A 144179-nucleotide genomic window follows, 5' to 3' on the forward strand; every position below is an offset into this window, starting at 1 on the left:
GATTCTGAATACAGAAGTTGGTCTGAAAAGTCCTGCCCCATCGAGGATTGGTGGAGTTACATTCAACCCAAATTAATGGCTCTATTTAGTGATATTAACATGGCATTACGCAAAATATATTCTTTGGGCTACTGATCTACTAGATTGTTAGATGGAATCTCGGTCGTGAACCGAAAGGCCAAACTTATTTGGGTCAAAAAGGCGATACATAGTAATGGTATATTGTAACTCATTCTTTATTTTCATTTTATTTTGTTATGTTTTAATGCAAAATTCAAAGACAATTGGGATTTTCACTCTTTGATGGCTGAAGTTATAGTTAAGCCTTATAGAGAGGGTAATGATTTCCAACGGGGACGTCTGCAAAGTTATTTCAGAGACCAGGGACTCTCGAACGAGTTTTCCCTTTTTATGAAGGACTTGGGAGACAAAAAATATCAGTAAGTTAAATATGTTATTTATTTTTAATATTTTTGTCATTGTGTAGTTTTGACTAATTAATCATTTGTTCATTTGTGTTTTAGTGAAAAAGTGGATATCTGTTGGCTGTTGGACGATTCTTCATTTTGGAACGGTACTCAGAAAAAAAAAATTATAATGAAGTTGTGGGATGTTGTGCATGGTCGTAAACTGTTTGATGGACTCATTTTGGATGCTTATGTAATGAAATATATTCCTAATTGGAGTTCTAACATTCCTCCTCCAGGCAATGCTGAGCAAAGGGTGTTTGCTAAAATTGAAAAAGATAAATATTTGTTTGGCTAAAGGCATGGGCATGTTCCATGCGAAAGTGCTCTGTTGAAGTTACTCGATTCTATAGGGAAATGATAGTGCAGTATAATGAAAATCTAAACTTCCGTCAGGTATACTTACTTATATTTACCTCATATAGTTTGGATATTTTATTTTATTTTGATTTATTCTTTTAATTACAGTCAATGATTGAGAAGAGTGATATCAGTCAAATGTTGATGTTGTTTTTCATGGTGCTTGTGCTATTCTACGACGTGCATGTGCTGATGTTTGATATCCTTCACTTGAAAAAGGTTCGATTGTAGCTTGGTATTTTTTTTCCTCTCTCTCTCCACTGTTGCTCGTGTTGGATTTTAACCCATATCCACCCACCTTGAAGGTGGCTCTTTCACTCCACCTACCCTACTAGCTAGTGGAATAGGTAGGTGGTGACCAATGAGGGATTGCCTCTATATGTATAAATTGAGGTACTCGGTTGAGAGAAAATAAGAGCAATCTAAGAGAGCTATCAGAGAGAGAGCAATACCTGTGAGTGAGAGACAATAAGCTATATACAGAGACAGAGAGTGTGAGGTGAGTGTGTAATCCTCCTCTTATTGATATATAGCGTTATCGCTCCCGTGGACGTAGGCCGGTTTGCCGAACCACATTAAAACTCTTGTGGTATTGTTTGTTTGTGTTTCCTAGTGTGCCCCCGATCCCCAACAAGTGGTACCAGACCCCGAGTTGTGAAAAATCGAGTTTTTTTCGAAAGTGCCCAGATTTCGAAGTGACTGAAATCCACTTTCGAGCATACCAGGAGGAAGTTTTGGAGGAGAGGAGTCCGGAACTGCAAAGAAGAGTCCCAGAAGCCCAGCCAGGAGCCCACACGAGCCACCCAAAGGAAGCTCGTGAACACCAGTCTCATCACGCACCTCCACGCGCCGTTCAAATAGCCGGCACACAATCCCACGCGCTGTACGCGCGTCTCAATGAGTAAGACAACCACGCCAGCACACAGTCAGCGGCACGTGTCTGCCATGTCAACGCCACCTGTTTGCCACGTCAATGACACGTGTCCGTCACGGTCTGAGGAAGAATTTCCAGACCCATCTAGTACAGGAGTTGGAATTTTATATCTACTGCAAGGTCGTCAAGGTGAATTTCAATATGGGCAAAACTTCTTTTTCTAGCCCTCTAATTGAAGATTTTGCAATGTCGTCCAGTAGCTTTAACTTCGAAAATAATCGCAAAGAAATGGATTACCTGGCAGCATTGAGGATTTGCAAAGGGAGTTCCATTGTAGCGGGTTGTTTTGTTGACGACAAAAGAGTTTTACTTGAAAGAATCAAACAAAATATTTTCTCCTATGTCGATTCTGAGTACAGAAGTTGGTCTGAAAAGTCCTGTCCCATCGAGGATTGGTGGAGTTACATTCAACCCAAAGTAATGCCTCTTAGTGATATTAACATGGCATTACGCAAAATATATTCTTTGGGCTACTGATCTACTAGATTGTTAGATGGAATCTCGGTCGTGAACCGAAAGGCCAAACTTATTTGGGTCAAAAAGGCCATACATAGTTATGGTATATTGTAACTCATTCTTTATTTTCATTTTATTTGGTTATGTTTTTGAAATGCATCTCTAAAATTTCAAGTTTTTTTGCAGAGCTTTATAATGCAAAATTCAAAGACATTGGGGATTTTCACTCTTTGATGGCTGAAGTTATAGTTAAGCCTTATAGAGAGGGTAATGATTTCCAATGGGGACGGCTACAAAGTTATTTCAGAGACCAGGGGTTCTCGAACGAGTTTTCCCTTTTTATGAAGGACTTGCGAGACAAAAAATATTAGTAAGTTAAATATGTTATTTCTTTTTAATATTTTTGTCATTGTGTAGTTTTGACTAATTAATCATTTGTTCATTTGTGTTTTAGTGAAAAAGTGGATATCTGCTGGCTGTTGGACGATTCTTCATTTTGGAACGTTACTCAGAAAAAAAAAATTTATAATGAAGTTGTGGAATATTGTGCATGTTCCCTCACGTCCAACTTCAGCACCAGTGTCGCCTAGCCTTGCAAAACCAAAATCATCCCATCCTCCACTGAAATGCCCAATGGCAGGAACATTTTATTGTTGTCCTGCACCAAGAGGTCCTCCTTTTGTGAAAGGTAAATGTATATTGCTTTCAGTTGTGATTGCATGCAAGTGCATGCATGCTTGTACTTAGGTGGGTGTATATGTGTGTATTTGTGAGATGAAGAAGTTATTGTCAAAATGACTCAAAATCTTGAAGAAAGCTTTCATTTTTTATTTGTAACAAATTATCTAGTAAAATTTTTATACTGTTATCTTGAATACTGGTGATGGGTTTCCCTTTGAATGACCCTGAAATTCAAATTAATTTGAATAATCCTATATAATTAGTTTGTATATGAATTTTCATGGATAATGCATAATTCTTAAATCATTTTGAATAATTTTGAAATTCTCCCTTTCCCGTATTGTCCCCCAGTCCATTGCTTTTTTTTCTATTATGTGCTAGATTTTGTCTATTTATTTTTTTTCCTTTTCAAAATAAAGTACAACTTACGAGTCATCTTTTACCTTATCTCTGATTTCTAATTGTGGTTCTCCAGGTAGGAGACAAGGTCCAGAAAGGCCAGGTAGTTTGGATCATTGTGGCCATGAAACTGATGAATGAGATTGAAATAAGTCTCTTGCTTTAATTATATATATTTTTTGGTTCTGATTAATATGCTTACTGAGATGGAAAAAAATAGAAGCTTGGGAGTTCTAGTTGTCTGGTTTAAGATTCTTCGCACCCTAATGGTTAACTACGTAGATTTCAAAAGGAAAGGAAAACTAGAAAGTTCCAATAGGGCCCTGAAGGTCAGACCGTCAAAACATTTTAACTGTAATCATTCAGATAGAATATCGATTTTGAATTTTGAAACGCTACAGAACTTAGATAGAAAGAAAGGTAAAATTATCACTTTTGAGAGATATTTTACTCGACCGTTCAAATTCTGCTGCTATGATGCGCTATGTGAATTCAAAGGATAACTTGAGGATTTTAATGAATCTTTTGAGGGTATGTTAGTCTTATATATATATATATATATATCGTATATTACTGTTCTATGATTCTTGGTCCAAGATTTTGTTTAGTGGCTGATAATATGTAGCTTAAAATGATATTTAGATACCAACTTGCGTAACCAAAACAAACGACCATTTTGCTTTGTCTCTCAATCAAGTGAGGCGGCTATATGATAGTGGAATCCTTTTTGGCCATTTTGCTATGCCAAAAGCTGCATGTTCAGTTAAGTTAAAACAAGTTTATATATTTTTCTATTAGAGCATTCTATGGGCATGGCCATTCTATTAGAGCATTCTATTAGAGCTTTGTAGATCTACGGATATAGAATGGCGTTATGGGCATCCATTTTTGCTTCAAATGCCTTAGTTAAGTTCTTCAAGGTTGATATCCATTTTTGGATTTCATTTACATCTCTTTTACATTTTTGAACTTTGTTTACACTTCTGATAATGATCATGTGTGCAGGATTTTCATCCTTTCTCTATGACTATAGATGGTGATAAGCTTTTGTGGTCGTTGAACAACTAATTGTTTAGGGCATGTTGCTTTTGTGACTGAACTTGTGAAGAGGTGGTATGAGAGAAAGACAAGTTGATAATTTAATACGGTAAAAAAAAATTCAAAAAATAAAACATAACCAGAGAGAACAAAACAATCAATTACATGCAGGACTTACATTGAAAGGCAGTCAACCAACATGTCGGGCTTGAGACAGTAATGCAAGTGCGATAAAGGATGAGCCACCAGCTCATCAATCTCTCCTGCGGAATTTTCTGCTTTAAAATTTTGAATTTGGAGCAGAACGCATGAAGTACCGCGGTCTCAATAAGCCATAAATCTAAGTCGGTCCAAAGGACAACTAAAACTTAGAGAAATCTAGACAAATTTAGAAGGTTTTGGAATATCTTATTATAGAAAAATATAGAAAACTCTACTATATTCTAGAATAATTTTATGAATTCTATAATATAGTGGAATGATAAAAGAATCCTAAAATATTCTTGAAGGCTAATAATGGCCCTTTGATCAAGTTGATCCTAACCATCCATTAAGGAGGTGTAAGACTACATATATGGACGACCCCTCATTTTCGATAATATAGAAATGAAATAAGACTATTGTCGCAGAGAATGAGAGTAAACTATTGTTAGTATTTTTGTATTCATGTATGTCTGTCTGCAAGGTTCATTTCTGTATTCATATTCGTATGGAATTGATGCTCTAGATCTGAGCTCTAAGAAGGTGGCCGAGACCTCAAAACCAGCAGGAACAAAAAGAAAGAAGGAGAAAAAAAAAGAAAAAAGAAAGGCATTCAAAAACATTTTAAGTTAATTTCTTTCTAGATAATAGGTACCAAGGTTCCTCTTTACACCTGATCAAAAAAATATATATATATTCATTATACAAATGAGGAGCTAGCAACACGATTAAAATTCAACCAGTATAGGCACAGACATAGGTGACGAAAGTAATCACAGAACAATCTTTCCGCAAAATCTTATCTCTTTCTTCCACTAAATCTTCAGCTTCTTCGATTTGCTGGTTGTAGTTGTGTTATCGTCCTCACTAGATGGACAACTTTCAATAGAAATTGATAAGAAAATATGAGTTTAGGTTAAAAAAAACCTAAAAGAGTGAGTGCAGATAATTATGGAGTACATGAACAACATTATATTAAACCCAATGTGAATTTTGAAACATTAAAAAACATATAAAATAAAAGAGAGAAGAAGAAAAAGAAGAAGAAAGAAAGAAAAAGGTATTAACATTTTTAGATACTTCGAGGGCATATCCCCAAGCAAGTCACAATGGTAGTAAACCAGCATCATATCACAAATTCTTGTAAGTGAAAACTAACAATCAAAGAGTATAAAAAAACCCCTCTCCCAACTTCAAAATATTAAGTTTTCCAACTTATTTAAACCATTTTTTGCCTCATAACTATAAACATACCAAACTACACATTCTCAAAATATATATGCACAAGAAAAATCCATATGCAACACCAAATACGAACATATATAGAATCGAACAGATATAGAATCTCACTTTGACCCAAGGATAAGGTTATCTTTCTCATCATCTTTCACATCCAAAGCATAAAGGACAACTTGTCTAACCAATCATAAATATCATATAGGAGGACCATATAACCATTTCCACATGTTCATAATCTAACATGACCCCTTGACATTTATATATTTGTAACCTAAAAATTCAATAGAACAGATTGCGAAAAAGCAAGCAGTACGGGTTTCTTTACACTCGAAGTGAAAATCATTCATAGAAAAATTAAACAGAAAAGCTGTGAAAGGAAGTGAGAACAATTATACTCTCCTTGATGAGATGTCTGAGGTGGAAGAAAAAGGCTCCGATTCATCTGCCCGTTTTTAGGATTAGAGATTTGAGTGTCTCTAATCTAGTTTTCTTAATGAAGAGAAAGCCTGCAAGGAACTTTCATCAAAGCCCAAAAATAGAGCATAAGATGTTCATTATCCAAGTGGATGAAGAATCGAGGGGAGAGTTGGTGGTGATCACAGAATGAAACAGACAGTGAATGAAACAACCAAACAGTTGATGGCAAGTTACTTACATGAAGGTTGATTTGGGGGAATCTACTAGATAATGTAATCTCTTAAAGAGATAGATACATGCACACCGAAAGGTCATTCTTTAAAAGATACATAAATAGCTCATCGGTTCTTCGTTTTTCAGATTTCTAAATGGATGGCAGGGTTTAATAACAGACAAGGATGGTTGGAAATGCATAATATATAGAGGAAGATTTTATTTGGGGGCAAAAACAGCGAGGACAGGGAAGAGAATACAGAGAGAGATGGGCAGATGCAGCAGCAAGCACAGATAAAAAGGTATATCAAAGGGGTTACTTGCGCTGAAGGTCTCTAGTCTTCGACATCAAATGTTGAATTTGGGGAGCATGGAATAGATTGGGAAAAGAGTAGTGGCATGTGTGAGGACTGATTTGTTCATCAGCTAGAATCACACTGTAAAGAAACTGAACAAGTAATATGAAGGGTCGTAAGTTCTCCGGTCATTCCAAGTCAATAAAGCTCTTTTTTATGTAAGAGTAAAGAGTCAGATTACTTAGGGAGGAATTGCAGTGAGATTGGAAAAGTGGTCGGAGAGGAAGGCACCAAAGCTCAGATGTAATTGCTTCGTATGGAGGGTGGGTTGGATTGGAGTAAGCAATGTGCCTTTTATATGTTGGAATAAGTTTGCGGCAATCGGTTGGAAATGCAAAACGCTTATAGAATGTTGAAGGAGGGAGTCATCTTCAAGGTAGATTTTGAGAAGGCTTACATCCATGTGGATAGAAATTTTTTTTGGGATTCTGTTATGAAAATAAAGGGATCCCCAACACAGACATCAACACAGACGTCAGACGAGCCCAGGTTAGGGTTTTTATATTCTATATATTCTTTGGCTATTTTGAAAAATAGTTAAAACTCATTTTTTAATTTTTAATTCATTTGAAATTATATTGTTTCTCATATTTTTTTTAAAACAATTTTAACTATTTTTTTAAAACAATCCTTGGTTTTCAGATGGCCAGAGAATCTATGGTTTGGGACTGCAGCAGATAAATTTAGGGTTTTTAGAGTGATCAGGGTTGCCCCCTAGGTTTTGTTTGGATAGTAGGAAATTTTTATCTACAACTTCTTTACAATTAAGATTCATACTTTAACCTAAAAATATAAAACAAAATTAAAAAAAGTAAAATTTGATTATTTAGATTGTTTAGTAGTAACAAAAATAATTATTCAATCAACAAGCACGGTAACAAAAATAACAAATATACAACTAATTTTTGAAAAATAAAATTTATACCAAAATATAATGGGAATGTTCATAGTTTACAATTAACATACAATTATCTTTAAAAAAAAAACTAAATTTTAAACTCATATTAATGTGAACATTTACATTGCAATGTGAAAACACAAAACAAAATTAAAAAAAATAAAAATCGACTATTTCAGTTGTTCAATGTTAATAAAAATAATTGTCTAACCAACAAGCATAGTAATAAACAATTTACAACAAATCATCAAATAATATATAAAAAAAATTATCAAATACTTCATATATAATGACACATATTTTTAGAAAAATCTGTATGTAATCAACTCCGGTATAATCGATGAATAAACTACACAATATTGATAACTATGAAAATCGACGAAAAGACTACGGTTTATATATAATAATAGCAAAAAAAATATTGTTCATCGCCGGTTTACCTTTATCCCTATTGTGAGTCCATCATCATCTATATCATCAGTCTACATTTACAAATAACTTTCACTTCCAAATGTTCTTACATGACAAGACCTTATTATAAAATAATAATGAAGGCAAAAAACACTAAGAATAATAATCTTCTATATTTATATACAATAATTTTAATGTATCATAAATGAAATATATCTAATAAATAATTTCCTATCTCCTATATATTATAATAAAAGTGTATAAGGGTAAAATTGTCACGACCCACTCCCTGTATCCAAGGGTTAAGCATCGTGATGGCCAGTAACTGAGGTTACCTCCGGTCAATTCTTAAACAAATTAATAAACGCGAGCGGAAGTAATATTTAAATGTGGGTACCAAAACAATCATCGAAGCTTCTGTTTTTATTACAAAATTTACTGACCAAAAAGGCCGATATTTACATAGAAAAATATAATGAAAGTGTTGTGTGTGTCTATTCCACAACCCGACTTTCCAAAAACTATTTCTGAATTGCACTGTTTCCTAAAAATTGGTAAACAACTATAAACACATAACAGAGTGAGAAATATTGTACCAAGAGTATAAGGGACATGAAATAACCATGAATAGTTAGTTAGGCCAAAACATTTACATAACTCAGTTTGGTAAATAAATCATTTAAGTGACAGAAACTGAAATACATAAATTATGTAAATATATAGCCATAACCACGATACTGAACAGAATAGAACGGAGGTCACAGAAGTGACAGTCAGAACAAAGGTACGGATTCAAGTGGTGGCTCGTACGGATTCTAGAGGTGGCTCCCACAATAGTGTAGCACTTAGCTCCGCACAGCACTTTGCTCCGCACATAACAGAGGTCAATGGATCAGAGGACCACAAAATGGTCAAACAGAGGCCAATGGTTATTTAAGTCCCCAAGGCGTGGGACGCCCGTGGTGGTACTTACAAAACATAATTATATATAAGGTTATAGTCAAATATTCTTTAAAAGTAAAACAAACATATCCATGGGCTTCCTTTTAGGCAAATAGGGTTCAGAAAATAATCCACATAATTGAAATAATAATATAACTTATAATAGTTTATAAAACATAACTTGTATAAAATAAATATGGTAAGTCAAAACATAAGTAAAATACATTTTGGTGACTCAAGGTATAATATAACTCACTTCAACTTTAATACTTCACTCTTTCTTTCCACTATCACAGACCCTCTCTGCTTTCATTATTTTTTTCTTCCTTTCTTTTCTTTCTTTCTCTCTTCCTTTCTTTCTTTCTCTCTTTTGCTTCCTTCTTTTTTCCTTTTCTTTCCAGTGTACGCCTCCTCCCTTTTATAGGGGGTGAGAGCATACGTGGCAAATTCGATAATAATTATAAAGATTCATTCTTATCTTTAATAGATATTTAAGATAATTATACTTTGACCTAGTATTTTAATATAATTATATAAATTAATTAATTCTTAATTAAATTACACTTTATCATATACTAACAGAAAATTAACTATTTATTTTACTACCACACCTAGTATTATTATTATTATTATTATTATTATTATTATTATTATTATTATTATTATTATTATTATTATTTTAAATATTATTATTATTTATATTTTGACCCCTAAACTCTTAATAATTATATTGTTTTACAAAATTACACATAATAATATATAATAAATTATATATTTTCCTAACTGTGATTAAACAATATTAGTATAAATTCTACAGAATAATTAAAAATCTGGGTTATTACAAAAATAGTCCATATAATACTTCCAATATAAAAAAAAAAATGATCTATTAAAATATAAATTCAAGTGCATGGGATTTGGTGGAACACAAGAATACTTTGTGGATTTACTAGGCTATAAATCCTCTAAATAATATTTAAAATAAATTTCTCTAAGTTTTTTAAAAGAGGTTTCAAAATCGAAAAAAAATTTAGTTATGAATTTTCAAAACTAGTTTTTGATCTGTATATTTTGAAAGAGAAAGACTATGCTAGGGCTATAAACGGCAAGCCAAACTTGTAATTTTTTTTTTTTTGGGTACTTCGACAAGGAGAACTTTAGTATGTTTGGATTTGTTTATTAAAATTTTGACAAGTTCGAGTTTAAACTCAATAAAAATTTAATAAACCAAGCTCGAGCCGAGTTGATTTAAGCTTGACCTGAACTCGAGCCTTAACAAGTTAAAAAAATTATAAATTCATATTTACGTATAAGACTAAAGTTACAATTGAAATTTTAATTATAAAATTATATATAAAATATATAAACATTGTAAAGAAATGTCAATATTTTATTTGTTCCAAAAAAAGTCAAAAAACCTCTTGTCAAACAGGGCCAACATCTACTACCACTATTATATAAATATATAATCTGTAGTTAATTATTATGTACATTTACATTTTTTAAATGTATAAATAACATATTCATTTTATTTGTTATACATATTTTTACATTATTTAATATATAAATAATAAATGTTAAACGTGCCTAGCTAATGAAGCGAGCTAACAAGCTGAACTTTAATTTGTTTGAACTTATTTATTAAGATTTTAATGAGCTCGAATGCAAAAAAAAATAAATAAAAAATAACGAATCGAGTTTGAACGAGTCCTTACTGTCACACCCCAAATCCATGACCGGCCGTGGCCCATAGAGACTTAGCCCAAGGCATACGTGAGCCTAAACACGAACCCAATATCACATAGAATAAATGTAACGATAGTTTAGAAATAAATAAATCAAAACCCAATCTAGTGACATGTCACGAGTATAAATAATAAAACCAGCCATAACCAATTTCAAAAAATATATACTAAAGAGAACATAAATCGCCCACAAAATAAAATAATTCTAAATAAAACCCAACAACAATGTATGCACAAAACCGACATAACAAGCTAAAACAGAATAAATGAATGTCCTAAAGGTCCATGCAATTGAGTCCCCGCTATACCATGAGTCCACTCTAAGTCCTTCTATTACCCGGAAATGATAAATAACTAAGTCAGCTGATAACTCAGTGAGTAGAAACATGGATAGTAAATACTATTTTGAAAAACAGGGTTCAATTCCAAAATAAGATATATATAACAGAAACTAGATTGGTATACATTGTTGATAAGACAATCTATTTCAAAAATAAGATTCCACAGTTCAACAGTTAAAATACTAATGTCTCTCAAGAACATAATAAATGACATTCTCCACTTAAAACAGATTACAACATAATCATCAATAATTTTCTAGGTACCGAGAATAACAACTAACATGCTACAAAGTTCTCAAGATAATAAGCCCGTTAGATCTAATATCGAATCAAGAATCATCCTTTAAGACGATTAGATTGAAGGTCATCTAGCCTAACCCAGGTCTTTTCCTTACAAACGTTGAGCACTAGTGTCATCACAGCCCAACCTGGATCTGTTCCCTAGTGGCCAGAGTCACCACACATAGTGGAATAATTTCCCTAGACTTTTATATACTGATGGTCCCAATAATTAATACAATTCAGTTTCGCAAAACATGGTAGTTCACCATTATAAACATAAGACCATAACAGATAGTTTACATCATGCCAAGTTTACACATGTTTCAGAAAATAATTTAATTCCATTGATAATATAATAATTTATTAAAATAGTTCAACAATTTAATTTTTCAACAGTTCAGGGTAGGAGAATATTTATAAAAATATGTAGCATGCAATTATTCACTTGAAAACGAAATAGTGTAATCCTCGAATAGAGTATAAAAGTCCAACTAGTGTCCTGAACCAAGTATGAAAACTAGACGCCACTACTAATTCAAAAATACTAAAAAAATAATAAATCAAGTACCTCACACTAAAGCACACTAACACAGCTCAACCCCACTTACCGTTACTCTTAAATAATACCTAAGTTCATGTTCTTCAATGTCTAAAATTACCCAAGACATGGGTTCAGATCAAAATTTAATTAAAAGTAACTTTAAGATAAAACACAATTTTAAACAAGTTTTTCCAATCTATTTGCTAACTTTGAAAATTAAAAATGTACTCCACGCTATTCGAAAAATTCCAAAACCCTCCAAATATCAACTAATATATCCTAAGTTCCAAACCCAATTGGTTTTACTTGATTTGCTTATCAAAGTAATTATTTACAATTAATTATATCCAAACAGATTGTTTTATGCAGCACTTTAAAGAAATTAATGGTTCTTTTAGTATATACACGAGAAATGGCAAATAAACACCATAATTACATATCTGCCATCATGCAAGAGGGTCCGAATAAGTGTCCGTGTGTTTAATCCCTAATGGAAGAGAAATGACAAGTAAACACCATAATTACATATCTGTCATCATGTAAGAGAGTCCGAAGAAGTGTCCGTATTTCGAACCCTAATGCATGAGAAATGGTAAGTAAACACCATAATTACATATATGCCAAATGCAAGAGGGTCCGAATAAGTGTCCGAGTGGATATTTGGCACGTGGATATTTGGCACATGGAGCGGAAAGTGGCAAAGGCAAGACAAACACGCTGTAACTCCGAATCACATTTTCGATCCACAATGACATTGTCAGCACCAATGGGCCAATACGGTTCTTCAGCCCAAAGGATAATGGCGGCACGATTGTCATCAAGTTCTATTCGGGATGGGCCCGAATCATTCAGTCGACACGACATGATTATGCCGACCCGCGGCCCATCAATAATCAACACTGGGCCAATTAATCAGCCTAGCGGTCCAATTGACATAGGCCCATCAGTAAGTGAGGCCGGATCCAATAACTCCGAATCATCACGACTGAATACGGATGAGGTGTCTAAATTAATTTCAGAGGCTGTAAAGGCCGCAGTGGAAGGATCCGCATCAGCCCAGAAACATAATGTACAACGGAGGCCAATGTAAAATAAATTGTAATCAATTATTTTATTAATAACAATATTTCAATCTACAATTCAAATGCGCCTTTACAAACGATTTTGTGCGACATTCCCACACAAAATAACAAATAATTGCGTTTTTTACAATATTATTATACGCGCCAGTCAGAAGTCCACCACTATCCCGGAATTCGGATACAATATTGTTTCCCATGTTGATAAATGTTTTAACGCCTTGACGGCTAATGGTTGCATATTCATTAGTTTGCGGCGGCATTGAAACGGGCACACGCCGCAATACAACAAAACGATTTGTTTTCGTGCCCCTGACCATACAACCAGTTCGTGGGTCACCACTGGACCACTGGAAAACATCTTCAAATTTAGGCGTATAGGCAGGATTAGGAAAGCGATCCAACACAACGACAAATTCACATTGTCCGTTGTCAAATATACCAGATGTATCGAAATCCACAATTTGAGTTGGAGCATCACGCATGTCGCTTTCCAAGCCAGGCGTATCGACGTCAACCTCAGAGAGCCCGCCAGTTTGACGTAAAACTACACCCTGTATATACAATCCTACAAGCTTTAATTTTCCCCCGAGGCGTTCATCTTGCTCAGTACCAACTTCGGGCAAGTCAAAATGGAAAAAGTGCGGCTCATCAAACGGTTGAAAATCCTCAATCCTCCAGATGGAATCACAAAACGATTTAGACGCGAATCGTTTTTTTTTTAAATAACTCCATTTTCGCTTAAAATAGCGTCGTCCAGAAACACCGGATCTACTGGATGTGGTCCAGCGGCGACTAAAATTTAATTTTGTTTTGGGAGTATATGGACGACATTGCGAAAATCGGAATGTATTAGCCATAATCGATGGTGAAATCCAGCAATTAAATGGAGCACATCGATTTTATTTTATAGGCATAAAATGTTGACCGTGAATGGGTCAACCTTAACAGTATTTCATTTGGAAAAACAATTAAAACAAACGGCTACAAACAAATGGTACAGGATGCATCAACACGGCCCCAAATGGGCCCACTATTTAAATTCAAAACTAGACTCGTAACCCGTTGAAATGACGTTGATTTGATAATTTTCAGATTTATACCCAAAGAGAACGAAACTTTCGAAGTTACTGTTTTGTACTAGTTTTCTGGATAGATTTAAACGCATCAGTTTATATGGATTTTGACTCCCAAAAATTATAAGAAAATTGTGGTATACAATTCAATATGTAATTAATTTACTATAAAAATTTCAATTCAAAATTCAATCGTTTAATATAGTTTCTTGATTTTTAAGGTTTGTGATTTTGTGAAGAATTTTTAGATTAAGAATTACACCCATTACCTAAGCACCAATTTAACTAATTAAATTTCTAAAATAACAATACTATGGTATGTATTCTTATGCATGAATATTTAAATCTTAAACATTATATCTAGATGTTTATAACAATAGCAAACAAGAGCACTAGTGCACTGCCAACACAACACACAAAAGCCAATGCGACATTTTTTTTCCCATAATGATGTCTCGTTTGGGAACATACTTTTTAAGTAAATTTTTGGATTTTTTGGCTAAAATATGATGGAAAAAAAAACTATCATGTTTGGGATGACATTTTGATTTTTTTACGAAAAGATGTGCAAAAAGTAGAAAAAAAAAAAAAGAGAAATTTTTGACTTTTTGACATAAATTGTTAACTTTTTAATTTTTTTAGTGATTTTTTAACTTTTAAGCTAAAAAGTGATGTTGCCAAATGAGGCCTGAGACTTTTGCCCCACGTAAACAGCTGCTCATCCCTCTCTACTTCCCAAGACCCACATTTGACATCCTAGACTTACTTTGACACAAGACCACAAAAAAATAAACAATTGAATGAATAACCCATGCGGATTCTTGAACTCAACTACAGGAAGATAAAAGAAGAAGAACAAGTAATTGAATTACCCATAGTAGTGATTATGTAGAACCCAATGCCATAGACCTCTACCTCTCATTGCCGATTGCTACCAATTTTTATCGCCTCTCTTTACCAATCTCACGGCTGCTGCTGGTAGGGGGCTATATGTGATTTTAGGGTTATTAAATCAATTATATAACAAGTCTGTTTTAATTTATTATTATTATTATTATTATCAATAATCTTTAAAATTGTGGACTTCCATAACAAATTTATTTATAGTTTAAAATTAATTAAAATGCCCTCTAATAATATTTAATTTACACTTAAAGATTCACAGTTTAATATTTGAGTTTTGTAAATTATTTTTATTTTTTATTTATTTATTTATCAGGTTCTCACACTTACCGAGATAAGTTTGAGCCTGTTTACGAATGGCTCTGTTCATTTGTAGCTCTAATCATAACCAAAGATTTTAAAATAATGTCATAATTAAAATAAAATAAAAAAATGCTCATCACTAAAGGTGTATATAGTAAGGGGCACATGATAAAATCCTCCATTTTGAAAATAGATTTTAGAAATTTGAAAATTCAAAATTTGTTTAGTTATGAATTTTCAAAACTAATTTTGCAAAAGAGTTTTATTTGAGTCTTGTGTTTATTTTGTCTTGTAGTTGATCAAAAAGTACCCATTTTTAGTGTAATGTCACACTAATGAATCCTCGGACCAATGTGGATAGATCGGAATTGTTTGAATTAATTCTATTTCAGAAGGTGGGAAACACTCTGCTAATCGAATAACATCCCATATCCCTACATCTCTATCAATAAGCACACACCCGCTCATGCTCCTCCAACCCTTTCGACGATGAACAATTCATGAATGAAAATGGCCCAGGCACCCATTTATCTTTCCAAATTTGGACAATTCTCTTATCACCAATGCGTCACCATAGCCCTTCCGAAAGCAAATTGTGAACGTTCCAAATACTCCAAGTAAGAAAGGGTTCGCTCCTAATGGAGCATCCAAAATCGAGGACTTAGTGTAGTATTTTGCCTTCAATAGTTGTGCCACCAGACTATTAGGAAACTTTGAGGAGCCTCCAGCATTGTCTAGCAAACAAAGCTCTATTAAAAGCAGACAAAGACGTGAACCCCATCCCACCCTCTTGTTTAGCTTTGCATAACCAATTCCAATTTCGCCAATGGATTTTCCATTTCTCCTCTATTTGTCCCCACCCAAACCATGCAATAAGAGCATTCATATCAGATGTGCATCTGATTTTTATCAAGAGCTAATTAGGATTCGGTGTAGAGTAAGTGTGCCATCGGTCGTGCAGTCTCAGGTTTGGTAGTGGCCTCCACTGGAAGGAATTTTCAAGATAAATTTTAATGGAATGCATGCTTTATGTCGGAAGGATTAATTGGGATTGAAGTGATAGTGCGAAACCATTCTGAGGAGGTTATTGTTGCAATGTCAACGAAATTTGTTAGAAATGATTTTGGGAAAAAACAGAATTTTTCCTCAACTTTGGTCTAATTTTTAGGTGGGACCCATGCGTCAAAGTTGGCGGGTCTAAGTGGTAACACGTTCTATGCCGCGTTGTGATTCACGTAATATATTTGGTTGTTCAAAACCATTATCGGGTAAATGGGAAATTGAAGTCAAAGAGAGCTCCGTGGAAATGATGTTTTTGGTGAAATTTCCTAAATGTTTGGTTTAAAGGCTTGTCCCACATTGATTTAGTGGGCAAACTTTGAGTGGGTTTATAAGGCTTGAGTTTGGAACTTAGGATAGGCCCCAAGGGGCACCCAAGTTTTGTAGAGGGGGAGGTTATGGGCAAAGTGGGCTAGACCCATTGGACCCAAAATAAACACACGCACGAAGCCGTCGCCCATCTGGGCTGGGCGTGGGTACGTAGTGTAGGGTTGGGCTTGTCCGGCCCAATACCTATCTTTTTGGGCCAAAAAAATTTGAATTTTATTTTTCTAAAATTAAATTCTAATTGGCTCCGATTTTTTCCCCACCCGAACATATGAATATTTGTTTGAATTTAAACCAAACAGATTCATATCTGTTTGAATTTAAACCCAACAACCACATTACCTGTTCATTCAAACTGAACAGATTTAATACCTATTCAAGTAGGTTTTGCACCTGTTTAATTCAAACTGTACAACCACCTTTACATCTATAAATAGGTTGTCACGACCCCAAACCGCCCCTAGTAGTTTGGTGCCACGATGGCCAGTAATCCGAGATTACCGAAGGTCAACTTTCAAAAGTTTAACACAACCAGTGTATAGTATATGGGGCTCACAATTGCGGAAACGATAAGTCAAAATACAAGTGGTCCATAAGAGCTGTGCATAGATCAAATGTAATAGCGCACATGACATAGTTTCACACTTGGTTGATAATAACGAAATACATATCAGAATCTTGATCAAAAGGCTTCTAGAGCCGACATGTGCAAATACAATGATTACAAGCCAAAGAAGCAAAATCTTCAAGATTCGCCGACGTAAACACAAATTTTTCCGACATAGAACAAGTCAAGCCGACATGACAAGAATCCAAAACAAGCTTTGCAAAACACGTCAAGGTGTCGCCGCCGTCCTGCTCATCACCTACATATATATACAGAGGGTGAGCTTGGATACTCAGTGAATGGTACTAGTAATAAAGGTTTTGCATGAATATAGCCGAAGTCTTTCAAAACAAAACATGCCAAAACCATACGAACATTAGCCGAGATCCTTTCAGAGCAAAACACATCAAAACTTTACCAAAACAAGAGATGAACCGTATTCATCTATCAAGTCTTACAAGTCTCAAGGGATGCTTACTGGCATCGGCAAAACACAAATCAAGATTTCCAAACAAACAAATCCACGCGGTAAAACATCAGTAGCAAAACAAAGACTGCACGATCCGTAATCGGTTAGTCAAAGGTACTGCGAAAGTTTATAGTCCTCCAGCACAAGGGACTTGTGTTACTTAAGCCCGTAGCTCTTTTTAACACGATGGTCTTGTGTTACTTAGGCTCGTAGCCCGCTTTAACACAATAGTCTTTCCAAGGAAGGACCGTATCCTTTTATACTTAGTGCTGCGAAAGTTTAGAGTCCTCCAACATAAGGGACTTTTATACTTGGTACTGCGAAAGTTTAGAGTCATCTAGTACAAGGGACTTTTCAAGAATGACATCAAAACAAAACCTATACTTGATACATCAAACAGAGCTATTCATTCATGCTTAACACATACTTTCGTCAAAACAAAGCAAAGCAAGTTTTATCAAAACAGTATAACATAGCTTTATTAAAAATACCACTCACCTAGATCTCCTCGGGTGTAGGCTCAAAGCAAAGATCAAGGACCTACAATCACGTGGCAATCACATTCTTAAAACAAGCTTTACATGCATGCAAATGATCCGACATTCTCACCAGATCCAAGTCAATTACAAAGCAAAACATGCTGGGAGTTTAAACACTGCTACCGTCTCATGAAAATACACTAGGTACCAACCAGGTCTTTGCCGAGGTCCTACACCTCCTTGCCGAGGTGTGGTCCCAATGGCCTCATTCAAAAGCAAAGTCGGGAAAACCTGGGTCTTCCCTTTGAAGAACGTGAAGAACATGATGAACATGATCATGAAGAAGATGAATGCAAGATCATAACTTGTTACAAAAATCTGAGATTTCATGCCCTGAGTTCAAAACATGGACCTGGGTACCCATACAAGAAGATCATGCAAGAACAACCACAAAACATGGTTCTTGTTCTAAACTTTTGGATCAAAACGAGACTTTTCTTCAAGAACGCATGAATACTATTTTTCTCTTCCGAAACCAACTTCAAATCGATGCATGACATGCAAAACAAATTCGATCATGCAATGCAGCTAGATGATCAATAACAACAACCAGAGTAGATTAAGATTCTTACCCCAAAGCTCGAATCTAACGGCTCAAACTCCAAAGGTCAGCTCGAAAACCTACTCTCTCACCCTAAAACTCCTTCTCCCTCTTCTAGAGCTCCTCTCTCTTCAAGAACAAACTTGCAACAAAATAATGCAAAAGAATGATATGTTCACAGGCCTGCCGACTGACTTGACCTTCAGCTCGGACACGTGGCGCTTCCGGGTTGGTTCGACTCAAAAGGTGACTGATTGATAAGACAAGTCTATAACAAAGCGTATGCAGCAAGCTAAGGCAAGACACATCGGCAAGTAATGATGTCGGCTAAGATCAAAGCTTCGGCAACAGGGTAACAAAGACATCGGCTAGAGAGGACGACACTTGACTAAGTCGTGCCACACCTTGGCCTGGGTGTGCCACACCTCAGTCTAGGCCATACCTGCCCGAAGACAAGGATCACTAAGTGCAAAACATCTCGGCAAACATGCCCGAGGTGAAGATGGGGGTCGACCAAGTGGTTCCAAAGCAGTTCTAAGTACAAAGGTTCAGAGGTGAACTCAGCTCAAGATGACCTCGGGTACACACCAAGCAAGGAACCAAAATCATGCAAGCAACACTTCAAACAAAGCAAGACAAAACAAGATAAACAAGATTTGAAATATCACGAGACAAGATCTTACAGGAATGTATGCAAACATGGCTAAGTCAAAATGAGGGTTGTTACATCCTATCCCCCTTTAAAAGTTTGGTCCCCAAACTTAGGTTACCTTGTTCCAAGAACAATTCTGGATGTCGAATTCTCATCTCCTCTTCCATTTACCACGTGGCATCCTTGCCGTAATGCTCTTTCCATTCCACCTTTACCATTGGTATCGACTTGTTTTTCAACTGCCTAACTTGTCTGTCGATAATACACATCGGCTTCTCTTCATAGCCTAAATTCTCATTAACTTCAGTCCTGGAATAGTCAATCACATGCAGTGGATCCCGAATATACTTTCTTAACATGAAACACATTATGGACTTGGCTTAATTCGGGTGGCAAAGCAAGTCTGTAGGCAACGGAGTTAACCTTGTCAAGAATTTCAAATGGCCCAATATAACGAGGCGCTAACTTACCTTTCTTCCCAAATCTGAAAACTCCTTTCATTGGTGAAACTTTTAGAAATACGTGATCCCCAACTTCAAATTCTAACTCATACCTTCTCTAGTCGGCGTAGCTCTTTTGTCGGCTCTGGGCAGTTTTAATCCTCTGTTGGATAAGTTTAATCTTCTCTGTTGTTACTTGAATCAATTCGGGACCAAGCAGAGCTCTGTCTCCAATTTCGGTCCAACACATCGGCGACCTACACTTTCTTCCGTACAAAGCTTCATACGGCGCCATGCCAATGCTAGCTTGATAACTGTTGTTGTAAGCGAATTCCACTAAGGGCAAGTACGCTCCCCAACTTCCTAGAAAGTCCAATACACAAAGTCTAAGCATATCTTCAAGTGTCTGATTTGTCCTCTCTGTCTGCCCATCTGTCTGGGGATGAAAAGCTGTACTAAACCTCAGCTCGGCTCCGAAAGCCCTTTGTAGACTCTGCCAAAATCTAGAAACAAATTTAGGATCTCGATCTTACACGATTGACTTCGGCACTCCATGAAGTCTGACAATCTCGTTCACATATAACAAGGCAAGTTGATTGGCGTTGAAGGTAGTCTTAACAGGTAAAAAGTGTGCTGACTTAGTTAATCTATCAACAACAACCCAAATCGAATCCATACCTTTCGGTGTCTTCGGCAAACCAATCACAAAATCCATAGAGATGTGTTCCCATTTCCATTCAGGAATCGGCAAGGGTTGAAGAAGACCTGCCGGTTTTTGATGTTCTGCTTTCACTTGTTGACAATACAAACACTGGGACACGAATTCGGCTATCTCTCTTCTCATATTTGGCCACCAAAACGTCTGTTTCACATCCTGATACATCTTAGTGTTCCCTGGATGAACAGCAAACTTGGAAGCATGAGCTTCCTGCAAAATTCTCTTTTTCAACTCTGGGATGTCGGCCACACATAACCTTCCTTTAAACTTGAGCACTTGATTTTCGATGGTATACCCTGATCTCGGCTTTGTGACAATCTCATCGACTACTTTCTTAAAGAACTTATCCTCCATCTGTCTTGTCTTTACCTCGTCAACAATAGTCGGCTCCACTGCTATCAGGGTCAAACACGCCAAATTTCCATCTGACTTCCTGCTCAAAGCGTCGGCCACGCTGTTAGCCTTACCTGGGTGATATTGAATTTGCATATCATAGTCTTTCAACAACTCAAGCCACCTTCTCTGTCTCAAATTCAATTCTTTCTGAGTGAACAGGTACTTTAAACTCTTATGATCTGTAAAAACCTGACAAGAAGCTCCATACAAGTAGTGACGCCAAATCTTTAAAGAAAATATGACGGCTGCTAGCTCCAAATCATGGGTAGGATAGTTCCTTTCATGTGGCTTCAACTGACGAGATGCATGTGCTATGACTTTACCCTTTTGCATCAATACATAGCCCAAACCCTTACGCGATGCATCACTATAGATATGAAACTCTTCAATACCTGATGGAAGTGCGAGTACTGGTGTTGTAACTAACCTCGTCTTCAGTTCTTGGAAAGCTGCCTCCCGATCTTTAGTCCATTCATACAGCGTTCCCTTCCTAGTCAATTGCGTCAATGGAATTGCAATCCTTGAGAAATCCTTAACAAACTTCCTGTAATAACCTGCCAAACTCAGAAAACTGTGAATCTCGGACACATTAGTCGGCCTCGGCCAATTTACTACGGCTTCAATTTTGCTAGGATCAACCGAGATACCCTCTTCATTAATCACATGACCCAAGAATGAGATAGTAGGAAGCCAAAACTCACACTTGTTAAACTTAGCATACAATTTCCGGTCTCTCAAAATTTGTAAGGCAAGTCTCAAATGATTTTCATGTTCAGCTTTACTCCTGGAATAGATCAATATATCGTCAATGAAGACAACTAAAAACTCATCTAAATATGGCTTGAAGACTCTGTTCATTAAATCCATAAATGTAGCAGGGGCATTGGTCACCCCAAAAGGCATTACTAAAAACTCGTAGTGTCCATATCTTGTCCAAAAAACTGTCTTCTCAACATCCTCGGCTTTGACTTTAAGCTGGTGGTAACCCGACCTAAGGTCAATCTTAGAAAAGACTCGTGCTCCTTGTAATTGGTCAAGCAAATCATCAATCCTAGGTAATGGGTACTTGTTCTTAATGGTGACCTTATTAATTTCTCTGTAATCGATACAAAGACGGAGTGTGCCATCCTTTTTCTTAACAAATAAAACAGGTGCTCCCCATGGTGAAGTGCTCGGCCTAATAAATCCCTTATCCAACAATTCTTGTAATTGCAGTTTCAATTCCCTAAGTTCAGCTGGGGCCATCCTGTAGGGTGTTTTGGAGATCGGCTGGGTTCCCGACATGATATCAACAGTAAACTCTATCTCTCTATCGGCTAAGTGGCCAGGCAATTCATTTGGGAACACGTCGGGGAATTCATTAACAACTGGGATGTCGGCTAAATTAGCATTTCCATTCTGATCACCCAGTATACTACACAAGCAGCCTCGACACCCTTTCTGAATTAACTTGTAGGCCTTAATGGACGAAATCAAGTAAGGTGGGGACACTATCCCTTTACCCTGGAAAATAAGGTTTGGGGGTCTCAGTGTGACACTTTTCGAAACACAATTAATAGATGCATGGTTTGCGACTAACCAATCCATTCCCAGTATAACATCAAAATGAGTTATGTCCAGAGGCATTAAATCTACTAACAATTCAACATTCTCAATCACAATAACACACGCTCTATAGATGGATACAACAATCATAGATCTCCCAGATGGGGTAGACACAGATAACACATAATCGAGGGGCTCTAGTTCTCTATTAATCTTCTCGGCAAACTTAGCAGATACAAACAAATGCGTAGAACCCGAATCAATCAACACATAAGCATCTTGGGAGCAAATTAGGAGCATACCTAACACCACTGTCTCAGCATTCTGAGTGTCTCCTGGTACTAGCGCAAATACTCTGCCTTGTCTCATCTGTCCTTTTCCAACATTACCCTTCCGAGATATTCTCACATTTCTTGTTGCTACCAGCCTTTGTCTTAGGGCAATCTTTCACATAATGACCCATTTCGCCACATTCATAACAAGCTCCAGACGCCCGACGACAGACCCTGAAATGTTGCTTCCCACAATCCGAACACGTCGGTTTAGCATTACCTTCCTGCCTTAAGTTACCAGCACTGCCCATGTTCGTCTTCTTCTTGGTGCCCAGCTGTGCTTGACGATTGTCATAATTCTGTCTTTTTCGCTGGTTCTCCCCCGAGCTCTGGTATCGATTCAAGTTAGCTTCAGCCAGAATGGCTTTGTCCAACACCTCGGCGTAAGTCCGCATATTGTGCAAGTTAACCCGGTCTTGAATCGGTCCGCGAAGCCCACTCTCGAACTTCCTGGCCTTCATGTATTCATCGTTGGCTATGTGAGGTGTAAACCTCGCCAATTCCGTAAAAACGCGGTCGTATTCCGCCACTGTTCGATTGCCTTACGTCAAAGTCTGAAATTCGGTAGCCTTGCGGTTTCGAACACATAGGGGAAAGTGTTTGTTGTAGAACAACTCCAAGAATCGGGTCCAGGTCAAGGTCAAATCTGGATTGCTTTCTCGAACCATCACCCACCATCTGCGAGCGTCATCATCTAATGTGAATGCTGCCAGTGTCACCTTCTGAGCGTCGGTGCTAGGAAAGATCTCGAACAACTTTTCCATTTCCAAAACCCACGCTTCAGCCTTCATTGGCTCTATACCCCCAGAGAATCTCGGTGGTTTCATTTTCTTGAACTCCCTAATCAAAGCTATCGTGCCATCCCCATATAAGGCTGGCTGCGGAGGAACTTGCGGCATTGGGGGAGGTGGAGGCGGAACTACATTTCGGCCGTTGGTCTGCTCGGCCTGAGTCGACGTAGCACTAGCGTACTGCTGTCTTGTTTGCCTCAACTCGCGGGCCAAACTTTCAACTAATCTTTCCAATATGTCCAATCTATCTTCGGGCTGATCCCGGCCAACTGGAGGTCTACCTCTCCTCATGATGCTATGAGCATGCAAAGTGTGACTTTAAAATAATTAAGCAAATAACCACGTAGGCAAGTAACAAATAGGTATGTCAAGACAATGCACACCTCGTTCAAATAGCAAGCACCATGATGCAATCCTAACATCTTTCTAAGGGAAATCCTATGCTCTTTAGGACTCAAAGTGTGTGAATAACGTATACTGAGGAACTTGTGCTCTGATACCATTCTGTCACGACCCCAAACCGCCCCTAGTAGTTTGGTGCCATGATGGCCAGTAATCCGAGATTACTGAAGGCCAACTTTCAAAAGTTTAACACAATCAGAGTATAGTATATGGGGCTCACAATTGCAGAAGCGATAAATCAAAATACAAGTGGTCCATAAGAGCTGTGCATAGATCAAATGTAATAGCGCACATGACATAGTTTCACACTTGGTTGATAATAACGAAATACATATCAGAATCTTGATCAAAAGGCTTCTAGAGCCGACATGTGCAAATACAATGATTACAAGCCAAAGAAGCATAATCTTCAAGATTCGCCGACGTAAACACAAATTTTTCCGACATAGAACAAGTCAAGCCGACATGACAAGAATCCAAAACAAGCTTTGCAAAACACATCTAGGCGTCGCCGCCGTCCTGCTCATCACCTAAATATATATAGAGAGGGTGAGCTTGGATAATCAGTGAATGGTACTAGTAATAAAGGTTTTGCATGAATATAGCCGAAGTCTTTCAAAACAAAACATGCCAAAACCATATGAACATTAGTCGAGATCCTTTCAGAACAAAACACATCAAAACTTTACCAAAACAAGAGATGAACCGTATTCATCTATCAAGTCTTACAAGTCTCAAGGGATGCTTACTGGCATCGGCAAAACACAAATCAAGATTTCCGAACAAACAAATCCACGCGGTAAAACATCAGTAGCAAAACAAAGACTGCACGATCCGTAATCGGTTAGTCAAAGGTACTGCGAAAGTTTATAGTCCTCCAGCACAAGGGACTTGTGTTACTTAAGCCCGTAGCTCTTTTTAACACGATGGTCTTGTGTTACTTAGGCTCGTAGCCCGCTTTAACACAATAGTCTTTCCAAGGAAGGACCGTATCCTTTTATACTTAGTGCTGCGAAAGTTTATAGTCCTCCAGCACAAGGGACTTTTATACTTGGTACTGCGAAAGTTTAGAGTCCTCTAGTACAAGGGACTTTTCAAGAATGACATCAAAACAAAACCTATACTTGATACATCAAACAGAGCTATTCATTCATGCTTAACACATACTTTCGTCAAAACAAAGCAAAACAAGTTTTATCAAAACAGTATAACATAGCTTTATTAAAAATACCACTCACCTAGATCTCCTCGGGTGTAGGCTCAAAGCAAAGATCAAGGACCTACAATCACGTGGCAATCACATTCTTAAAACAAGCTTTACATGCATGCAAATGATCCGACATTCTCACCAGATCCAAGTCAATTACAAAGCAAAACATGCTGGGAGTTTAAACACTGCTACCGTCTCATGAAAATACACTGGGTACCAACCAGGTCTTTGCCGAGGTCCTACACCTCCTTGCCGAGGTGTGGTCCCGATGGCCTCATTCAAAAGCAAAGTCGGGAAAACCTGGGTCTTCCCTTTGAAGAACGTGAAGAACGTGAAGAACATGATCATGAAGAAGATGAATGCAAGATCATAACTTGTTACAAAAATCTGAGATTTCATGCCCTGAGTTCAAAACATGGACCTGGGTACCCATACAAGAAGATCATGCAAGAACAACCACAAAACATGGTTCTTGTTCTAAACTTTTGGATCAAAACGAGACTTTTCTTCAAGAACGCATGAATACTATTTTTCTCTTTCGAAACCAACTTCAAATCGATGCATGACATGCAAAACAAATTCGATCATGCAATGCAGCTAGATGATCAATAACAACAACCAGAGTAGATTAAGATTCTTACCCCAAAGCTCGAATCTAACGGCTCAAACTCCAAAGGTCAGCTCAGAAACCTACTCTCTCACCCTAAAACTCCTTCTCCCTCTTCTAGAGCTCCTCTCTCTTCAAGAACAAACTTGCAACAAAATGATGCAAAAGAATGATATGTTCACAGGCCTGCCGGCTGACTTGACCTTCAGCTCGGACACGTGGCGCTTTCGGGTTGGTTCGACTCAAAAGGTGACTGATTGATAAGACAAGTCTATGACAAAGCGTATGCAGCAAGCTAAGGCAAGACACATCGGCAAGTAATGATGTCGGCTAAGATCAAAGCTTCGGCAACAGGGTAACAAAGACATCGGCTAGGGAGGACGACACTTGACTAAGCCGTGCCACACCTTGGCCTGGGTGTGCCACACCTCAGTCTAGGCCATACCTGCCCGAAGACAAGGATCTCTAAGTGCAAAACATCTCGGCAAACATGCCCGAGGTGAAGATAGGGGTCGACCAAGTGGTTCCAAAGCAGTTCTAAGTACAAAGGTTCAGAGGTGAACTAAGCTCAAGATGACCTCGGCTACACACCAAGCAAGGAACCAAAATCATGCAAGCAACACTTCAAACAAAGCAAGACAAAACAAGATAAACAAGATTTGAAATATCACGAGATAAGATCTTACAGGAATGTATGCAAGCATGGCTAAGTCAAAATGAAGGTTTTTACATAGGTAGTCCCTCATTTGGTTTTTTCACTCCAATTTTCGTCCCAAATTCTGTCTTCTCTCTCTACATTTTGCTGCATCATTTTCCTTGTGAGAAAGAGTGTAAACACATAGTGTGTTCGTTGTGTGAATAGTGTATAGTGTTGTTGCAATTCACTATTGATAATTTTATCTTGGAAGATAGACATCCACAATCTGAAAGCACCATGGAGAAAACGAATCTGTCTTAAGGACACAGTGTTAAACACTGGACTTGATCAAAACTTTATTCAAGAAATTAATAAAGTAATTTGTTAATTTATTTTTCTGTTTTATTATTTATTTATATCAGATTTTGATTTTGTTTTTGTAACAAAATAAAAAAAAATTAATTAATTTATTTTTATTTACTGGTTTGATTTTTGTAATCAAACAATCTCTCTCATTTCTTTTATTTCTTCTGTATTTCGTTTGTTGTTAAGTATACAAACAGAATTTATTTTTTAAATACAGTGAAGATTGTCCAACAAAATTAACATCTACACTAGGAGTGGACTGTTTTGAAGCACTTGTTGTGTTGCACTCGATCCAGTTAGCATGCCATTTGGGTCTGCATTAAGTCATTGTTGAAAGTGATTCTATATCGTGGTTCAAGGTTTACAGTCTCCAATAGAGCAGCTTTCTTCCTTCAACCACTTGGTGGCATCTACTCAGTTAGGGGTGCAGAGGTTTTGATCATGGGAAGTGATATGTGTTAAAAGGGAGGTAATTCAATTGCGCATTGTCTCGCTTTGATGGTATTTGAGTTGAGTAGTTTGTACTGTTTGGATGGAGGAGGTTCCTTCATCGCTATAGTCTTGATTTGGCTGATCATGAAGCTTGTTGGTTTAATTTGTTTTGGATGGGTGGATTTTGTCAAAGCCCCTCCTAATAAAATTTTAATATATTAAGAATAAACATAAACAGAAATTATTAAAAAATTTAGTATATACCACTATTATCAAAATATTAAACTTTAAAACAATATAAGTTTTGAGCTAAATATTGATTTTTAATAAAATTCGTATTTTTAGAATTCTCTAATCAAGATCTATCAAACATGATCTATATAGACTATGAAATTCTTTTAAGAAAAAAATTTATTACAGTTGCAATTGATGTAAACAGTAACATATTACTCTGGTAATATTGTCTAAAAAAAAATATATTTTTTATTTTGCCTAACTCAATTATGCTCCTCCTCCTTAGAGGGTTTATGAAGCCAAATAAATAGGGCCGTCATTTTCACCAAATAAGGGTTCAATGGAGGGGTGTTGGCTAAATTTTTCTTTTTGAATTCTATGTCTTACTATTTAAAAAAAACACTTTTTCTAATTTATATCCACTCAATCTACATGTATTTAAAATATTTCATATTTATGAATATACATATAATTATTGAATAATGAGAAATATAAAAATAAAAAAATTGTTTGACCCAGTTTAAAAATTAATACAATGTTAATGTTATATGTATTTATTAAATTTATTTTTAATTTCTTCATATTTTGCTTAATGTTTAAGTATAAGTAGCTAATATATATATCTAAACATAAGAAGAGCGGAAAGAGAGCTGGTAGGACTATTCAAGAAAACCTTTGATAGCGTTTGGTAGAACTTTTTAAATATGATTTGAGAATAAGAGTTGTGCTTTGAGTTTGTGAGTTTTGGAATTAAGATTTGAGTGTGAAAAATTTGTTTGGTGAATAAGTTTTGAAAATAGTTTTGAATTGAATGGGAAATTTTTGATGTGACATATGATATTTGATACAAAAACTTACAACTCATAACCAAACACACAACTCAAAATTCTATTAAAGCTATAAAAAATATAAAAAAAATTCGAAAAATATTTTTTGGTGAATATATAAAAATTAACACGTGTCAATTGCAAAATAAAAAATAAAAAAAATTGCACTGTTCTGGTCAACTGACTGGACGATTGGTGGGACGTCCAGTGGGACGAATAGTTAGCCCAAATTTTCCCGCCTTCGACCGAGTTTTCAAAAGTGAGCTTGGAATTAATTTTTGAAAGCTGCAAATAAACACCACGTGAGAACCAATGATTGGAACTAAAGTTTCAAAGCTCTACCAAACAAAGCCTTTGGTTTGAGTTTTTGAAATTACTTTTTAGAAAATTAAAATTTTTTGTTTTTTATTTATTTTTTGTTTTCAATGATTTTTTTTTATAATTTAAGTATGTTTTAAAATTTTTAGATATACTTAACATAAATACACTTAAAAAGTATAATATTTGTGAAAAAAATATTTTAAGAAGTCACTAAATACTAAAAATATAAATAAAAAAACGAAAAACAAAAATTTAGGCATCATATGACATGCGAGTGTTTTAGTTTAAAAGTCAAAAGTTACTAAAAAAATCAAAAAGCTTATAACCTATACCAAAGAGTCATCTGTTTGTAAAAAATCAAAAAGTCATTATAAATATACTAGTTTTTTTTATCTCATATTTTAGTCAAAAAGTCAAAAAATTACTAAAATAGCATGTTCTCAAACAAGGCCTTAGTATATTTTTGTATTCTTGTATATTTATGAATTTTTTAAAATATTTTTACTTTTTAGATATATGTAAGTAAGATGAATATAAAAAAGTAAAAAAATTACTTAAAATTTTAAAAATATTAACTAAAAAAAAACACACACAAAAAAAAAAAAAAAAAAAAAAAAAACTCAATTTCTTGAAAATTGAATTCAAAAAATTGAAATCAAATACAGTAAATAGGTTTTCGGATTTTAAGTTTTAGGTTCAAATGGATTTTGAAATGTATTTTTGAAAACTCAAAGGCTTCGTTTGGGAAGCCAAGTTTGAGGCTTTTTCTAGCTATTTTTACGACAAAAAACAAAATAAGTTTTTTAGTCCGATAAGACAAAACATCACATCAAATCCATAATCATTATATTATTCCTCTCACAAAAAAAAAGTCAAAAAAGTCAAAAGTTCTTCCTAAACGAAATTTTTTAACTCCAGACTAAAATAATCAAAAAAATCAAAAAGCTTCCCAATCGAATCCAAAACCAAATGGAAAATTGAATTCAAAAAGTAAAACAAACGAAGTACTAGCCTCACATTTATTTCAAAGTAGGCGCCAAAACATAATTCCCATTAACTTTAGGAAATGGAGAGAATTAAGGGGCAGAAGAGGAACTCCGAATCCATCTCTAGCAAATTACTTCGCGCCTTTCTCACGATCTCCTCCATGTGTGCATGTCTCTCTCTCTAATAAATAAATTCACGATCTCCTCCATGTGTGCATGTCTCTCTCTCTAATAAATAAATAAATAAATAAATAAAATAGTCTTGTAGATTCATCGTCGTACCACCACCAAACATAGAAAATGTTTGGGTAAATTACATCGACGCTTTTTGAGGATTATGTTTATTACAGTTCCTCTCTCACCTTTTAGAAATTATATCTCTCCCTGAAGTTTAAAGTTTCATTACAAATTGTTCCCTTAGTTAGTTGATTGCTAAGTCCAACTAACAGATTTTGCTGATATCAGCAATTTAATTTTTTTAAATACTAATTTTGCCCTCACTAGGTAAATTACATTGACACCCTTCACATTTTAAAAATTACAATCCCCTCTCAAGGTTTAAAGTAGCATTATCAATTGCCTCCTCGGTTAGTATTAGTTGAAAAAAAAATTCATTGAAAAAAAATAATTAATTCAAAAAAAATAATTAATTGAAATTTTTTTTTGTTAGTCAAATTTTTAAATTTCTGTTTGAAAACCAACGTAAACTCATTTTTTGAATTTACGTTTTTTCCTCAAATTTACAAACTGAGACAACTAATTATAAACTAAAAAAATTATCAAGTTTTTATGACAGCTTTTTAAATTTTTGTAAATATAAATTGAAAATTGAAAACGAAATGGTTACCAAACAGGTCTCGGATGGTAAAAATGTTATAAAATTAACAAATAATTAAATAAGTTACCAGCGTAAGAAATGACTTATCAAAAGATTCTTAGGCTATGTATGGTTTGATTTTTGGAATTTTTTTAAAAAAAATTAAAAATTAATTTGGTTAAGAAATAAAAAATAAAAAATAATTATAATTTTTATCTTTCGAATGGCTAGAAATAATTTTTTACAAATTAATTATATTTCTTCATATTTATTTTTATTAAATTAGGTTTTTTTTTTCTTAAATGTGAGGGGGGGATCCATATTAAATTGAAACCTGAGGGGGTATCAATGTAATTTACCCTTTAAAGTATGTAAAGGTTAAGGGTAAATATGTCATTCTAGCTTAAAAGTTAATACCGTCAAATAATTACATTGACAAGGGGGTCAGTGTAATTTCCCAAATGTGAGGAGGGAACTGTAATAAGCATAAACTTCAGGGGGTGTCAATATAATTTACCCAAAATGTTTTTGAAACATTTTATGGAAAGAGTTTTTTTGTAGAAAATGTTTTCCGTTAGAAAAAGTTTTATGCCCAAACAAACAAAGCATAAATAAGTTGTCTATTACTAGAAGAAAGGTAGGTGCTAAGAAGCATGGACACGGACATGCGACACGACACGAATACGACATGGATATACCGACACGTTAATTTAAAAAAAAATATAGGACATGACACGTGGGGGACACGTATGAAATATATAATTTTATGTATTTATTCTATGTTATATATATGAATATATTATTCAAATATAATAAAAAAATGCAATATGACACTAATTCTTATAAATTTATATAGTTTTTGTTTTATTATTGTATTCTAAGTTGTTTTGTTCAAACTTATAATTGGTTTCACATATGTTTAATCGATAGATACGTGTGTTTAAGCGATAGACACACGTGTCCTCCAAGTGTCCGGGTCTTTAAAAAAATTTAAAAAATAGGACACGTTTTGAAGAGTGTTGGACACGTGTCGGGGAAGTGTTCAAAGAGTGTTGGTGTTCGACACGGACACGACACGGATATGTCACCTTCTTAGGGTAGATGTAGGGCACAATTTAGACGTGCATAACTCTTTTCCACATTCGTCTCTTGCCTTGTCACTCTTGCCTTCTTTCTCTCTCTCTATGTTTTCTCTCTTTTATGGCATTAAAGTTTGGTTTGGTTTGGTTTGGTTTCAACTTAAACCCTATTAAGGTGAGGGTGCTCTCACGGTTATATACTTAATATTATATTAGTACTCAAGCGATGTGGGACTTCACTTTCACACCCTCCCTCATGCCTAGCTTGCTCACTTAGCAGCATTTGCGGCGTGCAGGCTAGGGACACATACCCTACCCATCCTTGAGTACTCTGGCTCTGATACCAAGTTGCACGGTCTTGGGTAGAACTCACCCCAAAAGCTATCTATTAAGGTGAGGGTGCTCTCACGCTTATATGCTTAATATTACTTTAGTACTCAGGCAATGTGAGACTTCGCTTCATACACCTACCCTAGTGCATATGTTCTTTGTGTGTCTTTTTTTTTTTTTTGTATTTATTTATTTATTTATTAATTTGTGAGTTTCATGAAAATTAATACTACACCATCTTGTTACATTTATTAAAAGTCGTTATTATATTAGATTATATTTCATTGAGCCTCATGAGATATCTTAAATATGAAATGAATCACCAAGGACATTATTAGAATTGTGCACAGATGTCAACTCATGCTTGGATTAAATGATATGTTAGCAGGCAAAACTTGCATTGTTATAAGCATTAGTGAGGCCTCATGCAACCACAATCATTTTCTTTTGATCAATGGTTATGAGTTACATAGTGAATGGTAGCCCCACATAAATCCACCCAACACGAATGTAGGCAAGACTTGTTACCACCACTGAGAGACCCTCCTTTATGGTCTTTGTTGGTATTATTATCTTTTGTATTGCCTTATTCACATAAAATTTGAATTGTGAATGGCATGCTTTATAAAATTTGAAGACATGTATCAGATGTGACGCTTTATGGTTTAAAATTTTGAAATCACTACAGGAAGAACTAATTGTTCATGGAAGGATGGAATACGAAAAGCGAAATTTGGAAGGTGCTCTTTCTGCATTTGATGGAATTGATCTCCAAGTGGCTGTACAGGAACTGCAACCTCTTGCTGAAAAACTGCCCTCGAAGAAGGGTCGTCCAAGCAATGAATCCGTCCACTCATCATCACAGCAAGCTGCTAGCCTGGTGCTTGAGGCTTTATATTTAAAAGCCAAGTCTCTTCAAAAGCTTGGGAGGGTAACTGGTATGGAACTTTTCCACTATCTTATTATATGCTTCCTTGGAGATTTACTTTCCTTTTGGTTCTTCTCTCCTGCTCCCCCTTTTTTCTTTTTTCTTTTATTTTGTGTATGTTTATCTACAAAACATTCTTTTGATGTGGTTTTTATAGAGGCTGCTAATGAGTGTAAAAGTGTGCTTGATGCGGTGGAGAAGATATTTTATCATGGCATTCCTGATGTGTTAGTGGACAATAAGTTGCAAGAGATAGTTAGCGGTGCCGTAGAGCTCCGTCCAGAGCTTTGGAAGCTGGATGGCAGCAATCATGAAGCAATGTCTGCTTATCGGCGAGGCCTCCTTAGTCAATGGAATCTTGACAATGACTGCTGTGCAAGGATCCAGAAGGGATTTGCTATCTTTTTGCTATACAGTGGAGTGGAGGTTGGCCCACCTAGTTTAGCTGTTCAAATTGACGGATCATATGTACTTAGAAACAATCTGGAAGAGGCAATTTTACTTCTGATGATTCTTATGAGAAAGTTTTACCTAGGTAAGACTAAATGGGATCCGTCAGTGATGGAGCACCTTGCTTTTGCTCTATCTCTGTGCAGCCAGACTTCTGTTCTAGCGAAACAACTTGAAGAGATCATGCCTGGAGTATTTCATCGTGCTAACCGTTGGAAAGCCATGGCACTTTGCTACAGTGGAGCTGGACAAAACAAGGTTGCCTTGAATCTATTGAGGAAGTCTCTACACAAACATGAAAAGCCAGATGATCTTACATCTTTGTTGTTGGCTGCCAAAATATGCAGCGAGCATGCCCTTCTTGCTGCCGAGGGAGTGGGATATGCACAATGGGCAATTTCGCATGCGCAGGGGCTAAATGAACATCTAAAAGGTGTTGGTCTTTGCACGTTAGGTCTTTGTTTGGGGAAGCTAGCCAAAGTCTCTTCTTCAGACCACGAGAGGTCTCGTCTTCAGACTGATGCATTAAAATCATTAGATGAAGCAATTGTTCTTGAGCGTAACAATTTTGACTTGATTTTTGAGCTGGGAGTTCAATATGCAGAGCGCTGGAATTTGAATGCTGCTTTGCGGTATGCCAAGCAATTCATTGATGCCACAGGTGGATCCATACTAAAAGGTTGGAGATTGCTTGCATTGATTTTGTCGGCTCAACAACGTTTTTCAGACTCAACAACGTTTTTCAGAGGCTGAAGTGGTCACTGATGCTGCTTTAGATGAGACTGCAAAATGGGAGCAAGGGCCACTGCTTAGGATGAAAGCAAAGCTGAAAATTTCCCAGTCAATACCCATGGGTGCAATTGAAACTTACCGTTACCTCCTGGCATTGGTTCAAGCCCAAAGGAAATCATTTGGGCCTTTCCGAAATCTGCCTCAGGTTATATTCTGATTCATTATGCTTACATTGCTTCCCTTCCCTATGTTTTTAGATGAAAATTGTTATTTCGATCTCACCTGAATGAACACCATTGTGTATTTTATCAAAATCAGTTGTGTGACAATGGAAATATCATGATCTTGTAATATTACCTTAAGAAAACTAGCCCTCCAAATTATTTTATTTTTGATCGATGGTAAATTTAATGGTGTTTGAGTGAACTTTTACATTCTATATATTTCATATTTTATAATTATTTTATGTGTCGAATTCTTTCTCTTTAGGGGTTGTCATTGGTTGTTGGATCCTTTTCCCCCTTGTCAAACACTACATTTCAAAAACTAATGAAAGTGTTACAAAATTATTGCAGTAGTATGTGGTGCCTTGGAGCTATTTTTTTGAGAAGAAACTAATACATGTGGTTTTGTCATGTTGTGGATGAAGAAAAGTGGATTTGCTTGAAATAATGATTTACCTGTATAGCAATTTACTGATGTCTAGTGGTTGCTATAAAATGTAATTGTTTCTTCGCATTTGCGTATTGAGTTGACTGGAACACAAGGCTTAATGTGATATGTTTTGGTTATTTGCTTCTTGATTTCAAAATTCTTATCTTGGTTGGATTTGCTGTGCTTTTATCATTTGATTGATCATTACTTAGTGAACTAGTATATCATGATGAAAGAATTTTGATTTCATATTTGATGAATTGCATTAGGATGGTGCTTAGATTAGGAAGAAGGCATTTCATATTTCAATTTAAAGAAGCAATTTTTAGGGGAGAAATTTCCTTGGCTCAAAAAGCTAAAATTAAGTGGTTGAAGGAGGGGCATAATAATCCTAAATTGTTTCAAAAATTGTAAAAGGTATACAAAAGAGGAAGCTTATTAAAAGATTGAAAGTTGGAGCGGGCTTGTTTGTGGAAATGGAGGTTAAATTGCTGATGTGATTTTTTTTTTCTTTTTTTATATAACTCGGTATCTAGATAATTGGACCAACTAATTTGGGGGACTAATCCCACCGTCCACTTGTTAGGGTCCTAATTAAAGCCATGGCAAAAACTCTATATAGACTGGTCCCAAGAAATTGTTTACACCTAGGAGGTTTTGAACTTGAGACATTGATAAGCTAAATGGATGGGATTCTCAATAGGATCGGGGAAAGTCTCGATCTCCTTGGAAATCCATTCTCATAGTTTATTTTTTGTTAATTTTAGAATAGGAAAAAGTTAGGGTATGAGTGGTTTATCATACCATTTTATATTAAATCATAAACATAAGTTAAGGCCTAAATAAAGGCTCATTACAGCAAATAAAGAGACTGAATGAGAATAAAATAAGAAATATCCTAACACATTCTAACACTCCCCCTCAAGCTGGTGCGAAGATATCTCTCATGCCCAGCTTGTCGAGAATGTCACGGAATGGTTTAATCCCTAATCCTTTGGTAAGAACATCAGCTAATTGACCCCCAGACCACACGAAAGGCGTACATATAGTGCCACTAGTAAGCTTTTCCTTGATAAAATGCCGATCAATCTCTAAATGCTTAGTCCGATCATGTTGAACCAGATTTTGGGCTATATTAATGGCGGCCTTATTTTCACAGTATAGCCTCATAGAATCTGTCTGATGAATCCCCAAATCCCGCAATAATAATCTAATCCATAAAAGCTCACACACACCTTGAGCCATAGCTCTGAATTCGGCCTCTGCACTAGACCACACAGCAACATTTTGTTTCTTGCTTCTCTAAGTAACTAGATTTCCTCCAACGAAGGTACAAAACCCAGAGTGGATCTTCTATTAGTTACTGAGCTAGCCCAATCAGCATCTGTATATGGCTCCACACTGAGATGACCACGCTTTAAAAAATAAAGACCCTTTCCCAGAGAAGATTTCAAGTACCTCAGAATCCGCACAACCGCCTCTAAGTGAGTTGCACGTGGAGCATGCATAAACTGACTAACCATACTCACTGCAATAGCAATATCAGGCCGCGAATGGGATAAGTAAATAAGCTTACCCACTAGTCTCTGGTATCTCCTCCTATCTACAGGCTCGCCTCCTTGATCCTCACTAAGCTTCAGTCCGGACTCTAGTGGTGTATCACAAACTTTACTTCCAAGCATTCCCGTTTCTTTTAGCAAATCAAGCACATACTTTCGTTGACATATGAAGATACTATCTTTGGACCGAGCAACCTCAATGCCTAGAAAGTACTTCAAGTTGCCTAAGTCTTTGATTTCAAACTCATTAGCCAAATACTCCTTTAACCGAGGAACCTCCTCAACATCATTCCCTGTGAGTACAATATCATCCACATAGACAATGAGGGCTGTCGTTTTACCATGTGAGGAGTGTTTCACAAACAAAGTATGATCAGTTTGACTCTGTTTGAAACCATATCTTAGCATGGCCTGAGTAAACCTCTCAAACCAAGCCCTAGGAGACTGCTTAAGGCCATAAAGTGACTTGCGTAACCGGCACACCTTTCCTGTGGTTTTAACATCCTCAAAGCCTGGGGGAATGTCCATGTACACTTCTTCTGCCAGATCTCCATGGAGGAAAGCATTTCTCAGATTAAATTGATGGAAAGGCCAGTCAAGATTAGAAGCAAGGGAAAAAAGGACTCTGACAAAATTCATCTTAGCAACCGGTGCAAATGTCTCCTGGTAATCTACTCCATAAGTCTGAGTAAAACCCTTGGCCACCAACCTAGCCTTGTAACGTTCAATTGAACCATCGGCTTTGTGCTTTACAGTGTAGACCCACTTACATCCAACAGATCGTTTGCCCTTAGGTAACACAGCCAATTCCCAAGTGCCATTTTTAGCAAGAGCTCTCATCTCCTCCATCATGGCATGTTTCCACTCAGGAGTAGAAAGAGCATCCTGAAAATTGGAAGGAAGACTCATAGAAGAAACCTTAGATAGAAAAACTTTATAGGAAGAAGACAAATTAGTGTAGGAGACAAAATGAGAAATAGGATGTTAAGTACACGACCTAACCCCCTTCCTTTTAGCAATGGGAACATCTAGATCAGAAAGAATGAGTTACCTGGAGGTTCACCAGAAGGAGAGGATTCTGGACACTCATCAGAAGAAGAAGATAGCAATGGAGAATCCGAATTGGTCTCTTGTACCCAAGTAACTTTTTGTCTACCCTTGTCCCTGACATACACTTTGTCGTCTTTCACTACAGATGGAAAGTCAGCATTCTCAGATGGAGTTGGGTCATCAGTAATAATAGTCTCAGGAGTTACAATAACTGATGGTGATGGTAATGATACAAGAGTCTCTTCACACCAAGGCTCCCCCTAAAGAGATGACGAGGACACCAGGGAGGAGAGAAAATAGGACTGAGATTCAAAGAAAAACACATCCATAGAGACAAACCATTTGCGAGAAGGGGGATGATAACCCTTGTAGCCCTTTTGAGTGATGGAGTAACCCAGGAGGACACACCGAAGAGACCGAGGATCCAACTTACTACGGGTAGGAGAATGGTTATGAACAAAGCACACACACCGAAAGGTTTTTGGAGGAATGAAGAAGGCAGCAGAAGCTTGGAAGCCGAACAAAACCTGAAGAGGAGTTTGTTTATGAAGAACCTGGGTAGGAAGCCGATTGATGAGGAAGGCAGCAGTGAGAACCGCTTCCCCCCAATAGGATCGAGGAATGCGCATTTCAAAGGATAAACAACGCGCAATATCAAGAAGATGCCGGTTTTTACGCTCAGCAACACCATTCTGTTGAGGGGTATTGGTACAATAAGTTTGATGAATAATACCATGAGTGGCAAAATAACTAGCAAGGCCAGAATCAATGTATTCCCTCCATTATCAGAATGCAGAATTTTGATAACAGCCCCAAATTGAGTGCAAAGCATTTTATGAAAATTTTGATACACAGAAAATACCTCACATTTTTCCTTCATAAGATACACCCAGGTGGTCCTAGAACAATCATCAATAAAGGTGACAAACCATCTTTGACCCTTTAAAGACACAAAACGAGAGGGATCCCGTACATTAGAATGAATCAAAGAAAAAGGAACTAAACTTCTATTAATAGAAGAAGCAAAAGAAGCTCTGTGTTGTTTTCCAAGTTGACACGACTCACAATGAAACTCATAAACATTATTTTTCAAAAAAATAGAAGGAAAAAGATGCTTAAGTAACAAAAAAGATGGATGTCCAAGACGACGATGCCACAGCCAGATGTCTTCCTTGGTAGATGAAAACTAAATGGATGAGTGAGCCAGCTTGTTTGCTTGATCCAAGATATAGAGACCATTCTCATGTCTACCATTGCCAATCATCTTCCTCATGATAAGGTCCTGAAACAGACAATGATCAGGGGAAAAGGTCACACTACAATTTAAGTCTTGAGTAATACAACTCAAAGACAAAAGATTAATACTAAAATTAGGAACATGGAGGACAGAAGATAAAGGAAGAGAAGCAGTGGCATGAATTAAACATTTTCCAGACACAGAAGAAATGGTACCATCAGCAATTTGAACTTTATCCTGCCCTGAAGAATGGGTATACGCAGAGAACAAATCAAAAGAACCAGACATGTGGTCGGAAGCACCAGAATTGATAATCCAAGGTAACGTTTGATGAGAGAGGAAAGCACTTGTAGAAAAAGCTAAGTTACCTGACTGGGCAATATTACCTGAAGATGAACTAGAGGCCCGATGGTCTAGCAAGTGGCGAAGAGCAACCTCCAACTCAGAAGTAGAAAACCCTGAGATATCAGCAGATAAATCAACTGGAGTTGTGGATTGTGGCTCAACTGCATCAGAATGATGGGCTCAAGCATTGGGCCCACAGCCTCGAGACTGTCCGGAGCGACCCCCTCGAGAACCAGAACGGTCTCCACGGCCTCCAGATGGTTGCCTATGCAACTTCCAACAAGTCTCACAGGTGTGGCGAGGGCGACGACAAAAATCACAGAAGAGAGTATCCTTCTCAGAAGGAGGACGAGAATCACAATCCCCATCTCGAGAGGGGGCAGAAACTAGGGCAGATCAATCAGAAGAGGTAGCCGGAAGCATAGTAGAACGACGACGCTCCTCATTCTGCACATAAGCAAACGCTTCTTGGAGAGAAGGAAGCGTATCCATACCAAGCACACGACTCCGAACTAGATCAAACTCCACATTCAATCCTTCCAAAAACTTGAAGACCCGCACTTGTTCAACAAATTTCCGGTAACCAGCAGAATTTGCGAGACAGACAGGCTTATAGTCTTGAAGATGATCAAGTCACTTTCACCCATTGCTAAGGAAAGTAAAATACTGGAGAATAGTCATCTCACCCTGAACGGACCAGTTAATAGAGCGTCGCAACTTAAAAGTCTGTGAGAAATTACCTCTGTGGGAATACGTAGTGGCCACAGCCTCCCAAATATCCTGTGCTGTGTCCATAGACAAGTAGCCCTCACCGATCTCTGGAACCATAGAGTGTATCAACCAACCCATGATAAGAGAATTGGTAATCTCCCACTGATCATAACCTGTATCGGTGACACTGAGAGCCTGAACACACCCATCAACATATCCCATCTTCCCTTTGCTCTTCAAAAATATAGTCAAACTCTGCGACCACGTTAGATAGTTCTGACCATTAAAGAGAGAGGTGGTGATTTTCTGGCCAGGGTGGAGAGAATCGGTCATTGAAGTAGTCAAAACAGGACTCGCGCCCTATGTAGCAGGCTGCGAAGTAATAAACTCACCAGTCAATTCAGCCATAAAGATGTCGCAATGGAACCCTCACAAACACACCCAGAGTGAATCACAAACCCGAAAGATGGGAGAATATAATAATGAAGTTAAAAATAAATTTAAGAGAACATTATTTTTTATTTTTTATTTTTTTTTGTTTTTGTTTTTGTTTTTGTTTTTTTTTTTTTTTTTTTTTGTTTTTTTAAATTTAGAAGACCTTCAGAGAAAGATTAAGAAGAGGAGTTACATACGGAGAGACAGAGTGAAACTTACATACTACGAAGACAGAGAGAGAGAGAGAGATGAAGACGAAAGAGTTATATGTAGAGACCGAGAGAGAGATGTCGACGAAGACAGACCACAGGGCTCCAAGCCAACACAGGGCTCCAAGCCACAACAGACCAGGGGTAGAGCAGGAAGGCGTCGACGAGCCCTAAGGAGCTGGTGAAGCCCTAGGGGTTGCGCCTGTGTCTTCGACTGGAGTTGTGACTCCGACTGGGCTGTCGGAACCCTAGGTGCCTTCGACTGGGGCTGTCGGAACAAGGTGGTGGTGCTGTGGCTTTGCCTGGGGCTTTCGGGCTGAGGTGGTATGGCTACGTTTTTTTTTTCTTTTTTTTTTCGTCTTCTAGTTCTGCTCTGATACCATGTTAAGTTTAGAAGAGAAAAAAGTTAGGGTATGAGTGGTTTATCATACCCTTTTATATTAAATCATAAACATTAGTTAAGGCCTAAATAAAGGCCCATTACAGCAAATAAAGAGACTGAATGAGAATAAAATAAGAAATATCCTAACACATCCTAACATTTTTTTCCTAGACATTTTGGTATTGTTGTGGGTAATATGGACTTTATTTGTTTTTGGAAAGATGTTTAGAAGGGAGAGACTTATTTTGCTATTTTATTTCCTTGCTTGCATGGTTATTTTGTCTCGTGTTGCTTCCAATGCTTCTATGATTTCGTCCTATTCTTTTTCTGTCACATGGAACTTCAGCTTTTCTAGAAATCTTAATGATTAAGAAACGTTTGAGTTAGTTTCTCTGTTGTCCATTCTTAATGATATTTCTTTGAGACGGGAGGCCAATGATAGGATAGAAGAACATGATCTATTCATTCTTTAGGGAATTTTTTTTTTCCTGGGTAAATTATGACGGTAGTCCCTCTATTTTGGTTCTTGTGTCATTTTATGTAATTTCAATTGGCTCGATTTTGACATTGAATTTATAATTTTGTCTTGATTCAGTCAAATTGATTACAACTCCTAACATTTTTTTTTTGTAAAATACAAACATAAGTGGCATATGTCATGTTTTAAGGACAAAACTCAACTTAGTGAGTTAAGCTTAATCAATTCAGTGATAATTTTCTATCAAAAACACTAACGGCATTATTGATTGGACCAAACTGACACAAAATCTAAAATTAAGGGTCATAATTGAGCCAATTAAAAGTATAAGGAAACTAAGTGGATGGGTGAGAAAGTTAGGAAAATTGAGGATACCAGTTTTAAACTGTATTATAGTGGCAAGTATAGACACAGGAATGGGGTAGAAATAATAGTTGCCAAGGGTCTTGTGGAAAATGTAGTTGCACTCATTAGGAAATGTGATATGATTATCTTAGTTAAACTAGTTATTGGAGGGAATATAGTGAATGTTATTAGTGCATACGCCCCTCAAGTAGGCTTGGATGATCAGACTAAGAGGGATTTTTGGGAGCAAATGGATGAGATATTACAAGAGATACCCGTAAGAGAGAACCTAGTTATAGGTGGAGACTTCAACAGCCATGTAGGAATAGATAAACTAGGTTATGAGAGGGTGCATGGTGGATATGGTTTTGATGATAGAAATGAGGCTGAAGAGTGTATTTTAGATTTTGCGTTGGCTTCTGATCTGGTGGTGGCCAATATTATGTATAAGAAGAGGGAGGAGCATTTGATTGTAAGTTTTCTAAATGAAACTGTATATTCAATTGTGTATCAATACAATGTGTATATCTGAAATATATAGCAAACCTAAACCAATCCTAAACAGGAAACAAGAATAAACCAAAACCAAAATACTCACACAACCTAATGCAATCTAAAATATTTACATAATAATATATACTATACTAATATTATTCTCATATCCCCGCTGTAGACACCCCATTTTTGAGCGACTTTAAGACTCAGACGTCACCGATTGAGTGCTTGGTGATATTACATAATGTGCTCGTTCAGAAGTTTCAGAGTCGCGGCCGTGAGCCCTACCTCCGAACTTCCGAACCCTCTTTTGTGCTTTGCCTCAGTTTGCGAACCAGGCTCGGTTTTCACTGTTTCTTTTCCTGAGGGGAGGGAGAGGTCCCGTAGACCATCTCTCAGTGGCCGTGGGCTACATTTGGTGGCCGTAGGCCATTTTGCCCATTTCGGAGCCCGGTTTCCGGTTTTTCGGGACCGTTGGCCATGTGCCTCGGTTCGGGACCGCCTAACCATCTCCGTTTGCCCTGATTTTCGGCATACTTCTTATTTACTCCCTTTTGAGGGACATTAGGGTCTGAGAGACCCACTTCGTGCCCGAATGCCACGTTCGGTGCTTACTTGGCAATTTTCGGGGCCTCGAACTGCGCGTTTTGGCCCCCGAGCATTCGTTTTGCATCGTTTTTTGTTCATTTTTGGCAGGTACCTCTGTTTTATCACCGAGAAGGCCGTAGAAGGGTGGGAGGCCGACAATTGTTTCAAAAACCAGTTTTTGCTCCTCCGGCGCCCTCCGACGCCCGTTTTTCTCACTTCCGAGCTAATGTTGAACAACCTGGGCCCTTTTTCTTGAACTTTGAACCACATATTTGTGATGTACACACATGGGAGGACCCTAAAAGTTCATGGCCGGCCAGAAAATCCAATTGAACCTTTTGAACCCCTCCTTCCGAGCCAATGTTGAACACCCTTGGGCCACTTTCTTGAACTTTGAACCACATATTTGTGATGTACACACATGGGAGGACCCTAAAAGTTCATGGCCGGCCAGAAAATCCAATTGAACCTTTTGAACCCCTCCTAAAAATGGCTTGTTCTCCCTCCTGTTTTAGAGTTTCCAAATTCGAACCACAGGGTTGTGATTAGGGGACCTGGGAGGCCATCTTTTTGTGGTGGCCGGCCACTAACTGAACTTGACCCTTTTGACCCCTAGCCGGCCGGCTAGGGGGGGTGGCCGGCCGGCCACCTGCAAGTCCAAAAACCAGCCGGCCATGTTCCTCACAAAACACACTTTACAGCTGTATAGCTGTATCCCCTAGAAAATATCTCAATCCGGGGGATATTTTTTGGGGGAAAACTTGCCTCCTTTTCCCCCACCTTTTCCCCACCTTTACACCCTCTTTTTGTTCCATATAACCAGGGGCCAGCATTTGTATGAGAGGTTACAAAAAATTCCATTAAGCTTCTTGCATTAGATCCCCTCTCCTTCTCTCATTTCTACCCTAAAACACCCAAGTTTCATCCCCTTTTCTTCACTACCACCTAACACCATCACCACCACTCCATTTCCAGCAACAAGGAGGGCTTCTCAGAGGCTAAAGGTGCTGCAACTTGGTCCAAGAAGCAACCAAATATTGGTCTACAAGGGTGAGTTGCCATTTCCCCCTTTTTGAGCTTATTTTTCCAACATTTCTTAACCATATATTATTTTTGCTTTGAGCTCCAGCCATAACTGAAAGTGGCCTTCTTTTGAGCTCTTTTTCACTTTTTCTTAAGGGCTCAACCCTGTTTGAGCCCCCCATCTTGCACTTGCTTCAATATCTTCCTTAAATGCTATTTTCTTGCATGCTTTGGCAGCCTATTATGCTTCGGTTTTTGGCCTTTTTACAGTACTAAAAATAGTCTTATTTTGGTCCATTCTTCATGTTTTATTAAGGGCCTTTCATGGTTTGGGACCTCCATGCTATACTTGCCTTTATATTCTCTTTTGGGTTCCATTCTTGCATGCTTTGGCAGCCTATTATGCTTCCATTTTTGGTCATTTTACAGCACTGAAAATAGTCGTATTTTGGTCCATTCTTCATGTTTTATTAATGGCCTTTCATGGTTTGGGACCTCTATATGCTACTTCATGTTATATCCCTCCTTGGTCCCCTTTTCTTGCATGTTTTGGCAGCCTATCATGCTTCGGTTTTTGGTCATTTTATAGAACTAAAAATAGTCTTATTTTGGCCCATTATTCATGTTTCATTAAGGGTCTTTGGTTATTTGATGAATATTTTGTATACTTTGTGTTATAGCCACTTTTGAGCCTCATTTTGCATTGCATTTCTAGCATGTTTGTATACTGTTTTGGGGTTTTTACAGTTCTGTAAATGTGCATATTTTTGGTCCCTCTTCAATGTTGTAGAAGGGAATTTTTCTGTTTGGGCTTTTCATATACCACTTGCCTCTTTGGCCACCTTTTGGCCCTTTTTCTTGCATAAGAGCTTAGCCATATCTATGTTTGTTTTTAGGGTTTTTACAGTTCTGTAAAGTGGCTTATTTTTTGCCCCTCTTCAATGTTGTTGAAGGGCCCTAACCTATTTGGAGTTAGCAGCTGTGAGTTGCTTCATAATCTCATGTTTAGGGCCATTTTTTTGCATGCCATTGTTGCCCTATCTTTGCTTGCTGTTTGGCCATGATTTGTACTGTAAAAATGCTTATTTTGAGGCTGCCTTGCTTCTGTCTTTTCATCTCGTGTACCAATTATGCATGCTTTGTATAGCTGTAGTTCATTCTATGCGCCTAATTTGCATTTCGGGAGAGATTCCATGCATCGGGTGTGTTTTCGCCTCATTTCGGGGCTGTTTTCCCCCCACATTTTATTGCTGAAAATCCATTAGCATGCTTGCATATCATTTTCCATGCCATTGCATTGCGTATGCCATTGCCTCGGTTTGCGTGCCCGTGTGCACGCATTTCGAGGCACTTCATTTTCATCCATCGGCTTCTTATATGAGTGTGGCTGAGGCTCTCTCATGTTAGTATAAGTCCATGTTGCATTCTATATAACATTTCCATGCCATTGCATTGCGTATACCATTGCCTCGGTTTGCGTGCCCGTGTGCACGCATTTCGAGGCACTTCATTTTCATCTATCGGCCTCTTATGTGAGTGTGGCTGAGGCTCTCTCATGTTAGTGTAAGCTCATATCATATTTCCATGTCATCTGTATTGCGTATGTCATTTTCTCGGTTTGCGTGCCCGTGTGCACGCATTTCGAGGCATCTCATTTTTACAAGCATAGTGCATACTAGGTTGTATCTTAGATCGCATTCAGTCATTTTTCTCGGTTTGCGTGCCCATGTGTACGCATTTCGAGACATCTTATTTTCATAGCATTGTGCATGCTAGGCTGTATCTTAGTTGCATTCATGCATATCATGCATATTGCATCGTGTTCGGGATAGGAGTTAGCCTGGGCACGGGAAACGAGGTATGTTCCGTACTCCGAGTGACGGAACGTATCTCAGTTCCTCAGTCACCGACACTCCGGATCATCCATGATGGAGTTAGGTCTTGTTGTGTTTTCATGTGCATTCATCACATATTAAATTGTGCAATTCGACTCCTCGGCCATCATGCCTCGATATGCGTGATTAGTGGCACGAGGATCGAGGCATGCATATATCTGTGAAAATACATTGCCATGCCCCTTTCCTGCTCTCTGTTGCAGCAAAATAAAGAATCAGCAATTTTTCAGAGTCTGGCACGCTTTCCAAGAATAACTGCTAAACAGAGGCTAATTGGGACATCCCGGTGGATTTCCGCGCAAAGCAGCCTAACATACATCATTCATCAGAAGCGAGGCAGTCCCTGGCTTGCACGCCAGTTTTACAGCTTTCTTAGTTAATTTGTTAATTAAGTAGGAATTTGTATATTTTTCGGACTGTAATATTTGGACTGTACTATTCTTTCATTTGGGACTGTATTATTTATTCGGACCCTCTGCGCGAGGGCATAACTGTAATAAGTGTGCGTGTGTGTGTTGTATGTCTTCCAACCCCACGTCTTTCTCCCTTTTATTTATCCGCTTATGATGGTTAGATTAGGGCATATTTCAATTAGCATACAGTATGACAGCATGTTTGCATTCATTCATCTGTATTGCATGCACCGGGCTCGGCGCATCATACTAACTGCATTGTATTTTCAATTCCAAATTGAATACATGATAGTTGTAGCATTTCATATGCCATGTTTAGAATAGCCGAGCCTGCTATAGTTGCACTTTTGCATGTGTTGCATTAGGCATTTCTGTATAATTAGGATCATGCATGGATTTCTAATTAGTTTCTGTTTTGGCTTGGAGTACTCGGTAAGTTTTATGCTTTAGCATCCTTGCATGCGTGTTAGTGACTGCCATGAATAGCATGCTTACCATGAGGCTATATGCTTATGTGATATAACTGCTTGAATGCCTGTGGGTGAAGGTTGGGTTATTTGGATTGGAGCAATTCATCAACTGTGAGTTTTAAGCCCACTAGATAGTGGCAAAATCATGTTTTCTAAGCCCACCTGAGGGTGGCAAATCCACGTCTTAGCCTACTTGCGGGTAGCACCACCAAACCATTTTCAAACAAACGAACATGAAATGTTTTGTTCCAATTCAGGCGACCCAGTCTATACTTGTATGCTGTACGCATCACATAGTAATCTAGGCTAATAACCGGAATAAGAACATACAATGTTTTCAAAAATAGATATCATGGTTAGTAGAGGCCGGTCTCTGACCGGGCGAGCGGGGGTGCTCACGAAGTGACCTTCCCCAATCGTACCCAAGTTCCCGAGCCGAGGCAACTTTGGTGATGACGGACACGTGGCCTTTGGCACCGAGTCAGGGTTTCCTAAATTTCCCAAAATAAAATATTTAGGTGGCGACTCTGTATCTGGCAAAGCAGTCCATGTTTGGCACTTCTTTCAAAAATTTGTTTTTCTCAAAACGATTTGCCGGATTTGGACTATTTGGTTCAGACTTAGAACCGTGACGCAAATCGAGTCCGAGCTGTAGCGAGGTCCCCCGCGGGCTTGTTACAGTTTCTGGCGACTCTGCTGGGGATTTAGAGAACTTGACTCGAACTCATGATATCTGTTTTTTATTACACTTGTGTGTTTCTTTGCATTGCATTTGCATTGGTGCGCCTAGGACACCGTGTTTGCCATCTGCTATTCCTGAACGGTTTGCCGGAGGCTTGTCTTGTCAAGGCATGACCATAAGGCTGACCGGTTGTGGGCTCTGCCAGCATGGGAACACAAACCCCGGTTTTACCGGGGCACCCTCTTTGACCATTCGACCTAGTGCATATTCGGATCCATAGAGACCATTCCAAACTAGGACAGGTTGCTTACCCGTTTATAGGTTGTTTGAAACCGCTGCGTGCGTAGTGAAACCCTAGCTCCTGACGAAATAGGACAAGGAAACCCTACCCCAACATAGGGGTGTTTTGGCTCTCACTTATCTGTTATGTGCTTTAGAGTGCGTCTCTACAGGAATGCATGTATTAGTATATGAGTTTGGGCATCAGGCCTGCGGGCATCAGTTCAGTATTGTCAGCATCAAGCCTGCGGGCATCAGTTCAGTATATGAGTTTAGGCATCAGGCCTGCGGGCATCAGTTCAGTATTATGGGTATCAGGCCTGTAGGCATCAGCCAGTATTTGAGAATTAGTTATCTGCGGGTATCAGATTCTGTTTTAGGGGACAGTGATACAGGGATAATAATCAGTGTTTGAGGACAGTGTGTATTCAGCTTATTGACTGTGTGTTGTTATGCCCGGCTGTGTGTCATGCATTTTATTTTAAGCTGTTATACTGTCCGTTTAACTATTTATTTATTTCCTTTTCGCTTTATTTATCTTTTGCTAGGTCAGTTCTAGCACAATTGCTTCCAACCCAGCAGGCATTCCCCAAGCACTTTGGACACGAGGTCGTCGACTCAATCGATCTGAGGATCTAATCGATGGACAGCCAGTGTTCCATTCTCTACCCCCCGTTACCAAAAGAAAGCCGAAAAGGCGCAGTGTGTCAGAACAGAGGTTGTCAGAGCAGTGGGTTACTTCATCAGAGGACTATAGGACTGAGGTCTCAATTACTGCTGTAGAAATAGACATACCAGTTAGTCAGATGGATCAGCAAATACATCAGGGATGGAGGCTCTAATGCGCCAGATGCAGGAGAGCATAAGACAGATGCATGATGATGCCGCCCGACAAACGGAGTTCTCCAAACAGCAGGCCGCGATCATGGCCCAACAGGCCGAACTAATCACCAGACTGCAACAGCAGAATGCGGCATCTGCTTCACACCAAATTCCTCCTCCGGCAGGGGCTCCATTACCTGAGCAAACACCTACTGTTCAGAACGCTCCGCCAAACACCCAGAACGCCGTGCCAAATCTCCAAAACTTACAAGAGGACACGAATCTTCCAACGGGGCCAGCTCTGCCCCCGCTTCCGCCACAACTGTCCAAGGCCCATACACCCAATCACCCGGACTCTCCCTTCGAGTTCGAGATTGATCATACAGCTCTGAAATTGAGCAAGCTTGAGAAGCTCTTGAAGAAATCCCAGGGGGTCAAGGCTATCCCGGATATCGAGGATGGATATACCGACGTGGCCGTAACATTGCCCGATAGGTTCAAAATGCCTCAAATTGACCGCTTTGACGGGTCCGGGGACCCCATGGTCCATCTCCGACTGTTCTCAGACATCTTGCAGCCAATGGGCCTAACGCGACCACAGAAGCTTTCATTATTCGGCCGAACCCTGTCGGGTGTGGCCGCCCACTGGTACGCAAAGTTAGAGGATGAAGTGAAGAAGAATTGGGATGAAATGGCTGAGGCCTTTGTCGCGCAATATTCGTACAACACTCAGATCGAGATTACAACTCGTGATCTTGAAACGACAAGGCAAGAGCCCAAGGAAACTTTCTCGGACTTTGTAATCCGATGGAGGGCAAAGGCGTCAATGATGACTCTAAGGCCCACGGATAAGGACCAAATCCGAATGATTGTGCGCAATCTCCACCCAAAGTTTATGCAGAGAATTATTGTAATCCCCTTTCCTACTTTCTCAGATTTACACGAGATGGGGGTGCAAATCGAAGATGCAATGAAACAAGGTCTGTTTGACCACGATAGGGAACAACCGAGGAGGACTTTCAACTATAACAACAATGCGGGCCCGAGTGGCGCTGCAAATACAAGAGCCTCAGAAGTCAGTATGGTCACCACCACTCCCCCTCCCCCTCCAAGGCCCATGGCTGCCACACCCTTCTCCGGCGCGTCCAGAAGCAACACACAAACCACCAGATTCCAACCTCGAGGCCAAAGAACCTTCACCCCATTATATATACCCCTGTCCAAAGCTCTAGGAGTATTGATCAGGAAAAAGCATTTGAAACCCCTGGAGCCGAAGCCACTACCGAATCCACTCCCTCCCTCTCATGACCCAGCAAAGTACTGTGCGTATCACCAACAACACGGTCACGACACTGACCGTTGTTTCAGATTGCGTCATGAGATCCAAGATCTTATCGACAAACAGGTGATCGCGCCTCCCAATAAACCCAATGTCACAACCAACCCTCTCCCACCACATAACCAAGCTCCCCCTCCCAACAGAATCAATTTTATCCAAACTGGGGTCGCATCTTACGATCCCAGTATCTATATCACCCCATCCCACCTACCCAAGCCGGAGGTGTTCCTCCCCGATTGCACTGACTTCTTGTGCATGGTGGACATCTCCAAAACCCAACCAGAACCGACGGTGGTGACCGTCGAAGATGGGGCAGGGCAGATTTCGGGAGAGAATGAGATTGTTGAATTTGGGACTGGACAGAGTTTTGCTGGGGGAGCCTATGATCCAAGCGAGTACATCCTATCAACGAGCCGAATTGGGCTAGGTATAGAATTGCCAGAGACAGGAGAGCTGTGCATGATCCGAGGGGATGGATCTGGGCTAGGGGCAGATGATCTGACAGCCGTAGAGGAAGACTTTGCCAACCTGCAATTTTTCGATGACCAGGAACCGGGGGATGCGTCAATCAACTGGTTCGACTATGAGGAATCGGCGGAGGCCACTGGATGGCTCGAGGATCAACCAGATGAAGTGGGGGAAGCCCAACCAGAACAGAGCCCGGCAGGGGCAGGAGTATCAACTGTGGCCGGAATGGCCGGAAGTCAAGTTGTATCGCCGGAGAGCGTCGGTGCTAAGGATTCCGCTCGAGACTTGGGCATTATGGATACGGGAATTGTTGAACAACCAGCTGTACTGATGCAGCTGGAACGAGAAAATTTTGAGGATGCCAAGAGAATTAGGAAAGCTAAGGGCCCTGAGGGGACTGAAAGTGCTGTGTGCACGAAGATAGAGAATGCTGCGAGCATGTGGACAGAGAGTACTGCGAGTGCAACTGAACCGGAGCCAGACAGGTGTCTGTTGGCTGCCGACGGAATGTGGTGGGAAGACGATGACTTATGTCTTGCCCACACGGATGAAGACTGGGGAAATAATCAACCGGATGACACTTGGTACCTCGATGAGGTTGACCATATGACGAGAAGTGGACTGTACTTCAAACCCCCACACCTGGACCAACCCGAGGCATCCGGGAAGGATAGAGAAGCGGAGAAACAGAAGGAGAAGCAGATTGAAGAGGAAGCTGTGCTGAAACAGTTAAAAAAGATACAAGCAGACATCTCCATCTGGGGACTGCTAATGGCATCACGAGTACATAGGGAAGCTATCCTGTCTGCTATGGACAAGTCCAAACTCTCCATAGACACCACGCCTGAACAACTGGTTGGGCTGGTTTTTCCGGGAGGAGGTTCCCCGGCATTAACCTTTTCGGACAAGGAACTACCGCCTGAGGGCACAAATCATAACAAACCTCTCTATATTTCTGTGGAATGTAGAGATAAGTGGATACCGGTGGTACTTGTTGATACCGAGTCTGCGATTAATGTCTGCCCGACCAGAACGGCATATGCAATCGGGTTGAAGCCCGTGGACTTCATCCCAACTACTCAAGTGATCAGAGCATACGACAATACAAGCAGAGAAGTGATGGGGACTGTTAAAATTCAAACCAAGGTTGGTCCAGGACAACACAGCATTGAATTTCACATCTTGGACGTTCCCGCAACCTTTAACCTACTTTTAGGGCGACCGTGGTTGCACCAGGTCAAGGCAGTCTCTTCCACTCTACATCAGATGCTAAAGTACCCTCACAGGAAAGGGGTAGCGATCGTTTTTGGGAATTCATCAATCCATCCGCCGCTGGAAGTGTCCACACCTGTCTTGGAGATCGAGCACGGCACGGAGGATGTGTTTTTATCGGGGTTCACTTTGGCCGAGGCTCAAGTGGTGCAGAATGTCATGGCTGTGAATGAGGGTATGTACGTCAGTGCTCAATCTGTCTACCTCATGAACAAGCTACAACATATCCCCGGAATGGGATTAGGAAGAAGCGGCCGGAAAGGCGTCGCGGCATCGGCCGAAGTGCCACACAACCCTCACACCTTTGGATTGGGTTATCTGCCCACCAAAGAGGACTGGGTGAGGAAGGGGAAAGAAATGGCCGGAAAAGCCAGAGCAAAGAAGGCTGGGAAGCCATTTGAGTTAATGCATAGGCCCATCTGGGGTACCCTAAATGGACGCTTCGTCCGGGAGGGGGAAGACTTTCCATTCTGCGGCTTCCCAGAACCATGGCTGAACGCGGAGAGGAAGCGCGTGCCTGGTTTCGAAATCTTCTTCGACTTACAATTACCTGGGGATGGCGTTGCCGAAGCGCAGACAGACCCACCAATTGAGGTTGAGCAGTGTAAAGCAGTAGATTCTGAGAGCACCGAGCTTGAAATGGGAGTAGCACTGGCTTGTCTACTTTCAGATCCTCCGATCGACCAAGAGTGCTTGGGGGATAACTCTTCGGTTTCCATGATTGGAGATGAAATAGCTGCGGGTTTTCCAGCGCCGATCTTGGATGCATCTATCGCACCTTCTCTCATCTGGCAATATGAAGAAGGCTTTTTATCTAGCAGCTTCGGGTCAGGTAGTGAGCCGGAATCTGATTCCACCGAATCTTGTGCGTCGGAATCAGGTTCCAGCTCGGCTGAGTCTGAGTCCGGTATTCCTGGGGGTGATAACCCGAATGCCACAGTCCTGTCTAGGTCGTCATTTTCATTTTCTTTTGAGTCTGTTGTAACAGAGGAATCCGACAGCTTGGAAATATTTAATGAGAATGATGTGGATGTGGTTTCTGAGTATTTTTCTGTGCCTTTGATTTATTGCTTAAATCAAGATTTTCAAAATTTTGATGAAAACAACGAGGGAGAAATTCCTCCGGTTTTGCAACGGCTAATTGATCAAGAGCAGGAAAGATTTGTTAAACCCTTAATGGATGAAATCACTACCGTGAATGTTGGTACTGAGAAGGACCCGCGGCTGGTCCAGATCAGGTCCACGTTGTCTTCGGAGGAACGCGAGCGCTTAGTCACTTTATTAAAAGATTTCAAAGATGTTTTCGCGTGGTCCTACGAAGACATGCCTGGAATCGATCCTGAGATCGTACAGCACCGGATCCCTCTTGACCCCGAGGCCCGACCTGTCAAACAAAAACTCAGAAGGATCCGCCCGGACTGGGCTCTCAAAATTAAGGAAGAAGTCACCAAGCAAATTGACGCAGGGTTCCTGCTGGTATCCGAATATCCAACTTGGTTGGCCAACATTGTTCCGGTGCCAAAGAAGGATGGCAGAATTCGGGTCTGTGTAGACTTCAGAGATTTGAACAGGGCCAGTCCGAAGGACGACTTTCCCTTGCCACACATTGAGGAATTGGTGGATTTCACGGCAGGACACGCCTTGCTTTCGTTTATGGATGGTTTCTCAGGCTATAATCAGATAGTAATGGCACCCGAAGACCGAGAGAAGACTGCATTCACTACCCCGTGGGGTACATATTGTTATAGAGTGATGCCATTTGGGTTGAAGAATGCTGGAGCTACTTATCAACGGGCAGCAACTACAATATTGCATGATATGATCCATAAAGAGGTCGAGGTGTATGTGGACGACATGATTGTCAAGTCCAAAGAAAGAGAAGGCCACTACACCGCCTTAGAAAAATTCTTTCAAAGGATCAGAGAGTTTCGGCTGCGATTGAATCCCCAGAAGTGCACGTTTGGTGTTACAACGGGAAAAATGCTAGGGTTTCTGATTACACAAAGGGGCATCGAGGTCGACCCTTCCAAAATCAAGGCCATCTTAGAAATGCCACCACCAAGGACTGAAAAGGAAGTGCAAGGCTTTCTGGGTAAAGTGCAATTCATAAGACGGTTTATTTCTAAATTAACCTTGACTTGTGAACCACTTTTTGGCCTCTTGAAGAAAGGAAAGAAGTTCCAATGGGACGGCCGATGCCAAGCAGCTTTTGAACAGATCAAAGAGTATCTACAGAACCCGCCTGTGTTGTCACCACCAGAGCCGGGGAGACCGTTGATATTGTACCTTTCGGTAACTGAGACTACCATGGGCTGCATGCTCGCGCAGGAGTCAGAAGACAAAGTGGAAAGGGCCATCTACTATCTGAGCAAAAAGATGCTGGATTACGAGACCCGCTATACACCGCTGGAGAAGGCTTGTTTGGCCTTGGTATGGGCTACCAGGAAGCTGCGGTACTACCTGTTAGCTCACTCTGTAATGTTGGTTTCACGTTTGGATCCCATCAAATATCTTTTCGAGAAACCAGCACTTATGGGTAGGCTAGCTCGTTGGCTGCTGTTGCTCTCCGAATTTGATTTGAAGTATGTAACGCGCAAGTCAGTAAAAGGAAGAGCGGTAGCAGAGTTCCTTGCCGACCACCCGGTTGAGGGGGATGAAGCGGTTGAGTACCTATTCCCAGATGAAGCCATTCTGCACATCGAAGATGAAACTTGGACGATGTACTTTGACGGAGCGTCAAACCAGTACGGGTATGGGATAGGGGTGTTGCTTATAGCGCCTGACGATTCCCGCATCCCTTTAGCATTCAAGCTCCGGTTCAAAGTCTCGAACAATGAAGCAGAGTATGAGGCATGTATTGCTGGCCTGGAAGCAGCCCTAGAACTAGGGGCAAGACGGTTGGACGTCATTGGGGACTCAAACCTTGTTGTGTCTCAAGCAAAAGGAGATTGGAAAGTCAAGGACGAAAGGATGATAATTTACCACCAAACCTTGGATTTGTTAATTCCTCGGTTTGAGAAGCTAAATTTCACCCACCTCGTAAGAGAGAACAACAGGTTCGCAGATTCACTAGCAACTCTATCTTCCATGATAGACATCCCGTCCGGAGTCCGGATGCGTCCAGTCATTATTGATCAAAAGTTTGCGCCAGCATACGAGTCGATTTCCGCCATAGATGAGGCTCAAGACGGCAACCCCTGGTATTACGACATTTGGAACTTCTTGGAAAAGGAGACGTATCCACTAGGGGCAAATGCCAAGGATAAGAGGGCCGTCAGAAGAATGGCTGTTCAATTCATCATCTGCGGGGGTAAGCTGTACAAAAGGGGTCATCTGGGAATGCATAAGCTCTGTGTAGAAGCTGAAGAGTCGAAGCGCCTGATGGAGGCCATCCATGGAGGGGAGTGCGGTGCACATATGAATGGAGTAATGCTGGCCAGAAAGATCCTCAGACAGGGCTACTACTGGTCAACCATGAAGGAGGATTGTGTTAGTTTTGTTCGGCGATGCCACAAGTGTCAAATTCATGCAAACCGCATGAACATCCCGCCGTCAAAGCTGTACAACATGACTTTGCCATGGCCTTTTTCAGTTTGGGGAATTGATGTGATCGGAGCTGTTACCCCGAAGGGGTCAAACGGGCATGAGTTTATCCTGGTGGCGATAGATTATTTCACAAAGTGGGTCGAGGCCCAATCATACGCGGTGTTGAAGGCGTCGCACGTCGCAAAGTTCATCAGAAACAACATCATCTATCGCTACGGGGTGCCAAACGAGATAATTTCAGATAATGGTTCCCACTTCAAGAAAGAAGTGATAGACTTGTTGGAAAAATACAACGTGGCTTTCCATAAGTCATCTACATATCGACCGCAAACCAACGGAGCGGTCGAGGCCGCCAACAAGAATATCAAACATATACTGCAGAAGATGGTGGAAACCTATCGGGATTGGCCAGACAAGCTGCCAATTGCTCTGTGGGGCTACAGGACTTCAATCAGAACTTCTACTGGAGCGACTCCGTATTCATTGGTCTATGGAATGGAGTCTGTTCTACCCATCGAGATTGAGGTTCCGTCGTTACGAGTATTGGCTGAGTGCCAAATAGCCGAAGCAGATTGGCAGCAGAGCAGATTTGAAGAACTCATGCTCTTTGATGAAAGAAGACTGAAAGCACTGTACCACATCCAAGGCTATCAACGCAGAATTGCCCGGGCTTTCAATAAGAAGGTTAAGTCCAGGAATCTGAAAGAAGGAGATTTGGTGCTCAAAGACAACCGAGCTCCCATCCACGACCCAAGGGGCAAGTTCAACCCCAATTGGACTGGTCCTTACATCATCAAAGCTATCTGGTTAGGTGGAGCTGTGGTTCTGATGGATCTAGATGGCTTGGAGTTCTCACAACTGATCAATATGGACAAGTTGAAGAAATATTACCCTTGAGAGGCTCGCTAGGCCGAAAACCCGAAAGGGCGACCTAGGCAAAAGTCAGAGCACAAAAAATTAGAAAATATAAAAACTAAGCTCGCAAGGTTGAAAACCCGCAAAGGGCGGCCTTGGTAAAAGTTAGAGCGCAAAAGGAGAGTGAAAATACTCGAGTGAACCTCGGCCTGAACTACGTAAGGCTTGATTCCCATCTTTGGGATACGTAGGCAACTTCACCTTGAAGTTCAGCCATAAACTCTTCTCCGATCAACTCTGTCCATTTTGATCATCTCAGTCATCTTTATCCATCAGCATTTATAGCGATCTCCGGTACAGTGCTATTCAGACTAGGGGCAACTTTCCGTTGCCGCAACGGTGCAAAGTTACTCAGACTAGGGGCAACTTTCCGTTGCCATGAAGTGCCGCATTATTCTTCAGACTAGGGGCAACTTTCCAGTTGCAGGGATCTGGGGTTGTGCATCTCAGTGACAGATCTTCGGCGTGTCCGGTTCTGATCCACATCGAAAATAGTTTTGAAAAGTTTTAATAAAAGTCGACTTTGTTCAAATTAATCTTTTTACGACTAAGACCATTTTTGGACCAAAGCGGAAAATTTTCAGTACCACAACCTTCAATTTCATTGATTTCAAAACAGAGTTCTCCTGCTCTTGCATACAATCGAGGTTGCTTTTTTATTACATTCATAAAGAAAACTTGAAAATACTAATAAAGCAATAAATTTGGGGCATAGTCGAGTCAAATATCTCTGCTCCCCCTTCTAGAGCTGGACGAAGCATCTGATGCCAAGCTAGGCCCAACCTGCGCCTCCTCGTTAAACCAATCCAAGCACTCGTCAGACAAAGTGCAACTGAAAGTGGGAGCAGGAGCCAGGAGCTCTCTAGTCCTCCATGCTGTGGCATATCGGGCAAGCTGTGCACCTCGGACCGGGAAAGCAGCTGGGTACTCAATCCCCTCCGGTGGGCAGATCTGATCATGACCGAACTGGCGCAGGAACCGAAACGGAAAATAGAATACGCAGTGGGTTAGACCAATCAACTGGATCCCAATCAGCCGGGACATACTATAGCTCATTGCCGGGAGTTTGAGCCAAGGACAACGCCAAGCAATGCGGTCTGCGGACAAATTGCACATCCAATCAAACCACCACCTTTCGTCAAGAGCATTGACTAGGCGCTACCGAAAGAAGTAGCCTCGAGCTGAATAGGCCAGGCAAGAGTCCACAACCTGCAACTTGTCTATTAACCATACCTGGGGGAGGGATGGAAAATGAGAGAATAAAGAACAGAGAGATGTACGATGAGAGAAAAGTAAGACAAGGGTTTTGTGAGAAAAACCGAGCCTGAGGGTCGAGTGATGTGAGCAAATATATATGTAAGATTGGGTGGGAAACATTACCTGCAGCAGCAGTGGACTCCCAGCAAACCTAGTCGCCTCCCGGCGATAGACAGAATCTAAACCCATCAGCGTCTCGGCCAAGGTCATAGCGATGCAGCTCTTTCCCTCTCTCAAGCCTTGGGCAACTTCAATCAGGCGAATGCTAGCTCCGCCGAAGCCCGAGGAAAGCAGAAAGTGAGACAACAAACACAAGCAGAGGGCGTGTTGCCGGAAACCCTGCCAATAATGGTTGCTGCGGTCACCGGCGTCTGAAAAACGATGGATCAAGCCGAGGATGTCCAGTTCCCCACTGCAGATCAGAGATCGAGCATCATGCGCCGTGAGCCCACACATCTGCCCTAAAGCCTGGGCATGGCCAAAACAGAGCTGGGGCAAGATCACTTCAGAGCATTCAGACTCCATCAAAACCTGAAAATCTTCGAAAGTGGGACATACCTCTTGGCCGCCGAAGCTAAAAACGTGCGTCACTGGGTTCCAGAACCTTGCCGCGGCATGGAGAAAAGGGAGATGTAGCGGAGTACGGCTTAGCGTGAATAGTGCATTCAAACCGAAACCCCGGAAATTCAGCTTTTCCGAGCCATCTAGAGAAGAGATCCAAGATGTGAGATTTTCTGCGAGAAACGCCTCCATCTTTGTGTAAAACTAAGATGAAATGAATGTTCCCGAAGTTGAGGCTTTTATAGAAGGAAAAACACTATTCAGGAGGACACGTGTCAAAAATTGGGCGACTGTAGGGGCAAGTGGCCGGCCGGCCACCTTTTCTGGCTGGCCGGCCATTCTCTTTTTCCAAAACTGGCCGGCCGGCTCCCCCTCTCCATAAAATTGGCCGGCCGGCTCCCAAAGGTGGCCGGCAATGCTTCAGTGTATCTCCTTGGCCCTGTTTTACCCTTCGAGGGAAAGTTTCAAGCATTTCCATGCAACGGGAGAGTCAAAAGCCTTCATTTCCCTCTGTTTCGGATGCGTTCTGGTGCCCAGATCGTCCGAAGTACACTTTGTTGTTGTTGAGTTTTGATTATCGAGTTGTTGTTTTGATTATCGAGTTGTTATTTTGCTTATCGAGTTGTTTGTCGAGCGGACGTGTTTCAAGTTTTTGAGGCATTGCTCTCTGTTTAAGCAATCTTTGTTTAAGTCTTGTTTATTTGCGTTGTCAACGTTATTGTATTTTGATTATCGAGTAGTAAACTTGCTGGGGTTCTGTTATATCTTAGTAAGTTGAGTTGCTTAGTTTGTCGCGTCGGTTCGCTACCTGACTTGGTGATTACACAATGCACATTCCCATTCAATTTCATTTTTTTGTGCGAAATAAAATGATGCGATACGATGCTAAAAGTTTAAAATACAAACACCTTTTCAAAAGCTGTTTCATTCCATCATGTTTTACAACGAACAAAGGTACAAGTTTTACAAAAAATAAAACTGCCCAACAATGAGCAAAGTGCTACAAACTACTAGCAAAAAGAAAAATAAAGCAGGAAACAGCAGCATCAATGTCCTCGGGAGCGGGAATGAGAAGCACTCCTCATCCTCTTCGGCGGGACAACCTCTGCACCATCATCATCATCCGGGTCGGAGCTGTCATCCTCAGAATCCCCCTCAGCCTCGCCTCTGTTCCCCGAACCAAGACCGGAGCCCCCCTCCTCAGCAGATGTCTCTGACTGGCGGTCGGTAACCTCCTCCTCCTCCTCCTCCTCGGGCTCCGCCTCTACAACGTGTGCCCTACGTCTGCGGGAGGACCCTCCTCGAGCTCCTCGAAAAGGCCTGGATGGCCTAGCTCCTCGGAAAGGCCTGGATGGCCCAACTCCCTGAGAAGGCCTGGATGGCCCAGCTCCCTGAGAAGGCCCAGATGGCCCAGCTTCGTAAAAAGGCCCAGATGGCCCAACTCCCCAAGGAGGCCCAGGTGGCCCGGCCCGCGGCTGAGCATATACAGGAGGCATCTGAAAATGAAAAGTTCAATACATCAGTTCAAACATGAAAATCAGATACGAGTACAGTATGTGAGTGGGGTGTGTGTAGGATGTGCTCTACAATGCAGAAAAATGTTCAAAACCAGTGTGTCATCAGAAGTGTGATAAATACAAGAAAGATGAACGGTACCTGCACACCCATAACGGATAGGTGCGTCTCTCTCCGAAGGACCATGCCCTCAAGTGCGGCCATCACCCCGAGAATCTCGTCCACATACTCAACCGGAGGCTGCAGATACAAATGCAAAACTATCAATAAAGGAATGAATGTCTAAGTACCCGACTGATAAATCAAAGCTATAAATCATACCGGTGGTGAATCAGGATCCCTGACATATCTATGGTCAGGAAGTGGAGGCTCTAGCGGAATCGGGTAAGGAGTCCCAAAACGCCATCCCGTCAACTCGGACGGCATGTCCGGCCATCCAGGATGAGGATAAGTCGGAGGATTCGGAGGAACCGATCTACCCCCACCTCTCGATGTACCAGCCCTACTAGTAGAAGGGGCGTCTGCAGCCCGAGCCCGGGCCTGGCTCGAAGATGACGTACCAGCAGACCTCGTCATCGGGGTGCGAGCCCCCGCCAGTGGAGGCATCAAATATGTATGACGGTAAGTGGCATAATCCCCCTCCTCGAGGTACAACAGGGCATCACTACCCAGCATACCGCCGACTATCTCCTGGTGAGAGAGCCTATCAGCAGTCCGCATACTGACTGGGGGTGCTGCGGGAGGGTCCTGAGAAGTATACCCCCATACCTGACGCAGAAAGCGTTCCCCCAGAAACCATGCTCTACCAACAGGTCCTTCGAGCAGGAACCTGTACTGGGAGGTGCCCGATCCTCCGGGATACTGAAATCGGAGACCATCGCCCAAGGGTTCCCAAGGCTGCCATGTAATCTGCGGATAACAAGTGAATAAACCAATCAGAAATCAGGAACGTGCAGGGCAAATCAGAGATAAAAAATGGGAAGAACTGAGGGTTCTGAAGTACCTCCGATGGGCGCACAGTGTCAAAATACTGTCGCAGATAAATGAGAGTCTCTCGAGGTCTCGGCCGGTGCGGGCCCTCGAACACCAGTGAATATGGGGTCATGGGGGGCCCTGCCACCTCCAACTCTGGGGCTAATGCTGGGAAGTATACGCAGACCCATAGCTGAGAAAAGCAGTGTAGAATGTAAGTACAAAGTGCTGAGAGCAAAATACAGACTGTAAAGTGCACTGTGTGTACGATGTACAAGTAATGAAGAGCAGAAATGTAAATCAAGGGGACAGAAAAGTACCTCCCAGGCTCTCCAATAACCGCCAAGTAAGTCTCCCCGCCCGCGGGAGGTCGCGCTCATATAGTAGTAAAGGGTAGCCAGGCCGACACCACCCCAGTCCTATCGACTGACCTGTGATAGGTCAACCAGAGCGCTCAACAGATATAGCCCGACCGTGTTCCCTCTATCGGCAAACAGAGTAGTCCCGAAGAGGAACATAAGGAAACCGCGGGCATACTGCTCTGTCTCCTCAGGAGTCTCGGGCTCCATCTCCGCCCGCCGGAAGTGAGAAGAGAACCAAGTATATCGAACTCTCCCGGAGACTCTGTCGACAGGCGGGCGAGCTCCCAGTAGATATATCCAAGCGGCCTCCCACTCGCCCATGTCCTCGTCATAAGGAATGGACCAACCTCCTATGTCCAGGCCGGTCAATACCGCAAAATCCAGAGGGGTCATAGTCATGTCCCCAGTGGCAGAGAAATGAAAGGAGTTGGTGGTGTCCCACCATCTCTCTACCAAAGCCGCCATCAGTGTCCTCCTGACAGGACAACGTGACAATCCAATGCAGAAGGCCCCGAACCCTGCCAAGTCTACTAAATCCCGGACAGCCTCCGGGAGCTCAACGTACCAATCCCACGCGGCGGTGGAGCCATACCCCCGTACACTACGAGAACCAACCTGCATTCAGAATGAATACATGTGTCAGTATAAAATGAATGAGCTGTGTGCCAATAAAATGAATGAGCTGTGTGCCAATGAAATGAATGAACTGCGTGTTCGACTTCAATCAGTGTGGATTGCGTGTTCACTATCAATCTGGGCTGCGTGTTCAGAAAATTAAAGTGTGAGCTGCGTGTTCACTATCAATCTGGACTGCGTGTTCAGGAAATTTAAGTTTGGGCTGCGTGTTCAACTTTCAACTAGTGTGGGCTGCCTGTTCACTATCAATCTGGGCTGCGTGTTCAGGAAATTTAAGTTTGGGCTGCGTGTTCAACTTTCAACTAGTGTGGGCTGCGTGTTCACTATCAATCTGGGCTGCGTGTTCAGGAAATTTAAGTTTGGGCTGCGTGTTCAACTTTCAATCAGTGTGGGCTGCGTGTTCACTATCAATCTGGGCTGCGTGTTCAGGAAATTTAAGTTTGGGCTGCGTGTTCAACTTTCAACTAGTGTGGGCTGCGTGTTCACTATCAATCTGGGCTGCGTGTTCAGGAAATTTAAGTTTGGGCTGCGTGTTCAACTCTCAATTAGTGTGGGCTGCGTGTTCACTATCAATCTGGGCTGCGTGTTCAGAAAATCGGAGTTTGGGCTGTGCGTTCTACTCTAAGTCAGTGAGTGCTATATGTTCACCATTTTAATTCGGGCTGTGTGTTCGACAAATCAGAGTGTGAGCCGTGTGTTCATTTCTTAACTAATGTGTGCTGTGCGTTCGCAATCAATTAATGAGCCGAGTGTTCAGAAATTCAAGTGTTTAAGCTACATATTCAGGATGCAAATAAAGTACTATGTCATAAGCTAAACTGTGTGTTCAAGCATGGCAAAGGCACGAAATGTACGAAAAATGCAGAAAATGAAGTAAATACCTCTCGGGCCTCATGGGAGAGGTGATGCTCTGGCTCTCGGAGAAGTAGATCCCCAGGTGCTCGCTCATCAAAATCAGTGAAATGACGAAAAACGGCACGAGGAAGGACATGTGCTGGCGGAGCGTACCTCCCGGGAATAAAAGGTCGGACCCTCGGGGGCAAAGTCATGGGATCAAAATCATCCCCAGCACCTGGAAAACCTCCACCATGAGGAGAGTGACCCGCCATTTTCAGAAAATCTGCAAAAGGAGCAAAAAATGAGCCAAAATGAGCCAAAATTGGAAAAAGTCAACAAAAGTCAACTCTCGGGAAATAAAAAGTCAATAAAAGTTAACTCCCGAGAAAATCTTCCAAATATTGAGACAAACTCACCTCAAGTGTCGAAAATGAGAAAAGAAGCTCCGAAACCAAAATTTAATCAGTACAAAGTGCTTGAAACTGAATATTTTTGCGAAAACAACTTGCGTGGGGCGTTGGAAAACGCGTATGGAACTCAGATCTGGAGAAGAAAGTGGTGTAGGAGGCAAGAGAAGAGAAGATCTCCGCTGCATTTACAGGCTCAAAGTCTTTGGATGAGGGAGCATGAAGAAAGGAGGTGAAAGGACCAAAATGCCCTCGGATTTGGGCAGATGGCCGGCCGGCCACCTTTTCCAGCCGGCCAGCCATTTCCTTTTTGGAAAATCGGCCGGCCAGCCATTCTCTTTTTGTAAAACCAGCCGGCCAGCTCTCATCCCTCATAAAACTAGCCGGCCATGTCCCTCACAGGCTCACCTAGCTCCCTGCAAATTTTGAGGAAGATTGGAGTTCCCGGGACCTGAAAAAGTTCAAGAAAAGTACACTTCCGGTCGCGAAATTGCTCCGCCGGAACTTCAGCTTCAAGTTCTGACATGTGTCTCATCATTATTCATCAAAATCAAGATATATCCTTTTGAATATGTTGTAGTCTTTCCAGGAAATTGAATCGAAGGCCGTCATCGAAGTCGCCTTCGTCGAAACACGCGTTTCCTTGCTCGTCATTTCGTAACAAACGGGCACCATGATTTATGCTCGTTTTGCACTATCATGCACATAACTTGCATTCTCATGAGCATACTTGCATTATTATGCACATTTCTTGATATTGCCATACCTCTGTGCTTGAGCATGCGTTGTCACGCACTTTCCTTTCTCGCATCACGATGCATTCACTCGCCGGCACTGCGTGTGTCAAACTTTCGGGATCACATTGAATATATGTTGTTAGCATATTGTGCTTGTTGAATTTCTCTCTTTTACAGGCACGATATTGTATGTACGGTTCATTTGAGGCTGGTGCGACCAGACGAATCGCGCAGGTATCGTATCTTCTCCGTGTGAGACGCGACGAGAATTGAACAATTCTCCGCATTCTTAACTGCATGAAATGTAGTTGTTGCTTTGCATTCTTGCTTAAAACTGTTGCATCTATTTGCGAATACTTGCTTCATTACAGCTTGCTGCATTTGCATGATCATTGAGTTATGTTCGGCTTCTTGCACATCGCTTTGCATTTTGCCCCCCTGCCTGCGGGCACATCTCTGTTTACTTTGTACGTTTGTCTAAGTCTTCGGCCTTGTCAAAAATGGGTCGTCTCCGGGCTTTGACATTCACTCCCGTCACTTGTGACTTCCGAGTTCTGTCAAAGAGGGGCTACTGTAGACACCCCATTTTTGACCGACCTTAAGACTCAGACGTCACCGATTGAGTGCTTGGTGATATTACATAATGTGCTCGTTCAGAAGTTTCAGAGTCGCGGCCGTGAGCCCTGCCTCCGGACTTCCGAACCCTCTTTTATGCTTTGCCTCGGTTTGCGAACCAGGCTCGGTTTTCGCTGTTTCTTTTCCTGAGGGGAGGGAGAGGTCCCGTAGACCATCTCTCAGTGGCCGTGGGCTACATTTGGTGGCCGTAGGCCATTTTGCCCATTTCGGAGCCCGGTTTCCGGTTTTTCGGGACAGTTGGCCATGTGCCTCTGTTCGGGACCGCCTAACCATCTCCGTTTGCTCTGATTTTCGGCATACTTCTTATTTACTCCCTTTTGAGGGACACTGGGGTCTGAGAGACCCACTTCGTGCCCGAATGCCACGTTCGGTGCTTACTAGGCAATTTTCGGGGCCTCGAACTGCGCATTTTGGCCCCCGAGCATTCGTTTTGCATCGTTTTTTGTTCATTTTTGGCAGGTACCTCTGTTTTATCACCGAGAAGGCCGTAGAAGGGTGGGAGGCCAGCAATTGTTTCAACAACCAGTTTTTGCTCCCCCGGCGCCCTCCGACGCCCGTTTTTCTCACTTCCGAGCTAATGTTGAACAACCTGGGCCCTTTTTCTTGAACTTTGAACCACATATTTGTGATGTACACACATGGGAGGACCCTAAAAGTTCATGGCCGGCCAGAAAATCCAATTGAACCTTTTGAACCCCTCCTTCCGAGCCAATGTTGAACACCCTTGGGCCACTTTCTTGAACTTTGAACCACATATTTGTGATGTACACACATGGGAGGACCCTAAAAGTTCATGGCCGGCCAGAAAATCCAATTGAACCTTTTGAACCCCTCCTAAAAATGGCTTGTTCTCCCTCCTGTTTTAGAGTTTCCAAATTCGAACCACAGGGTTGTGATTAGGGGACCTGGGAGGCCATCTTTTTGTGGTGGCCGGCCACTAACTGAACTTGACCCTTTTGACCCCTAGTCGGCCGGCTAGGGGGGGTGGCCGGCCGGCCACCTGCAAGTCCAAAAACCAGCCGGCCATGTTCCTCACAAAACACACTTTACAGCTGTATAGCTGTATCCCCTAGAAAATATCTCAATCTGGGGGATATTTTTTGGGGGAAAACTTGCCTCCTTTTCCCCCACCTTTTCCCCACCTTTACACCCTCTTTTTGTTCCATATAACCAGGGGCCAGCATTTGTATGAGAGGTTACAAAAAATTCCATTAAGCTTCTTGCATTAGATCCCCTCTCCTTCTCTCATTTCTACCCTAAAACACCCAAGTTTCATCCCCTTTTCTTCACTACCACCTAACACCATCACCACCACTCCATTTCCAGCAACAAGGAGGGCTTCTCAGAGGCTAAAGGTGCTGCAACTTGGTCCAAGAAGCAACCAAAGATTGGTCTACAAGGGTGAGTTGCCATTTCCCCCTTTTTGAGCTTATTTTTCCAACATTTCTTAACCATATATTCTTTTTGCTTTGAGCTCCAGCCATAACTGAAAGTAGCCTTATTTTGAGCTCTTTTTCACTTTTTCTTAAGGGCTCAACCCTGTTTGAGCCCCCCATCTTGCACTTGCTTCAATATCTTCCTTAAATGCTATTTTCTTGCATGCTTTGGCAGCCTATTATGCTTCGGTTTTTGGCCTTTTTACAGTACTAAAAATAGTCTTATTTTGGTCCATTCTTCATGTTTTATTAAGGGCCTTTCATGGTTTGGGACCTCCATGCTATACTTGCCTTTATATTCTCTTTTGGGTTCCATTCTTGCATGCTTTGGCAGCCTATTATGCTTCCATTTTTGGTCATTTTACAGCACTGAAAATAGTCGTATTTTGGTCCATTCTTCATGTTTTATTAATGGCCTTTCATGGTTTGGGACCTCTATATGCTACTTCATGTTATATCCCTCCTTGGTCCCCTTTTCTTGCATGTTTTGGCAGCCTATCATGCTTCGGTTTTTGGTCATTTTATAGAACTAAAAATAGTCTTATTTTGGCCCATTATTCATGTTTCATTAAGGGTCTTTGGTTATTTGATGAATATTTTGTATACTTTGTGTTATAGCCACTTTTGAGCCTCATTTTGCATTGCATTTCTAGCATGTTTGTATACTGTTTTGGGGTTTTTACAGTTCTGTAAATGTGCATATTTTTGGTCCCTCTTCAATGTTGTAGAAGGGAATTTTTCTGTTTGGGCTTTTCATATACCACTTGCCTCTTTGGCCACCTTTTGGCCCTTTTTCTTGCATAAGAGCTTAGCCATATCTATGTTTGTTTTTAGGGTTTTTACAGTTCTGTAAAGTGGCTTATTTTTTGCCCCTCTTCAATGTTGTTGAAGGGCCCTAACCTATTTGGAGTTAGCAGCTGTGAGTTGCTTCATAATCTCATGTTTAGGGCCATTTTTTTGCATGCCATTGTTGCCCTATCTTTGCTTGCTGTTTGGCCATGATTTGTACTGTAAAAATGCTTATTTTGAGGCTGCCTTGCTTCTGTCTTTTCATCTCGTGTACCAATTATGCATGCTTTGTATAGCTGTAGTTCATTCTATGCGCCTAATTTGCATTTCGGGAGAGATTCCATGCATCGGGTGTGTTTTCGCCTCATTTCGGGGCTGTTTTCCCCCCACATTTTATTGCTGAAAATCCATTAGCATGCTTGCATATCATTTTCCATGCCATTGCATTGCGTATGCCATTGCCTCGGTTTGCGTGCCCGTGTGCACGCATTTCGAGGCACTTCATTTTCATCCATCGGCTTCTTATATGAGTGTGGCTGAGGCTCTCTCATGTTAGTATAAGTCCATGTTGCATTCTATATAACATTTCCATGCCATTGCATTGCGTATACCATTGCCTCGGTTTGCGTGCCCGTGTGCACGCATTTCGAGGCACTTCATTTTCATCTATCGGCCTCTTATGTGAGTGTGGCTAAGGCTCTCTCATGTTAGTGTAAGCTCATATCATATTTCCATGTCATGTGTATTGCGTATGTCATTTTCTCGATTTGCGTGCCCGTATGCACGCATTTCGAGGCATCTCATTTTTACAAGCATAGTGCATACAAGGTTGTATCTTAGATCGCATTCAGTCATTTTTCTCGGTTTGCGTGCCCGTGTGCACGCATTTCGAGACATCTCATTTTCATAGCATTGTGCATGCTCGGCTGTATCTTAGTTGCATTCATGCATATCATGCATATTGCATCGTGTTCGGGATAGGAGTTAGCCCGGGCACGGGAAACGAGGTATGTTCCGTACTCCGAGTGACGGAACGTATCTCAGTTCCCCAGTCACCGACACTCCGGATCATCCATGATGGAGTTAGGTCTTGTTGTGTTTTCATGTGCATTCATCACATATTAAATTGTGCAATTCGACTCCTCGGCCATCATGCCTCGATATGCGTGATTGGTGGCACGAGGATCGAGGCATGCATATATCTGTGAAAATATATTGCCATGCCCCTTTCCTGCTCTCTGTTGCAGCAAAATAAAGAATCAGCAATTTTTCGGAGTCTGGCACGCTTTCCAAGAATAACTGCTAAACAGAGGCTAATTGGGGCATCCCGGTGGATTTCCGCGCAAAGCAGCCTAACATACATCATTCATCAGAAGCGAGGCAGTCCCTGGCTTGCACGCCAGTTTTACAGCTTTCTTAGTTAATTTGTTAATTAAGTAGGAATTTGTATATTTTTCGGACTGTAATATTTGGACTGTACTATTCTTTCATTTGGGACTGTATTATTTATTCGGACCCTCTGCGCGAGGGCATAACTGTAATAAGTGTGCGTGTGTGTGTTGTATGTCTTCCAACCCCACGTCTTTCTCCCTTTTATTTATCCGCTTATGATGGTTAGATTAGGGCATATTTCAATTAGCATACAGTATGACAGCATGTTTGCATTCATTCATCTGTATTGCATGCACCGGGCTCGGCGCATCATACTAACTGCATTGTATTTTCAATTCCAAATTGAATACATGATAGTTGTAGCATTTCATATGCCATGTTTAGAATAGCCGAGCCTGCTATAGTTGCACTTTTGCATGTGTTGCATTAGGCATTTCTGTATAATTAGGATCATGCATGGATTTCTAATTAGTTTCTGTTTTGGCTTGGAGTACTCGGTAAGTTTTATGCTTTAGCATCCTTGCATGCGTGTTAGTGACTGCCATGAATAGCATGCTTACCATGAGGCTATATGCTTATGTGATATAACTGCTTGAATGCCTGTGGGTGAAGGTTGGGTTATTTGGATTGGAGCAATTCATCAACTGTGAGTTTTAAGCCCACTAGATAGTGGCAAAATCATGTTTTCTAAGCCCACCTGAGGGTGGCAAATCCACGTCTTAGCCTACTTGCGGGTAGCACCACCAAACCATTTTCAAACAAACGAACATGAAATGTTTTGTTCCAATTCAGGCGACCCAGTCTATACTTGTATGCTGTACGCATCACATAGTAATCTAGGCTAATAACCGGAATAAGAACATACAATGTTTTCAAAAATAGATATCATGGTTAGTAGAGGCCGGTCTCTGACCGGGCGAGCGGGGGTGCTCACGAAGTGACCTTCCCCAATCGTACCCAAGTTCCTGAGCCGAGGCAACTTTGGTGATGACGGACACGTGGCCTTTGGCACCGAGTCAGGGTTTCCTAAATTTCCCAAAATAAAATATTTAGATGGCGACTCTGTATCTGGCAAAGCAGTCCATGTTTGGCACTTCTTTCAAAAATTTGTTTTTCTCAAAACGATTTGCCGGATTTGGACTCTTTGGTTCAGACTTAGAACCGTGACGCAAATCGAGTCCGAGCTGTAGCGAGGTCCCCCGTGGGCTTGTTACACCCGCTCAAACTCAAGATGTTTGGGCAGAAAACACTGAGAGTTTGCCAAGAAGAAACTGAAACCGAGCAGTGGTGTGAGTCTTGGTAAAGAAGTCAACAAGTTGCAGAGTCGAAGAAACGAAAGGAAGCGAGATAGAGCCAGACTGCAGATGCTGACGGACAAAGTGACAATCAATCTCAATATGCTTCGTCCGTTCATGAAAGACTGTGTTATGGGCAATCTGAATAGCACTTCGGTTGTCGTAGTAGAGAGAGGTCGGAGAGGATTGAGGGATGCCCAAATTAGATAGGAGACAATGAAGTCAGACAACTTCAGCAATAGCATGAGCCATAGCATGGTACTTAGTTTCGGCAGTAGAATGGGCAACAATAATTTGTTTCTTGCTTTTCCAAAACATCAAGGAATTGCCAAGAAACAGATAGAAACCAAAAGTGGATTTACGATCATTAGCATCACCAACCCAATCAGCATCAACATAGGCCACCAAATCCAAGGAAGAAGTAGAAGACAATAGTAAGTCTTGAAATATAGTATCCCGAAGATAGTGAAGAATGCGAACCAAAACAGTCCAATGTGTAGAACGAGGAGTAGAAACGAACTGGCTAACCACATGAACATCATAGGTAAGATCAGGAAATGGACAATTAAATAAACTAAGCCAGTGTTTTTTAAGGCGAAAAGCGAACTGAGGCGACAAGGTCTCCTAACACCTAAGCGCGAGGCGAGGGCTTCATCGAATCAAGGCGAACACAAAGGATATATTTTTTTAAAATAAATAGTTTAGACAAAAACATAAATATCTTCAAGAACTATCATGCATTTATCATTCTAAATACTAAATATCCTTAAACAACACAAAATATCCAACAAATCTAACATTCTAAATACTAAATATTCATAAAAAAACATCAAACATCAAAGCAATCAACCATCCCAAATAATTCTTTCCCCTTCTTTAATCAAAAATCAATGCAACGGTTTAATAATTTTTATTATTCTTTTTATTCAATAATGTGACACTTATCTTATTATTAAAGTGAATTATATTTTAAATTTTTATTAGTACATGACATATTAATTAGTAAGACAATGTTATAAAATTTATTAGTCTGTATAATATTTTTCAGCAAAATAATTATACAATTGTAAAATCAATTTAGTAAAATTAATTGAAATTTTTTTTAGCAAAATAAATAGAAGAGAAACAAAACAAGACTCATGGAAGAAAAAAAAACCCAGAACCACAGCGGAAAAAAGAAGAAAAAAAAAACAGTGAATAAAAAGACAAAAGGAAAAAAAAAATCTACTGAGAGATGAAATAAAGGAAAGAAGAAGAAGAGAAGAACAAAAAAAACAGACAAAGCAGGAAAGACGAAAAGAAGAGAAGAGGGAGAAGACGAAGCAGGAAGAGAGAAAAAAGAAGTAGAACGATGTCGAAGAAGAAGACGAAGCAGGACCAAGTTCGTTTCTCTCCTTTCAATACCCCCAGAAACTAGGGTTTTACACTCAATAAATAGTATAAAGCAATTCTAAGGTGTAATGCATGTCCACAAATAACACAAAATCAGGAAAAATGAAGGGCCCAGATCTTAGAAGCAAGAAGCGACGCTTTGTTTCGCCTTGCGCTTGATCGCCTAAGTCTCGTTTCACTTGCCTCAACCTCGCCTCTCCATATCACCTCGCTTCAAACCCTATGAAGTGCAATAGCCTCGCTTCGGCGAGTGCTTAGGCGCGCCTCTAACAACACTAGACTAAGCAACTCACAAGCTCGCGATATAAAGTAGGATTATCTAGAGGAACACCATCACTATTGTTAAGCTCTACATGAAGCTCAATGAGGGTATCAGAAATATTAGTGTCAGTAAGGCCGGCACGGTGAATAACCTTATTTGCATATTTAGCCTGAGACAGAAAGTAGCTTTTAGGAGAAGAAGCTACCTCAATACCAAGAAAATACCGCAATGGACCTAGATCCTTCATTTTAAAGGTGCGGAAGAGATGTTGCTTGACCTCAGAGATAGCAGAAGAGTCAAAGCTAGTGATGATCATATCATCCATATATAGTAAGAGAGCAACAAAACTAGCCGAGGTATGTCTTAGAAACAAAGCAGAGTCGAAAGCAAAAGGATAAAACCCAAGCTCAGTAACGGTAGTCTGAAAGCGATCATACCAAACACGAAGAGACTGCTTCAGACCATACAGAGCACGCTGAAGACGATAAACATGTCCAGAGGAATAGGGAAGGCTAGGGAAAGGACGCATGTAAATCTCCTCAATGAGATGGCCATTAAGAAAAACATTCTTAACATCCATCTGATAAAGAGGCCAAGAACAAACAGCAACGACAAAGATCAAAGTACGTACAGTAGTCATATTGGCAACAGGAGTAGAAGTCTCGTCATAATAAATACCATACTCTTGGGAGAAACCTTTGACAACTAGACGAGCTTTGTAGCGCTCAAGATAACCATCAGAATGAGTCTTGATTTTGTAAACCCATTTGCAGTGAACTAGATTCTTACCAGCAGGCAAAGGAACCAACTCCCAAGTACTAGTTTTCTATAGAGCAGACAACTCATCCTCTATAGCTTAAATCCAATGAGGATCCTGACAGGCCTCCTTGTAAGACTAAGGTTCTGAGAAATAGTGAATAGCAGACAAAAACGTACAATATGAAGGAGAAAAGCATGTTTTAGCAAAACCAAGTTTTTCGACCTATTTACAGATGCGAAGGGGATATTTACGGTTAGCAAGATCAAAGTCGTCAGAAGTAGAAGGATCAGCAACAGGGGCAGAGACAACTAGTGGAGGGAGAGTCTTGCGACGAGAATAGACTAACAATGGAAGAGGAGGAGCAGATGGGGAAGAAAGAGGAGCAAGAGGAGGAGAAGAGAGAAGAGACTCGTGGGGGTCAGTGGAGAGGGACTCATCAGAAGGGGTGGTATGAGCAGGAGAGGGAACAAGCTCATGAGGAATAGTAGATATGTACTCATTAAGAGGGACCTCAAAAGGAAATAGATCTTAGTTGCAGGAATCGTGCAACCAGGTGACAAATCTTCGTAAGAAACGCGATTCCGCATTTCTTAGAAAGAAACGTGTAAGAATCGCGTTTCTGTAGAGAGAGAAACGCAATCCTGTCCAAGATGGGATCTTTGGTGGAAATAAAACAACTCAGAAACCCAGACAGAGAGAAGTCCTAACCCATTGAAGACAGAGAAAGAGAAAACAAATAGAAACCCTAACCCATTGAAGACAAAGAAAGAGAAAGGGAAAGGGAAAAAACCTGTTGAAGCCCTAATCGAGACTAGATCAAGGTATGTTCTTCCAATCTATGTGTGTTCGACTATCTCTCTCCCTCTTTTCATCTTCGAAGTCGAACCTGTTTATCTTCTTTGACTCTCTCTCTCTCTCTCTTCCTCTGTTCGATGCTCTTCGTTGTCGTCTCGTTCGTCCTTCGTATCTCTCTCTCTTTCTGTGTTCATCTTCGTCTTTGTCTTCTCTCTCTCTGTTCGTCTCTCTTGTTCCTCCCCTCTATTCGACTCCTCTCTCTCTCTCTTCGTTGTTGTCTCTCTCTCCCTATTTTATTCTTTACTTTATTTTTTTTACCTTTTTTTGTTTTTAGTAATAAAAAAACCATTTTACATCTTTTATTTATTTTTTTATATTTTTAATATTCTCAATATCCTAAACATTAACATATAGAATAAAAAAATTATAAAATAAAATCATATATAATAAAAAAATTATAAAATAAAATATCTAATTTTTCTTTTTGTTTATTTTAACATAATTTATTATTCCTTATTTATTGTAATTTTTTATTTATAATATATATCAATTTAAAATAAAAAAATAAATTAACAATAATACATTATTCAAAAAATATAATAAATAAATAAAATATTTAATGTGTATTAAAATAAAAAAATTTATAAAAAAAACTTCTAATGTGTATTAATATATTTATATATATATATATATATATTACCGCTCCCCAAGGCGCTCCCAACCTAAGAAACTTCTATCGGCTCAAGCTTCCTCGCTCTCGCTCCCGCTCCTGCCCCTGCCCCCGCTCCCGCTTCGTGCAACTAAGAAATAGATCAATATAAAAAAAATCCTTTTTAGAAATTGGGGTTGTAAGAGGAGGAAGTTGAAAGTAAGGTAGACGTTCTAGAAAGGTAGACGTTCGAGAAAGGTAACATGGCATGAGACATAAAGGCGACGGGAAACAGGTCATAACAGCGATAACCTTTCTGAGTGAGACTGTAACCCAAAAAGACACACATGACAGATCGGACACTAAGTTTGGTTCTATCTTTATGGGGTAAAAGGACAAAACAAGCAGACTTAAACACACAAAGAAGGGAGTAATTGGGAAGTTGAGAAAACAGAGCCTCATAAAGAGATCGACCAGAGAGAATGGGAATAGGCATATGGTTGAGAAGGATAGCAGCGGTAAGAACTGCCTCACTCCAAAATGGAGTCGGAACAGAGGCAGAGAGAATGAGAGACCTAGCTGTCTCAAGAAGATGATGGTGTTTAAGCTCAACTCGACCATTTTGGACAGGTGTATCAGTATAGGAAGTTTGGTGAATGGTACCCAAATTGGTCAAATACTCACAAAACTTAGTTTTAAAATATTCCCCACCCAAGTTAGACTGTAACAATTTAATAGTAGACCCAAACTATGTAGTGACCATAGACTGAAAAGTACTGTATATTTGGTAGAAATCAGCCTTATGAGTCATAAGAAAAACCTAAGTATAACGAGTGCAATCATCAGAAAATGAAACATAGTATGCTGAACCCTTTTTAGTGAGAACAGAAGAAAGATCCCAGACATCAGTATGAACTAAAGAAAATGGTGTATCAGATATAAAAGTACTTTTATGGAGAAGTAAGGCAGTCATTTTGGCAAGTTTACACCCGACACTCAGTAAGTTGACTAGGAGAAATTTTACCCAATATACTTGACTGAGCTAAAGATCATAAGTGGTCAGCAGACAAATGCCCTAATCTGGAATGCCACAAATAGAAAGGACATGACAGAGAATCTAACTAAAAAGAAGAAAAGACAGTCGGAGAGGTAGTCATAGGCAGATGCAAGTTTTCCATCATATAGAGGTCTCCAACTCCATGGCCTATCCCAATTTGCTACTTGGACATCCGATTCTGCACAGAACAGATAGAAGAAGAAAAGATAACATCAAAACCAGAGGCGTCAAGTTGATTAGTAGATAATAAACTAACAGATAATTGAGGAACATATAAGACAGATGGAATAGAGAAAGCAGACATAGCAGACGGTAGGACAGACCTAACAGATATAACATACATACCAGACCCATTAGCAGTATTAACAGTAATAGGAAAGGGATGGGGAGTACAATTCTAAAGTAAGGAGAGATGAGGAGTCATATGAGGAGAGGCACTAGAGTCAAAAATCCAGACAGACGAAGAGATACTTGAAGAAGACCCAAGCAAACCTGAATAAAGAGAGGAAACAATAGAAACAGACGAGGATGGCTGGGAGGTAGATAGTATATGTTGAAGCTGACTAATTTGAGCACTCAAGGAAGCCAAGTTAGGATCAGAAGCTGGAGCAGATACAGTCGAAGCGTTGAGAGGAACACGAAACTGATTCTGAGACTGCTGAAGCAATGAGGCAAGCAGGCATCCCTTCTTGGGACAGTAATATTTCCAATGGCCTCGTTGATGGTAGAAGGCACACTCATCATCGTAATAATATGTTAATTCTAAACCAATCCTAAATAGGAAAGAACAAACCTAAATCAAAATATTCACACAACCTAACATAATCTAAAATATTCACATAATAATATTTACTATACTAATATTATTCTCACATAACCTTTCAGAGTGGGTCAGTTAAGAGCCAAATAGATTACTTTTTAGTGAAAAAAGTGAACCGTTTAAAATATAGTAACTGTAAGGTGATTCCTAGAGAGAGCATAACGTCTCAATAGAGGATTTTGATACTAAATTTATACTCTAAAGGGAAATACCAAGCTAAGAGGGATAATGGGCATCGTAGGACGAGATGGTGGGACTTAAAAGGGAATAAACTATAAGTATTTAAGAATAGAATGGATAAAGAAGGTACTTGGGATTTGGAAGATGATGCTAACACTATATGGAACTCGATGGCCAATTGTATGAGGAGAATCTCAAGAGAAGTTCTTTGAGAGTCGAAAGGAAAGAGACCCAACTCTAGGGAAACTTGGTGGTGGAGAGAGGAGATTCAAGCAGTAGTTAAGACGAAAAAAGAGTCCTTTAAAAGGTGGCAGAAAAATAGAACTGAGAAAAACCTTAAGACCTATAGATTGGCTAATAAGGGCATCCACAATGGATGTGTTAAAGTGTGTTATATGACAAAGAGTGTTAAAAGTGGGACTCAAAAATATGTGTTAAGAGTTTGTTAATTTGGTGAGTGAATAGTGAATGAATGGTGGTACAATGGATGTGTTAAGAGGTGTGTTAAGGTGTGTGTTAAAAATATATATGTATATATAATAAATAAAATAAATAAATAATTTAGTTTAACCAAAAATTTCAAGCCCAAAATTAAATTTCATGTCCAAAAAAAAATCCCAACAAGTAAAAAAAAAAATAAAATTGCCGTTGACCGGTCAACCGGCCAGATGTCCGGCCGGTCAACTAGTAAAACCAATTTTTTTTTTTCTTTTCTTGAAGGATTCGGAGTCGGAAGTTCGGGGGGACTTCCGGTCGAACGTCCGGGGGGACGTCCTACACACACATTCGCTCTCTACTTCGCTGGCTAAAACGCTCACTGCAGTTAACACACGTATTAACATTTGACACTAACACACACGTTAACAGCTCCATTGCAGCCCCAAACAACACCCTCAGCTAGCCAAAACTTGGCACCTGACACTAACACACAGCTTAGTGTGTCCATTGTGGATGCTCTAAGGAGGTCAAGAAAGTAGTGGGAGAGGCTAAGTTGAAAGCTTATAATAACCTATACACTAGACTAGAAAATAAGGAGGGAGAGAAGAAGGTATACAACCTTGCTAAGATAAGAGAGAAGAAAACAAGAGATTTTAATCATGTTAAGTGCATCAAGAGTGAGGATTCTAAGGTATTGGTGAAGAATGAAGAGATTAAGGAGAGGTAAAAGAACTATTTTGAGAAGCTGTTAAATGAGAAACAAGGAGTGTCACGACCCAAACCCGCCCATATGGGTTTAGCACCGTAACCGGCCAATAATCCGTGATTACCGAAGGCCTGCTTAACAGTAATAACAGTAATACAGAGTACAGGGGCTGGCGAAAGCCAAAACAGTAATAAAATATGTCCAATGAGCTGTGACAATCTGTATGCAAAAAGACTTTTCATACATATTCACATGCAGAACAAAAGCAGTATGTACATACATATACAATCATCCAGGACAGGGACCTAATCCCTATTAGAACAGTACAGTACAGGTACAGTCAGTCTATACAAAAACAGAGACAGACAAGATGAATCTAAAACACCCCAAAAAGCCCTAGCTTGCAGGACTTGAAACCTCTCAGTGAGGCACAGTGGTTGGCTGGACAAAAAGGGAGTTAAACCCAACGCTCCTAACTCCGATCCGATGCCTGGACACCTACATATATATATAAACAGTAAGCTAAAGCCCAATGAATAACATATGCGTAAAGAGGTTAAGAATGAATGTCCTTTTAGTATTTAAAACAGTCAGTTATAACAGTATATCAGTCATTCAGTCATAGCAGTCGTATGTGGTACATCCCATAGCAAAACAGTACAGTAGGTCTTAACAGACCGAACAGTCAGTTGATGGCCATCATAGCAGTAAACAGTAGAGGTTCCAAACATGGGAACCGACAGAGATCTTTGTGACAGTAACAGTACAGTACAGTAACAGTAAATTGCTATGGATGCCACGAATACAGTTCACAAATAAGACAAGCATTCATTCAGTAAGAAATATCATTTCAGAAAGCAGTACAGTTGATCATTCAGAAAATATTCATGATTGAATATATCTTTACAACATTATTACTCACAGAGTTCTGGGTTACAGATAGGCTAGTGAGCGTTCTCGGATGCCAACCCTACACAGTTATAGAACGAACACACACTAAGTTACACACTTGGGAATCAATGACTCAGTCCCTATCTTGACTCGGTGTGGTTCTACATCAATATCCTCATTAAGATGCCTTAAGCAAGGTCTAGGAATGCCTAGGATGAAATGAGAATGTAAAGATACACTTTAAAACACTTTTCAGAATTTTTAGAAAACAGGGGTCTCGCTCGAGTGTGGCTTTCTACGCTCGAGCGGACATGCAGACAAAGGATCTCCGCTCGAGCGTGACTTTCCTCGCTCGAGCGGACTGCAAAAGTACTGGATGCATGAAATTCACGCTCGACGGGCGCTCAACCCCCGCTCGAGCATAAGACACAAGTCCTCTCTCGAGCGTGCATTCCCTCACTCGAGCGGACTGTAAACACATGCAAAGTACTGGATACACGCATTTGACGCTCGAGCGTTACTTTACTCGCTCGAGTGGACTACATGAACTCAGAGTGTACGCTCGAGCGTGAAGTTCCTCGCTTGAGCGTGGATCCAAAATCTGAAATTTCTAGATTTGTCTCCAAGCATGAAACTCAACATTTAAAGCATCAAATTCGATCATTTTGGGCTAACTTTCTGGAAAACACTTTAAAACTCATATTATGACATGTTTTAAAGATCAATTTGCAAAATCAAAGCCCAAAGGTAGTTCAATTGAACCCATTTCCAAACAAAACTACATGAACATGATGAACATAAGACATGCAAGTATTCAATTGAAATCAAAGCTTAAAATACTTGATCAAATGAGCCAATCCTTCCAAAACATGATGAATTCATGAACTATAACCCAAATATGGATATGCATGTGAGGATTCTAAGAAAATAACCTCAAAATTCAAGAATGTAAACATGCATGCATGATTTAAGCCTTAATTCAACATTTTAAGCCATAACTTGGCTCTAGACTTCAACATTCTTCAAAACCATGCAAGAACCAACTTAATTCATAAACAAGAAGGCAAAAACTCTACCTTAAGTCTTCAAGTTCAAGAAGAGAAGCTCAATTTTTGCAATTATCCTTCAATTCCTCTAAATTTCCAAGCAATTCTTGATGAAACCAAAGCTCCCCTAACTCTCTCTCTCTCTCTCTAGTCGGTTTGGTCTCTCAAAGATGAACAAAAGATGTAACCAACACATGTAAATCAAGACAAAACAATTGGTCTAGCAAAGTCCACTTAATGGCATTTTGGTAAATAAGTCAACTAATGTAATTTAACATTATTTAATCCAATTCAATCATACCAAATCAAATTTCAATTAAACATACCATAAAATCACATAAATTCTAATAATCATGAAACACTAATCGATTTCAGATTCGGCCGCCGATAAGGCCTTCAATTCACAGTTCGACACTTAAAACATGAACAGATCAATTAACAGTCAAACAGATAGAAATGCGTTTAAACTAATACACTCAATCAATTAGTTCAGAATGTCAGTCAAATTAGTTACTTAATCATGTTCAGTCACAGTTTAACAGTAATCAGTGGTACTATCAGTAAACCGTGGTGAGGGTTGTCACAAGGAGGTAGGTCAATAGAGGAGGAAATAGCTAGTAATAAGGAAAACAAACACTATAGGTTCTATCACATGATTAAGAACTTTGAAGTAGAGACTGCACTTAAGAAGATGAAATCAAATAAGGTTTTAGGACCTGATGATATACCTATTGAAGTATGGAAGTGTTTGCGTAAGAAGGGGGTTGCTTGGTTGACTAGGTTATTTAGCAAGATTTTGTTGTCTAGGAACATGCCAGATGAGTGGAGGAAGAGTATTTTAGTACCCATCTATAAGAATAAAGAAGATATCCAGAATTGCAACAACTATAGAGGAATCAAGCTAATGTGTCATATAATGAAAGTGTGAGAGAGAGTGATGAAACGTCGATTGCGAGATATAATAGAGGCATCAGAGAATCAATTTGGGTCTATGCTTGGTAGGTCAACTATGGAAGCAATTTGTCTTTTGAAGAGAGTAATAGAAAAGTATAGAGAAAAGAAAATAGACATTCATATGGTTTTTGTTGATCTTGAGAAAGCATATAATAGAGTACCTTGAGATATAATCTGGTAAGTGTTAGAGAAGAAAGGGGTGACAAAACGTTACATTGATATGATTAGGGACATGTATAAAGGGGTGGTGACCACTATTAGATCGCCTGCTGAAACAAATGAATTTCCAATCACTGTAGGGTTATACCAAGGATCAACCTTAAGTCCTTATCTTTTTGCTTTAGTTATGGCTGAGTTGACGAGAAATATTCAGGATGACGTGCCATGGTGTATGCTTTTTGTAGATGATATTGTGCTAATGGATGAGACTAGAGAAGGAGTTAACACAAAGTTGAAGATTTGAAGAGAACCACTTGAATCTAAAGGATTTCAGATAAGCAGAACTAAGACAGAGTACATGGAGTGTAAATTTAGTAACAATAATAATGAAAACAGAGAAAAAGTGAAGATTGAGAACCAAGAACTACTGAAGAGTGAACATTTTTGTTATTTAGGATTGATTATTACAACGGCGATGGAGATTGGAGCGGATGCGATTCATAGAATTAAGGCGGGGTGGGTTAAGTGGAGAAATGCGTCTGTGATACTGTGCAATAAACGAGTACCCACTAGATTAAAAGGAAAGTTCTATAGAACGACTATTAGACCAACTATGTTGTATGAGACTGAGTGTTGGGCAACTAAGAAACATGTAGATAAGATGAGTATTGTTGAGATGAGGATGCTAATGTGGATGTGTGGCAAGACTAGGAATGATAGAATTAGGAATGAGTATATTCGAGAATGGGTAAGAGTAGCACCCATAGAAGATAAGTTAAGAGAGAATAGATTGAAATGGTTTTGTCATTTTCAACGGAGACCAACAGAACCAGTAATAAAGAGATGCGATGCAATGATAGCAGGTGGAAGTGTTAGGGAACGGGGTAGACCTAGATTGACGTTGGCTAGCGTAGTAAATAGAGATATGAATATACTTAATTTGACTAACGAAATGACCTTTGATAGAGCCGAGTGGAGAAGAAGGATTCATGTAACCGATCCTATTTGATGGGATTTAAGGCTTGGTTGGTTTGGTTTATTGATGATCATAATTTTCCATTTTTTATCCCCATAAAATAATTTGGGAAGAGAATATACCCCTTAAAGTCATAGTTTTTTTTTTCTTCCTAATTTATTGTTCACAAGAAACTTAATACTAATGACATTGTTCTGAGGATATTTGACTTCCTTTTGAGTGTCTATTTCGACACCTTTTAAAGGGATTCCGTTATCTCTTATTAGCAGAGATTCGAGAGTTGTATGCTAGCTGCAAATTTTTTTTTCTTCTTTCTGTTGGACAATATCTTGTTATTGTCCTTGTACTTTATATTTTTTCTTTTAATGGCATTTCTCTTTTGTAGCTATTCAAAAAATTAATACTCCTCCTTTATGATAGATTGAGGATGATAAAGTTAATGAGTTTGAAGTTTGGCATGGTCTTGCGAAGTTATACTCTAGGCTTTCACATTGGAAGGATGCAGAGATATGCTTGGGGAAAGCTAAAGAGCTCAATGAGTACTCTGCTGAAACACTGCACATAGAAGGTAAGACATGAAACTTTATATACTGCAATGGCGAATATTTGGAGGGTGTATTTCTTAATATGTTCTTTGTTTTCTAATTTGCTACTTCCTGAATAATTTGCCTGCATGGTTCTTGTTTTCTACATTTGGGAAGTGCTTTAAACTACAAAACAAATCAACCTATTCTAAAGGGTTGGAATCTGCTGTTATGTATTTTAGAAATTGAGGAATTAAGACATGATAGATCATAGTTTAAGTGAAGTGATACATGACAAGAAGAAGATACCGTATTTTTTTTATTGTGTGGAGTCTTGTGGAGAATGTAGTGGCGGTCATTAGGAAAAGGGGATAAGATTATGTTAGTTAAACTAGCTGTTGGAGGGAATATAGTGAACGTTATTAATGCATACACCCCTCAAGTAGGATTAGATGATCAAACTAAGAGGGATTTTTGGGAGCAAATGGATGAGATCTTACAGGAGATACCCGTAGGAGAGAACCTGGCTATAGGTGGAGATTTTAATGGCCATGTAAGCATAGATTAATTAGGCTATGCAAGGGTGCATGGTGGATACGGTTTTGGTGACAGAAATGAGGCTGGAGAGAGTATCTTAGATTTTGTATTGGCTTCTGACCTGGTGGTGGCAAATACTATGTATAAGAAGAGGGAGGAGCATTTGATAACCTTTAAGAGTGGGTCAGTTAAGAGCCAAATAGATTACTTCTTAGTGAGAAAAGGGGACCGCCTAAAATGCAATGATTGTAAGGTGATTCCTAGAGAGAGCTTGGCCTCTCAACATAGGATTTTAGTACTAGATTTATGTTTTAGAGGGCAATACCAAGCTAGGAAGGATGGTGGCCATCGTAGGACGAGATGGTGGGACCTAAAAGGGGATAAGCTAGAAATATTTAATAATAGAATGGATAAGGAAAATACTTGGGACTTGGAAGATGATGCTAACACAACGTGGAACTCGATGGCCAATTGTATGAGGAGAATCTCAAGGGAAGTGCTTGGAGAGTCGAAAGGACGAGACCCAGCTCTAGGGAAACTTGGTGGTGGAGGGAAGAGGTTCAAGCGGTAGTTAAGGTAAAAAAAGAGTGCTTTAAAAAGTAGCAAAAGGATATAACTGAGGAAAACTTTAAGAACTATAGATGGGCTAATAAGGAGGTCAAAAAAGTAGTGAGACGCTAAGTTGAAAGCTTATAATGACCTATACACTAGACTAGATAGTAAGGAGAGAGAGAGAAGAGGGTATACAAACTTGCTAAAATAAGGAAGAGGAAAACAAGAGATTTTAATCAAGTTAAGTGTATCAAGAGTGAGGATTCTAAGGTATTGGTTTAGGATGAAGAGATTAAGGAAAGATGGAATAACTATTTTGAGAAACTATTAAATGAGGAACATGGAGGTACGGTAATAGGGGAAGAAATAGCCAGTAATACAACCAAATAGGTTCTATCACGGGATTAGGAACTTTGAAGTGGAGATTGCCCTTAAGAAGATGAAATCAAATAATGCTTTAGGACCCGATGATATCCCTATTGAAGCTTGGAAGTGTTTGGGTAAAAAAAGGGTTGCTTGGTTTACTAGGTTGTTTAGCAAAATGTTGTTGACTAGGAACATGCCAGATGAGTGGAGGAAGAGTATTTTAGTGCCAATCTATAAGAATAAAGGAGATGTCTAGAATTACAACAACTAAAGAGGAATCAAACTAATGTGTCATATAATGAAAGTGTAAGAGAGGGTGATGGAATGCTGATTGCGAGATACAACAAATGTGTCAGAAAATCAATTTGGATTTATGTATGATAGGTCAACAATGGAAGCGATTTATCTTTTGAGGAGAGTAATAGAAAAGTATAGAGAAAAGAAAAGAGACATTCATATGGTGTTTATCGACCTTGAGAAAGCATATGATAGAGTGTCCCGGGATATAATATGGTGGGTGTTAGAGAAGAAAGGAGTGACAAAAGGTTACATTGATGTGATTAGAGACATGTATGAAGGGGTGATGACCACTATTAGATTGCTTGTTGGAGAGACAAATGAATTTGGTATCACTGTAAGGTTACACCAAGGATCAACCTTAAGTCCTTATCTTTTTACTTTAATTATGGATGAGTTAACAAGAAATATTTAGGCTGACGTGCCATGGTGTATGCTTTTTGTGGACGATATTGTGCTAATGGATGAGACTAGAGAAGGAGTTAACACAAAGTTAAAGATTTGGAGAAAAACTCTTGAATCTAAAGGATTTCGGATAAGTAGAACTAAGACAGAGTATATGGAGTGTAAATTTAGTAATAATAACAATCAAAGCATAGGAGAAGTGAAAATTGAGAACTAAGAACTGCCTAAGAGTGAACATTTTCGTTATTTAGGATCGATTATCATAACGGAGGAGATTGATGCGGATGTGGCCCATAGGATTAAGGCGGGATGGTGTACGTGGAGAAGTGCGTCTGGGATACTGTGCGATAAACAAATACCCACTAGACTAAAAGGTAAGTTCTATAGAACGGCTATTAGACCAGTGATGTTGTATGGGACAGAGTGTTGGGCAACCAAGAAATAACATGTACATAAGATGAGTGTGGCTGAGATGAGGATGCTAAGGTGGATGTGTGGCAAGACTAGACAAGATAGGACAGAATTAGGAATGAGTGTATTCGGGAATGGATAGGAGTGGTACCGATAGAAGATAAGTTGAGAGAATCGATGTAGATGGTTTGGTTACATTCAAAGGAGACCAACAGAGGCAGTAGTGAAGAGATGCGATGTTGTAACGGTAGATAGGAGTGTTAGGGAATGGGATAGGCCTAGATTAACATTGGCTAGCATTGTAAATAGAGATATGAATCTACTTAATTTGACTAACGACATGGCCTTTGATAAGGCCGCGTGAAGAAGAAGGATTCATGTAGCCGACCCTATTTGATGGGACTTAAGGCTTGACGTGGTTTGGTTTAGTTTGGTTTGGAATCTTAATGTCTTCTGGCATATTTCTCATAACCTATTGAGGTGAAGACCTGTCTGAATCATTTATTGATCTGCATCTTCTTCAACTAGGCGTACAAGTGGTGGATTTCTATTCATGCATTTGACAACATGAATAGAGTTAAACTCCATCTTTAGTTGTAACAATGTTAGATGGTATTTCATACATGTAATCATCATACAGAAACAAAATGAACCATGACATACCGGCATGTAACTGTGCTTGTACTTCTTGGTGATTTTGAGACATCTTGAATGGTAAATTATAGTTGCTGTAAAATTTTAATAAAATGACATTAGTTTCACACGTAAAAATTTTAGGTGCCTTAACCTTCACATGTGCCTTATCTTGTACACATGGCTCAAAAGTAATAGACTGGGGCAGGGAGATGGTATGATCAATTATGGTCGTGTCAGCATGGCAAACTTTGAAGAAAAATAGACAAGGATAGGGACATGGGAGGACTACTACTTTGTGTTTTATGTATGAGGGAGGGGCTGGAATTACATATCCATACAATTATAAGACTGATAATTCCATTTACAAATTATTAATAATATCTATAAGATAAAATAAAAAGGGAAGGAAAAAAAAGAGCATCAGCTTGCATCTGGACAAAAAATATTTGAAATAAAGGGAATTTGGGGTTTGACTTTGCATAATACATGTTAGAATTTGTTGTTGGAATTGGATTAAAGACCTAAGGGGCAGGGCGAGGTATAGATATTTTATTAAAATTATGGATTTCTATTGATGCTTAAGCTCATTTGTATCTCAAAATTTTCTTCTTCTTCTTCTTCTCTCTCTCTCTCATTGTGAGTAGATTGTTTGAATCTTTTGATTCACTGTGCTTGTGTGTATGCATATACGTATATATAGGTGAGGTGGTGGAGGTGAGGCATATGTCTCTCAATTGTATGGGTGATTTGAACATGCTTGCTAGGTGTTTGATGGAATAGCTATGACAGATAGTGTTGGTGCTTTGAATATGCTTGGTAGGTGTTTGAGGGAAGTACTGTGAGATGTAGTGTTGGGTTAAACATTAGAGTCAAAATTGGTTTTTTGAAAGATTTATTTGCTAACAATTTACTCAAGGGAAATTTGGCTATAAACCCCCTTTACCTTTCTTTCATTGTTAGAAGGACTAAGAAAAAAATTATACTTTCTAAACCCCCTCATAATTATAAAATCTTGCATAAAGGACAAAATTTATTATTTAAATATTTTATAAGACTATTATATCCTCACATATACACAATCTAGATACAAAATTTATCTTCTCTCTCGTCTCTCACTTCTAACCCTAGCTTCCTCCATGGCTGGAGCTGTGTCATTCCTAAGCTCCGACGATCTCTCTCTGCATCTTGTCAACTCTCCTTCAATTGTTCATCTTCTATCTCGTCTCTCTCTTCTAATCCTAGCTTCCTCCATGGTCGGAGCTATAGAGAACTTGCAAATCGCGCTGATACATATATATATATATATATATATGTGTGTGTGTGTGTGTGTTTGTGTGTTTTGAGATTTGAATTCGAATATATATGTGTTTTGAGATTTGAATTCGAATATATATATATATATCTACATATTCCTATCTGTAATATATATATGTGTGTGTGTGTGTGTTTGTGTGTTTTGAGATTTGAATTCGAATATATAGATTTTTGAAAGCTCAAAGTTTTAAAAATCTGAAAAATCTAAAGAACCGGAGTATGAAAAATTGAGATTTCTCTAAAATTTTCAGATTATAGGCCTGATTCAAGGATTATAGGCATGATTCAATGTTTTTTAAAGTAAACATTGATTGATTCAAGGATTATAGGCCTGATTCAAAGTTCAAAGCTCAAAGCTCAAAGTTCCATCGATTTTTCAGAGTAAACATCAAATTTCATTTGATAGAATGGTTCTATTGCTCTGTTTTTTTCATTTGACAGAACCAAAGTACAATTTTACTTTTATACAAAGTAAAATTTTACTTTTAGCTTCAGAATCTTACAGTTTACTTATTTTTCAGAGTAAAATTTTACTTTTATACAGAGTAAAATTTTACTTTTAGTTTCAGAGTGTAAAATTTTACTCTCATTCATAGTAAAATTTTACTTTATACAGAGTAAAATTTTACTTTCATACAGAGTAAAATTTTACTTTTAGTTTCAGAGTGTAAAATTTTACTCTCATTCATAGTAAAATTTTACTTTTATACAGAGTAAAATTTTACTTTCATACAGAGTAAAATTTTACTCTGAAATACATAGTGAAAATGCTTTAATAGGAGAGCTGATAGATATGAGAGTAATATAGTAAAAGAAACAAGTTTTAAAATATCAGGGGGTTTTGAAAGTACTTATATAATTCTTGTCCTTTTGAAAGAGAAATTAGATAGTGAGGGGGCTAGGACTAAATCCCCCTTTACTCAAAACCTTAGGGAGGAAAATGTAACTTCCAAAACCTCAGGGGTACTAGTGCAATGGCAACAAGCCTTAGGGGAGTTAATTGTAATTTACCCAAAAACTTAATTCATGTGAATACACATTGGTCGTTTGTTAATGTACATTCGTGGGGAAAAAACTCATGCATGTAAGAAGCATTCTCATAGTCAATAAAATAGGCAAGTATGGTATATCATCAAACTTGTTCTATCTAGTTCATTTTAATAATGTATCATGGGGCCAAGTTGGTGTCTTGAAAAATTAATCAATGGTTGGTTGGAAGGTATTTGTTTATAAAGTATTTGGTATTGTATCACATTTATGATCCATCTTTCATAATCATAATTAAACGTCTAAATTCTAAATTCAGAAGAGAATGAAAGTTCTTGTATTGCTTTATATCTTTGTTAGGTATTATAGGCGAAGCACAGAGAGACATGAACAAAACTTTGGCTGCTTTTATTAATGCTCTTTTATTGGAACCGAGTCATGTGCCCAGCAAGATCTTGATTGGTGGAGTATTGTCGAAGATGGGGTCAAAGGTATCACCGGTGGCAAGATGCTTACTCTCAGATGCATTGAAGATAGAACCTACGAATCGCATGGCTTGGTATTACTTGGGATTGGTTCACAGGGATGATGGACGGATAAGCGATGCAATAGATTGCTTCCAGGCAGCCTCGATGCTTGAAGAATCTGATCCAATCGAAAGCTTCAGCTCTATTTTTTGACTGATCGATCAATAAAAGGTTCAAACCTTCAGTTCTGTTATCATTCATTCTCCAGCTTAGTCCTTGTAGACCAATGCTTGTAGAGGGTTTACAGGATGCAGTACATTTGCTAGTTTGGAAATTGTTTTTATTTTTTTGTTGCATATTTATCCTGTGATAATAAAATAAAATACAATAAGAAAGAAAAAAAAAGAGGAAACTAAAATTTGAGCTTGATGTAGAATATAATTAGAAAGCATGGTTTAGTGGATCTATGCTATCGATTTTGAATTTTTGATTATAGGATGGATGCATTGTCTACAACTTATTGGAGCTTGTAACAATGTATCTTGCCTTGTTGCTCACTTTGTAATGTTTGTTGTTCAACTTGAGTAATTATTTTTCAGTTATTGTTAACTGTTTATTTATGATGAACCTATCTTAGAGTTTCACGTAGGTAAATGAAGTTTTGGAATGACTGTTGAAAAACATTGTAAGATTCCAATTTAACCACTTGTGTTATGATGCGATGATTGTGATAGCCAAATAAGCAAAGAAAACATGCAATTTTCCAATGACTGAAAAACAACATAATAATGTGTTTATTTGACAAGCATTTACTAATTTGAAAAAGGTAAATGATTGTATGTAAGAGATCTCGCATAATGTCCAACTAAAATATCTATTGTTAGATCAAAGCATGCTCATTGTTGAAGATATAAATAAAGAAAAAATAAATTATGAAAAATATGAACTAGCGAGAATCGAAGTGAGTAAAAATTAAGAAATGATCATAAAACTAAAAGGGGAAAAAAATATGATGAGGAATTTTCTTTTCTTCAAAATTTTAAAATTTATGGACCTTATTTGTGAAGTATTTTTTTTTTTTTTTTTTTTTTAAAGTAGAGCACTCATAGGCTTGGGTTTGAAAAGATTTTACTAATTTTTTCTATTTTATTTGTTATCAATATAACAAAAGTAATGCTATAGAAATTAATATATATTTTTAAATTTATTTATTGATATGACACTAATAATAGTATTATTGAAAGCCACATTAATTAGTAGGAAAAATTTAAATTGATAGTGTTAATATTATAATTTTGTACATAATAATTACATATTATATTATACAATAAACAAAACATAATATAAAAATATGGCTATCATTAGCTTCTTAAAATTGGAAATTGATTAAAAACTCTGCAATAAAATGTTGTGTCGTTTATGAGGTAATTTTAGTAGACAAAGTGTGTGGATTATCATTTTGTATGCATGCTACCTTCCTAATTAAAGTGAGTTAGTAATATATTAACTCCAAAAAATACTAGACAAGTAATGACACGCAATATCCATTGTTTGCTTTTTTTTTTTTATTTTATTTAAAAACTTTCCTCACATATGTGTTTGAGCCCCTCGGTCCGGGTGAGCCGAAAACATCCAGTTGGGCTAATTTCTCACAGAGGTACTGCCACAACTTTATTTCCATTCTATGGTGGACTTTTATCTTCCTTTTTCTTTTTTTTTTTTCCTTTTCATTATAAGATAAATTGACTTTTTTAAAGCCATTTTCTAGAAATCGGTTTTTCAAAAACCCTATTTTACTGTACAAAATTAATTAAAATAATAATAATAATTTAATATAGAAACATACTTTTAAAAAGTCAATTTTAATTAAGTTATCTTTAAAATTTAATTAATTAAAATCAATAACGGTTTCACAAAAATCGCTTTTACATTAAAAAAAAATTCGAGTTTCAAGTGTGATCAACGTTTTGGGCTCCAACTTTTCTTATCTCCAACATTTTATAGTAGACGTCTTCAAACTTCTCTGCCATGTCCTTCGGAAAGACTTGAGAGAGAAATCAAACACTTATTCCAACACTACACTTCATCACTTAACGATACAACAGACACAAGCCAAAAAAAAGACCATCTCAAAGTGACAGCCACCGCAAAAATGAGATCACTACAACCAGCAACTGCCCCACTCCTCTCACGTCATAGTTATCCCACATCTATCATGTCCGAGCTTCGCACCTCTCTCTCTCATTGTCCACATTGAGGTTCGTTTTGCATAAATTAGGATTTTAACTTTTCATTTGGGATTTTCAATTTCAAAATTAATGCTTTTTGAAATTAGGGTTTTAATTTTGGAGATTATTTCATTTTTACCCCTATACTTTGTCACGATTTTCAATGACTCCCAGACTACTCTTGTTTTCACGCGTACCCCTACACTATTTAAGTTGCTATCAATTTTGCCCTTGCCATCAAATTTGAAATGAAAAAAGTTAAAAAAATTATATTTTGGCCCCAAATTTCAAAAGAAAGATGCAGACCCACCCTTTTTTACCAGCAAACCACCACCAACAACCACCACTTCAAGCCCTTCTATCTCCTTCGTCATAACTCCATTTCGCCTCATTTTTACGTCGTTGGATTCAACTCATTGTCTAGTTTTTGTATCACATCTCACACGTCTCATTCTTCCTCTTTTTGCATGCTATCGAAGCTCCGAAAGTTATAAATAAAAAAAAAAAGACTTTTCTTCTTGTTTTCGACTTTTTTGCGAGCCATCTTTTGGACTTCATATCTTTTTTGATTCTTGACGGTTCTACTTCATTCTTTCGCCATTCTCTTTACCTCACTTCCTACTTTGTCCTACACTACCTCGTTTTCTCACTTCTTCGTGTAATGGGCGGTTTTGGTATGCCGAAAATTGTCCGAAAACTAATTTCAAAAATTTCAAAACATTCATCTTTTGTTTCTTTCTTCTCCATCTTCCTCATTCTTCTTCTTCTTCTTCACTTATAACATGATGTGGAACATGGTTCTAGGTGGTAACGGAACTGGTGGTGGTGGCGGTCCGGTGATGGCGTTGAGTTTGGTGCTGTAAGGTGATGGTGATGGTAATGCTCATGGTGGTGGTAATGGAACTTGGTTGTGAAAAATGTGGGTTTGGTGTTGTAAGGTGGTGGTGATGGTAATGCTCATGGTGGTGGTAATGGAGTTCCGTGGCGATGATGTTGGTGGTTCGTGTAACGCCCCCATTTTCATGCCCAAATGGTAATACAATAATCATGGCCCTTTAAAGTAAAACTGATAATAATCATCATACTTGCATTACATGATGTAAATAGTCTTCATGCGATAATACAGTTAATCCAACAACGATTAATTAAACAACAAATACCCCCAAGAGTTTACAAGTTTCCAAGGCTTGAGCCTGGTTACACAAAACGGTTATTCAAACCCACACATACAAAGCCCTTGGCTTACAATCAGAGTCACAGCAAATGAGCACATTATGCTCTCTGTACACACTTTCACGCCTTCAGTTAGGCGAAAACACCACATCTTTTCCTGCACAAAAATCTCGTAGGCTGAACATAAAGGCCAGTAGGAAATCCTTAGCAAAGTACATACATTTTATACAAGTCTTGTGAGATGGAATGCTTATGCTATGCCATGCCTTTTTGAAAGTAAAAGACACATTCACCTTTTGAAAACCATCATACCCAATGATGTCATGCAATTTCAACTGCTCAACATTTATCAAATTTATTCAAGGGGCGGTAAATACAACTCCGTAAATCCCTAGGTCAGTGTCTGCAAGTAGACTATACAAGTACTACCAATTTGTCATTTTTACTGGTATCATCCGGAACGCTCGACACCTCTAGTTTGTCATTTTTATTAGTGTTAGCTGGAAGGCTCGACACCTCCAGTTTGTCATTTTTACCAGTGTTAACTAGAAGGCTCGACACCTATAATCTACACCACCTGTCAAGACTTACCACCTTATTTACCCCAAAACCATTTCATGAAAACTTGTTTCTTAACATTCCTTTCTCAATGCAAGTTTTCAAATCAACTTTCAAAGTTCAATGTAATCAAATGAATTGATATGCCATGCAATGATTAATAATACAATGCAATATTTCTTCCACTGTCAATACTCCCACACAATACTCCCATTGTGATCAAAATTCTCATTTCTCACTTCAATGCAATTTCACAAGATGAATAAATACTTTTATTTCAATTCATCCAAGGGATAACAAAATTCCCGCATTTCAAACATTTCCAACAATTTAGTTATTTCAAGACTATATCAACACTTTTACACAACAATTTCCAAAACTTCAACAATTCTCTTATTCCATGGAAAACCATCATTTATATGTAATAAATAAACAATTTTCAAACATTATTTATTTTGGCACACAAAATGAATATAACAACATATTCTAAAGATTTTCAACAATTTTCTTAAAAATCCACAATTTCTAGGTTTTCTCACTAAAAACCATTCATCTTCAAATATTAGAGAAGATCTCACCAAAAACATCTTTCTTTCATCAACATAGTTCAAAAATGCTCAATTTCTATTTTTAGAAGGAAAAGAAAGTAAACCCACTTTCAAAATCACTCATCTTTTTGAATCAACAATCAATTTTCAAAACTAATCAATGGATGATTTCGAAAATATCTAGATCTTGCAAAAACATATATATAACTGAAAGAAAATCCCTACCTCAAGCTTAGAAGAGAAGATGAGCAAAACAAGGTTGAAGCTCCAAAGTTGTCGAACCCAACTTCTACTTGGATCAAAACGAAGCTCTTGATAAGCTCTACACTTAATCTCAAAGGAGCAAGGCAAGAAGATGCTTCCAAGTGAGTAGATCTAAAGATCTTTGAGCAAAAAGTGATTTTGGAGAGGGAGAGAGTGACTCACGGCTTGGAGAAGGAGAAAGAGAAGAAAAAGTAAATAAAAGGTTAAGTGATGGACTTATTTATAGTGCTAGGTCATAATGAAATAAAGTCCCAAAGTCAACCCAAAAGATCAAGTCAAAATCCCAAAAAAATAGGCCCAAAATTGGACTGAAAATCTAGAAAAAAGTCTGTAGGGGTCGACCCTATGAAGAAACTTATGTTTGACAGCATGCAAGAGGGTCGACCCTTAGACAGGAGGGGGTCGACCCTATTTTCCAGCAACTAACACACAGACATAAGAGGGTCGACCCTCTCCCAGTCTGGTGTCTACCCTATTTTTCAGCAACACTCCCAGAATTTCACCAACAGGTAAGGGTCGACCCTTAGGAAGGCTGGTGTCAACTCTAGAATAGAATTTCTAAGTTTCCAAGGGACTTTTGACAAGAACAAGTGCGAACAACCAAACCCAACAAGTTTAAATCAGATTATACTCCTCCAAAACCAATCCATAACAACACCAAAGATTTTCAAAATAAAAATAAAGGATTCAAATATTCCCAAAAGCTTTGAAGGACACAAGTGTTACAGTTCGAGTGGTGATGTTGGTGAAGTTAATAGTTGAAATTGCATATGCCCCGAAGAATATCACTTTCAACAATGTCATCCGAGTACTTTGTGTCGTGGGAAAAGTGGATGAGGCATTGTTGGTATTAGTCTTCATGCGTTGAGGAAGTTTAGTCCCCACAAAGATTTCTTTCAATTAGTGAGTTCAATCGACGAGGCAGGCAGTTGAGTGCTTGTAATTTGTATGGTGCTGCATTGAAAATATGTGTAATTTTGAAGAGAGAGCCTAGAGATATTCAACTGAGAGAAAAACTCTTATTTGACAAGTTTAGATTCATATCATGATAGAGCAATCATAGCAAATAGAGAAATTAATAGATGCTCATTAATTTGTAATTCAACATCAATGGCTATAACAACAAAGCCTTTCTTACAAAATCAGCTATTTGCTATGAGATTTTTCTTAACAATACAAATTTCTTTTGTTCTTGGCAAAACAGTTGAGGTTTGCATTTTATTTACGATCCAAGTCTAAATGGGGTGCGGTGTTTCATTCAAATGGACTGAGAAAATTCCAGTAGGAAAGATGATATGTATGTATATAATTGAAGAAGAAGAAGAAAAAGATCAATACCCGAACCACCAACTTCACCGCCACTGAACTCCATTACCGCCACCACCACTGAACTCCATTACCGCCACCACCACCACCACCATCACTAGTTCTGTTACCACCTAGAACCATGTTCATCATTATGTTATAAGTGAAGAAAAAGAAGAAGAAGAATGAGAAAGATGGAGAAGAAATAAACAAAAAATGAATGTTTCAAAATTTTTAAAATTAGTTTTCAGACAACTTTTGGCATACCAAAACCGCCCATTACACGAAGAAGTGAGAAAGCGAGGTAGTGTAGGGCGAAGTAGAAAGTGAGGTGAAGAGAATGGCGAAAGAATGAAGTAGAATCGTCAAGAATCGAGAAAGATATGAAGTCCGAAAGATGGCTCGAAGAAAAGTTGAAAACGAGAAGAAAAGTCTTATTTATTTATTTTTTTTTATTAACTTTCGGAGCTTCGATAACATGTAAAAAGAGAAAGAACGAGACATGTGAGATGTGATACGAAAACTAGACCGTGAATTGAATCCAACGACGTAAAAATGAGGCGAAACGGAATTATGACGAAGGGGATAGAAGGGCATGGTGGTTGCTGGTGGTGGTTTCCTGGTAGGAAATGGTGAGTCTGCATCTTTCTTTTGAAATTTAGGCCAAGTTTGGCAATTTGTAAAAAAGTCAAAAAGTTAAAAAGTTACTCAAAAAGTAAAAAAGTTATCACTGTTCACCAAAAGTCAAAAATTACGGTTGCACAACTCTCAATCTTAATTTTCTTCTACACACTAATTTTTACAATTTTTTAATACACATTTTTCTATAAAAAATCAAAAAGTTAACCCAAACATTCATATTTTTTTCTTTAATTTTTTAGTCTAAAAAGACAAAAAATACACTTATTTAGGACACCCCAAACAACCCCTTAAAGTCAAAATGTAATTTTTTTTAACTTTTTCCGTTTCAAATCTGACGGCAGGGGCAAAATTGATAGTAACTTAAATAGTACATAGGTACGTGTGAAAATAAGAGTAGTCTGGAGGGTCATTGAAAATCGTGACAAAGTATAGGGGTAAAAATAAAATAATCTTTTAATTTTGATTAAGTAAGAATAGATGAGAATTTTCTGATTGGTCATTTGGAGTTTCACTCCTCTCATACTTCATTTTTGGTCTTGTAATTTTTTTTTTATACCAATTTTGTCCTAATCTCTGCCAATAATTAGTCATACGAGTAGCTAATGGTGTGTTTGGTAACGTTTACGTTTTCAGTTTATATTTACAAAAATTTTATAAACTGGTTTTTGTTTATTTTTTGTTTATTTTTAAAAAAATATAAACTACAAACGCGTTTAGTAATTGACAAAATATTTAAAAAAATTTAAAAATATAAAAAGAGTAAGAAATGGCAAGTGGCGGCGGAAGACGGTGGTGGAAAGTGGTGACGGTGGGTGGTGGGTAGCTGATGGCGGGTGGGTGGTGGTGGTGGGTGGGTGGGTGACGGTGGCGGGTGGTAATGAGTGGGTGGTAGTGGTGGTGGCGGATGGTGGGTGGTGGTGGCAGGTGGGTGGAGGATGGCGGGTGGTGGTAGTGGGTGAGTGGTGGTGACGGGTAGGTAGCGGGCGGTGGTGGCGGGTGGGTGGGTGACGGTGGTGGGTGGTGGTGACGGGTAGGTGGCGGGCGGTGGTGATGGGTGGGTGGGTGATGGTGGCGGGTGGTGGGTGGTGGTAGCGGTAGGTGGGTGGTGGTGGCAGGTGGGTAGCGGATGGTGAATGGTAGCAAGTGGGTGGTGGTAGCGGTAGGTGGGTGGTGATGGCTGGTGGGTGGCGGATGGCAAGTGGAAGGTGGGTGGTGAGTGGTGGTGGCAGGCGGGTGGTGGTGACGAGCGGGTGGGTGGGTGGTGGTGGTGGCGGGTGGTGGTGATGGTGGTGATGGTGGCGGGTGGTGGTGATGGATGGGTGGGTGACGGCGGCGGGTGGCAACAAGTGGGTAGTGGTAGCGGTAGGTGGGTGGTGGTGGCAGGTGAGTGGCGGATGGCAGGTGGTGGTGGGTGGTGGCGGGTGGGTGGTGGGTGGTGATGGTGGGTGGATGGGTGACGGTGGCGGGTGGTGGGTGGTAGCAAGTGGGTGGTGGTGGCAGGTGGGTGGCGGGTGGTAGTGGTGGTGGGTGGTGATGGTAGGTGAGTGGCGGATGGCGGGTGGTGGTGGGTGGTGGCGAGTGGGTGGTGGGTGGTGATGGTGGGTGGGTGGGTGGGTGACGGTGGCTGGTGGTAGGTGGTAGCAAGTGGGTGGTGGTGGCAAGTGGGTGGCGGGTGGTAGTGGTGGTGGGTGGGTGGGTGATGGTGGTGGTAGGGCTGAGCAAGGAATCCGTGAAATCCGTAATCCGATCCAGTCCAGTCCAATCCGATAGGTTTGGATTGGTTTTTTGAATCCGTGGTTCGGTTCCGGATTGAATAATTAAAAATCCGTAGTTCACGGATTGGTTCCGGATTGAATCCCACGGTTCCGGATTGGAACCGATCCGGACCGTATACAAATAGTCTATATTTTTATTATACATCCTCCCCCATAGTATCTTTTCTTATTCTATGTAAAATCTAAACTCAAACCTAAAATCGTATAATATCTTCTTTTATTACTTTTGTTTGTTAGTTTTAAGTTTTAATTTGCAATGGTCTAAATAGTTATGGTTAAACCAGTTTTCTTATGGTTGTTTAAATTCTAGAACAGTATGTCGTTATTATAGAAAAACATGTTGCTATTATGGAACTAATATAGCGCTATGTTTATATTTTTATGAAATTCAAGTGTTATATATATATTTTTGTTATTTAATTATGTGAATCCGTGGTCCTAAACCGATCCAATCCGTATTTAAATGGATTGGTTCGGATTGGTTCCATGATTTAAACGGATTGGATTGGTTCCAATTTTTTAGGAACCGTAAATAACGGATTGGTCCTGGTTTTATCCCAATCCGGTCCAATCCGGACCATGCTCACCCCTAGGTGGTGGGTGATCAGTGGTAGCGAGTGGGTAGTGGTGGCAGGTGGGTGGTAGGTGATGGTGGTGGTGGTGGTGGTGGTGAGTGGTGGGTGGTGGTGGCGGGTGGATGGCAGGTGGCTGATGGTAACAGGTGGATGGTAGGTGGTTGGTGGTGAATGGTGGTGACAGGTGGGTGGTGAATGGATGGTGGTGACAGGTGGGTGGTGAGTGGTGGTGGCAAGTAGGTGACGGGTGGTGGTGGCGGGCGGTGAATGGTAGTGGCAGGTGGATGGCAGGTGGGTGGTGGTGGTGGTGGCGGCGAGGGGTGGGTGGGTGGGTGGTGGTGGTGGTAGTGGTGGCGAGGGGTGGGTGGGTGGGTGGTGGTGGTGGTAGTGGTGGTGGCGGCGAGGGGTGGGTGGTGGTGGCGAGCGGGTAGCAAGTGGGTGGTAGCTGGTGGTGGCGAGTGGTGGCAGGTGGGTGGTGAGTGGTGGTGGTGGGTGGTGGTGGCGGAAGACGGTGGTGGAAAATGGTGGCGGGTGGTGGCTAGTGTTGGGTGGTAAAAAAAAAAAAACTGAAAACTCAAAATGGAAACACATTTTTTGTATTTTCATTTTTTGGCCAAATTTATAAATTGAGGCCACTGATTTATAAATCAAAAATTTTACCAAACAAGTTTTTATTTGAGTTTTTAAAATTTTTGTAAATATAAACAGAAAACTGAAAACGTAAGGTGTCGTTTGGTAACACTTACGTTTTCAGTTTTCTGTTTATATTTACAAAAATTTAAAAAACTCAAATAAAAACCTGTTTGGTAAAATTTTTGATTTATAAATCAGTGGTCTCAGTTTATAAATTAGGCCAAAAAATGAAAACACAAAAAATGTGTTTCCATTTTGAGTTTTCAGTTTTTTTTTTTATCACCCAACATTAGCCACCACCCGCCACCATTTTCCACCACCGTCTTCCGCCACCACCACCCACCACCTATCCTCCACCACCACCTGCCACCACCACTCACCACCCACCTACTACCACCAGCCACCACCCGCCACCGCCACCCACTCGCCACCACCAGCCAGCCCTCGCCACCACCACCACCACCACCCACCTGTCATCCACCCTCCACCTGCCACTACCATTCACCGCCCGCCACCACCACCCGCCACTTACTTGCCACCACCACTCGCTACCCACCTGCCACCACCACCACCATCACCCACTACCCACCCGCCACCCACCTGCCACAACCACTCATTACCCACTACCACCACCACCCACTTGCTACCACTTACCACCCGCTACCCACCTGCGACCACCGCCTACCACCCACCACCACCACCCACTTGCTACCACCTACCACCCGCCACCGTTACCTACCTACCTACCACCACCACCACCACCCGTCACCTACTCGCCATCCGCCACCCACTTGCTACCACCACCCGCCGCTACCACTACCCACTCGCTACCACCCATCACTCGCCACCGTCACCCACCCACTTACCCACCCACCATCACCACCCACCCGCCACCACCCACTATCACCCGCCATCCGCCACCCACCCGCCACCGCCATCCACTCGCTACCACCCACCACCCACCACTGTCACCCACCCACCCACCCACCACCACCACCCGCCACCTACCCGCTATCCAACACCACCTGCCATCGGCCACTCACCACCCACCATCTACCCGCCACCCACCACCACCCGCCATCCGCCACCCACCACTCGCCACCACCACCACCACCACCACCACCACCCACCCACCCACCATCACCACCCACCCGCCACCACCCACTACCACCCGCCATCCACCACCCACCCGCCACCACCACCACCCACTGCTTACCACCCACCACCCGCCACCGTCACCCACCCACCCACCACCACCACCCGCCACCTACCCGCCACCCACCATCGGCCACTTACCACCCGCCACCCACCACCACCCGCCATCCACCACCCACCACCCGACACTACCACCTCCCACTCACTACCACCCACCACCCGCCACCGTCACCCACCCACCAACCACCATCACCCACTCGCCACCACCACCACCACCAGCTACCCACCACCCACCGTCACCACTTTCCACCACCGTCTTCCGCCGTCACTTGCCGCCACTTGTCATTTCTCACTCTTTTTTATATTTTTAAAATTTTTTAAACATTTTGTCAATTACCAAACGCATTTGTAGTTTATGTTTTCTTAAAAATAAACAAAAAATAAACAAAAACCAGTTTATAAAATTTTTGTAAATATAAACTGAAAACGTAAACGTTACCAAACACACCCTAAGTGTTACCAAACGGCACCTTAGTAATTAGCCAAATATTTTATTTTTTTTTTCCCAATAGCCTGTAAGGAAAATTGGCCATCTTTTTAACAATTAAAGTTAAAAAGTTTTTTTTTTTTTTTGACTTATTAACTTTTTTTGGGGTCACATTATTTTTTATTTTTTCTCTTACTTATTTTTTTTCTTTTTTTTTTTAAATAAAAAAGTTATTTTCTTTATTTTTTTTAAATAAAAAAAAAAGCAAAAAAGCGAATTTTTTACCAAACAATTTGTTCATCATCAGATATCCTCCTTCGTCAGTCTCTCTCTCTCTCTCTCTATCTCTCTCCCCAGACAGAGGGACAGTGCTCCGCGAGGAGGGAGGAGGGTTGTGTTAACTTAGAGGAAAGACAGACTATTGATTGATTTGGGCGTGGGTTTGGTAGGGGTTTAGGGTTGACTTAGTGAATTAGTAGTGGTAGTAGTAGTAGAGACTAGAGATGGAGATGGAGTTGGAGGTGAGAGTAGTTGCAGGGATTGAGAGCTGCTTCGTCTCTCTCCCGCTGCTTCTCCTTCAAACCCTACAGCAAACTCGCTCCTCAGGGTCTCTCCCCCACTTTCTCGCACTCGAGCTTCGCTCTCCCAACCAACATCTCTGGCATGTTGCCTGGTCTGGCTCTGCTTCTTCTTCCTCCTCAATTGAGGTACCTACCTACCTCTATATCTTATTCCTCAATTTAAACTTCATTTTGATTGTTTTTTTGGTCTTTGTTATTATTTATGTAGTTTGTTTTCAAATACTACGTCTTTTCTGAATTTCAAATTTTTTACTTGTGGGGTTTTTTCCCCAAGTATCTTTACAAGTAAATACATTAGCTTTGCTACTATCTTTTGTTTTGTTTGATATACAATTGAGTTTCAATGTCGTCAACTGAATATCTTCAGGTTTTGATTTGCTAGTTTTGTGCTCCTACTAGGTCCCAAAAAAAAAAAAACTATTTGCCTTTACTTTCAGTTTCAGAAACTAGTTTTCCTTTTTAGAAAATTCTGATGATGGAGTCAGTCATGAGTTTTGAATGAAACACAGGTATCGGATGACAAAGCAATTACATAATTTAGGGATTTTATTATTCTTTTTCTTTATATTTCATTTTCTAGTTTTATTTCTAGTTTATTTATTTATTTATTAAATTACTTCTTCTTCTTATTTTGCTTCTAAACCATTTTGGTATCAGACCCAGGTTGAGTTCATCACACTGCCATTTTTTAGTTGTTTCTTTAACTTCAATTTTTGCAAAACATGGAAAACTGTCTAGAATAATTTTTGTCAAAATGTGCATGAAACACATGTATTGCGTGTGCATCTTCTTCAACTATCATATAAGACAATCAAGATGGAAACACTCAGTTTGTTTATGAAAGAAAATGTACTGCATTGTTTTCACTAGGTTTCATACAATGATGTTTCTCGGTTTCTATATTGGTAAGAGCTCTTATAAGTAAATTTTCTCATTTATTTTATTTTCTTTAAATGCGAATGTAGATTGCTCAACAATATGCAGAATGCATTTGTCTGCCAGATCATACTACTGTTCAAGTGCGAGCTGTTGCTAATCTTCCTAAAGCTACTCTGGTCACGATAGAACCCCACACCGAAGATGATTGGGAAGTTTTGGAGCTTAATTCGGAGCATGCAGAGGCAGCTATTCTAAATCAGGTGAAAAATGGCTAAGATTTGTTGATTTGGGGTTTGAGTAGATAAGTTAGAGGTCATAGGCTTTGGGCTTTTGAAGGGGTTTAAAAAGTTTGGTTTTTAAAGTAGTTGGTCATGGAGCTTTCAGATTTAACAGTTGCAGGAAATTCTGTAAAGAAAGAATTTTAGGGAGTGGGTGTTAGATTAAATGTTAAAAGGTAGGAGAAGGGGCTTACTAGGCTAGGGTTTGGTAATGAGCCTGGGGCTCTTTGATGGTTGTAAATAGTGAATCCATAAACAGGAATGTTGCTGTTAAAGAAAGCAGTTGAAGAAGAAGGATTGATGTAATCGAACAAGAAAGAGGTCAAGTCTGGAATTTTGTATAGACCATATTTTGGGTTTTGGCTAATGAAGTTTATGGTGAGTTTGAGTCCGAATTTTGTGTCTCATATAAGTTGGCTGTTTGCTAGTTTTTTAAATATATGTTTTATTAGGTCTTATGAGTTGGGGTTATTTTGGTGAGTTCCATATTTAGACAAGGCTGTAGGTTTGGTCTACAGGTAGTGTTTGTAACGCCTCAACCCCTTCACACGTCATCGATATTGTCCGCTTTGGGCCATACCCGCACGGATTTGTTCTTTCCAGGGGGTCACCCATCCCAGAACTGCTCTAGCCTAAGCACGCTTAACTAGGGAGTTCTGTTAGGGATTTCACCACCTGGAAAAAGGCCTCAATGCTATATAAGGGTTTAGGTTTTTACTTTTATAGCTTAGGAACTCTCCCTCCATTCCCGATGTGGGACACCGGGACCTTACAATCACTTCCCTTTAGGGCTGCACGTCCCTGTGCAATAGCCTGCCAGCTCACAAGCCCGCCCACATGCATCGAGAGACGCCAGGGGCCCACACTCGGTACTCCAGAGAGTCGGCTCTGATACCATTTGTAACGCCCCAGCCCTTCACACGTCATCGATATTGTCCGCTTTGTGCTTACGCCCGCACGGATTTTATTCTTTTCAGTGGGTCACCCATCCTAGAATTGCTCCAGCCTAAGCACGCTTAACTGGAGAGTTCTACTAAGGATTTCACCACCCGGGAAAAGGCCTCAATGCTATATAAGGGTCCAGGTTTTTACTTTTATAACCTAGGAATTCCTTTTCCATTCCCGATGTGGGATACCGGGACCTTACAATATACTGTCACGTCCCAAAATTTGGACAATTAAATATTAAATTAGGATTAAACCCTAATTAATATTCCATCATCCAAATCCTAGGGGTGAAACAAAAAAACTAAGGTAGCGTTTGGTAGAGTTTTGTAAATGTGATTTGAGAGTATGGGTTGTATTTTGAGTTTGTGTGTTGTGGAGTTATGATTTGAGTGTAGAAAATTTGTTTGGTAAAGAGTTTTGAAAATAGTTTTGGAAAAGAGGTTTGATTTGAGTGGGGAATTATTGATGTGACATTTGATATGTGATACAAAAATTTACAACTCATAACTAAACATACAATTCAAAATTATTTTAAAGCACATAAAAAATTAAAAAAATTTCAGAAAATATTTTTTCCGATTATATAAATCAATTGCAAAAAAAAAAAAAAAAAAAAAAAAAATTACTGTTCCGGACAGCCGGCCGGTCAACCGGCCGGACGACCGGCCGGACGTCCCCTTAGCAAAAATTTTGAAAAAAAAAACAGAGCAAAAGAGCGGCTGAGACAGATTTGGTACAGAGCTCTCAGCAGAGCTTTTGAAACGTGATTACAAAATCCTAAACAAACATTATACTGAAACACAGGTGTAGAATCACGTTTCAAAAGCACAACCAAACACAGCCTAAATGTTCTTGTCACCATAAGGTTTAAGTAAATTCAATGCTTAAAAAAAACGAGGGATATAAAAAAAATAATAATAATAAACGCCAACCAAACTATCCATCATAGATTTATAACTATCCAACACCTCCAACATTAAAGTAACAGCAACTAGTCAAAATAACTTAAATAATGTAAAGTTGAAAAATAACCCTCATTGTCAAATTGTCAAAATACTAAGGTAAAAAAAAAAAAAAAAAAATTAAATAAACTAATATCAATCCTAAACTCCAAAAAAATAAAAGAAGTCTGAAAGACATGTCCTACGAGCATAGTTATTTCTCGTCACCACTGTAGCCCTAACTAATCTTGCAAAGGAAGTTCGGCTGTGTTCAAACAGAACGCACCTGAGTTGCCAAAAGACAAAACGGATCAATATATAAGTATACTAATATGAGTATAAGATTTGATACCCACGTGTCTACCAGATACAAACAAAAGTACATTTAATTATTGTTACGGGACAAGACAAGTAGTTCCATCCGCACCGAAACGAATAGATAATTTCCCGAGATACGGTGACATTTAGTTTATTGCCCGTACAACTAAATATAAATTGAGTATAAAATAAATGAAATAAAAATAAAAATATGGTGGGTCAGCCCTGCATAAAAAGTTAAAAAAAAAAGTAAAGTTAGTATAATTTAATCATAAGTCAATTACTAAAGAAGTATAAAAACGCCCTGTTTCATGTTTAAATAATTCGAATTGACCAAAACTCAAAGAACAAAAGTTGTACAAAATCGAATTTACTAAAAGGGACGTGGACGAATTTAGTAGAAACTGAACAGGTTGGGAGAAAAACTTAATAGAAGAATATAGACGAAATTCGATCAAAAAATCTGGAACTAAAAACTGAAAGAAACTGCCTTAAGATGATTTTTTTGAGAAAAGTTCAAAACACGAAAAGTGTTTAGAATAATGTTTTACTTCAGTTTATGCGAAATAAAAATGAGCTCGTTTCGTGGGTTAAAACAGCATTTAAAATTTGCATTGCTAAAATGAATAAAAACTATTGTAAACAAGATCAACCGATTACAGATTCTAATTGATCTTTTTAGCACAAAGTTAAAATACAAAAATTGTCAAGAATTACATATACACGCCTCTGCCCAAATTTCATAACTTATCAAGGTGGTTTACTATTTTTTGAGATGTATAAATCAAAGCAATTCAACCTATACCAAGAAGTTCATATTTAATTCTTTGTACCTTAATTCCACCACTTGGGCCCTTTACTTCCGGCCTACACATATATCCCATGTGCCTCCCGTATATTTGACACTACTCCAAAGCTAAATTTGTCCCGGGGATATCGCCCCGAGTTTGACCCACACTCCCCGTATGGTTAGCATATACGTACGCGCGTAAATCAAAGTACTCGTCTACTCATGAAAAAGATGCAACAATATATATATACAAAATCTCTCATCTACTCATGAGAACAAACATAACAATGTTAAGCTTAAGGCATTTAAATAAATCTCATAATCTACACTTTTTTTTATACACTCTTTCTCACCAATACTCAAATAAATCCATGGAGTCATGGTGAAGTATAAGAAATTTATCTATGGATTCTAAGTTTATTTTAATTTTATATATCCATGAGTGTGATTACAATCATAAAATAAATATATATAAAAATCATAAACCTGACATACACAACTAATTAAAATAATTAAAATCAATCTATCATCTTTATATAAATACAAAATCAAACCAATATCAAATAAATATAAATAAATAAAAACAACAAATTAAATATAAATTAAGGGAAGTGGGTTTTGTACTCACTATATTTTTTTGAAGATCAAAGAATCACTTAAACAATTAATTGAGCCACCAAAACCCTAATCGTTTTTTCTCCTTTTCTCCTCTGCCGTCCCTGTCTCTCTCTCTGTCGACTTGTTGCTGTGAGCCCTTATTTATTTATTTTATTTATTTATTTATTTTTTTTCAATCCCTCTTTGTGGCTGCTTCTCCTCTTGGAACTTCACTTTTGTGTTTAAACCCAGGTATAGTACATTATATCTAATTTACTATTATATTTATATTATACAAATATAACATACATAAATATGATATATATTTTATCAATATATAAAATATATTGTTTTTTTATATATAAAATATAATAATATATAAATATTCAAATTAATTATATATAATTAACTATCACATTAAATTAATTAAACAACATATTAAATTAACTAAATATCACATTAAATTCTCATGTAACCAAACAATTAATGAAGTCCAAAAATAAAATAAGGTAATAATAATAATAATCAATCATGACTTAAGAAAATTAGGGTCGCTACAGTGTTTTGTCAAGTTATATTTTTCAGTCTTACATTATGTTGGGTTTAGATTATTTGGACTATTCAAATAATGATATTTCCTATTTTTGGAGTTATGATCTTAGTACAAGTGATGCAGAATGATTAGGGACAACAGCAATAGTGGGTTTTTGGGGTTGGTTTTAATTGGATTTATAGCTGAAATTGCAATAAGGTGGCTTTTTCTACATGGACAACACCTTGAGATGTTATCTTCTTACTGGATGCTAATTTGGGGAGGGGTAAAGTTTGATGGAATGGTGCTTTATGCTCATGTGGGCAGCAAGGAATTGTGCTTACCTCCTATTGTTGCATTGTACAAGAGATTTGGGGATTGGTATTCCCATTGTTTGAAGTTGAATGGGTGATGCTCATGATAGTTAGGAAGCTATTTACTTGTTGGAGCGGGGGAAGAGGTAAACTAGAGGAAAAGATAGGAGGGCTTGGGAGGCTGCTCTTTATATTTGACATGGTGCTTTTGGAGATATGGGAACATGAATATTTTGAAGGCTTGGAGTGTTTTATTCATTGTTTGAGAGAAATGTCAGTTGTCTCATAGTATTTTTGGCTTAGAATTGCTTTTCCTTTCTCTTTGCATTCTTTTGTTGATTTTTTGGGGGTCCGGTATTTCCCTGTAAACACATATATGGGACATGTTAGAATTTACCACTCACCTACTACCTCCACTATCTTTCTCCACACCTACCACCTCCACTATCACACACTCCACTACCATCCACCTCCACTATCACACACTCCACTACCATCTTCTCCTCTATATATAGGAATTGTAATATACAGAATATGAACAATCAATCAGATATCAATCAATAATACATATATTTTTACATGGTATCAGAGCAAGGTTAAAGATCTTGGTGTTCTTCGCCTTCCGGCGGGCGGCAACCTTGCCTTGACCGCCCGCCGGATCTCAACCAATTCAAACCTCTCTCTTCCTCTGTGTCTCTGGCAGATCAGTTGAATTCTTTAAAATCACCACCTTCTGAGTTCAACAAATCTTCCATTAATGGCTGCTTCCGAACCTATTATGAGGCTTCTCTTCATCTTCTCTATCCTCTTCATCCTCCTCACACCTTCTCATTCAATTCCTCTGCACAATCTGTATCTTAAAAGGCAAGCTTCAATCCTTGTTTCTCTCAAACAATCATTTGAACCTCCAATCTCTTGTCTGAATACCTGGAAGCCCTTGCTACTTCAACACCGGAGTGATGGCACAGGTTCAAGTTCAGCCTCAAGCTGTGAATGCTGCTGGAAACCAGTTCGTGACGACTCACCCCGGAATCATGAGACACCGGCCTCAACCATGGTGAACCCATGACTGAGGATTAGTGGAGAGGGACGCCGGTGATGGAGTCCTGTCAGACTGCCGGTCGTCTACGGCGTCAGTTTTCTTGTGCCTCGCTGGGCTTTTCAGTCGACGCCACTGGTGGTGCAGAAAACCAAGTGGGTGATTTTGGACTTCGGCTGGCCCCACTCTTTGATGGCCTTGGTTGCAGCCACTTTGCCTAGTTTTGGTACTTCAACAACCACCATGTCTTGGCTAGCATCTAGTGAAGGTGCCATATAGGCACACACATTTGGGTTTTCTTTTAAAATTTCCTGTCAAATACATATACCTCTTCTTAATCATGGACTTGTCACACATGCGCTGAAACTTCTCTTTCAACTCCGTTTTATGCTCGCTGTGAATAATGCGGAAGTAGTAATCTGGGTACGTGCTCTGATCAACGCAGTTGGGCAGAGTCCCCGTCCCGATCGGCATCACCATCACGGGTCCCTCGGCCCTCTGTGCCCTCCTCACTTCCTCCACTGTCACCATCTTCGCCGGAGAAAGAAATTCACAGGGGGCGAAGAGACACCGTGTGCGGTGGTGGTGGTGGTGGTTATGAGGTGGTGGGTCAGAGACCACAAAGCTACAGAGGAGGCAGAGTAGAAGATAAGTATTGTCTGAGAGAGCTTGTTGAGTTGGTAATCAGCTGCAAATTTGTCTTCTATCACGTGGGGTGACGATGGGATTTGTGAATTAATTGAAGTGGTTTGAGCTGGAATGCATATCTTCAGAAAAGGAATGTGTCGGCAAACTCCACCATCCACAATATATTATCATCACTATTTCCTAACCCACATGGATTTGTTCCTATCTTTTCTTACAACTCATCATTCATCCCACTAGAGTATATAGAATATATATATATATATATATTAAAAAAAAAACAAAAAAAAACAAAAAAAAAAAAAAAACCAAACCGATCTTTCTCAAATCACTCTTCCAAAAATATTGTCTTTTATCTATTTTATTTTATTTTATTTTATTTTTCTTTTTCTTATTCTACAACACAACACCACCAATATCACACCACAAACATTCCACTTTCCTTATTTCTCTCATTTTTTGTTTTGATTTCAACTTTATTCTTATTATTTCTTTCTTTATTTTTCTTTCACATTATTTTTACTTTTTTTCACATTCCATTCCTACCATATAACTTTGCACACCAAACCATATTTTATTCATCTCAGGGATCAACCCCGATCACATTTTTATAAATAAAAAAAAAATAAAAAAAAACAAAAAAAAAAAACAAAAACAAAAACAAAAAAAAAAACAAAATACAAACAAACAACCACATTCACAGGTGGTATTTTTCTTCTCTACTCTGCCGCCGGTCTTTTCTTCTTGCCTCCGTCTTGGGCGGCCCTTGCCGGTGTTGCCTCCGTGTTTCCCACTCCACTGGGCATGATCACTACTCCCTGCTCCTCCACTGCAGCATATGGCGGCCCTCCAAATCGGAACATCACGGTGGCCTTCCGCTTCAGCTCCTTATTTTCCGCCTTCAGCACACTTATCTCTGCTCGCGCATCCTTATACATGCGCTGGAGCAGAGCCAGTTGGCCGTTTAAATGCTGCACCTCATTTGTTCTACTTTGCAGCCGGTGCGACAAGTTTGTGACTGCCGTCATCGTCTCCACACAGGACTTCAAAGTATACTGATTGGCTTCAATGTCAGTTTGCACTGCCATTTTTTGCTCCACCGACCGCATAGGAAAGTTCAACGGAGCAAACCCTGGGGCGCTTGGTTGAGGTTCACTGGCCCCCGCACCAGTTATCTCTCTTGTTGACTCGTTAAGGTCTGGAAAGAGAGTGAGCAGACCACGGGAAGACGAAGCCATTTTCTGGGCAACAGAGTGTTACAGAATATCTCTCGCAACAGAGTTTTTCAGACTCTCTCTCTCAGCACAACGAAGTTTTTTTTTCAGAGGTTTTTTCGCAGCTTTTCTCTGCCTCAGCCTCAGCCTCCGTCTTATAGCCGAGGCAGCCACGCGCATCGCGCGCCTCTTGCCACCAGCCGACAAACGGGCACGCAAGCCAAGGCACCCACGTGCCTCGCCATCATGTCCGGCACACCTTTTGATGAATTGGACACGCCTTTTGATGGCACGCCTTTTTATGGATTGGGCACGCCTTTTGATGGCACGCCTTTTGAAAAATTGGGCGCACCTTTTGAGGATGCGATTTTTTAAGGGGTCCGACAAGACTCTGTAAACTGTCCCGACATTGATTCCGGTTAGCTCCTTTATGGGTCCGACAAGACTCTGTAAACTGTCCCGACATTGATTCCGGTTAGTTTCTACAAGGGTCCGACAAGACTCTGTAAACTGTCCCGACATAGATTCCGGTTAGTTTCTACAAGGGTCCGACAAGACTCTGTAAACTGTCCCGACATTGATTCCGGTTAGTTTCTACAAGGGTCCGACAAGACTCTGTAAACTGTCCCGACATTGATTCCGGTTAGTTTCTACAAGGGTCCAGCAAGACTCCGTAAACTGTCACAACAACTGTCACAACATTGTCTGCTACAACGGTCCGACATGACCCCATAAACTGTCTTCTACATCGGTCTGACACCACCATACAGTGTCCTCTACCACGTTATGGCACCACCTTTCAGTGTCTTCATCAACGGTCTGACACGACCATGCAGTGTCTCCTATCTTTTTTTATTTTTATGTATTTTCTTGTTTTGTTCCTCTCTTCAAACTCAAGTTGGTTAGTTTCTATCCTCCTTGAGTTTGCGGGGGGCTGTTAGAATTTACCACTCACCTACTACCTCCACTATCTTTCTCCACACCTACCACCTCCACTATCACACACTCCACTACCATCTTCTCCTCTATATATAGGAATTGTAATATACAGAATATGAACAATCAATCAGATATCAATCAATAATACATATATTTTTACAGGACATTTATATGAAACGGATTTTTGTATACGTCACTTTGTGCCCTTAATTTTTGGTGATATCTCTAATAAAAATGCTACCTGGAAAAAATTGAGCTTTCACATGTTCTGTTAACTGCTGTTTGAGTTATTTAAAATTGTTACAATTTATAATATGCTACCTTTTTTTTTTTTTTGGTACCTTTCTCTCTCTCTCCTAGAAACTTATATTTTTTTTTTAGCCATGCTGTTGAATTTTTTTTTTGTACCTTTCTCTCTCCCCTTGAAACTTATATGTTTTTTTTAGCCATGCTGTTGAAAGTACTGGAGAGTTGTCCCCTTAATTAAACATTGATATAAATTTTTTTGTAAACTTTTTACTGATAGGCAACTGTTACAACATGCAGGTTGGGATTGTTCATGAATCTATGAGATTTCCTTTGTGGTTGCATGGTCGAACTATCATTGTGTTTTTTGTAGCTTCTACCCTTCCTAAGAATCCAGTAGGTAAGAAGATACCTACCACTTGCATGTTATTTATATGCTCGTACTTGCTATGTAGTTATGCTTAAGCTGATAGACCTGGTCATGTGTTGGATGATTGTCACTTTCCTCATACATGAAGCAACACGTGATTCTACTTTATTTTGTTTGTAAATGGCACAACCTGATGGTCATGTTTATCATCTTTTGAATAATTTAAAATCAGAGTGCAAGTGATGGTGCATGACTTGGAATGAGGTCTGGAGCACTACGAACCCTATGTTATGTGAGCTTCTGCCAAGGGTTGGCTCTTATGAAATACATCTCTTCTTTAGATCCCACATCCTGTAACAAAAATCTTCATTTCCATCGCTCACAAAAATACATGGAGCACTTTATCTTTAAGCTTCGATATCTGCTGCTTGGATACATGTGCAAAAGATTTGCAGCAAAACACTCCTAGGCTGGAGTAACAAACATCCTTGCCGGACCAAACCCTTTCTGGTTTCTCAAAATTTAGGGAGTTGATGGTGATCCATTGATTAGGTAACAGGTAGTGTGAACAACTTTACCCCAAAATGGTTTGGGCAATTTAGTCATTTTGAGCATGCGTTTAACTTTCTACATAATGGTATGGTTCATCCTTTCTACAACATCATTGTGCTGTGGGGGTGCTAGAAACATTCTTCTCATGACGGATACCATGATTAGTATACTTGTTAAAATCCACCTACTCTCCACCTACTTCACCCACTTAAACCTACTCCACTAAACCTAACCCACTACACCACTACCACCTCCACTTCACCTACTCCTTACCTACTACACACTCACCCTCTTCTATATATAGGAATCATGAATCATTGTAATAGATATCAATATGTATCAATAATACAATCATTTCTCTTTATACATTAAATTTCTACATGGTATCAGAGCAAGGTTAACAACCTAGTCATTCTGCTTCACCGGCGGGCGGCAGTCTCGCCTTGGCCGCCCGCCGGACCTCAACACATACGTCCTCTCCTTTCACCTTGGTCTCACCTTTCCGATGCTCTAGTCTATACCATTGAGGTGCCAAAGGGCTATCTGGTGGAACCCTTGTAGGCACTTCATTCATGTCGAAAGTCACTTTCGCTATAATATCATCACCACCTTCATCGGCGTCATCCAAGTCAGCAACGGCAGCTTCGAAATTGTCCTCTTCACAATCATCCCTCTCTACTACCCTTTACTGGGTACACTCTGGGCACAGTACCATGCCTGACCGGTTCAGGCCCTTGACCAAGGAAGCCCCAAGCCCACTTGTTAGGTGGCCTTGGTTCATAGCTCTTGCTTTCCTTTTGTATGCCTGGAGAACAGTCTTGTGGGAGTTGTCCAACTGGAAAAAGGTTTTATCAACCATTACCCAGTTCGTGGGATACCTCTTAAAACTTGCACTGGCCCTTATTTTCCATTTCATTGGTGATCCAGTAACTTCTCTGATCAGAGGAATAGAAACTACACTTTACACCATTCGAGCTTTCTACTCAGCAGTGATAGCATATACTCCTATTCCAGAGCTGACTCTGATCATCGTGCTGGTATCTTCCGTAATTGCCATTGCTGAAGCTTCTGTTCCAGACTCTGTAGACAGCCAACCATACCTTCTTACAGTAGCTGGCTTAATCGGTTTTGCAGCCGTGAGAGACTTCATCTCCGAGCTGTCCTTCTGGACGCTCCTATTGGGATTGTTTGGTTTTGCTCGGTTTGTTAAGAAGAGGGATTATGTTTCTCCTGTGACAGCTACTCCGAATCCAGATGTTCTCATCTGTACACTGATGTTTTCCATCGCTGAAACAAAGTTTGGGACGTAGATTTTGCTGTACCACTTGGCATATACCACTCCACTTCCTTTTCCTCTCATCTTCTCCGATGCTCAGATTCTCCAACCCATATTTTTTCCTTTTTTCTTTCCACACACTCCTGTTCCCCACTCAACTTTCTTTTTCTTTTTTTTATTTTATTATTTTACTCCATCTTTTGAAAAGAAAACGAAACACATTGATTTTTTTTCTTATATATATATATATATATATATTTCTTTTTCTTCTTTCCACCGCTCAACTTTTCCTTGAACCTCAACTTTTTATCTTTTCTTTTAAAAAAAAAATATATATATATATATATATATTCATTCCCTCTCATTTTTTCTGCTGAGTCTTGTAGCTTCCAGCCATTCGGATTTGCACAATACACCCATATTTTATTCATCTCAGGGATTAACCCCGATCACAATTTTACACATACACACAAAAAAAAAAAAAAAAAAAAACAAAACAAAACAAAACAAAACAAAACAAACAAACACCCACCCACAGTGGGATTTTTCTTCTCTACTCTGCCGCCGGTCTTTTCTTCTTGCCTCCGTCCTGGGCGGCCCTTGACGGTGTTGCCTCCGTGTTTCCCACTCCACTGGGCACGATCACTCCACCCTGCTCCTCCACTACAGCATATGGCGGACCTCCAAATCGGAACATAACGGTGGCCTTCCGCTTCAGCTCCTTATTTTCTGCCTTTAGCACACTTATCTCTGCTCGCGCATCTTTATACATGCGTTGGAGCAGAGCCAGTTGGGCGTTTAACTGCTGCACCTCATTTGTCCTACTCTGCAGCCGGTGCGACAAGTTTGTGACCGCAGTCATAGTTTCAACACAGGACTTCAATGTATACTGATTAGCTTCAATATCCGTTTGCACTGCCATTTTTTGCTCCACCGACCGCATCGGAAAGTTCAACGGAGCAAAACCAGAGGTGTTTGGTTGAGGTTCACAGGCCACCGCACCAGTTATCTCTCTTGTTGACTCGTTGAGGTCGGGAAAGAGAGTGAGCAGACCACGGGAAGAAGAGGCTATGTTCTGGGTAGCTGAACGGGAAGAAGAAGCCATGTTTTTGGGTTGCTGAGTGTTTCAGAGAAGGGTTGGTTACAGAATGTTACAGAGAACGAAGAGGTTTCAACTGGTTTGTTATGCTTCCAAGCCTCAGATTTCGCTTTGGTTTATAAAGACAGAGACGACGAGGCCGACATGCGCTCTGTCAATCACGTGCATCGCCGCGTGTCAGGCGCCCCTTTTGATGGCTCGACGCTTTCTGTCGGGCACGTCTTTTGGGCGCGCCTTTTTGATGGCACGCCTTTTGATGGCACGCCTTTTTATGGATTGGACACGCCTTTTGATGGCACGCCTTTTGAAAGATTGGGCACACCTTTTGAGGGTGCGACTTTTTAAGGGTCCGACAAGACTCTGTAAACTGTCCCGACATTGATTCCGGTTAGCTCCTTCATGGGTCCGACAAGACTCTGTAAACTGTCCTGACATTGATTCCGGTTAGCTCCATCAAGGGTCCGACAAGACTCAGTAAACTGTCCCGACATTGATTCCGGTTAGTTTCTACAAGGGTCCAGCAAGACTCCGTAAACTGTCACAACAACTGTCACAACAGTGTCTGTTACAACGGTCCGACATGACCCCGTAAACTGTCTTCTACATCGGTCCGACATGACCCCATAAACTGTCTTCTACATCGGTCTGACACGACCACACAGTGTCTGCTACAACGGTCCGACATGACCCCATAAACTGTCTTCTACATCGGTCTGACACCGCCATCCAGTGTCCTCTACACCGTTATGACACCACCATACAGTGTCCTCTACATGGTTATGACACCCCCATACAGTGTCCTCTACAACGTTATGACACCACCATCCAGTGTCTTCACCAATGGTCTGACACGACCATACAGTGTCTCTTATCCTCTTTTATTTTTATGTATTTTCTTGTTTTGTTACTCTCTCCAAACTCAAGTTGGTTAGTTCCTATCCCCCTTGAGTTTGCGGGGGGCTGTTAAAATCCACCTACTCTCCACCTACTTCACCCACTTAAACCTACTCCACTAAACCTAACCCACTACACCACTACCACCTCCACTTCACCTACTCCTTACCTACTACACACTCACCCTCTTCTATATATAGGAATCATGAATCATTGTAATAGATATCAATATGTATCAATAATACAATCATTTCTCTTTATACATTAAATTTCTACAATACTATACTTCAAACTCATTAGAAGTGTACTTTTCTCCATTATTTGTACGGATACACTTTAATAGTTTTCCAGTCCCTCTATCCACCATGGCATGAAATCTCTGAAAATGCTGAAACACCCGCTCTTTTGTCTTCATGAAATACACTCACACTTTTCATGAAACATCATCAATAAAGGTTATAAAATATCTATCGATATCTAATGTCTCCATCTTTTCGGGACCACATACATCAAAGTAAACTATACTCGACAACTTTGATCTTCTTTTAGCAATGGAACAAAAAGTGGCTTTGTGATGCTTACCGAATAGACAATAATCACCAGGGTTTGGGCAATACCTTTGGCAAAGGGAATAATGAACTTCTAAATTCAGGACTAGCAAGATGTTGCACATTGCATATTTTCATTTGTATTTTATTACAATTAGATACATGCATTGCAAAATTATGTCTGACTTGTGATGTTTTTGTAGTGCAACTGGTGCCGGGTACTGAAGTTGCTGTTGCTCCAAAGAGGCGGAAAAAAATCAATGACTCTTACGAGGATTCCTCCACACAATCTTCAAATAAGGAGCACTCTATGGGAAAGGCACTACTGCGTGTCCAGGATCCGGATGGTAGATTGATGCACAAGTGTGAGATCAATGGTGTTGAGATGGGGGTGGTGCTCACTTCTGTCATCTTCATTCATCCAGAAACAGCCAGAAACTATTCACTTGATTCTCAGTCAGTAGTTATAATGCCCAGATTATTATCAAAGGAGAGATTTAAAGATCATGAAACTGATACTCTAAAAAACAGTTCTACTGCGAAGCAAGTTAATGGTGGAATTCTAACTAACAAGAAGGATTGTCGTGAGGCAGTTGTTCATCTTTTGATTTCAGAATCGGTGGCTAAAGGACATGTAATGCTTTCTAAGTCTCTTCATCTATATTTAAGAGCAAGCTTACGCTCATGTACGTTAATCCTTCCAAGAGCCAAAGTAAAGTTTGTCCTATTTAATGTACATCCAGTTTAGTCTGCATTGTTTATTCTAGTTGCATAGTTTTATTCAAGGTTGATTGGCCTTGGTGATTAACTGCTTTTCATAAGTTTTATCTAGCGTGCGTATTTACTTTACTTTTCATTCTGTAATGGATTAGTCTATTCCTCTGGTCAACAACACAAACAAAATGGAATAAATTTGAAAAATTGAAGAGAAATTTCTGCTGCATGCTTAGTAGCTGTTTTTCTTATGTCTTTAAAAATGTTTTCCCTTGTGTGGAAAATTTCACTTTTTATATTAAGATAGGTTCCTTTTCACATTGGAAGTTTTGGAATTAGGTGACAAATTAACTTCATCAGAATTGGACAGTTTTGAGTGAAATTTTAATATAGCCTAAAGTTGAGAATTTGTTCTTGTTTGCATGTGGTTGTGTTTTGCACTGAAATTACCATGGGTGACTACTCAACCAGAGCATGCAACATTTCCTTGTACGGCCTGCATCTGGTTGTGAAGATTGTTCTCGTCGAGGTTGTAGACCTTAGTGGTAACCTAAGAAGCACAAAAATAGACATGTGATGTGACACAACACGGACATGCCGACATGGAAATTTTCAAAAACATGTAAGACATGACACATGGGGGACACGTACAAAATATGTAATTTTATTTATTATATGTCATATATATGAATATATCATTCCAAAACAATAAATAATGAAATATAACGCTAATTTTTATAAATTGATGTTTTTTTTTTTTCCCTCTTTATCATTGTATTCTAAGTTATTTTGTTTTAACTTATAATTAGTTTTGTGTGTGTCTAATCAATGGACACGTGTGTTTAAACAATGGACATGTGTGGCCTCTTTTTTATTCTTTTTATTTTAAATAAGACACAATTGGATGAGTGTCGAACACTGTGTCCGATGAGTGTTGGTGTCCGACATGGACACACCACCTTTTTAGAAGTATCCATGCTTCTTAGGTGGTAACCTCTGATTTGCATGGTTGGTTTAATTTTAGATCAAATCATGGTGGATTTTGTATTGGATGCCATGTCCTGTAAGCCACATAGAACATAATTAGCATCTTAGTGTATTAATCACATAGCCTTCATGCTATGCTGGTGGTAGGTGTTGTTTTCAGGGAGTTGGAGATGTAGAGGGTGATGCTTGGGAGGTCGTTCGGGAGAGTGGGTGTGCAACTGTACAGGAACGATGAAAAATTGTCTCTTAACACGTTGAAGTGGTGACTGCTTTTATATAGCTAATGTTCAGTTTTCTCTCCAGTTAATTTTAATCATTTCAACATTTCCATGTGTTGGTGCCATTATAATTAGACATTGCTTTTATTTTATAAACAGATAGGGAGTACATGCGATAATCACTATTGTAATTAGACCTTCATATTTTAATCAGGTAAGGAGTACATGCAGAAATCACTGCTTTTTGAAGAAAAAATAAATAACTACCAAATATTTTGTGCACACATACTACAAAATATTTTTACTATTAATTAATAGTTAACTTTTATTTGTCCCCAGAATATTGAATAAACTTTTATGAAATAGGGTTATTCTTATGTTTGCAGGGATATATGTAAGGAGATGCAATATTAACTTGAAGAGAGAAGTTCCTTTACTTTCAGTTTCTCCTTGCCAATTGAAGATGTCTGGGAACAGTAAGGCTATTGACAACGATGGTCTAGAAGTTGTAGGAAGCCAAAAGAATCGTAAGACCAATGATGTACTTCTCAAGACAAAATCAGACACTAACATGGGTATAATTGAATGGTCTACCCATGAAAGAGTTTTAGCAGCTCTTTCTAATGGATTACCTAGTAACAAGGATGAAGAGGCTGCTACCCAGTCCATCATTAAAAAGGGATTGCACAATCTTTTGCATGCATGGCATTCTGCTCACCTTCATGCCATTGCTTCAAATGCAGGAGTGGAAGTTAATTCATTAGTTTTAGGAAATGAAAGTTTGCTTCACTTTGTTGTTAAGGATTACAGTATTGGAAAACATGGAAAGGTGCAGACATCGTCTAATTTTTCTTTTGGAATCACAAACAGAATTGGAGAACCATGGATTGACATCCTATATGTTCTGTCTATTTCTGAGGAACCTCTGCATGATGACAAAGTTTACGCATATGAATTTGTATTTGACAAAGGAAATATGGGGGACAATAACCTGAGTAGCTCAGAATTGTTGGTTGGAAAGCTGAGTTTGGGTGACCCTGTATATTTTTATTCGGTCAAAGAAAGAACCTCTAACAAATTCTTTAGTCCAAAAATTTCCTCCTTGGGATGGATGGGCACTGCTGCTTCTGATATTATTAATAGTAGGTATTTTCTCCTTAACATTTCTGTATACCATTATGCTTTTAGTTGCTTGATAACTCAAGAAATGCAAAATTTCTGCAGTTCTTGAGTGACTGAATTTTCTTTCTTTCTTTCTTTCTTTCGGTTAGAAATCCATACATCTAGCTGAAAACATGTATTATATTGACATAATTAAAGAGAAATTCAAGTGTTCAAATACAATCCCACCATCGTCATTACGCAATTAGTACAGACATAAGGTGTTCAACATCCATTGGCCCAAAATACATTATATTGGCTAGGGCTGCACAAATATCCAAATAACCCATTCTACCAGACTGACCCAAGAGACATGGACGGTTTCGAAATTATGTACAGTCGGCAACAGACCTGAGGATTACATATTTTTTAGTATTGGTTCGGATTGTGGGTTTGAATAGACCAAACCTGCCGAACCAAACCCGAACGAATATTATAATAAAAAATCCTTGCCCTTCCATGTATCGTCGTTTCGTTGGTGCTTTTGATTTCTTTTGTCTTCTGGAACGCCCACGAATGATGAGATTAGGTAAAAGTCTCTTCTTTTTTTATTTCCCAAGGCAGCTGTTTCATCTCTTTCTAAGAAAGAGAGATTGTGAGCCACCCTCTCTATTCAGTTTTCCATTTGTGCACAATATAAAATGAGTCGAAAAAGCAATTTAGGAAGTTGCCTTTCTATTTGTGAAGACTGCATGTATCCCAAGTTCTCTCTTGAACTTCCTAAAATTTCCCATTTCTTTTGAAGTTGCTGTAAAATTTTGTTGCCTTGTTCCTGTTAATATATTGATCCTTTTAAGGCAGGTTAGAACTGGCAGAGAATGCCTTATATTCTTTGGCTGAAGAATTGGAACACTTGAACGTTTTCCTGCTTTGCATTGGATTACAAGAAATTGCTCAGTTCTTTTCTTTATGTAACTGCTGTATCATACCATGCCAACAAAAAGGGCATTCAGTTTTTCCTGACCTAAATTATCTTGGCCATCGTTCGTTAGAAGAGTTAGTGATCTCAACTTTTTAACTGGGTCCTTAATGCAGACAGTAGTCTTCTGTGATACTGTTTTTTTTTTTTATTAATTTTTTTTTTCTGATTAGTGCTATGTTTTAGTTTATGATTACTGTAAGCACCCATTCTGCCATCTGATGAAGCTTGGATCTCCCTAACATTCTATCTTTTCTACCTGCAGGGTTGATTGTGCTATTATGTCCTGCTTCTGGGGGGATGTTGAGTAGTTATAGTCTTCCTTTCCCTGGACATGTTCTAATACATGGACCTACTGTGAGTTCTTCTCTTCAATTGCCAAAATTTCTATTTGGTAATATAATGTTTGCTGGTGAAGCAAAGGTTCCCATAACCAGCAACATAAATATCATGGACATTGGTCCAATGCTTATTGTGCACTTTACATATTTCTGAGACATAGTTATAACCTTCTTTGTGCATTCTTGGTGTTTAGAGCTCATATATTGCTTCTCAGGATTAATAAAATTTCTGCCTAGGTAATGCAAGTTTATATTTTGTCTTGACTTGTGAATAAGGGTAGTTATAGAGGACATAACTAAATTTTATGTTCTATTTGGTGGTCTGGAACATAACTGTATGTGTTCTAGAATTTGTGCTGAATAAAAATCAATTACTTATCAGTACTCTGTTATAAAGCACTTGGATACTTTTAGAGTGGAGTCGTATTTGTATTGAATGCCAAAACTTCTTGGATATTAGCGGATATATGTTTGACACTCAAATTATCCGTGGTGTAAAAATAAATTTTTGAAAAGTATCCAATGCTTCTTATAAACTCTAGGATATCTATCATTGCATCCCGAATATTGATGTGCTTCATTCATAAAATATAGCATTAGAGTACAATTGTATGAAAAACAAAACAAAGTTTTAAATACTTTTATACTGTTTTCCATAGAAAACATCTTGTGGTTGTGATGTGAGTGATTCACGCGTAGGAAACTTCTAACCAAATAGAAATGTGTGTGATCAAGGGGATTCAGCATTGTTTCTTTCTTTTTCCAGTTGCAAGAACTTCCTATGGCATCTCATTAGTGAAATGCCCTCAACAATCCTCAAAGGTTGAAAAGGATATGGCAATGTGGCCCACAGATATAGACAAATACAGAACAAAATCCTCACATTACTAAAGAGGTCCGATGTGTGAGTGAAATGCCCTATGACAGTAGCACCAACGCCAACCATACTGCACATGTCAGCTAGTGTGAGAGGATTAACACTCGTCAAACAATGCCCAATGCGTGTTGGGCACACTATCCAAACTCTCTCTTCTCTTGCTCTCATGATATACGGTTAGGGTTCCGATCGAAGTCCTTTTGGGTTCAATCTTTGATTTTTAGAGCTTGTGATCCTTGTTTTCCTTTACTTTATATGACTTTTGTTTTTTCCATTTCTCTTTTCCATTCGCCTTCTTCCTTTTCTTTTTTGTTCTTTATTTGGTGGCTTCTTTTGCCCTTGGCTTCCTCTTGATAGTGTGGTTTTCCTTTTCCTTTTGCTTCTCTTTTTTTTTCATCTTGGATCCTTGTTTTGGGTTTCCATTTGGGTTGTTGTCGACTTTCTTATGTTTACGGTTAAGCTTTTCCCATAATTTCTCTGTGGCTTTTTGTGGTATTTCATCTTCCTGTTTTGATTAAGTGACATGTTAATTATGGGGTTTGTTGGTATCAGTAAGGATGGAGGGTTAGGTTTGGAGAAGGGGATCCAAAATGGCAGCGTTTTGGATGGGGAAGATTTGTAGAGGGTTTGAGAGTTTCTAGAAAGTGTTAGAAGGGAGGTGGGGTCTTGTCTCAGGGGGTTTGGGATTGTTGAGTGGAAGGGGAGGTTTTGTTGAGAGAGGGAAGAGGTTTTGGATGTCTTAATTGTTTGGTGCCTTTTGACCTATTAGTTAAAGCTGACGAACGAAATGAAAAGGTTTAATTGTGTAATTTCCATATGTTCATGTTTATGGCATTCATATGCTGATTTAAGTTGAGTGGTATATTACAAAGTTACTTCTTGAAATAGTGCACATATAATGCAATTATAATCAATGCTATACATAATCCCATTTCTTGCCTCATTTTCTCACTCCTAGATACAAAGCAATGGGACCCACATTCATAAATGCATATGGGACCCACTCACTTGTGTCTTGGAGTGAGAAAGGAGGAAAGAAATAGGATTCTTTGTAGCATTTTTCTACAATTATCTACCTATTTTTCTACAATCTACATACTTTTTTTGTTTTTATTTTTTCAATTTCTCTGTGAGAGTGGAATAATTGTTGTGAATCTTGATGTTTAACATTGACACTGAAAAGAAAAATTCTGAACTACTATGGGTTTTCTATCCATTTTGATAGTGCAGCACCATAACTGTTAAACATGCCTTAAAGAAAGTAGCATTATGGTTTAAATTTTAATATGATTGTCATGTTCCTTGTTTTAGGGTTCGGGGAAAACATTATTAGCGACAGCTGTTTCAAAATCTGTTGAAGAACATGAAGACATCTTGGCTCACATGTATGGAATTATACAATACATTCATATATTGTCTAGTTTATAATGAAAATGTTTGTTCAATTTCTAACAATATGACAGTAACTGAGACTTCATTGATTATTTTTAACTTCTTGTTTAGGCTTGATTGTAAAATCTGTATTAGCATTCTAATGAATATTTGTAATTCCAGAGTTTTTGTTTATTGTTCTAAACTTGCGTTGGAGAAGTCTGCAACTATTCGGCAAGCACTTTCTGGCTATGTATCTGAAGCTTTAGATCATGCACCTTCAGTTGTCATTTTTGATGATCTTGATAGCATTATATCATCCTCCACTGACTTGGAAGGATCTCAACCTTCTTCTTCCGTCATTGAGCTTGCACAGTTTCTTACAGATATTATGGATGAATATGAGGTAAAATTTGTGTTATAATTTACTCATTCAACATTTTCAAGATGGAAAGAAAAGTTCCTTTTTATGCTAATAAGATTTGTTACTGACTTACTGTGCATTCATCGGTGAAATTGACCGGATTTCTTTATTATTGTGGAACAAAAGCTAGACCATCAACAATTAGATGTTCTAGATGAACTAAAATAAAATTTTCGTAAAGATTCATTCAGCTACCTGTGGGTTGAAGGAATGATGCTTCTATTGTGGTTTTGCTTTCCTCAAATGTGCTTTGGGAAAAATTTGAACCGAGAGACAAAAATAATGAAAATATGAACTTTGTTAAAGCTTAATTTAGCTACATGTGGAGAGTAGTTTGAATATGGAGAGTAGCTTCATTTAGCTACATATGGAGAGTAGTTTAAATCTCTTATGGTGGATTGAGATACTGTTTGTTCTTCTCTAAAGGAAGGGGGTTTGGGCATCTTTAGGCCTGGCAATTTTTAATCAAGCTTTGTTGGGGGAGTGGTTGTGTAGTTTTTCTTGTGATACGGAGAAGTATTGGAGGAGGTGGTGCAGTGTAAATATGAGTGTGTTCGGGGGCTGGACGTCAGAAGAGGTTACTTTGTCCTATGGTGTTAGTTTATGGGAAGGTATAAAAAATGGGTTGGTCTCCTTTTTCGATCACATTTCGTTTGTGGTCAAGAATGTTGAGCAGATTAGGTTTTGAAGCAACAGATGGCGTGCGGATGACAGTTTGGACTACCCATCGTAATATTGCCCGTTTGGCTCTTGATGGTCAGGCTTTGGTGGGTGACTATTTGAAGAGGAAGGATGGTCGAGTCTTTTGGAACATTTTTCTTTGTAGAGGGCTAATGATTGGGAAGAAACGGAGTTGTTGGATCTTCTTGGGCTTCTTTATTTGACTTGTATTGGTGATGGTGGTGATGCTGTCCAATGGTTGAGATCTCTCTGTGCAGTTTTGTGTTATCTTGCTATGTTTCTCTGGCCGGTTTAAGGGGATCTTCTTTCCCTTGGAAAGGGGCTTGAAGTACAAAATTCCCGTCTAAGGTGGCCTTGTTTGTTTGGTGTGCTTTGGATGAGAAGATCCTTATTGTTATGATTTAATTAGAAAATGGCAAGTACATGTTAATTGGTATGTGCAAGCATGATGAGAATCTGTTAAGTCACTTTCTTATTCCTTGTGAGGAATGGATTGGTTAGCAAAATAGTAGTTTATTATTTTTAATCAAATTCTCCATTCTTTTGTGGAGTTAAGACTCTTCAGCTACTTCGTGTTTATATTGTTTGAAAATATAACATAACTATAAATGTGTGAGATTTTGATCATTTAGCGCACTCATTCTTCTGGAAAAAATTTCTTTTTTATTTTTGTTTCCTTCTCTGAATAGAATTGAACGAAGTAAGGTATGTATCATTGGGTATTATGGGTACTGAATTGTGAAATAATTTTAGTTACCTTTGGGTAATCACAAAATTGCAGTATATGGTGCCACAACCTACTGTTGTAATTCATTACCTTAGTTTTTCTCAAATGGGGCAACTTAAGCTTCTTTTTACACTGTGCAGGAAAAGCGGAGGAACTCATGTGGAATTGGCCCTATTGCATTCATAGCTTCTGCCCAGTCTCTCACTAATATACCTCAGTCTTTGTGCTCTTCGGGTTAGTTACTCTGTGACTTTAAAGTCCTATTCAATAATGGCTAATAGATAATTTGAAGAGCACTCAAACAGTCTTTCTCTTTGCACTTTTGGTTTTCATATTCTAAACTGTGTATTTTGGAATTCAATTCGAGTCAGGAAGGTTTGACTTTCATGTGCAATTGCCTGCTCCTGCTGTCTCTGAACGTGGTGCTTTATTGAAACATGAAATCCAGAAGCGTTCCTTACAATGTTCTGATGTCATCTTGTTAGATGTAGCTTCCAAATGTGATGGATATGATGCATATGATCTGGTATTTTGCTCGTTTCAAAGTTTCTTGAATATTTGATTGCAAAATCAACCTCAATTATAAGTTATCATTGTTTTGGTTTTACCTTTATTACTTGATAGGTTTTGTGACACTTCCTTCGATGCTCTTTGTGTGTGTGTGTGTGTGTGTGTGTGTGTGTGTGTGTGTTTATAATTATCATGTGCTCTATGGAAAATACTGAATCCATTAATAATGACAGGTAAGCATGTTATGTACCTGTATTTAAATTCCATTCTACAAACCAAATAAATGGAGAACACTATTCCATGATATTTCTTTAGAAGCTTTTGTTCACTACTTTAAAGAGTCGTAGAATATTTGTCGTGGCAACACTGACAAAGTACAATTTGCTTTTCGGGAAACAAGTGCGTTAATGCATTTGTAAGGGAATGGATATTCATAGACTTGACTTTCTCCAGAGAGAATCACAATTGATAAAGCAAGTATTGCAAATTTTGGGCATGCGGCAGCTGGTTTGATCAGCCTTTAAGTGGAAATGTTGGTTGCAAGAATATCTTCATAAGTTGGGACATTCCTACTCCATAATTCTGCAAAGTAGCTCAATGACAGTTTTGTCAGTGACATGCAAAAATAAATAAAATAAAATAAAATAAACGGCATTTCCCTTATGCTGTCATAATAACCGTGGATAAGTTATTTATTTATTAATTTTTTGTAACATGGTATGTGGGTTGCTTACTTGACCTCATCTAGCTGCACTGACTACTACCCTAACCTTATGTTGATCTTAATTGTCTACACCTTCCACATCAATTGTGTAATCTCCTAAGTTGAATGTATAACATTGGTTAGTTTGAGCATCTCTATGTACTACTTTATATGTTGGCTTCCCCCTGAAAATTGATTCCCTTTTGACTCCATGGATATCATTATTGCAGTGGGAGTGAAGTAGATATTATTTCTCTTTATTTGTTAAGCGGTTATATTTTATATTTCCATTTTATTACTTTCTTGTGCTTATATAAATATATATATATATATATATATAAATATATATATATATTCATATTTAACGTTTTCCTGAAGAAGGTGTCTGCTCCAACAATGTTTGAGTTTGCTATATGAATTAGAGAAGAATTTAGTTCAATTTTATTTTCATTTGTTCAGATGGTGGCAGAGGTGTCAGTTATATTTAGTCCATGTTTGTCTTCATACTTAAAATCATGATTAATTGCTCTGCCTTATTATACCTTTGAAGTTTTCGATATTTGATGGATGGTCTTACTTATGTTTTATTGTTCGAGCCTCATAAATTATTTGTATGTTTTTGAATTTGTTCGATATTGGCAATTGAATCTTTGGGCAAATGTGTTGCTGCTTTAGACTCTTTAATTTTTCTACTAGATATATATACTCCATCATGCCATGAAACAGAAATCGTTATAGCAACTTTACTGTTGCAGCAAATACTGGTTGATAGGGCTGTTCATGCTGGGATTTGTCGCTTTTTGTCTTATGATTTGGCTCTTCTAGAACATGAGAAACCTGCTTTACTTGGGGAGGATTTTCTGCACGCAATGCAAGGGTTTCTTCCAGTTTCCTTACGTGACATTAGTAAATCTGCTCATGAAGGCGGTCGTGCTGGTTGGGAGGATGTTGGTGGTCTTACGGACATCAGGAATGCCATCAAAGAGGTACTTCTTTGCCTGTTGGTCCTGTACCAGATGCATTTGTAAACCATAAGATTATCATTTTTTGGGGGCAATTAAATTGCTTTCAATTGAATGAGAGGACTTCTCCCTCTAGTTTGTGCTTCATAAGGCATGCTTTTACTTTTTGCAATGGAAAATCTCGCATGTACCGAAGTGTGCAAAGCAATTTGATTTTAAGGTTAGAAAGTTTATATGCTGATTTGGCTGGATTATGAGGCCTATGGTTACTATACAGATAACACTTATTTTTCCGGTTGCTTATTCTGTTTCCAAATTAGATTAAAGAGAAGGAAATGTGATTCCGGCCGGCCGACATAATGGAGCAAAATGTCATGCAAAAGAAAATAAAAGAAACCTTAAATCTCTTAACCCAATAATATTCTCAATATTTGAGCTTTATAACATTGACAATAAGTTTAATATTTATAGGCTAACTACAAGGTTTTTAATATGGAAAATCCTGAAATAAAATCAAGCCTAAATCAAACAAATCCCTAATCTCAATCAATTTCTTTCCACTCCCCATCTTTCTCCCTGGATAAGAAAAACTCTCCTCCAGACAGTTGTAAAAGAAAAAGCGCTCCTGAAGTTCACGCTGTCGTAGCACTTCCTCAACCTAGATGGCATGAGATCGATGAAATGCATCCTCAGGCTAAATATCGGTTGCTTGTATCCCAATGAAGTAAGTGAAAAGAAAACCGAGCTGATATGGTCACCTAAGAGTGAGGTGAGGCGAGGGCTTCATTGAAGCAAGGCGAACACTAAGTATATTTTTTTTAAAAATAAATAGTTTAGACAAAAACACTAATATTTCCAAGAACCATGATGGATCCAACATTCCAAATAGAAATAATAGGTGACCTAGATAAACACAAAATCAACGTTAAGATGGAGCCATGAAATTTTATATAGGTATAGAAATTTTAGTGGCTTGAAGAAGAATCTTGAAAGGAAAAACCAGGGACTTCTCAAATTTTGTTTTTATTTTTAAAAAAAGAGAGAGATTTGAAGAAACTGTGAGAAGAAAAAAAGTTGAAGCATCTGTGAAGAAGACAACTCGAACAACCTTGAAAGGAAAAATCAGGGGCTTCTCGGATTCTTTAAAAAAATAATCAAAGCAACTGTGAGAAAGAAGAACTGTTCAGTGTTCCTTTGACTGAAGAATTGTTCCTTCGACTGAATAATTGTTCCTCTGTGCCAATCGATTGTATGTATGCTCTGATCTTTTAGAGTTTCACATAGAATTTATATTTAGAGAGGTATTAAATGTAGTCACTGTGGTAGGTAGTTAATACAAACTACAAAATTCAAGAAATGAAGGGCCGAGATTTGAAGATAAAAAAATTCAAGCTGGGAAAAGCTCCCAGGCAGCTTGCGTTAAAGCTTGAGGTGCGCACTTTTAGTGCTCAAGTGTCACTTCTTTGTATCCCCTCACCTCAACTTATGCAAGGTGCCAGAGAGTTGCCACACCTCGCCTCACCCTTAAACCAGCTCCGCATCATGCTTTTCACAACAGTGAGTGGCATAGATAATCACCAAGAGAGAATACTGTGTGGACTTCTCATAACATTAACAAACTGATCTCCATGAACTGATTCGGAAATATAATCTCAACTCCTGTAGAAACATCAACAGGCAGAATAGGAGGCTTCTGTCATGCAAATTGACTGACTTAGATTTAAATAATGACAGGAATACATTTGTGATGTCAATCACAACATGAGTTCTAAAATTTAATTTATGCCTGTACGGTCTAAAATGCTATGCTATTTTCCAAATTTGCCTTGTACCATCTCTCTTTCACGTATTTCGTTGTTGTCTCTTATATTTCTATGCCTTTTATTATTGTTAAATTATTGTATCTAGTTTTTCTGATATCTATATTTCAGATGATTGAGTTACCTTCAAAGTTTCCAAATATCTTTGCACAAGCTCCTTTAAGGCTGCGGTCAAATGTTCTCTTATATGGTCCTCCTGGTTGTGGCAAGACACACATTATTGGTGCTGCTGCTGCTGCTTGTTCACTACGATTTATCTCTGTCAAAGGGCCTGAGCTGCTGAACAAATACATTGGTGCTTCTGAGCAAGCTGTAAGTGAGAAATGAAGGCTCATTGTTAACTTCAATCATTCTCTTACTGAATTAGTGTTTGATTCTAACTAATCTTGCATTCAATTTGTGATGTTTGTCTGAGTCTTGATTCTGAATTTTTGTTATGTTATCGCATCATATTGACTCTGAGAGATTGTTTTCTTTCCTCCTTATTTATTCTTTTCTTTTTGCCCCAGGCAATATTTATGGCTGATAGTAATTATTTCTATTTTTTAATCATTTTGCTACTCAGATATTTTCTCAAATTGGAAGACATCAGGAGAAAAGATTTTGTGAACTGTATTTTAGTTATTTTAGTCATTACCAGTACTTAGGGTTTGATTTGATATATAGTTTGCAATCTTCATTCTTCGGGACTCTTTTTTGTATTTCCTTTTCTGGCAATATCAGTGGTAATCCAAATTTACTTCTTTTTATGCCTAACAAATTGATATGGAATGCACATGTACCTCTTAAAGTGTAAGTTTTTGTTCGATCAGTGGCTCATTAGAAGATCAATACCTAGAACACAACTCAGAGGAGACCTCATTTGTGCTCTCTCCACAATGGTGCATTATGTGTAAGGAGAATGAGGTGATCAATTGACTATCTTTTTTTTGCATTGTCCAGTTTCCTTGGAGTTATGGCGAAGTCTGCTTTTTGAGGTGCAGGAGGATTGCCTGCCTCCACAATCTCCTAGTCAAATGCTTACTCTTAACTTTATGGGTTTTGGTTCAAGCAAGAAGGCTCTCATCTTTGGAAGTGTGTGGTTTTCTATGTTATGTGTAGTGTGGCTAGAAATGAATGCTAGGGTATTTGAAGATAAGGCTAAGGATCTTAATGGGATTTGGGACAAGGTTCACTTTATGGCATCTTTTTAAGCTTTGGTTACCTCACCTTTTTAAGGGGATTCCATTAGACTTAGTTAATAGTGATTGGAGAGCGGTGTGTGATTTGTAACCTTGTTTTCTTTTTCCTCTTCTTGTTATAGAGAACTACATGTCTTTCATTGAACTTGTTTTACCCTCTCTTGATAAGCTTAAATAAAATTCTGTTTTGTTGCTGATCAAAAAAAGAAAATAAAAATAAAAGTAAAATATTTTGGTGAAGCAGATGAGCTCACATAACTAATATGATGACGCTGTTGCCCGGTTTTTGGTTTCAGGTTCGTGATATTTTCTCAAAAGCAGCTGCTGCAGCCCCATGCATTCTTTTTTTTGATGAATTTGATTCGATTGCTCCAAAGAGAGGGCATGACAATACTGGAGTGACTGATCGTGTTGTTAATCAAGTTAGTTTCTTCATTTACTCCCTACTTATGTTTTCTTTTAACAAACTTGCTTATTGCAGTTTCCTTATGTTTTCCAGTTTCTGACTGAATTAGATGGTGTGGAAGTTTTGACCGGTGTATTTGTTTTTGCTGCCACCAGGTAAGCTCCTGTTTAGAATATAAATCTGCCCAAGATGCTCAGTATTATTGTTTCTAAGCAATTTGTGGGAGACAAAAATGTAGAAATTTAATGTATAAAGAGAAATAGAGAATTGTATTATTGATTGATTTATATTGATATCTATTACAATGATTCATGATTCCTATATATAGAAGAGGGTGAGTGTGTAGTAGGTAAGGAGTAGGTGAAGTGGAGGTGGTAGTGGTGTAGTGGGTTAGGTTTAGTGGAGTAGGTGAGGTGGTAGTGGTGTAGTGGGTTAGGTTTAGTGGAGTAGGTTTAAGTGGGTGAAGTAGGTGGAGAGTAGGTGGATTTTAACAGCCCCCCGCAAACTCAAGGGGGATAGGAAGTAACCAACTTGAGTTTGGAGAGAGTAACAAAACAAGAAAATACATAAAAATAAAAGATGATAGGAGACACTGTATGGTCGTGTCAGACCATTGGTGAAGACACTGGATGGTGGTGTCATAACGTTGTAGAGGACACTGTATGGTGGTGTCATAACGTTGTAGAGGACACTGTATGGGGGTGTCATAACGTTGTAGAGGACACTGTATGGTGGTGTCATAACGGTGTAGAGGACACTGGATGGCGGTGTCAGACCGATATAGAAGACAGTTTATGGGGTCATGTCGGACCGTTGTAGCAGACAATGTTGTGACAGTTTACGGAGTCTTGCTGGACCCTTGTAGAAACGAACCGGAATCAATGTCGGGACAGTTTACAGAGTCTTGTCGGACCCATGAAGGAGCTAACCGGAATCAATGTCGGGACAGTTTACTGAGTCTTGTCGGACCCATGAAGGAGCTAACCGGAATCAATGTCGGGACAGTTTACAGAGTCTTGTCGGACCCTTAAAAAGTCGCACCCTCAAAAGGTGTGCCCAATCTTTCAAAATGCGTGCCATCAAAAGGCGTGCCCAATCCATAAAAAGGCGTGCCATTAAAAGGCGTGCCATCAAAAGGCGCGCCCACTTCATCAAAAGACGTGCCCGACAAAAAGCGTCGAGCCATCAAAAGGGGCGCCTGACACGCGGCGATGCACGTGATTGACAGAGCGCGTGTCGGCCTCGTCGTCTCTGTCTTTATAAACCAAAGCGAAGTCTGAGGCTTGGAAGCATAAAAAACCAGTTGAAACCTCTTCGCTCTCTGTAACATTCTGTAACCAACCCTTCTCTGAAACACTCAGCAACCCAAAAACATGGCTTCTTCTTCCCGTTCAGCTACTCAGAACATAGCCTCTTCTTCCCGTGGTCTGCTCACTCTCTTTCCCGACCTCAACGAGTCAACAAGAGAGATAACTGGTGCGGTGGCCTGTGAACCTCAACCAAACACCTCTGGTTTTGCTCCGTTGAACTTTCCGATGCGGTCGGTGGAGCAAAAAATGGCAGTGCAAACGGATATTGAAGCTAATCAGTATACATTGAAGTCCTGTGTTGAAACTATGACTGCGGTCACAAACTTGTCGCACCGGCTGCAGAGTAGGACAAATGAGGTGCAGCAGTTAAACGCCCAACTGGCTCTGCTCCAACGCATGTATAAGGATGCGCGAGCAGAGATAAGTGTGCTAAAGGCGGAAAATAAGGAGCTGAAGCGGAAGGCCACCGTTATGTTCCGATTTGGAGGTCCGCCATATGCTGTAGTTGAGGAGCAGGGTGGAGTGATCGTGCCCAGTGGAGTGGGAAACACGGAGGCAACACCGTCAAGGGCCGCCCAGGACGGAGGCAAGAAGAAAAGACCGGCGGAATAGGCGAAAAAGTGAGGTCGGTGGGTGGCCGTCTGCAGAAAAGAAAACAAATCTTGTGGTGTTGTGGTTGGTGTTGTTGTGGTTGTTTTTTTTTTTTTTTTTTTTTTTTTTGTTAAAATTGTGATCGGGGTTGATCCCTGAGATGAATAAAAGATGGTTTGGTGTGCAAAGCTATATGGTATGAATGGAATTTGAAAAAGATTAAAAAATAATGTGAAAGAAAAATAAAGAAAGAAATAATAAAAATATATTTGAAATCAAAATGAAAGATGGGGGAAATAAGGAAAGTGGTTTGAAGAAAATAAATAAAAATAATGGATTTTGAAATCAAACGGAGGAGAGAGAGGGGATACTAAGTGCTTAACCTTGCTCTGATACCATGTAGAAATTTAATGTATAAAGAGAAATAGAGAATTGTATTATTGATTGATTTATATTGATATCTATTACAATGATTCATGATTCCTATATATAGAAGAGGGTGAGTGTGTAGTAGGTAAGGAGTAGGTGAAGTGGAGGTGGTAGTGGTGTAGTGGGTTAGGTTTAGTGGAGTATGTGAGGTGGTAGTGGTGTAGTGGGTTAGGTTTAGTGGAGTAGGTTTAAGTGGGTGAAGTAGGTGGAGAGTAGGTGGATTTTAACAAAAAAAAACCTTGTCTACTAGTGTAACAAGTCCAGTTCACTCTCTGCCCTGCCATATAGAAGCTGTTAGATATCCAACAGAAAAAAGAAAAAACCTTGTCTACTATTTGGTTTAGCCAACCATTTTGGGATGCTGCTGCACTACCAAAATAATTTATGTGTTGCATCTGGACAATAGTTCTATATTGCCTCTGGAATTGCTGATTACTGTTTATAATTTGAATTATGAACTGAAAACACACTCTTCACTAGACTTAATTACAGCAGACATAATTTCTTAAGTACACATTACATTTTTCTGGAGAAGCTTGCGTGAAGCATATTTAGATGCACTGAACACCTCTGTTTTGTGTGAAATGTCATGAAAATATGTTATCTCAATTTCATGTTTTTGTGACTGACTGGCAAAACTTCTTAAATTCTTATGTATTTTTTCCCTAACGTTGTGTTTGGTTGGGGGATTTGAAAATGGATTTAGAAAAGGAAAGAGAAAAGGTGTAAAATTAGGTGAAATGTAGGTATATTTTATTCACATTTTACCTACGTTTTCCCTTTCTATTTCCAAATCCTTTCCCAAATCCCCCAACCAAACACAGTGTAAAATTTGTCAGTTTATTCTAATTATGTCATGTTGGATAAAAATTGACCCCTTGCATTTTTGCACCGAACAGTAGGCCTGATTTACTTGATGCTGCACTGTTGCGACCGGGTAGGCTAGATCGCCTTCTCTTTTGTGATTTCCCATCAAAACATGAAAGGTTTGATATTCTGACAGTTCTTTCAAGAAAGGTTAGTATTAATCTTCAGTTAAGTAATATATTGAGTTGCATTCCTGGTAACTGTATTTATATAAAAACAATGTCCAATTAGTATATATTAATGTGTGTTTGGGAGGGAAAAAATTAGGTACACAACTAATCGTTTGCATAATGCACAAAGTGGTTGTCCTGAGACTTGAACCCACAACCTTAAGGTAGGCCAAGGTTTTACCATTGAACCAATAGTAACTGTATATATATATGTCTACATCATTTTACTTTAATGAGGTCCACTCGACTATTATTTCCTCGGGGAGGTAAATATTCTTCAGGGGCAACATTGGTTGGTATAAATATTGGTGGGACATGTGTCAAAAATTAGCCCGAGGAAATGGGATTTCCTCAGGCTCTACTATCTTCTGCTGATTAAAACTTTGTTTGTCTCTGGAGCTGTTTAGTATTCATCTATTTCACAATTCTCTTAGGGCATATTTGATTGGGTGGATTAGAGCATGGGATTGGGATTATTAATCCGTGAGTCCAATTATCCTATGTTTGTTTTAACATTTTGGTTTAGGATTATTAATCCAATGGATAATTAATCCAACAAATTTGTAAGATTATTAGTAATGGGGTAGTGTTAGGATTATTAATCCAATAGACATTAATCCAATTGGATAGTGAATACCACACTAATTTAATAGGATTATTAATACTTCACTATTAGTCTTGTGAATCAAACATGACCTTAGTGCCTTTGACTGCTTCTAAAACAGCACTTGTTCCCAAATTTTAGCCATCTTAATCAGTTAGCTGGTTGGAATTAATGCAGTTACCATTGGCCAGTGACGTTGACTTGGAAGCCATTGCCTATGTGACAGAAGGATTTAGTGGAGCCGACCTCCAGGCTCTTCTATCTGACGCACAGCTTGCTGCGGTCCATGACCTTCTAGACAGTGCAGAGAGCGACAAGCCTGGAAAAATGCCAGTCATCACGCGTAGTCTTCTGAATTCTGTTGCTTCCAAGGCAAGACCATCTGTGTCGGAAGCAGAAAAGCAGCGATTATATGGCATTTACAACCAGTTCTTGGATTCAAAAAGATCTGTTGCTGCACAGGTCTCTCTCTCTCTCAGCAATGTACACAGTTCCTTTAAATCCTTTTCAGAATGTTGCTAGTGTGTCTAACAGATAAAACTTGTTTGCAGTCAAGAGATGCAAAAGGCAAAAGAGCTACTCTAGCCTGAGATTTGAAGCAGAGACTGCAGTGACGGAATGTGGAGAGCAAATGGGCAACACTAACATTATCATTAGCCAACATTGCCCATTACTCGAGAAGTGGGGCCCGTCACTCAGTCAAACAAAGAGAGAGAGAGAGAGAGAGAGAGAGAGAGAGATAGAGTCTGATTTGGTGATACATTTTTTCCTATTTGCTGCAGGTTTGCTCAGTTGATCGGTGCTCTTATTATTTGCAAATAATAAGGAAGGCTTGATGATAGCCCTTCTGTGAACATTTACTCTTAGCTTTATGAGAAAGGCAACTTTTTCCTGTACCTACACTTCCGTGTTGTAAAAGTTATAATTTGAGAGAAAAATAGCAAGGGTTCTGCTGGGTAGCTCAAAAGTTGCTACCCCGAATGGCTCGAATTTGAAAAACGGCGTCGTTTTCCAATTTTTTTTTTGTCATCTTCCTTCGTTCCTCTCTTTTCTCAACATTTGAGAGAAAAACTTCATGATTGTGCAAAAACTTCAGAACCAGAACCTATATGAGAAGATGATGAACAGAACCAGAAAATTGAAGTTAAAACAAAAGTCTATTTAAAGTCTATCATCTCTACAGAATCAGAACCTCCTTCATCTTCTTCCTCTATTTTCTCTCTAAAAATTACCAAACTCACCACAAAATTGAAGCAAGATGATGAACAAATCTGATTTAGGGGAAAAAAAAATTATGTTGAACAAATTTATGTTAAACAGATCTGATCTGTTTGTGTGAGATGAAGCTGAAACAAAAATTATAATCAACTTGTTAAACAGATCTGATCTAATCTGTTTTGTTGATTTTCAAAAAAAAAAAAATTTGAAATAATAATAATCAACAATAACATCTTCATCAACAGCAACATCATCACCATCAACACATCGTCATCGGCGAACATCTTCATCGGCATCATCGGCGAACATCTTCACCAATAGCAACATCATCACCATCAACACATCATCGTCGCCATCAACATCTTCCTCCTCTTCCTCTCTTCTTCTTTCTCTTCTTCTCTCTTCTATCTTCTCTTTCTTCCTCCCTCTGTTTTTAACACATCATCATCGCCATCAACATCTTCCTCCTCTTCCTCTCTTCTTCTCTCTTCTATCTTCTCTTTCTTTCTCCCTCTGTTTTCAGCACAGCGATATAAGAGGGAAAGGCCACAAAAAAAAAAAAAAAAAAAAAATCGGGCTGTTTGGGGGGGACAAAATTTGGGGGGAAAATCATTTTCCAAATAGCAAAAGATAGAGGAATGGTTGAATTGGGAACACTCGTACTTGAAATACTAGGATTTAATAAAGCATGTGGCAAATAAATACCAAAATGAATTTGATTTGGCAGATCTGTCAAGAAGCTGATGAATGTTACTTTTAGAAATTGGCATATCACAACCTAGAATTAATGTTTTAGGTTACTGGATTTCGCAGATATTGTTTTTTATTTGTACCCCTTTGCTTATGGTTCCGGCTGTGCGTGGTAGTTTTACAATCTCTATTCTGGCTTGCTTTGCTCTCATTCTTTTGTCTCGGATTTGTGACTTAACCATCGAAGGGGCTTCTTTGTCGCAAATGATACTTGCGGTATCCTTTTGCCGACAAGTCACGGTTCATGGATGACTTTGGTCACTCACGAAGCTCTGATTCTCAGTTTAGAATTTATCAAGCGCATTCACTAAAGACAAATTAATTAAAAAAAATTAGATTTACACTGTGTTTGGTGCATGAATTTGAGATTTAGAAAGCTTGAGAGAAAAAATACGTGAAACATATATATAATTATATTTCATTCATATTTTATTAATATTTTTTGTTTTTTTTTTTCAAAATTTATGAATTAAATACAGTCTTAAGATAAGTGATTCCAAACTAGGTAGTAGATTAGTTAATGATGGTGGTTGTGGGAGCTCAGTTTAATGGTTGTGATTGGAGTAGGTGTAATGGCAATGGTGATAGTAGATGACAAATAAGCTAGCTTTATCCAAATTGTTATGACAAGTCTTTGATTTGGAGTCGGGTTTGGTAGTTTAGGACTAAAACTGTGGCTGGCTAATGATAAATGTGTCTAGGTAGGGTTAGGCCAGCAAAGCAAGAAATTGGGTCAAAATCTGAACCGGGATTATATGGCTTCAAACCGGTTTGATTAACAAGGGAGTGAAAAAAAGTGGACCACAAAGTGCTTGTGGGACAAGAGATGGGGGCACTGAATAATAAGACGAAGAGGAGGAGAGAGAAAGAGAAAGGACATCCAGAAATGAGAGGAGGATACTAAAAGAGACAAATAAACAAAGACTTACAAAACGTTAAAGGCACATGAATATTATCTATCATAATATAGCCACAAGAGAGAGAGAGAGAGAGAGAGAGAGAGAGAGAGAGAGAGAGAGAGAGAGAGTCATTGCTCTCTTTGTTCTTCCTTCTTCCCTTGTCCTCATCTTTCTCTATTTTTTTGTTCTTTTCTTTATTCCACTCTTGTTTGCAAAATCACATAGTCTAAGATATATATCCTTTCATAATAAAGAAAAAGGAATAACAAATCTACTCTTTTTCTATTTTCATTCTAGTCAATCAAATATTACTTAAGGATATATCTTATATGAATCAAATAAAAAAAAAAAATTACTTAAAGAAATTTCACATCATAATAGTATAGTGAATATTACATGAGGGTTGGGATCAGATTGTGAGAAAGTAATTTATCGTGAATTTTCTAGTCCCGGCATGAATAGCCTACCTTTGATCAAATTGAGGAGAGAATTAGATGAGCTATATGTAAGCTAGCCTAGACACATTTGCCTGTTGAACCAAAAAAACAACAAAAATACTACATTATTACTAATTCTTTACAAATTACGTTGTCCAATACTATCCCATAATGATATATATCATTAATTAATAAGAAATTTTGCATTGTAATCAGTAGCGATCGAAGATTTTTGAAGATTTTAAATTGAAACTATATCTAATTATGTATTTTGAGAAGAAAATCAAAAAATTCCTCACATAAGTGAAAGATTCAAATCATTAACTTCTTTAATAAAGAAGTACAGATTCTCGCCAAAAGAGTAAGAATAATGTTGGTTTTATGTTCAACATTGTTTGACGTGGGGCACGAGGATATCAAGGTCATTCTTAAAGAAATAGAAAGTGTTAGTTTGTAATTCGAGCAAAGTTGCATCCTCCATGATATATATAGTAACCACATATAGTAGGACAATGCATGCTTGAATGGCCTTAATTAGGAGTGTGCTCAGTATGTTCGAACACTTTGAAAGTAAAATTATAAATTAAATGACGAATTGATAGATGACCAAATTATGGTTTGGACAGTTTGTGGCAGATTGAAGAATGTTCTTAACAAATTATCAACATTTGCATAATATATAATATTAATTTACATAATATTTTTCATATATATAACACAAACTAATTTTACAAAATATTTTTTATATATATAACTATTAATTTGTAACAAGTTTCACATCTTGAATATCTCTCATACTCATTTTTGATTTGATATTTTATTAAAGATTAAAAAATATATATATATTAACTATAGCGGAGCAGAGCAATTTCATAGACGAATTATAAATTTTAAAATTTAATTCGTAATTAGCGAATAAAACAGTGCGAATTAATATAAATCAATATAATTTTAACATATTAAACAATATTTTGTACCCTCCTAATTTTAATTATGGAGTTGACCTCAACATACATTGGCTAGATTAATACCTGTGTTTGTCTAATTATAAAATAGTAGTTATGACACATCCTTCCATCGTGTATTGGAAGTCGGAACATCCCCATCATAACACTCGACCAACTCTCTCTTCTTAATTTTGGTTTTTTGGTCCCCCTTCTATCCCACCCTTGAAAATACCAATTCTCCAATGATGCCTTTTGAATTCTTTTATGGAATGTTGATTTGTCTCCATCATTCAATCAATTACCCAGTCTCTCTCTCTCTCTCTCTCTCTCTCTCTCTCTCTCTCTCTCAATTACCCAGTCTGTCTCTCTCTCTCTTCCATTTTAAAACTAGGCTGCAAGTCATTCATTCACTAATCGTGAGTGTTCTTTCGGGTAAATACCATGATGCACAACTGTCCTACTAAGGGTTTGAGCCAAGTTCTCATCTTAATTTGAAACAGTATTTGGACATAATTAGATTATTCTAAGATCAATTTTGATGATCTGATTCATTTACTTTTTAAGGCTCGTTAATTAAAATATTTATATAAAAAATTAAAATAATTAAATATCAATAATTATATATTTGAATAATATTTATTTTTAAAAAATAAACGACAAATATAATTTTAAAAATAGTTATTTATTTTTCCAGCACCTTTTTGGAGATATTTTATAGCCAGCTGTAACAGCTGGAGGGCACAGAAACCATCCTCTATTCGTGTATGGAGGGATGGATTTAGGCCTTAAGCTTGTTCAACAAGCTTAACCTTTGGTTCTCTATAAAAGAGAACCTCCTCCTTCTTGCCTTAGGTTCAGAAAATTGTGCTTGAGCTATACATATCATCTATATCTATACTTCTTCATTTCTCTCTTGTTTTGTGACTTAAAGTGACTATTCTTCACACTTTTGCACACAAACACACACTCAAACACCACCCTTTTGTTGCTGAGGCCCTTTGAGGTTGGTTTTGGAGTTTTTGGACTGGTTTTGATCCAAAAAAGCTGCTGGAGTTGTTGCTCTAAAGTGGTTCTACAAGGGTGAGCTTCTAACCCTTAAAACCCTTGTTTTGGTTTAAGCTTTTGGACCGATTTGCATGCTTATTTAGGCCTAACTTTCTACTACAAAAAGTTTTGATTTTTAGTCCTTAGCATGTTTGTTTAAGGCCTTGTTGGTGTTGGGGGTGGTCTACCTCCTCTTGTGCCTTGTTGGGCCTTGTTTTTGTGCTTTCCTTTTAAGCTATTGGGACCACCTCCTTTTGGCCTTCTCACCACTGAAACTCAGAGGAATTTCAGTGGTGGAAATGGTGTTTTGAGGTCCCAAATAGGAGAGGGTTATCCCCTCTCCTTGTGTTTTGTATGCTTACTTCATTTGCTTCATGTTTGAGCATGTTTGTTAAGCTTATGTTGGCTCCATCTTAGCATGTATTTGGGGTTATTTTGACATGGCATACCACTGTTTTGATTTGGTTTTGTCACCTCATGCATGCGTTATACACTTGTAGTGTAAATGTTACAAACTAGCCTTGTATGCCTCATGAAGTAGCATGTCTTTCTAGCATGTTTTGAGTCCATCTCAGTAGGTTTTTGGTGTTGTTTTAACACGCCTTAGAACTGTTTTGGGTTGGTTTGATAGCCCCATGCATGCTCCATGCACTTATAGTGCATTTCCATTCACTAGCCTAATGTGTATCACTGCTTTTGATCATCATTCTAGCATGTTTTTGGCTTAACTCTAAGAAGCTTTTGTCCATGTTTTACCATGCTTAAGCTCTGATTTGTGTTTTTTTTGTCATGCATGCCTTGCTTTGTATAGCCATAGTGCATTCTAGCTTGTTAGGTTTGAGTTTCCAAGTCACTAGCATGCATTACTTAGACTATTTACATGATTTGACATCATTTCATATGTGATTTTAGTGCATGTAGTGTGGTCATACACTTGCATTTGTCACTCTTTCAATGCTTTGAAGGGTTGGTCCTTTATGCCCTAAACATGAGTCATTGTGTATACCTTCATGCCTAAGCTTGCGGACCATCATTTCAATGTGTTTTGGGGATTATTTTGCTATGATATAACTCTGATTTTTGTTGGCGAAGCCATCCCATGCTTGGTCTTGGGAGGTGTAGTGTAACCATCCCTTTTGGCCTTACATATTCCATGCTTTATACCCTTCATGCTAGCTTGTTTTGGCTTCCTTCTATGCATGTTTTAAGCTCATTTTGGCATGTTCTAGGACAGTTTTGGATTGCCTTAGCCATATGTTTCATGTTTTGCATAGCTATAGTACAAATGCCTATGCTAGTTTCAAGCTTTGAACTTCATAGCATGCTTCATTTGTGTTGTTTGGATGATTTAGCATCATTTAACAAGACATTTCAGAGCATGTAGCATTGCCATGTTAACATTTCTTTCACCCTTTGAGTGCCTCTAAGGCTTGTGCATTGTTGCCTTGTTTATGGCCTTGCTTGTATGCATGCATGCCTAGACCTTTGAGCCCCCATCTTGGCATGTTTTGGTCCTTGTCTTGACCTATTTGAGCTCTGTCCATGGTTGGTTCATGTGTTTGTGCCATGTATTGCATATCTCTAGAGTAGTCCTCTTTGGTAGCCTTGTGCCTTAAAGACTCCTTGCATGCCTTGCTTGTGTTGATTGAATGATTTGGCATCATTTCATACCTAATTTCAGTGCTTATAGTGTTGTTACACTTCCACATTTGTCACTCCTTGAGCACTTTTGAGAGTTGTGTTCTTATGCCTAATTGATAGGCCGATGCGTGTGCATGCTTGTATATGCTTTTGTGCCTTCATTTCCTAGCATTATGGCCACTGATTTGGGCATAATTGAGGTCTGTCCATTTTTAGTTTAAGTCCATTGAGCATGTTGTTCAAATGTTGTTACATTGCATCATGTTTGCATGCTTAAGTTGCATTGTGTTTTGCAGGCTTGTTGTTTGCATTGTTAATGCATACTTATGTTGCATTTCATTATGCTTGCATTATTGTTTGCTTTGTGTTAAAATGCTTATGTTGCCTTGCATTGTGCATGCATGCCATTAGCATTGATAAGTTGCTCATGTTGCATTGCATTCAGTATGCATGCCTTACAATGTGTTTAGTATGTTTGGGTTGCATTGCATGTTTGCATGCTTGTTGTTGCTTTGCATTTTGTTTGGATTAAGTGTTAATCCAAGCACGAGAAATGAGGGACGTTTCATACTTGAAGTGATGAAACGTGCCTCAATTCTCGGTCACCGACCCTCTTGATCATGCATGATAGAGGTTAAGGCATTTATGTGTTATGTGTGCATTCATTTACATTGAAATGTGCAATCTTGCCTCTTTGGCCATCATGCATCGAGATGCACGATTGGTGGCCCGAGAGTCGAGAACCGCACTCCCTTGAGATCATGAAATGACAGGGAGGGTGGTTGTGCACACATATCTTACAAATACATTGCCATGCCCCTTCTTGTTCTCTGTTGCAGCAAACTGGAAGTGTGGCAACAAAACTGGTCGGCCGACCAGAAAAACTAGCTAGCCGACCACCTTTTCTGGTCTGCAGCAATGGTAGGTGGTCGGCAGTTGGTTGGCAACACCAATAACTGGTCGGCAGCCCTTCTGAGGGTCCCCAAGGTGAGTTAGAAACTATCTGGAGCTTGGTGCAGTGTTCTGAGAGCAATTGCAAACAGAGGCAAATTGGGGCATCGCGGTGGATTTCCGAACGAGGCGACCGAGCATGCATGCGTTTCTCGCTTCGAGTCCCCCTTTTATTTGCTTTACTTAGCTTTTTTGCTTAGTTAGCTATTTGGTTTTGTACTTAATTAGTTAATGCGCTTAACTATTCAATTTGTTTTGTAATAACTAGTTAGTTAGCTTGTTAGTTAATTAGCTTCGTTTTGTAATAATTAGTTGTAGCTAGTTATTCAATTTGTTTTGTAATAATTAGTTTAATTAGCTTAGATTAGCTAGTTAGCCTTTTTTATTCGGACCCTCCCTCGAAAGGGCCAACTGTTGTAATAAGCGTGCGTGTGTGCGCTACATGTCTTCCAATCTCCATTTTTTTCTCCCTTTTATTTACCAGCTTTCAGTGGTTAGCTCTAGGGCATGTTTCAATTAGCATACTTATGCTTCGCATGCGTGCACCCATTCATCTGTATTGCATGCATCGAGCTCGGCGCATCATACTAACTGCATTGTATTTCAAAACCCAGGACACAGTAGCAGACAAGGGTTGACCATAGGAACCCCTAGTGTCGACCCTATAAACTAGCAGAGACACCAAGAGTAAGGCAACAAGATGGTGTCGACCCCCATAAAGGCTAGTGTCGACACCAAAACATAATTTTCAAGTTCCCAAAGAACTTTTCGACGAAAACAAGCACGAACGAACAATCCCAATAAGTCTAAATCGAATTGTACTCCTCCAAAACCAAGATACAACAACTCTAAAGACTCCCAAAATGAAAATAAATGAATTAATTACACCCTCCAATAGTATAAAATATACAAGCGTTAAAACCTCCCCATCTTAGGAAATTTCATCCCCGAAATTGAAGAAACGCCAAAAACCAAAAAGGCCACCCCACGATACAGGTAAACACAACATTACCTCACACTTAGATCCATTTTTGGATAAGTTCCCGGATCTCGATCCAACACCTCGAGGCCCCAAAGACACTCGAACATCAAGGATAGTAAGAAAACCTCATGGATACCTCTTCCATCCACATAACTCGCTGTGGTCTACGAGACAATAAACAACCACCACCACCACCACAACAACAACAATAACTCCTCAAATCCAAAGACGTCATCTACGCCTTAACCACCGACAATACCCAAATTACCACAGAGTGCTCAAACACTCAGACACAGAGAATAATAAAACTCCTCGCACAATAGACTCTCGATCAACTCTCGGAATGAGAACACAAAGTAAAATACGGCTAAGAAACAACGAATACGGCATAAGAAGCCTCGGAAAAATTCTAAACCTCCACAAAGTAGACACATAGCACATAACTAGCAACTAAAGCTAGATCACAACGCACATCACAACACAAGATACCATATCCAAGTTAAAGAAAATTCATTACTTTTCTCACTTGTCTCAAAACACTTTGTTTTCTCAAAAAGGTGTTCAAACCGCACCATCACAATCCAAATACATTTTCAACCATCCACAACAAAACTTAGAGATTTCCAAACCGTTTTTCTGCAAACCACAAGTGTTACTCATAACACCAAAATCAGTTTCATTTTCAAAATTTTTTTTTTCCATTCATTAGCATTCCTCTGGTGAACCACAACACGACCACCCAAGAAAACCCATCACACCCACGGTGATGCCACAATACCAAATTTTCGCGATGAGAATCCCTAGAAATTTCCAAAATGCAAGCAACACAATAACACAAAAGAAAGAAATTTTACACCCACCAATCACATAATGGCACAAAAGCACAGTATAAGACCAAAATTCCCAACTGTAACCTCAAATCGGTTACCACAAACTCAAAACAACTTCCCAATTGTCCATACGGGACTTACATGCCTCACCAAGACGCCTTTCAATTACACAATCCTCAATTCCAATCTATTCCCGAGGTGACTATATGTCTACCAATCCAAATACCAACCAATCAACTATCCAACACCACTATCTCGCACCATTCTCCAAACACTGACATACCACTTACCTTCATCTATCTTAACATTGACACCAACATCTTGCCTAACCTCACCAACTCCGAAATGGAGTTCTCTACGTAACCTCCCATACTCGTTCAATTACTCCGGATTCCTCAATGTTAACCCATAGTACTCTAGTTCTCAATTCACCCATTACACGTATGCCTATGTGGCATGCACATCCTCACTTCACATTTGAGTCCGAATTGGACTTCTCAAGTTAAAATACAACACACCCTCTCACGTCAACGCACACACTAACACTTCACACCACACGCACAAGAACCGATAAGGTTAAAACAACTCTGACAAAGCGCACCAATCACTCCGCACAATCTTACTACTTCACTCGGAGTCCTTTTCCAAACCGAAATCACAACAAGAATTGTCCCAATACGAGAGATTCCACATGAAACTACCAAACAACGAAAATACAAACCAAAGTGGCTCAGCACTAATGAACATTAGACCACTCTATCAATACATTAAACGCACTTTTGCCACACCGAGGCAACCTCCTGGGATAGTCCAATGATCCATCCCCCTCGCCACATCATCTAACAACAATACACAAATCATACACCGTTACACACCACACATGCAAAACTCCATTACTTACTGCACAACATCTCACTTTTAACCCCAAATGGGTAATCTCAGCACTATATCCCTCATTTTGCCAATGTATCTACAATCTCGACCATGTTCACAACAACGAAATTCACATATTTATTTTCTCGTACCAAGCCAACTCACAAAAACCGACCACGCTACAACGCCACCGTTACCACATAACAACCTAAACTGAACAATAAGCAAAAACAACACCCCCATCCATTAGTGACAAATAAAGTCAACTCTTTAATCCACATTCTATCTCGTCTCCCATTACACAAGTACAACCAAATACTAAGTCCCTTGGTCAAACTACTAGTTGCTAATACTTACAGAACAAACACCCTAAACCTAACCCCGACACATACACACAACACTTACAAACTTTTCAAAGTCATACTATTCTAACTCCACAGAAGAACAAAGAAGTTCTCAACCTCCTCCACTCGAGTCATGGAACACTACATTCCCAACTACTCTCCCAACCAACCTAGAACACTACGTGAGCCAAAACACGGCCCACCTCTGAAGACAATCACCTCATCACCGTCATTCCAAACCTCAACCAACAAACACAAAACACCGTGACTCTACACATAGGTCACACACCAACCTTTCCAAAAACATCTCTTAACTTAACCAGAATTGAGATACACATCTCCCGTACCCAAATACAATAAATAAATCCTAGAACTGAGGAAAAATCCGCAGTACCATAGCCCGGAATACAACACAGGGTGTTTAAAACACACCACCCACCAAACACTAACAACCAGTATTACAATAAGGACTAACATCCTTCACAAGAACCAACCAACCAGGTAAGACCAAGATCATCTAACATTACCTACCATTAAGATACAAGTCTATCCCAATGAAACAATACGCTATTCTCAAAACACGAGTAACCCTAAGTCTCTCCATATCCAGAATAAAAGAATGCTCCACCTTTGGATACGTCCCTACACCACACCGCATCATTCCATTAGATTAACCCTAGACCAGCCCACTGCGACAATCCGTCGCTAAAACACCAACTCAAAACCATTCACACCATTCACGACCTCCTAACACACCTCATGTTTTACCGAATTACCCAAGTCAACTATAAACCTGCCAAGCATCCAGTCAACTACCTCACTCAACTACAAAGAAAACAACTTCACCAATTTCAATCATACATCATCTTCAAAGAGAACCCCAAGCCAAAATGACCCAACAAACTCCATTAACGCCGAGAAAAGTCAACCACCAATCACATCCCAACCGACCACACTCCACAACACTAACCTCTAGGTTACCAACACCATAGTCGGAACCACACACTAACACCATCGACACATACTAGTTCAACCCGACTCTTCGTGTCCCAAAACTCCAACACCACCTACACCATTTCATCGGGTTACTAGACTTAAACAACTCACTCAATTAGGGAACACCCCCATACTACACCACACACCTCTGTAGACGTGCCTGAACGTCCCGGGCTCCGCGCGCGAATTGGCGCAAAAATTCGTTTTGTTCATTGGACTACTACAGTTCAGACTCAATGTCACGGTTCTGAATCTAATCTCGCAAAGTGCAATGCAAGACTGATAAATCACCAAAGAGTCCAAATCCGACAAATCATTTTGGAAAACTGATTTTTGTAAAGAAGTGCCAAACATGGACTGCTTTGCCAGATATAGAATCGCCACCTAAATATTTTGTTTTGGGGGAATTTAGGAAACCCTGACTCGTGCCTAAGGCCACGTGTCCATCATCACCAAAGTTGCCTCGGCTCGGGAACTTGGGTACGAGAGGGGAAGGTCATGTAATGAGCACCCCCGCTCGGCCGATCAAAGATCGGCCTTTACTAACATGATATTTTGTTTTTGAAAACACGTGTTCTTATTCCGGTTAATTAGCTAATCTTACTATGTGATATGCACAACACACAAGTATAGACTAGATCGCCTAAGTTAGAACAAAACATCTCATGTTTGTTTGTCTGAAAATGGTTTGAAGGTGCTACTCGCAAGTAGGGTAAGACGTGGATTTGCCACCCTCAAGTGGGCTTAAAACTCACATTTCGATGAATTGTTCCAATTCAAGTAATGTAACCTTCACCCACAGGCATTCAAGCAATTATAGCAGTTAAGCACATAGCCCCATGGTAAGCATGCTATCATGGCAACACTAACACTCATGCAAGATGCTAAAGCATAAAAGCTTACCTAGTATTCCGAGCCAAAAAAGAAGCTAGTTAGTAATCAATGCATGATCCTAGCTATGTTAAGATGCCTAATGCAACATGTAACACCCTCAAAAATAAACCCATCATAACATACATTCACGATAAATAGAAGAGATTTCATATTACAATCATCAGAGTATTCTTACGAAAGATATTACATGTTGACAACAAAAGTAAATGCCCTATAGGCTTACAACTTTCCAAGTCAACACTTGGTTACAAAAAGGAGAGTACTAACTCTACACAAAATAAGCCTTTGGCCTGATATATATGTAATACAACAAAACAACAAAAAGTGGTCTAACAGCCTCAAGCCTCCCAAGCTACGTCCTTGGAGGTGGCATAACACCTGTACCTGAAAATGATGTCCCATATAGGGTGAGTCAACACCTAGTAGAGATACGCTAAACATAATATGAGCAATGACTAAAACATTAGCACTAGATAAATGTTCAACTCATATAAGCCAACATACAATACAATCTAGTTCCATAATCTTTTACTTATCCAATTCTCAACTTATAGACTCGGCTCAGAACCTGGCCAAACAACTTAAGTGAGACTACATCTCATGCCAACAATACTTCAAACTGCTATTTCATGGAAATTGCGTCTGCGGGATTCGGCACCCATGAGTAATTATTTTCTTATGGCCATTTTACGGAAATTTCATCCGCGGGACTCAGCACCCATGTATAGATATTTTCAGATTGTCATTTTACAGAAATTTCATCTGCGGGATTCGGCACCCATGTATAGAATTGCCATTTTACGAAAATTTTGTCCGCAGAATTCAGCACCCATGTATAGATATTTTTGAATTGCCATTTTACATAAATTTCATCCGCGATTTTCGGCACCCATATATTCAAATACTCATCATATACAATGACAACCAATACACAAATTCGTTGTATTATTCCAACCGTCATACTCAATGACATACT

At 39.2% G+C, this 144179-nt stretch overlaps 2 protein-coding genes and 1 pseudogene across 2 annotated transcripts; all 3 read left to right on the plus strand.

The window, feature by feature from the left end:
* The first annotated feature begins 1800 nt into the window (after window positions 1-1800).
* LOC145799006 (protein NPG1-like) lies at window positions 1801-86294 on the plus strand (annotated as a pseudogene).
* An 11404-nt stretch (window positions 86295-97698) lies between these two features.
* On the plus strand, window positions 97699-131396 carry LOC114295151 (peroxisomal ATPase PEX1). The gene is made up of 17 exons (XM_082885995.1): window positions 97699-98131; window positions 98971-99144; window positions 107986-108085; window positions 112628-113110; window positions 114730-115485; window positions 116689-116780; window positions 118953-119026; window positions 119196-119418; window positions 120985-121078; window positions 121216-121370; window positions 122813-123043; window positions 124951-125151; window positions 126317-126442; window positions 126520-126581; window positions 129656-129773; window positions 130575-130859; window positions 130949-131396. Exons 1-17 carry the CDS (start codon window positions 97928-97930, stop codon window positions 130985-130987), a joined length of 3417 nt encoding a protein of 1138 aa, XP_082742121.1. The 5' UTR covers window positions 97699-97927; the 3' UTR covers window positions 130988-131396.
* On the plus strand, window positions 109049-110069 carry LOC145798452 (uncharacterized). Its single transcript, XM_082885996.1, has one exon. The coding sequence runs from the start codon at window positions 109180-109182 to the stop codon at window positions 109915-109917; it is 738 nt and encodes a 245-aa protein (XP_082742122.1). The 5' UTR covers window positions 109049-109179; the 3' UTR covers window positions 109918-110069.
* Window positions 131397-144179: the final 12783 nt, after the last annotated feature.

The sequence above is a fragment of the Camellia sinensis genome, chromosome 9 (genome assembly GCF_055761805.1).
Source record: "Camellia sinensis isolate YWXY chromosome 9, ASM5576180v1, whole genome shotgun sequence".
In the NCBI taxonomy this organism is placed as follows: domain Eukaryota; kingdom Viridiplantae; phylum Streptophyta; class Magnoliopsida; order Ericales; family Theaceae; genus Camellia; species Camellia sinensis.

Excerpts from the sequence above, each read along its gene's own strand:
- LOC145798452 (XM_082885996.1), top strand. The coding sequence starts at position 109,180 with ATGTCGAAAGTCACTTTCGCTATAATATCATCACCACCTTCATCGGCG.
- LOC114295151 (XM_082885995.1), top strand. The coding sequence starts at position 97,928 with ATGGAGATGGAGTTGGAGGTGAGAGTAGTTGCAGGGATTGAGAGCTGC. Across the intron at positions 121,079-121,215 it reads TCAGTCTTTGTGCTCTTCGG|GAAGGTTTGACTTTCATGTG; the intron begins GTTAGTTACTCT and ends AATTCGAGTCAG. Across the intron at positions 125,152-126,316 it reads TTGGTGCTTCTGAGCAAGCT|GTTCGTGATATTTTCTCAAA; the intron begins GTAAGTGAGAAA and ends TTTTGGTTTCAG.